At 45.5% G+C, this 121896-nt stretch overlaps 1 protein-coding gene across 1 annotated transcript; it reads left to right on the top strand.

The window, feature by feature from the left end:
- The first annotated feature begins 1496 nt into the window (after positions 1 to 1496).
- Positions 1497 to 68334, top strand: STAC (SH3 and cysteine rich domain). The gene is made up of 11 exons (XM_077303212.1): positions 1497 to 2084; positions 28856 to 29132; positions 44748 to 44848; positions 46580 to 46661; positions 47300 to 47415; positions 49043 to 49124; positions 53529 to 53599; positions 54506 to 54594; positions 57303 to 57354; positions 58505 to 58642; positions 63936 to 68334. Exons 1-11 carry the CDS (start codon positions 1974 to 1976, stop codon positions 64032 to 64034), a joined length of 1218 nt encoding a protein of 405 aa, XP_077159327.1. The 5' UTR covers positions 1497 to 1973; the 3' UTR covers positions 64035 to 68334.
- The last annotated feature ends 53562 nt before the right edge of the window (positions 68335 to 121896 follow it).

Below are 121896 nucleotides of genomic sequence, written 5' to 3'. Positions count from 1 at the left end.
TACCGCTATTTTGAGAACGCACGTGTCTTTTGCTGATGCATTGCAGTTTGTGCTCAGAAGTGTAGTGTTTTTTTCAGGGGGAATCCACTTTTCTGGATTTCCCCCTAAACGCTATAAAATTCCGATTGTTGCTGGAGTTTGGCGGGAGTATTGCGGTTTGTTTACGACATCAGATGGAACATTAAATTAATAGCGTTTACAAAAGGTAAGACATCGGCTACATTTAAGTTGTGCAGAATGGACCTGAGAATGGTCCACAGTCACCCAACAGGCCTCACATATCTCTGAGCAGTTTAAAATCATCTTTCCCTTCCTCTCCCCGTAATAGGCCCCCTGTGAGGGAGGTGAGTGTAGGGGCCGGCCCAAGTACACCCTCATTGGCCCATATTCAACTTGGACGCCCCAAACACGCTCCTCCCACAGGGGCGTTTCACGAGTATATAGAGGAACCATGGATAAGGATATAAATTTGTTGAACATTTATTGGGTGATATGACATATGTAGAGCCTCTTGTGACGCAGAGTGGTAAGGCATCAGACATGCAGTCTGAAAGCTCTGCCCATGAGGCTGGGAGTTCAAGCCCAGCAACCAGCTCAAGGTTGACTCAGCCTTCCATCCTTCCGAGGTCGGTAAAATGAGTACCCAGCTTGCTGGGGGGTAAAACGGTAATGACTGGGGAAGGCACTGGCAAACCACCCTGTATTGAGTCTGCCATGAAAACGCTGGAGGGCGTCACCCCAAGGGTCAGACATGACTCGGTGCTTGCACAGGGGATACCTTTACCTTTATGACATATGTGGTCATGTTGACCTGTCCGTCCCCCCCAAAATGACCAGTGATGGACCCGGAAGGGGTGGGGAGGGTTGGGACCACTGTTGGGTGTGGACCCAGCTCTGCTTCCCAACCATATTCTGCATGACTGCACCACATCTGGGGTTTCTCAAAGCCTGAAGGATGTTTCAAGGGGTTCTCAATGGTAAAAAAAAAAAAAGTTGCAAAATGCTTCTGTAGGGCAGAGGTAGTCAACCTGTGGTCCTCCAGCAAACGCTGGCAGAGTCTCATGGGAATTGTAGTCCATGGACATCTGGAGGTTGACTACCCCTGCTGTAGGGTTTCCAAATAAAAGATGTCCAGAGGTGGCTGGCCGTTGTCTTCCTCTGCCCAGCGGCCCAGTCGATCCCAAGAGGTCTCCCATCCAAATATAAACCAGGGCTGAGAGCTGAGGCGATCAGCGCAACCTAAGGTCGTTCAACCCATTCTTTCCAGAAAGACGACTTCCTCCGGCAGCATCTGTCCCAGCAGCGTCTCTTGGTTTTTTGCCTCTTTCCACGGGACGGTCATCTTTCGCGCAGCCACCTCCCGGCGGGGGCTGGAGATCTCCCGCCAGGGATCTGTTCACCCGCCTTCGGAAATGGCTGCTTGGAAGAAGCAGCGGAGGAGCAGCCGGGTTTTTTTCACTGGCCAGTCCCAAAGCGGCTCGTCCTGCTCACGCTCCGCCGCCCGCCGCCTCTGGAACCCGGTCCGCGCGGCCGCCGGGCCCTCCGCCAGGCGCACATGTTCGGCCGCCGAGCGCCGGCCCCGCCCTGCGCTCGCCTGCTGCTCTGGGTGCGCCCCGCTCGGCCGCTCGCCTCCCGCTCCGGCACCAGGACCACGGGAGCTGGCCGGCTGAGAAGCCCGCGCGGGCGCAGACCCGGCGGAGAGCAACCTCCGCGCGGCTCTCTCGGGGGAGGAGGCGGCCGCCCAGCGGAGCGGAGCGGCGAGTGCAGCGGCGGCGGAGGAGGGAGGCGGCGGCGGAGGGGGCGGGCAAGCGGGCGGGCGCCTCGCAGGTTAAAACGCCGGGCGGTGCCCCAGTTGCCGCCGTCGCCCGCCGGCAGGAGGGCGCTCCCTTCGCAGCCAGGCATGGGGCAGCCGGAGCCCTGAGCGCAGCCAGGCGAGAGGGAGTGGGGCGCGCTCCCGCCCGGCGCCCGCCGAGATGATTCCGCCCAGCAACGCGGTCGAAGCCCCCGCGGAGGAGAAGCAGCCCGGCCCGGAGAAGCCCGAGCAGCCCCCCTCGCCCGCCTCCACCACCAGCCAGGAATCCAAGGTACTCGACCCGAGCAGGGCAGGGGGGCGGGTGGGGGTCGCGGGTGGCCGGGCTTCTTCGCTGGCTCCGGAGTTCCTGCTCCTGGTTGGAACGCCTGCGGGAGAAAGCGCTCCTTTCCTCCCTGGATTAAGGGGAAGGGACTCCACCCAGAGAGAGGTTGGAAGGCGGCCCTGCGCTTGACTTATTGCGGTCCCTAGTTAAAGGGACTGTGCCAAGGACCCCCCCTCCCATAGCTTTCTAAGAAGACCCCCCTTGAACTGCTTAATAGGTAAGTAGTATAAGAGAACTGGGGGGAGATCCCATAGCAGGTGCCGTCCCCCCAAAACCCTTCTCCCTGGTCTGGTTTGGACACCTCTGCATGCTGGGGGTGACCACATCCTGTGCTTAAGTCACTTACAAGATGAGAAGTTTCCTAGTGGATTACTTTCCGAGTTAAGAACAGAGATCCCTGGGGGGGGGGGGGCAGGGTCAAAGCTGATTAATAGAAGTGTGGTGTTCTGTTTGAGTCAGGGTGTCACAGAGAGGTGGTCCCCGCTAAACTACAGCACGTTGTATTTATTTGTTTGCTCCCAACCTGGTCCCTCAGGTGCCAATATGACCTCAGGGTCCTGCAGAAGTCTGACCCACACTTACCCACTGCTAATGTGAGCCGCTGGCACAATTGTGTGGCATCTCTGGTGTGGTTGCAGGGGTGGGATGACTGTAGCATTCTTTGCAAGAGGCAGCTTGGTGTATATTGATCATGTTCTACACACGGTGTGCAGAGAAGAGATTTGGGGAGTTCCTTTAGGAGATTATTTATTACTTTAGTCAGATAGACAGTCTAGCAGCCACCTGCTAGGCCTGGAGTTGGTGAAATGGATATGATTTTAACAGGCCTGTCAGAAGGTACCCAACATGGGGGAAAGATCAAGCTTGGAATGTCATAGAAACAAATAGTATTACTACCGTGATGCTGTAGGCCTGTTGCTTTCCTTGGGTTGTCTTATGCTTTGAGGAACTTGGTTGCACATAGAAGTTTTCTTTTTGGGCTATGGGAGATACACTAGTACTGTTATACCTCCTAAATTTTCTGTAAACCTAAGCATTTTCTCCTTAAATACTCCTCCAGGAGCACTTTCCAAGATAACGGCTAACACTGATTTTTGTGTAGCAAAATATTATAACTGAAATATATTTTATGAGAAACATTTTCTAACACCGTGAAGGTTTTTGAGGTGAGGGTTTACCATTCCAGCTCTCCATATCGATCTGGGGGAAACCAGCATACATATTTGGCATTTTTACATTTAGTTTTCAGAATGTTATATTTGAGTTCTAAGTGCCAAACAGAACTCAAGAAAATTGGTATCAAGAAAAATGTCCTGGCCCTTTAAGAGGTGTCAGCAGAGGCAGCTGAAGCTTTTCCTGGTATGGAGGTAAAGGGCATCACCTGGTAAATAAGATGCTAGTGAGCCTCTATTAAAGGGACAAGAACCTTTTTCTCCAGACCTGTTGGCGACCTGTATTTTAAATGAACATTTGGTTTGCAGAGATGTGTGGTATTTGATACAGAGTCTCCACTTTTGTGTGTGTGGCCAAACATGGTAGATTTTTAAATTCAAGTTCCAATGTTTTATATGCAAAATAAGGCCATATTCATGAATGTTGTCAGCTCTTCTTCCTTCTAAAAATACAGAAATATTAGTTATTTTTAAAAATCTGTTTTGAAATCATCGCTTATAAATAAGGCAAACATAAAATCTGGGTCTACAAATTAGGGTTGAAATTTAACTCCATGGCAGCAGGTTCAGTCGCTAGCCAATTGTACCTTTCAGATTTGTGGCTGAACCCGAACTTGACCTGAGTCCATATGCCAACAAGTTATCGCCATATCCCACAGGGCACCACATCTCTTTCAATAATCTCCAGCTGAGCAAGGACCACCATTTGCCAAGCGGGAAATGGATCTACATCAGCTCCCCTTGTTCACCACGTTGATTTGTGGCAAACATGGTGTGCCCCCCCCCACCAACCCCTGCTCTCCCGTTCCTCGACCTGCCACAGGAATTGGCTGACACCATGCTGGAGCATTGTCTTCTTACACCACGGCACTAAAGTGGTCATGCTCACGGGTCCATCTTAAACCAGGAAGGCAGGTAGGGAGCCAAGCTGGTGGGCAGTCATTATGGTGCCCTAATGCCCCAAGATGCCACAGTGAGGGGCGGTATACAAGTGGAATGAAAGAATGAACGAACCACAGTGCTAAAGTAGTTGCTTTGGCTGTTCTTTTCCCACTTGTCAGCCTCTCAGGAGAAGCGCCCCTTGCCACTGAGGTGGGTCTTCTCTCAGGACCTCCCTCCTGATTTTAAAATCGGAGCATCTCAGGTGGGCAGCCACCCTAGCACTGTTCCACAGACAGGCCCTCAGGAGTTGTTCTCGCAGCTCTCCTCTTACTCTCTGTCTTGAGACAGAAGGGCGGGCAAGAGTCCAGAACAAACTGAGCTTTCTTCCCCTTCCTCCTCCCCTTTCAGGCTGGAAATGAGTGGGACTTGTTTCCTAGTAAAGCCTATTTAGAGTAGGGATTGAAGTGATTTGTAACAATTTAACTTTTCAGGCCTGTATTTATACAATTATTTTTGCATTATGGTTTAATGGGCAGCCGCAACTGGGCATGTTTTTATAACTCCCGTCTCCCCCTTGCTGCACCCTAGATCATTTATATCTAGGTTTTGCCAGATGCCTGTTGCTGGAATCCAAACTCTTTCAGAGCCTCTTGACTCCAGACTTTCCCTGTGGGAGAGAAAGCAAACCAGGACAAAGTACACAATCTCCAGTCAAGCCGGAACATGTGACGCGTTTATGAACTAACTTAAGACAAGCCATCATGTAACTCCTTTGGCACTGCAGCTGTAATCCTAAACACACCGGCCTGAGAAAGCAGTTCCACTGGACTTTCATCGAAGGATAAGTGTCTGGGATTAAAAGGAAGTTACGTTTTGTTCCAGTGAGTCCCATTTTCCATCCAAGAAACTAACGCGGTTCTGAAAACTGCTAAAACTGCTTCATTCCCAACTCCCCTTCCTTGGCGGCAAAGCTGATTTTAGAGGCATGTACATCCAAGCAGGTTCACTTGGGGACTGCAGGAGAAAATCTGTGCACTTTGTGTAAACTGGCTTTCAATTAATCCAGTCGACAGGTTTCGCAGACTAAACCGATTGAAGATGCAGATGGAACTTTGTGTGGTTTTTAGAGGGCACAGCCGGGAGAGGTTCTGTCCCGACTTTTGCTTGCTGGGCTAGTGGAATCATTTTTCTTCGACAAAAACTGGAGAAAAATTCCAAAATGTGATTCTCGACCCTTCGCCTTAGACTGGCTTTTGCTCCTTGAAACAAGAACCTACACAGGTGCTTCCCCCCCACCCCCACATGGGACCTTGGTTGAATGCACAGGCTTCAGACGACAATCTCCAATGTAGCACAACTCACAAGAATGTTTGCTGCGAGAATCCGCTGAGTGTGCAAACTGTTCCCAACTGTTGAGGCAAGTCTGGGAGATTTGCTGTTGGGCAGGGATCTGACGCTTTGTGGAGTGTGTCTTCCAAAGCTCCTGTTTCCTTCAGGGAAGCCAACCTCCTCAGTCTGGAGATCAGTGGTAGACGTGGAAGACTCCAGCTGCCCCCGGGAGACTGACAACCCCAGGGCCAGATGGCTGGCTCAGTGCGCAGCCTGAATTCCCTGGCAGGGAGTGAGAATTTTCCACTGAGTTTTTTTTAATAAGAATTCCAAAGCACAGCTTGCACAGATCAGTACGTTTGTCCTGCTGCCTAAGGTGAAGCCGGTCCGTAAGGCTGAAGTGTTGGGAGCAGCTGACATCTTTGTTTTGTTAGCTTTTAAAGTTTAGGTGAGCTTGCCATGTACAAGCCTGGCCGGGTGCAGCAGCTGGCAGCAGGAACTTGCTTCATCTTCCCTCTAAGTCTGGGGTAGTCAAACTGCGGCCCTCCATATGTCCAAGGACTCCAGTTCCCGTGAGCCCCTGCCAGCGAACGCTGGCAGGGGCTCATGGGAACTGTAGTCCATGGACATCTGGAGGGCCGCAGTTTGACTACCCCTGCAGCTGTCAGCGGAACAAAGTGCAGGGACAAAGCGTGCGCGGCGTTTAAATCGGCTCACTTGCCTGTAGTGACCATTCCCCCTGAGCAACGCCCTTTCAAATACATTAGAAATGACCCAAAGGCGCCCTCCTAAGCAGAGTTGCACCCCCTTCCTAGCCTTTTGACCTCAGTGGGTTTGGAAAGGTGTAATTCTACTTAGGATTGCATTGGATCTGAAAATCTCTTTTGTGCTCACGAGTGCATCTAAGGTGTGCGAAGCTCAAGGAGGCCAGTTGAAGCATATATGCAGAGCAGTGTCCATTTTCCCCGGACGGACATAAGAATAAGACTTAAAAGTCAAGGGCTGGATGGCTGATGCTGGGCTGGCCTTTCATCGGGATTTCATACTGTGTCGAGTCTGCTGCTGCTTTATTTATTATTCGTTTATTTATTAACGTCTAGCCCTTGAAGCTCTCTCGTGGAACAGCATGAGGTCTAATTCAGGAACAAGCAGACATGACACGAGCTGTAGAATGGCTGGATGGTTCTACTCTGCTAACTAAGAGTGCTGTCAAAAGCCCCCACCTCCCCCCAGCTGCCAGATTTGAATGGATTCAAAAGGGTGTCACTCTGCCTTGATGGCTCTGTGAGAAATCTCCTTGCCCTGCCTTGTGCTATTAGCGTGCTTGGCTCAAAGTGGTGCTGATCTCTATAGAGCAGGATTTCACAATCGGGTTCGTGAAACTCTGGGGTTTGTTGATGGCCCTTCAAGGGTTTCCGGAATGGGTTGGGAGTTAATTAATGCTAATATATTTTGTAATTTGTTAAAAATTTACCAGGCTATACGACCATATACGGTCATGTCGACCCGCCCACCCGCCTCAAATGGCCAATGATGGGCTTGGAGGGGTTGGGAAGGGGAGGTGCCCCAGGTGGGTGTGTGACAGCAATCCTTCCAACCAGAGCTGCAAATAAATGGGTGGTATAGAAAACTAAATAAATAAAATAAAATATTCCGTATAGTTGCACCACTTCTGGGGTTTCTCATTGTGTTATGCTTCCGTCGACAACAGACATGCTTTCTTATGATGGCGTTCTGCTTCCCTAGACAACAGACGCTGTAGATGCAGTCGATTAATATTCGTGCAAAAAGGCAGATTCCAGTTGGTGGAAGAGTCATTGCTTCTTTCTCTCTCAGTCAGGATTGGCCAGCATACGCCTTCCGAAAAGACAGCCAATTCAGACTTTCCCACCGCTGCTTCACAGCTCCTGCTCTTAAGACTTTAATTGGAATGTGTAACCTATGGAATTGCCAAAATAATTTTCATCTGGCAATTGTATCTGGGTTAACACGAGCCACAGATTTCCAATTGTAGGTCACGGCTTTCGATTTCAGAGTTTTGTAGAATCCGAACGGGTTCCCTTGCTGCTCATTATTGGTCACGAGGACAGACAAAAGCATTTCCTTCTGAACAAACCTGTGTTGTGCTGCCTGTTGTGGTTTGTTTTATTCATACGGAGATCTAAAAATCTTCAGTGGCAAAAGGCAGCAGAATTGCCGCCAGATCCAACTTTTTGACCAGGTCTTCTGCCTCCTAACTTTTAATGCATCTCGTATTGCAGTCAGTCCAGCCTTCCGGCACTTTATGCAAAGCTGTTTAGCTGACAGCTAGCCAGAAACACATCACTGTGTGTTATGCTAACTTTGGTATTTGCACAAAACAGAAAAGCTACTTTGTCTCGCTCATTTGATGCCTTGCCCTTCTTGCTTTAAATAGCTGGGATTTGAAACTTCTCTCCCCATCAAGTCATCGATGGCAGGGGTGGCCAAACTGTGGCTCTCCAGATGCCCATGGACTACAATTCCCATGAGCCCCTGCCATGCTGGGAATTGTAGTCCATGGACATCTGGAGGGTCACAATTTGTCCCCCATCTGCAGTAGAGGATGTTGGGAGACCCCATGGGAGCATGTCAGCACTGTAGAGTTGTTAGGTGCAGTGCCATTTCATAAAGTGGATTGACTGTAGTGTTTTCTGTTCCATTGCCTAGCAGGCCAGCAGGTTGACTTTCTCCTTTCCCATTGGTGCCCAAGGTCACCCCGGTGAAGCACCAGCCAGCTAGACTCTACCAAGATTTGGGAGTGGGGGTTTGCCACAGCGGCCCATGCAAGATCACAGTGGGTCTTCCATCTCATACAGAGTGCAGAGTCAAGCAGCATCTCTACACCACTAGCTACTATACTATTGTAGTTGTTCACTGCCTGAATTGTCATGCCCACCCTGGAAACTCCAGTTGGGAAGTAAATACATCCAGTATATAAATCCTTTTTGCCTTGCTTCCAAGAGTGTCTGTATTTCTGTGCATGAGGTTTGGTTGCCATCTCTGGTTTTGGAAATACCTGAGAGTTCTGGAGGGGAGGATTTAGGGAGGGGAGGAAACTCAGTGGGTCATAATACAATAGAGTCCACTTTCCAAAAATGGCCACTTTCTCCATGGGAATTGGTCTCTGTCACCTGGAGAACCTTAGTAATAGCAGGAGACCCCCAGCTACTACTTGGAGGCTGGCAACTCTAGCACAGGGGGTGACGTACCTGATGGGGATGCAGTAGTGGCTCTCTTGCCTCCAAAACCTGGAGCTGATCCAGGTTGACCCTCAGGGCTTTGGAAAGAAAGCACAGATGATTTAGGAGCTTAGCAGATAAGCCATGAAAATTTGATGAAGCCTTATAATGCCTTGTAAGCGACTCTTCCAACCATTTCCCCGAATTGCCACATATCATATGAGCTGACGTCATGTCCCGCTTGGCTGATGGTAAAAATATCCTCATTAAGTGACATTTCAGACAGAGATATCAGGGCCCGATCTCGAGCTGCATTATCTCGTTTGCAGCCCTATTGATGCTAATTGGTTTTAAGTCATGCCGTGTTTGGCCTATAGAGTTGCACGGAGACTCTGCCTGCAAAATAGAATGAATACCCTCCAATTCTCTGTGCTCGTGAGGGATCGGTTACTAGCTGTTGAATATTTTACAAGGGCGAAGAAATGGCATTCAAACGGTGTCTACTTCTTCGTCCTGCTGAATAAACATTTAACATACAAGCGGCAGTTTCCAGGTCTGCGACGACAATCTTATCACGTACACAGAGAGCAAAGGAGATTTGAAGACAGTCTTCATTTCCGAAGCTCCCGTCTTCTATATATTTCGACATAAAAATGGTGAGTAGATGTTGTGAATGAATGAAGTCTCTTATACAGTAGAGGGAAAGAAAATAAGAACAGGAACATCCCATTCTGAATGAGAGGTATCTGTTCTTGGATCGTAAAACGCGCTCCCGGTCTATGAATGAATCACCCTGCTTTTAGTCTTCTTTGAACTAAAAAGTGATTTCATGTTATTTCATGTCTCTGACTTTTGCCTCCCCCCCCCTGTAGCCTGTTGATCAGCTGGTCAGTATTCTTTCTTTCTTTTTAAGTTTTGTCATCCTAACTCAGGGGTAGTCAAACTGTGGCCCTCCAGATGTCCATGGACTACAGTTCCCATGAGCCCCTGCCAGCGTTCGCTCGTGGGACTTGTAGTCCATGGACATCTGGAGGACCACAGTTTGACTACCCCTGTCCCTAACTAGTTTTTCCATGATCTGTGTGGGACAGTTAAGAACCCAATCACTGTACTGTACTGTCATTGGGAATTGATTTTTTTTTCATTTAATGGCAACTATCAGTTTGTAGAGAGACCCTTCTATTGTGTCAGTGATGCTGAGCCCGTGTGATAGAGTAGATGGAGTTCTAAACTTGGATGGCAGAGATCTGAGGGTCAAGCACTGCTCTGTAGTGAAGCTCGCTGGGAAAACATGGACCATGCACTGTTTTTCAGTTTACCCTGCCTCACAGGGTTGTTGTGAGAAGAAGAGAAGAAGACAAACTGGTTTTTTATACCCTACTTTTTACTACCCAAAAGTGTCTCAACTTGGCTTACAATCACGGACCCTTCCTCTCCCCCTGGCACCTGGTGAGGTAGGTGGAGCTGAGAGAACTCTGAGAAAACTGTGACTGGGCCAAGGTCACCCAGCTGACGGCCTGTGGAGGACGGGTTCTCCGGAGTCCCCCGCTCTTAACCACTACAACCAAGTGGTTCTCAAAAGAAAAAAAAAAAGGAAAAATCCTTCATTAATCTCAGGGCTCTCTCAGCCTCACCCACCTCACAGGGTGTCTGTTGTGGGGAGAGGAAAGGGAAGGTGACTGTAAGCCGCTTTGAGACTCCTTTGGGTAGAGAAAAGCGGCATATAAGAACCAACTCTTCTTCTTCAGTAATCTCAGGGCTCTCTCAGCATCACTTCCCTAACAGGGTGTCTGTTGTGGGGAGAGGAGAGGGGAGGCGAATGTAAGCTACTTTGAGACTCCTTCAGGTAGAGAAAAGTGGCATATAAGAACCAACTCTTCTTCTTCTGTGTGTGTATGTATGCAACTGCCTTGAGCATCATGGAAGAGCAGGTTACAGATGTGATGGACAGCTCCCTTCTGCTGCCCCAGTTTTAAGCCCTCTGAACTCCGAACGAAAGGAGGTTATTGCCTTCATGCTTGTAAATTCCCCAAAGGCATCATCAGGCTGGTTGCTGTTTGGAATCAATGGCTTTAGACTGGCGTAGCTACATGTCGGATTGCTCTGTAAATCACTTTTAGTTCTATTTTTCCCTTTAGTCTTAATTGACTTTTTTAGAAATCAGCTCATGGTGAAGCGAAATGAAATGAATGCTTTTTGTGGCTCAGGTCTCAGTGTTCCCTCCTACAGAATGAGTCCCTTTCATGATTTGTTTGCATCCTTTAAAAAGAACACTCTGAGAATAGTTTTTATGGTAGCATTATCGTTTAACTTGTAAGCTGCCTCGGGAAGGAATTGAGCAAGGTGATAGGTCTGTTTTCTCAGTGGATCTCACTACTGCAAAATTATACTGTGCTGGCCATAACCTTGGGCCTGAATCCACACATGCATCTCCAGCCCCTGCTGTCACTGATGTGAAAAACAGGAGGCTGGCTGGGATTCTGAGGCCTGAGAAACATGCGCTTTCTAAACACCCTTCTTTCCAGCTCCCTGCATCGGTTTATAGCCCTGCAAGAATGTTGATTTACAATCATGTTTCCCCTTTCTTGTGCTCTGAAGGGCGCACATGACTTTAGGTTTCACATAGCTAGATTCAAACGCAAGCTGTGCGCCTTCTGATTGGCCAGCCACCCTCAGGCCTGCCCTCCGCAAACCCAGTGAAGCCTGTAGCCACCAATTAGCCACTGGACATCACCGGGGACAGAGATCAGTGTAAGAAGCCCCAGTCCAAGGGCAGGTGGCTGAGGGACCTGCCTGCTGCCTCCCGGCCAACCCTTGAGGCTTGCCCGGGTGGCGACAGGCCTCTGCTGGTCTGCAGGTTGCTTCTCAAGGCTTGCCTCCAGGGTGCCCGGCCTCCTGAGTGCCAGGGCAGTTCGCACCTCATGGAGCCGCCCTCTCCACCCGCACGCCGCCTCCCACTACCCCACTAGGCAACAGACATTTGGAGGTGGTTTGCCATTGCCTTGACCCTGATATTCCTTGGAGGTCCCAGTCCTGGCCAGGGACCATGCTTAGCTTCCGAGATCTGATGGGATTAGGCTGGCCTGGGTGATCCCGGTCGAGTCAGTCAACACACTAGACAAGCTCTAGGCAGGATTGTAAACCGGGGCCCTGACTGCAAAGGAGCCCCCCCTCAAGCCGCTTCCTCCCTCGTCGTGCCAAGAGGTTCAGAGGAGCTGCCTTCTTAGTGACCGCGTCAGGTTGCCCCGGCCCTCCCGGTAGCTGTGGAGACAGATGGAATTCCTGAGTCACTCCTGGGAAAAGGCCTGTCAGCGACAACTCGGGAGGCGTCCTTTGCTTGATGGAGATAGGCTTTTAAGTGGCTTCGGGAAATGGAGCGTGAGGAAAAACACAGCGCATAGGGCGGCTTTATGAATGGAGCTCAGTTCGGGAGAGCCAGCAATTCTGAATGGAAAGCAAATCCCCCCGACCTGGCCAATGTGCCAGGGAAGCTCGGTCGTCACAGGAGTGAAATGCCGGCTTCCAGTTTGGGGCTAATGAAAACGAGAAAATAATCCTTTGGTCACAGTGGTGGTTCCCGTTTAGCTCAGCCAAAGGTTTGGGTCCTGCTAAAGCAGTGGCTCTCAACCTTCCTACTGCCGCGACCCTTTAATACAGTTCCTCATGTTGTGGTGACGCCCAACCATAGAATTATGCAAGTGTTCTTACATAAAAAATTTAATCGAAAGTGACCAATGGTGTGAGGATCCATTGTTCAGGATTGTATATGAATTGATTTTTTCCCCGAGGTTTCTCAGTTCAGGTCTGCCTCTTGTCCCACCATGCCGATCTCGCTCTTTTGCCCTGCTCCAGATAGACAAACGCTCTATCTCGATCTAACCTGCCCAAGCTGCTTGCCCTGCCGTGACCCCTGTGAAAGGGCCGTTCGACCCCCAGTGGGGTCCTGACCCCAGGTTGAGAACCACTGTGCTAAAGAGACAGACCTGCTACAGAAAAGGGTTATTTAGCCTGTCTGTAACCTGTCCTGGCTCAGTGCTTTCCAATGTATATGCATCTGGCAGCATTTTATCAGTCCTTGGAATACTTCCACATAGGAGCAGTTCTGCCCTTGTTGTATGGCGATCCACATGGTTTTCCTTGGCCAAAGTAGGAGGGGGTGTGGATGTGTCCTTCAACTTGTGTCCATCTTCCTGGGGGATCCAGCTGGAGCATGATGCTGCAAGCTGGGCATAAATGTGTTTGTTGTCCATGGTTTAGGTCTCTGCACCAGGGATAAACCAGCCAACATACAGCAAACATGACTGGTCTGAAGCATATGGACACATGAAACTGCTTTATACTGAATCTGACCCTTGGTCTGTTGAAGTTAGTAGTCCCTACTCCAAGGATGGCCAAACTATGGCTCCCCAGATGTCCATGGACTACCATGTCCATGAGCCCCTGGCAGGGGCTTATGGGCATTGTAGTCCATGGACATCTGGAGAGCTACGGTTTGGCCGCCCCTGCAGCTGCTCTCCAGGGTCTGAGGCAAAGGTCCTTCACATTGCCTTCTATCTGGTCTTTTCAGCTGGAAATGCCAAGAATTAAACCTGGGACCTTCTGTGTGCTCTACCACAGAGCTATGACCCTTTTAGCTACCCTGAAAGTCTGTAATTTTATCATACAGGGAACAGCTTCAGAAATACTTATCTCTCTAATGCCACAGCAGGATCCATAGCAAGGAAAGGATTTGAATTGTTATGTGTTTGCACACTTGTTTTTCTTTTTGTTTTGTTTTGTTTTTTGTTTTTTGCTAATGTTATCTTGAAGCATCTTACAAAGCTGTCGTCCTTTCCTGTTTTATCCTGACAACCCTGTGAGGTAGGTTAGGCTGAGAGACTAATGAATGGGCCAAGGTCACCCACAAGGCGGAGTTGGGATATGAACCTGGTCCTTCTGGATGCTGCAGTGGCACTCTAGCCTTGGCACTCCTTGGCCTTAGTTCAAAATATTCAGAAGAACAAAAGTGTCAAGGATAAAGTCTGCTGCTTTGGTGAATTTGTAACTAATCATCATCCATGTTAGGGTCTGTGCAATAAGGTCTGGCCGGGTTGCCTTGCATTTTCAGTATACGCATGGCAGGACTGGTTTGGTTGCTATGTCTCTGTGGCTGGAGTTATTTCTTATTTATTTTGCATGCAAAAAACCCATGTCCCCATGTCTTGATGCTGGTATTTCTTGGCGTTCACCCTTCGAGTCATGTTTAGCTAATGAGATGATGATGAAGAAGGAGATGAAGAAGAGTTGGTTCTTATATGCTGCTTTTCTCTACCCGAAGGAGGCTCAAAGTGGCTTACTGTCGCCTTCCCTTTCCTCTCCCCACAACAGACACCCTGTGAGGTGGGTGAGGCTGAGAGAGCCCTGATATTACTGCTCGGTCAGAACAGCTGTATCTGTGCTGTGGCGAGCCCAAGGTCCCTCAGCTGCCTGCATGTGGGGGAGCGCGGAATCTCACCCGGCTCGCCAGATTAGAAATCTGCACTCCTAACCACTACACCAAGCTGGCTCTGATGGGATCCGGTTCCCCTGGGTTATCCAGGTCAGTTCAGTAAACAAACCCTAGGCAAGGCTGTGAATCAGGACAATGATTTTGGATTTTTTTGCAAAAGCTAAACATCAAGATTGTCATCTAGTAGAGTCAAATTTAGCTATACAGAAGATGGATGGCTGGTCTTTAATAAGGAAGAGATGTTTTATACATGCACCTATAGCTTGAAAAACCGTGAACATCAGCAGACTCCAGAGGACTGGTCCTTCTTTATTCCTTCAAAAAAATGAGTCCCATCGTAGGGGGAAAAGATACTCATGTTCCTGCCTTGCGAAAGTTGAACTCAGCAGGCTCTTTTGGAACTGTTTGGTGTGTATTCATTATAAAGAGGGTATTTTTACTCTTGCTGTAGCCGTCCTTTCTTCTTGCTTTCTGCAAAGGAGACTCTGCAACTATTTTTGTTGTTTAACTTGCTGTTCTTTGCTTGATACCAAATAATGAAAAGGCCAGACCAGTCATCTTTCTCCCAATGGAATGCTTTTTATTTTTGTTCGTGTGCAGAATCAGATCTGCTGTGCACATTTCTATCTATTTCTCATTCCCACCAGGAGTCTCGTACTGCTTCTTGCTATTTTCATTTCCTGGCATGACAGTGGCAAATGCTTCCAAATCCCACAGAAGCGGAGTTCCCTTCTTTTTTTATCTTCTCTGGTCTGCAGAATTTCTGTGCGTTCGTAGCTGTCTTCGCAAATAGAGTTAGTTTCATATCTACTTGACCTAAGCATAGCTTAGACCCAGTGCTGAGAAACAGTATGGTATTCTGCAAAAGGATATTGAAGGTGTTTCAGGCTCATTGGTATAGTTCTGTCTTCTCCTGCTTCTCACGCACATGTGCATGAGCGCATACGCACGCGCACACATAAGCATATTAAGCAAATTAATTTGCTTTTTCAATAAACCATAGTCTGTTATTGAGCGAGCCAGCTGGGCGCGGTGGTTGAAGAGTGGCAGGCTCTAATCTGGAGAATGGAGTTTGAGTCCCCCACTCCTCCATATGCAGCCAGCTGGGTGACCTTGGGACAGTCACAGTTCTCTTAGAACTCTTTCAGCTCCACCTACCTCACAGGGTGTCCCTTATGGGCAGAAGAAGGGTAGCCACTTTGAAACTCCTGATAGTAAAAAGTGAGGATCAAAGAAGCAGCTCTTCTCTCTTCTTTTTCTGTTGCTTCTAAACTGACATACTGGGGTGACATTTTTGATTGGCACTCTGTCTGAGGAAGCCCTGAGGCAATGGGCAGAATCGGGGTCTGGTCTGCATGACTCTCCAGAAGGAGCAGACTAAACCTTATGAAGAATTCTGGACACCCCAAGGGTTTGCACACTGTTTAGGGGTGACTGGTTAGCTATCATGGAGTTTCATGTATTACATGGCATTACATGGATCGATTTGGACCATCACACTCCTTGTAATATCTATGTCCATGGGTAAAGAAACCTCTAAAAGGGAATAAACACTGTTGCTGCCCAGTATTAAATGCTCCCTTGAGTCCAAGTGGTGTTTGTTATTCGAGGATCATAGGATGGGTTTTCGTTAATCAATTTCGAAATGGCAGGAGAGAGATCGGTTATAGGAAATTGGGAGAGAGAGGTTATTTCAGAACCAGAGTGAGGGTTATGGGCAATATCGGAACCAGAGGGCTAAGGTATTGGGATGGTTGGTAATATAGTATGAAGAAATTTAAATGGTGTTTTAAAATGTTGCAAGCGTGACCTCCATGTTTGGAAACAGTGTACGTATTAATGCCAGTTGCCTGGGGAATGCATCAGCACAACGGAAATATTTGGCTGCTGCAGGAAACAGGATGAACCTTTGGTCTGATCAGGGTTGGGGTGGGGGGTCCTTGTATTCTTCAACTACTTTGGTGATTGGGACAAAAGATATACATAGAATCATAGAGTTGGAATGGATCTCCTGGGTCATCTAGTCCTACCCCCTGCACTATGCAGGACACTCACATCCCAATTGCTCATCCACTCTAACCTGCCATCCTCTTGAACCTTCACAGAACCAGCCTCTCCGTCAGATGGCTATCCAGCCTCTGTTTAAAAATTTCCAAAGATGGAGAACCCACCACCTCCCGAGGAAGCCTGTTCCGCTGAGAAACTGCTCGAGCTGTCAGGAATTTCTTCCAGATGTTTAGATGGAATTTCTTTTGCATTAATTTCATCCCATTGGTTCTGGTCCATCCCTCCGGGCCAAGAGAGAACAACTCTGCTCCATCCTCTATATGGCAGCCTATTAAATACTTGAAGATGGCTATCAGATTCCCCTCTCGGTCGTCTCCTCTCCAGGCTAAGCAGACCAAGCTTCCCCAATTTTTCCCCATACGTCTTGGTCTCCAAATCCCTCACCATCTTTGTTGCCCTCCTCTGGACATACTCCAGCTTGTCTACATCCCTCCTTAACTGTCATGCCCAAAACTAGGACATGTAAATGCTGGTTGTTGATCTTAAGGGTGTGTTTAAGGGTTCCATTATGATAAAGATCATTTTGTGAAGGTGTGTTTAAGCGTTTTTGTGAAGGTGTGTTTAAGCGTTCCATTAAGATAAAGATCATTTTGTGAAGCAGCAGGAGGCTGATCGTAGATTAGGACCCGAGCCAAACTGGGAAGAATTAACCCAAACTTGGGAGGGAGTGTATTTCTGAAGCTGAGAAAGATACGCATGCATCTGTGCTGTCAAGATGCAACTGGCTAATGGGACAGTTGAGGCCAGTGAGAAGTGGGCGTGGTTTGCCCAACGCCTTCCTTGGTGGTCTCCCATCCATGTCTCGACCTTGCTTAGTTTCCAAGATATGACATTATCTCAAGCAACTTCATGCCACCTTCCCTCCAGATTCCTCCATTGATATGTCTTTTGTAAAACAGGGGTGCCCCCAGAAAGAAGTCTTTGTAAGAAGTTGGATGCAGTGAAACACTGGCAAGAATAAGGGCACCTGACTTTGCTGCATGTTCCTCCCTCGAATTGCAGCCCCTCCCACAGCATCGAGCAGCGTTCTAGATCGCTCCCTCAACTGTAGGCAGTAGCTTCCTGGGGAAACGGCAGGTAGGAGGAGGAACTGTTCTGTGAGTGAGAGCTCCTAAAAAATTAGCCAGGACTGAAATTATGAGGAAAGGTAAAAGTAATAAATGAGTAAACATGAAGGGAGAAATATAATTAAAGCCTTCAAAGGCTGGAGAAGAGGACAGCAAAAGAATGATAAGTGGTGCTTCGTTCAGATCTAAGGTGTAAATAAGTCCTACTGGATACGTCCACCTTTGCTGTAAATTATTGGATGAATATTGGGATTTTTTTAAAGAATATGTTGGATAGTGCACAGATACTTAAAAACTACACACTTTGCTTTGATTGTCACATTTGTTTGCAATAGTGTAGTTCCATGAACTATCCCAGCAATAGTGATTTGTGTACGCAATATCGATGGCTGTCATATTGCTCTTAAAAGTGGCACCATTCACTGCAAGGGATTTCCAAATGGCAGGTGCTCATCTGTCATAAATCAGTTACCTGTCATTGAAGCAATTAAAAACATAAAGATCACTCCACGGAAATGCCAGTTCTGTGCTCAGATCAAGAAACAAAACACCTTCAAGGCCTTTGAAGAGCAAAACACATGTTTTTTCTCAGCCTTCTCCCCAAAAGGTATGCCTGTTTAATGTTCAATGCGAGCAGACCAGAAAAGTGTTCCAAGAAGGAACATTTAGGGCAACCTGTGTACATGCACCTGTGAATAAGCCTGTATGACTTATCCAGTTTTTATAAGTCATTGCCCCAAGAAAGGGAAAAACTAGAAATAACTGGCTCGTCATTACATGCATCCTCAAAAACCAAGAAACACAATTTAGTCAAAGTTAGGTCTGGTCTACATGCTGTGTTCCTCCTGGCTGGTAAGGTGATGTCTGGCAAGAATAACCACTACAGGGCCCGTAGCTTGTGCTACAGTGATAAACTGGCCTTGCAGATTGGTGATTATAGGCACCCTTCAGCCATGTGAGGGTAGGCATGCAAATGAAGGTTTTTGCACTTGGGTTTTGATTCTCTTGCACAGCTGTAAACAGAGGTCCCCTTATTAAATGCATTTCTGGCAAACTGCTTTGAGAGTGGTATCATGACACCAACTATGGTGTCCGTGCAGGGTGGCCAGTTTCCAGGGGGGACCTGGGAGTGCCCTGGAATTATAGCTCATCTCCACACCCCAGGAGAAAATGGATACTTTGGAAGGTAGGCTCTGTGGCATTGTACCCACTGAGGTCTTCAGTCCTCCCCAGTTCTGTCCCAACGTTCCAGGAGTTTCCCAACCTGGATCTGATAACCCTACTACCCACCCCCAATCCCACACCAGTGGCCAGGGGGGACCTGGCCACCCTTATGTTGATACCTATACATTGGGTGAAACCTGAGCTAAGACAAATTCTGGATACACCAAAGTCAATTTCAAATTCTGGTTTGAATTACTCTGACTCACCATAGTAGCCCATGTTCAGATGATCCCACTAATTGGGAGGCCGGGTTTCTCACTTCAGAGAGAACCCCCCCCCCCCCAAAGTTGGCTTTGCCAGGACAAACGTGGGAGCTGAGGCAGTAACATCATTTCCTGTACAACTTGGTTAAACCATAGAACTTGGGGCAAATGCTAGAGCAGCACATTTCTGCACTGCTGGTTGCTTATGCAGGCGACCCGACCCATAGAGCATGCTGTCTTCAAACCATGATTTGACAAGATGTCTGAATTGAAATGAAGTAGGGAGAAAAAAGACACTTCAGATCTTAAGGCCTCTTCATCTATATCCTGCCTAAGGTGGCTGGCTGATTTCAATGCACACACCCAGCATAGTTCGAACAAAAAGTTAAAAAGAGAAAAAAGTTTCAGTGGAAGCCTTCCAAACTGAAGACGAAGCAATTAATAGCCAAGCAAGTAGATCTCAGATGCCAGCCCAGAAACAGAGGTCCCTTAAAAGGCTGTGAGCCAAAGAAGAACTCAATGCTGGAGATTCATTGTTGTTGGCAGATTAAGTTAAAGGCCAGTGTAAACGGACTCCTCATCAAATGTCTCAGCTTTTTCCTCCAGTTGAAGTGTTCCTTACTTGGGCTGTGCTACATCACTGCATGCTGGGTCTTCAAATGCACGGCGGTCCATTTTACAGGCGAGAGTACCGGTGTTTAATATAAGGGTCTGGAGGAACATATTATCGACTGGGTTTCAATATTCCTTACAATCTCTGCAATTTATACCATGTTAAGTCTCCAGCAGTAGGAGGAGGAGAGGGAAGGGCTGGGGGTGGGAGGAAGGGCTGGGGGTGGGAGGGAGGGCTGGTGCCTGTGTAATTTGAACAAGTGAAGGGGAAGTTTGGTTATTAATAAGTGAACATGATTTTTTCTTCCCCAGTGAATCACAGAAAGACACCTCCCTAGCCATTATCTCTGCGAGCCTTTCCTACACGGTGACTCACTGTATACAGTACATCAGGGTAAACAGTTTAATGATTTCTTGTGCAAAGGTTTTTTTTAAAGGTTCTGCTTAGGAAGTGCCTCTAAAAAGAGCAAAATTGCCCTTTGCTCTGGCAAATTCTCAGAGACTTTTGTTTTGGTTCTTTAATTGACTGTACTGATCTGTAGCTTCCAATACGGTGCCGATTGTCAGAAGGAAGGAGACACAGGCTGGGGCAATATAACACAGTCACTCCAAGAGGCCAGAGTAGCACAGTGACTCAAACCAAATAGGGTTATGAGCTCTGGGGTTTTTATCTGTCCTCTATCCCTCTATCCTCTAATTTCTACACTGTCCTCCCAGCAAGCCGTCTCAGGGCAGTGTACATCACATTAAAGCATCATGTCATAACAACATAAAATATTTAACAATTAAAGTTTCCAAAAATGTAACGTTTAAAACTAAACTGAAGCAACAATTTAAGTTATTGGCAGCAACACCAGTCCCAGGTTGGGTCCTCAGATCTCCTGGAGCTTGACTACAATCAGGGGGCATCTTTAGTAGGGGGGCCCAGTAGATTTTGTTATTTCACTGGCCTCACCCATAAGAAGTCTGCTAGCTCCATCAGGGTCCGGATCTGGGAGCTAATTCCACCACGTAGGGGCCAGGACAGAGAAAATCCTGGCCCTAGTTGAGGCCAGATGTAATTCCTTGGGGCCAGGGACCACCAAATGATGGGGATATGTGAATTGGAGTGCTCTTTGAGGGGTATAGATAGAAGGTGGTCTCTTGGAGATTTGGGGGTGGAGTTTTGGGAGGATGGGGTTTGGGGAGAGGAGGGACTTCATGGGAGTATAATGCCATAGAGCCCCTACAAAGGAGACATTTTCCCCAGAGGAACTGATTGTGGTTGCCTGGAGAATAGTTGTAATAGCAAGAGATCTTCAATGGCCTCCTGCAGGCCGTCAAACCTGGTACAAAATGAGGAGGCGGTCTTATGACCTGCAGAGCTACATTAGTATGCCAGTTTGGTGTAGTGGTTAGGAGTGCGGACTTCTAATCTGGCAAGCCAGGTTTGATTCTGCACTCCCCCACATGCAACCAGCTGGGTGACCTTGGGCTCGCCACGGCACTGATAAAACTGTTCTGACCGAGCAGTGATATCGGGGCTCTCTCAGCCTCACCCACCCCACGGGGCATCTGTTGTGGGGAGAGGAATGGGAAGGCGACTGTAAGCCGCTTTGAGCCCCCTTCGGGTAGGGAAAAGCGGCATATAAGAACAACTCTTCTTCTATGCTGTTACCTCAGAGCCTTCCATAGTTTCACGTTTTGTAAGAGAAGTTGTTCCACTGACAGTCAGGTAAATCAAGGGTGCCCCAAAATACTCCTTGCCCCTGTACACACATGATAGCATCTTTAACTATATTTTAGGGGAAGAAGCCCCATTCTGGCAGATCCCTCTTAATACAAGTGCAGGTTTATTCATACGGTAACAGACCAGAATGTCCCCCTTAATACAGTGTTTGTTTCCTTTTGGCCGTTTTTTTTTTTTTTTTTTGCACGATCTTATCGCAGCTAGACAAACCTGCTGGGGAAAGTTTTTGCCTTGGTTTGATCTGAGACAATAGGGTTATTGTCAGAGCCAGCTTGGTGCAGTGGTTAGGCTTATAATCTGTCGAGCCGGGTTTGATTCCGCGCTACCCCACATGCGACCAGCTCGGTGACCCTGGGCTTGCCACATCACTGATAAACCTGTTCTGACTGAGCAGTAATTTCAGGGCTCTCTCAGCCTCACCTACTTCCCAGGGTGTCTGTTGTGGGGAGAGGAAAGGGAAGGTGACAGTAAGCTGTTCTGAGATTCCTTTGGGTAGAGAAAAGCGGCATATAAGAACCAACTCTTCTTCTTCTGCATGGGCTTCACTTATCAGATTACGGAGTTGGGCCAGATGAACCATCTAGTTTTTTATCTTGGCCCTAGCTCTCGTAGAGGTAACTGGTGTCTGGGCTTTACCTAGGGTTGAGAACCTAAAAAGGTTGAGAAAGCTGCAGCTTTATATCATGTAAACGTATTTCATTTGAATTTTATTTTGGAGCTCAAATATATAAAAGTATGACAAACAAGAAAATCAGCAGAGAGTGACACTTTTTCTATAGGTCATGCATATATACATTCGTTAAGTTATATCCTAACATCCAAAGATAAGGAGACCAGATTTTAACATTGGTAAAGCGGGACACCATTGATCGGGGTTGGGGGAGTCTTGATTAAAAATTTGGTCTATATGGAGCAACAAAAAGTTTCATAGAACGCAAAAAATAGTGCACTTTTAAATTCAAAAGCTTGCTTCTGTCTACTTGGCTATGCACAACATAATGGGGGTCAAAGCAGCTAATCTGCTAGCAGTCTCTGGGTATAAAATAAGGCCTTACAGTTCCGTTCAGGAGACTCTGCCCCAGCGAAATTATTCCCATTCAATGAAGGCAAAGTCCTTTCCCATCCATGAGTTTCTGCTAAAACTGGGCCTGCAGAGAGAGTTTTCCATGCAGTTTTATCCAGACTGCCAAAGAACCAATCCTGCAGGGAGAACTGTGCTCCGGGAGAAGCTAGCCCCGGGATCCGTGGCTAGCAGATTGCTGCCTACAGCATAGCAGCTTTTGAGGCTGGTTTATCCTGCATCCCAGTTTAAACTGGGCTGTATGAGAAGCCAGCCCCGCAGCCAAGCCACTGGAACAGTCTGTTCCCCTGGCACAGCTGATCCTCAGGCTGTCTTCAGTGGTCCCTTTAAACTTTAAAGGGACTGCAGTAGAAGTCCAACAAACAGCTGCTGCTGTCTCACCACTGTTTTTGGGTCTACTGGTAGGTAATTCATGCAGGATTTTTTCAGGATTTTTTGTTTGTTTGTTTGTTTTCCCGAGAAAATCCAGATACTTTCAGGAAGCTGAAATATACCTGAAAAATAGTGAGTAGGTATTTTGGGGTATATTTTTGGGTCAGGTAGATCCAAATGCACCCCTCTACTGGCAACCCTGGCGTACTCCGAATCATAAGTGGGTTGAAGTAATCTTGGTTTATCAACTCTTCATACTGGAAGCTTGTTTCCATAACAATATATTATTTACCTCAAATATTCTGAGGCTGCAGTTGATCAATGTTGCTAAGAAATTTTGAGTAGAAAAGGAGTCCCCTCTCAGGGACTCAAGGGAATTGTAGTCCATGGTTATTTCAAGAGCCACAGTTTGGCCACCCCTGCCAAATAGGGTATCTATAAGTCAGCTGCAACTTAATGGCAAAACAGAGAGAGAGACTACTGGGGAGATGCTGCCTCTTTGCTATTTCAGTTGACTCTTGAGCAGTCTTAGAAGAGGAGCGTTCCTGGTTTTCTGAATCAGAGGCCACCTTGCTTCCTGATGAGCTGAAAGCTTCAGCCGTATCGTTATTCATTTTCTGATTGTGGAATGAGTTCTTAAGCATAGGCATGCCAAGATCTGTGGATGAGCCTCTAGCACCACTATAAAAGAGGCTTCCCTGAGGAGCAGCCACTTCAAAGTATGTCTGATATGTAACACAGAAGATAATAAACCAAAAATCCCTTGATATATTGTGAACTTCTTGGTGGTGGGGAAAAAAAACCTTTAGTTTTATAGGACTTTGGAAAAAGACAACCCCTATAGTACCACTTATATCCCATTTTGTCCTATGTCTGAGATGGCTCATAAAAAATTAGAATCTCCTCTGTTCCTATTAGTAAAAAGCAAAGCAGGAAGATGAGGTGAGGTCACTAGGCTGGAAAAGTTTCTTCCATGGATTTGACTTTTGGTCTCTTCCTCACTACAGTTCACCACAACAGATGCCTCACTTTTGTCTCCTACCCCCAGCTTTCTTCATTTCACGATCTCATCTCCACCCAACAGTTCTTGGGAATGAAAATAGGAATGTCACATTCATGGATTTCCATCCTCTTCCTGTCATATGGCCCTGATGTCATATCACTTCCTGACACACCCTTGCAGCGGATCAGGTCTCAGGACTAGAAATGCTGAAGACCATAGACCTAGATGATATAAACAGAATGTTTTGTGTCTTCTCTTCCTGCATGATTTATTTCTTCCCAGTTGGACAAACTTCCAAATGCATGTGACTAAATTCTGCTGGCAACAGCATAGTCAATCATCAGAAAGGCCAAAGCTGAGAGTGAGCTAAGATTGGCCAGGGAAGCCCATTGTAACAAGAAAAGATTTTTCAGTTACGTGAGGAGCAAACGTAAAGTAAAGGAGGCAATAGGCCCGCTGTTGGGTGCGGATGGACAAACTCTAACGAAAGATGCAGAGAAAGCAGAAAGGCTTAGTGCCTATTTTACATCTGTTTTTTCCCACAGGTCAAAGTGTTTAGGCACATCTAGAGATGGCTGTAGCCAAAGGATAGTGTCTGGGTGGCAGGTTAACATGGATAGAGAGGTGGTCGAGAGGCATTTAGCTGCACTGGATGAGTTCAAATCCCCTGGTCCAGATGAAATGCACCCGAGAGTACTCAAAGAACTTTCCAGAGAACTTGCACAGCCCTTGTCCATCATCTTCGGAACCTCTTTAAGGACTGGAGATGTCCCGGAGGACTGGAAAAGAGCAAACGTTATTCCGATCTTCAAAAAAGGGAGGAAGGATGACCCGGGAAACTACAGACCAGTGAGTCTGACCTCTGTTGTGGGGAAGATAATGGAGCAGATATTAAAGGGAGCGATCTGCAAACATCTGGAGGACAATTTGGTGATCCAAGGAAGTCATCATGGATTTGTCTCCAACAGGTCCTGCCAGACCAACCTAGTTTCCTTTTTTGACCAAGTAACAGGTTTGCTGGATCGGGGAAATTTGGTTGATGTCATTTACTTGGATTTTAGTAAAGCTTTTGACAAGGTTCCCCATGATGTTCTGATGGATAAGTTGAAGGACTGCAATCTGGATTTTCAGATCGTTAGGTGGATAGGGAATTGGTTAGAGAACCGCACTCAAAGAGTTGTTGTCAATGGTGTTTCATCAGACTGGAGAGAGGTGAGTAGCGGGGTACCTCAGGGTTCGGTGCTCGGCCCGGTACTTTTTAACATATTTATTAATGATCTAGATGAGGGGGTGGAGGGACTACTCATCAAGTTTGCAGATGACACCAAATTGGGAGGACTGGCAAATACTCCGGAAGATAGAGACAGAGTTCAACGAGATCTGAACACAATGGAAAAATGGGCAAATGAGAACAAGATGCAATTTAATAAAGATAAGTGTAAAGTTCTGCATCTGGGTCAGAAAAATGAAAAGCATGCCTACTGGATGGGGGATACGCTTCTAGGTAGCACTGTGTGTGAACGAGACCTTGGGGTACTTGTGGATTGTAAACTAAACATGAGCAGGCAGTGTGATGCAGCGGTAAAAAAGGCAAATGCCATTTTGGGCTGTATCAACAGAGCCATCACATCAAAATCACAAGATGTCATAGTCCCATTGTATACGGCACTGGTCAGACCACACCTGGAGTACTGTGTGCAGTTCTGGAGGCCTCACTTCAAGAAGGACGTAGATAAAATTGAAAGGGTACAGAGGAGAGCGACGAAGATGATCTGGGGCCAAGGGACCAAGCCCTATGAAGATAGGTTGAGGGACTTGGGAATGTTCAGCCTGGAGAAAAGGAGGTTGAGAGGGGACATGATAGCCCTCTTTAAGTATTTGAAAGGTTGTCACTTGGAGGAGGGCAGGATGCTGTTTCTGCTGGCTGCAGAGGAAAGGACACGCAGTAATGGGTTTAAACTTCAAGTACAACGATATAGGCTAGATATCAGGAAAAAGTTTTTCTCAGTCAGAGTAGTTCAGCAGTGGAATAGGCTGCCTAAGGAGGTGGTGAGCGCCCCCTCACTGGCAGTCTTCAAGCAAAGGTTGGATACACACTTTTCTTGGATGCTTTAGGATGCTTAGGGCTAATCCTGCGTTGAGCAGGGGGTTGGACTAGATGGCCTGTATGGCCCCTTCCAACTCTATGATTCTATGATTCTATGATTCTACTTACAAAAACAATTCTGTTTACCAATCTAATCTCAGTGTCTCTCTATGCTTGAAATTTAGTTAGGCAGCTTTTTTTTTTAAAGAATGAATTCTCCTAGCCAGTGCATCTTGCAAGCAGCATTTGAAATGCATATTATACTCCAATAAACTAATAAAGTTGTAGCAGATCTGATTTAGGTTCCATTTACACTAGTTAAAATATTACGCTAACTAAATTGGGCTGAGCAGGCAAACATGGAAATTTTGAGAGAATTTGAGGAACTCATTTTTCAGCCAGTTTAAACACAGACACACACACAGCCCGTTAAGGTGTAGCATTTTCTTCCTTCTCAACAATCATGTCTTTAATAAAAATATATATTGTTTCCATCATTAATGGGACTGGATTTAGTTACTCCATTATGTTGTTTGTTGAAGAGGAGAGTGAAACACATAAGAATATGAATCCCATAGACTGTTTATGCACTGGAGGTTTCATGTCAGGCTGCAGGCTGCCGTTTTAGACGTGGCAGGTTGCCCCATCTCTTCCTGCACCCACAAAGGGGAGCATTTGGCCTGGTGTACCTCATCTGCCCCCGATTTTTGCTCCTGCGTGGGAGCTGGGTCAGTGAAGTTCCCAGTGCATAAATGGTCATAAAAACACAAAAATAGCTCTGCTGGATCATTCCAGACAACCCCCTTATGTAGCATCCTGTTTCCCAGGCAGTCCATTCACTTTTCCCTATAATGAGAGGCTCCAAGGAATGTTCAAGAGCCTGGGGCCCAGGTTGCATCCAAACAAGTCCAGAGCGTTCTTGGAGCATTCATCTGTCTGGAGCAGGGGGAAAGAGTGAGATCGGCATGGTGGGACAAGAGGCAGAGCTGAACTGAGACACCCCGGGGGGGAAAAACAGTTTATATACAATCATGAACAATGGATCTTCACACCATTGGTCAGGCTTGGTTTAATTTCTGTGAAAGAACACTTGCGTAATTTTCTGGTTGGGGGTCACCACAACATGGGGAACTGTATTAAAGGGTCATGGCGTTAGGAAAGTTGAGAACCACTGCTCTAAAACCTTATGGACCGCCACTTCTCCTTCCAAGAATGAAATCAGGTGCTCAGTGGGCTGTCTCTCACTTGCACGGCACAATTCGAGAACAAACAGCAGCTTTGTACGAATATCCCGTGTCCTTTCTGGGCGAGCAGTAAAAGACTTCTGCAGGATTCTTGATGAGCAAACCACGTTATGTTTGAAACGGAGCTTATCGCATTAAATTAGCTTCTCCGGGCCCGATGGCTGAACCAGCAAGAGGGCGGTTATTTAGAAAAACAAACACTTTGTTGTACTGCTTAGTCTTTCTCCATGGCAGAAGAATAATAACGTTTACCGTTTAATTAACCTCATGTGGCAGGACAGGAATGGATGGCAAATCAATAATGAATGTCATTATAGTCACCTTGTGCCGCTGCAATCCCATGGGTTGTTTTGTGTATGTTTTTTCAGTTGGGGGAGGAGATAATGAGCCTTGATTCCTGCAGGAACATTCTCAGTAGCTGGCAGGTGATTAGTTACCAAGCTCAGGGCTCCCGCTGGGGGTAGGAAGGCTCCTGACAGCAAATTTCACCACGCTGGCTGAGGAGACAAACATTGGAGGGACAAGAAGGAGGAGGGGATAGTTTATTATGTCGTCCTGTACTTATCTTCACCTAACAATCATGGGATTATGTTTCTGCCAGGATGAATTAGGATGTCAGCAGCCGCTTTGTTCCTCTCTGGTTATTTAACCCTCTGATCTCCGTTGTCCTCCTACCTTGGGGGCTATCAGGAGTGACATTAGGGGTTCCTCTTTTTCGGGGGGGGGAGGGAGAAATGCATAAGGAGGGGACAGGTTAGGCGTGATGCGGAGACCACCATTTTGTTTCCAAAGCGAAGGCCCTGGAAATGTAAGCATGTGTTATTGGGCAGGCAAGACTAATGGTGGCTGGAATATGGGAGGGCAGTAAGATCTTTAAATTAGTTGTTGGAGAGTTGGTGTCTAATGAACCTCTTCAAGCCCATTTTGGGGAGAGAGGTGGTATAAAGCCACAACATTGTGAATCCCTTGCTCACACACGTGTGTACCACAGGCATCTTTACAAAGCTGCATAAAAGTCTATTCCTATCTAGGATTGAAAAGAGCCTCAGTTGGCCTTCAGGTGATGTCTCCATCTGCCTCTCTCCACCTTCAGAATAAAACAAGATGCTCCCGAGAGCAAGTATGCTACCATTGTCTTGCACGACCACCTTGTCCTATCCTCCCAGAATGACCAGGGACCCTGAAATGTTGCGTACCAAACAGGGATGCCAGTCACCAGGTGGGACCTGTGGATCCCTTGGTTTTACATCTCATCTCCAGGCAACAGATATCAGTTCCCCTGGAGAAAATGGCTGCTTTGGAAGGTGGATCCTATACCATTATATTCCACTGAGGTCCCTCCCCGCCCAAATCCTGGTCACGCCAGGCTCCACCCCCAAGTCTCCAGGTATTTCCCAACCCAAAGCTAGCAACCCTGTTACTTGAGACCCTCTTCTGCCCTCAACCACTCCAAACCCCTCCTCCGCCCTCTCCTCTAGATGGTTCTTCACAAGCAATGAATTCTCTTGTAACCAATAATGCATCTTTTTATGACAAGAGAAGCCAGACAGCCATGTAGAAATGTAATTGCTGCCATTTGTGCAGCAAGGCCTGACTGTAGGGTAACCATTTCTCTGCTCTCATTCATGCCAAGGGGCCTAAAATATGCAGCCTAGGCCTACAAATCTTATCTGGGCCACAAAGGGCTTTCCCCCATTTCATGCTGCCATTTTGTGACCCATCACCTCTAGGCTTTCTTGACGGAAAGGACTCGGCAAGTTAGGCATGGGTAAATTATCTGTCTCTGTAACTGACTTAGGACAGTGGAATGTTTGGAGTAAATGTTGAATGAGTCCAGATTGGCCTGAAAGCCCATCTGTTTGTCGTGACGCCCATATTTATGCAGCGAATGTCATCAGGAGTTGCTCTGAGAATAAACTGAGTGCTTCACCACCGGCCACATCTGTGTTGTTGCATTGCAGCTGCAGAAACTGAAACGCTCGCTGTCTTTCAAGACCAAAAGCTTGAGGAGTAAAAGCGCCGACAACTTTTTCCAGCGGACCAACAGCGACATGAAGCTGCAAGTGGATTTGCTGTCGGAGATCAGCCCCAGAACCGGCCACCTCCCCGCCTCGGAAAGTCAGGCCTCTACGCCGACCAAGATCCTTAACCCGCAGGAAAGCAACAAGGCTCACGTTTTCCAGGAACACGTCTTCAAAAAGCCCACTTTCTGTGACATCTGCAATCACATGATTGTTGGTAAGGCTCACTTGATTTGTTGGTGGTCATGTTTTCCCCGCAAGGACAATTCAGAACTGCCCTGTTTTTCCAAGGCTGTAATAATGCACGAGGGGTTTAATCCGACGGAATTTAGAATGACCTTTTTATTTAATGAATTAACCACAAAGCCCTCCAATTTTGAGATTATTCTTCAGAATACTGTATTGTACAGCCTGTTCCATGCACAGTTTTGCATCTTGTCTTTAGTCCTGATTACCGATGCTGTGTGTCCTCTTTGCATTGGATCTATAGTAGCCAACAACGTACTTTAGATTCAGGATCTATTCCACAGTTGCTTGCCGTTCCAAGTGGTTAGCAATGTTCATATTTTGGGTTCTGTCTAACTGCTTCCAAAAGCTGCAGTCAAGCAACCACGATCGTCTCTGCTTCAAATTCACACATCTCCCCCCCCCCCCCAGCTTTTTCATGCACAGTTCAGAAACTGAACATTTCCTAGTTTGGAACAAGCTGTAGTTTGGATGGAGCAACCAACCATGGATTGGAATCTTAAGGTACAGCTAAAAGACCAGCCACATAGGCATGGTTGGTCCTGATTGCTACCAACTTATGGGTCTGCCCCACTAATTCTCCAGGCAAACAAGAGTAGCCACAGTCATGGAGAAAGCTGCCCATTTGTTTGGCCCAGTTCAAAGTACTCCTTTGTTCTGTCCCTGTAGACCTTGATATATAAATTGCAGGAGTAGCAAATCTACCCTTTTTTTCAAATCAGACTAAAGTTTTACTTGCAACTTGGAAATTCTGTTAATAAGAGGCAAGGGCAGTGAAAAATGCTGTGGTTATTCTCCTCCACTCACTGTTCAGACATCAGAGAATCTCAATTGTGTTTATGACTAGAGTTGAGGAAGGCTTAACACCTACATATTGCTTAGAAACATAGAATCACAGAGTTGGAAGAGACCTCCTGGGTCATCTAGTCCAACCCCCTGCACTATGCAGGACACTCACAACCCAATCGCTCATCCACTGTATCTGCCACCCCCTTGAATCTTCACAGAATCAGCCCCTCTGTCAGATGGCTATCCAGCCTCTGCTTAAAAATCTCCAAAGATGGATAACCCACCACCTCCCAAGGAAGCCTGTTCCACTGAGAACCCGCTCTAGATGTCAGGAACTTTTTCCTGATGTTTAGATGGAATTTCTTTTGAATTAATTTCATTCCATTCGTTCTGGTCCGTCCCTCCGGGGCAAGAGAGAACAACTCTGCTCCATCCTCTATATGGCACCCTTTTAAATACTTGATGTCTATCAGATCCCCTCTCAGTGGTCTCCTCTCCAGGCTAAAGAGACCAAGCTCCGCCAACCTTTCCTCATACATCTTCGTCTCCCAACCCTCACCATCTTTGTTGCCCTCCTCTGGACATGCTTCTGTTTGTCTACATCCCTCTTCAAAACTGAACGCAGTCCTCCAAGTGAAGCTTGATAGAAATGTTGCTATTTCTAGTGCCATATCCCTAGAATTCTTGAACCTGTCTGGCGGCCACTGGAGCCCAGAAACTTTCTATAACTGTGGTTTCCTTCTTTTTCCCCAGTGAAATTAGTTTTGCTTTATTGTGCTATATTTTTATGAGCTACAAATATAGACCTTACAAAGAATGTCATTGGGAATAAAGCTGTGCTAGAGATCAGTCCCGTCCAACCCTGTCCAGTATTTGTTCTGGAGTTCAGTCATATTTTTTCCCCATTTGCCCTTAAGATAACATTAACTTATTTTAGGATCAGTGGGATAGGCAAGAATTAAGATTCCCTAAAGGATTCCTTAAAAGCTACCATGGAGCAAAACTGAAATCCACACAAGAGGCTGATCTTTGATAAGCTTGAGTCCCACCTCCTAAAACACACACACACACATTGCTTTACTCTGGGCTGTCTTTGGTCATGTGTGCGAATGTTGCTTTTTGCAGAAGCAAATATGATGCCAATGTCTTGCACTGAAAAAAACATCTATTTTTTTTAAAGAATCTTGCTGTTCCAGCTGTGCATTTCCTGTAATGACTCAAGGGGAAAACATCCTAGTTTCCCCACACACACACACATTCTTTGCATGCTGCAATTAATGTCTCATCTATGTCAAAAGTAAGGATCCATACAAAGGTTAAACAAGATGAATGCATATAAAAATAATCAATAAAGTTGCCCACCTTTTGAAGTCAAGCCCAAGTGTGCACAGGCATGAAAGTTCATTCCTTGAGTGAAACCCTCTTGGTCTTAAGGGTGCCACCGGAGACAAACTTTGTTCTGTCCAAATTCAATTTGATTGAGGGGATGAGAGGAAAACAGGCAGACAAAATGCAGGGATTTATAATGGGATTTGATTCATCAAATGGATGTTCTCTTGATGCAAGTTACCTGCGCAGGTACTCATTCCCTTTTTTTTGCAGAAAGCAATGTAATTGACTTCCTTTATTTAAATGGTAATGACTGGGGAAGGCCCTGGCAAACCACCCCGTATTGAGTCTGCCATGAAAACGCTAGAGGGCGTCACCCCATGGGTCAGACATGACCCGGTGCTTGCACAGGGGATACCTTTACCTTTACCTTTTATTTAATGGTAAAAAGTAGGCGTTTCTCAAAATGCACACTGAAAGACAATTTTACAGTCTACAGTTTCTCCACAATAGGAACCCAAACATTGTTCTCCTCCCTTCCATTTTACCTTCACAACAAAAAAGTATCTGATTGCCCCAAGGTCACCCAATAAGCTTCCATGACACGGTGGGGAGCATAGTTCAGTGCTCTGACCGTTACACCATACTGTCTCTCATAAAGTATGCACAGTTCTTTGGTCATTTTTCCAGTTTTAGAATTTGAACCCATTTTGAATTTGCTCTTCCTCCTCGTGTCAGCTTTTTTCATACATGATCGTCCTGAATTCCTTCAGTACAGTCACATGAACACAACTTGTGGCTTTGAATGAAAATCTGTAGATTTGGACACTAAATATTGTCATCAGAACAAAAATCAATCACCTTCACTTTCCAGTAAATTTTGAAGATTTCCAAGTATTCCAAGGGCTATTAGGAAGGAACCAATGAATTCCAATGGCCATTTTCTGTCATCATTTTAGTATATCCAACAGCTCTCTTCAGGTCAGAATCTTCTCCTCCCCATGAGTTGGATCCAGTTGATTTTTTTGCTGAAGAAAGGAGGTGTTCTATTTGACCACCAAGAAAAAGATTATGCTGAGAATCAAGAGACCTGTACATACAAAAGCCATGTGGGATGTGGGCCACATTATGAAGGAGAACAGCGCAAGATGATTTTTGAATGATGCATGTAGGCACAGGTGGGATTATTTTAGAGGCATTCGCCTACAGGTAAAAGTGGAGGGCAAATGGCTGCCACACAATTGCACCAGGTACTTGAATTTGGGGAGAAGTGTTTGTGTTTAACGCTTTTCAATAAACAAAGCAAAAAATTCTTTTAAATATGAAAGGGATGAAGGGAAATACCTAAGAGTCATGAATACCTTTCTGTTATTTGAAAAGGACCCATCTAAATGATGCAGATTGGAATCCTCATCTAACAGACTTAAACAAAAGCAACTGCATCTTAAACTGGGGCCATTCTCTGAACTATTGAAGCATCCTTCCAGAGAGTGCATGTGATGTAAGAGCTTGTTCTTATACAAGGCTTTGTTCAAGCAATTACATTCTGTGCCTGGAGCCTAGACAACCCTAAATTCAGGGGGGGGGGGGGTCATAAAAATTCTTCAAACACAGTGCAGATGCATAGTGTACTATAGCATAATTTATTCTGTATTTTCATTATTTTGAATAGTTCTGTTTTTGCCGATTATGCCTACAGGCGAGGGAATATCTGCAGAATGGTGAGGTCCTGACCCCCAATTATTAGCATTGATTGCATGTCTGCCTCCTAAAGTTTCATCTCAGTCTTAAGTACAAAACTTATTTTTTTTAAAAATAGAAGCTTTGATTTTCAGGAAGCTGAATTTGTGGTCCCTAAATACCACTCTGCACTTCTTCGGTGCTCCTACACCATCGTTGGATGCGTATGTATGCACACAAGAAGATTCCCTCCAGCACTCTGTAGCAATTAGAAGTCAGTGTTACCGTGTCACATGTAGGGCTATTATTGAGAGGAAGTTAGAAATTTGTGCTACAGTGGAAACAAATGTTCTCAACCATGCAAGCAAAAGGACAACACTCTATTTGTGGGAATCTGTGAGCAAGAGTTGAGAAGGTGGTGGCTTTATTATTTTTTTTTTCAGAGCAATCTCCAGAGGAGAAAGTTCATTCCCAGGGCTTCATTTTTGGCCTAGTGCGCTTCCAAAGAAGGTTATGTCCCTGCAATACAAGTTCTAATTTTAAGCTGTTTCCTAGCACGCCTCCCTTCAGGGACACAAATAAGTCCTTCTGCTGGGGATTCTTTTAAAAAGTAACCATCTCAATGTATAAGAAACAGCCTGAGTGGGAACAGAAGATAATGGGGAGCCAAGTGTCCTGCTCTGAAATGTTACCTGTTCTTTTCTGGCTGTTCTGCTGCTAATAGTGGTTATGTGGCATCACATAAGTGGCATCACATAAGCACTTCTGATTTTTTTTAAAATACAGACATCAGATAGATCTAGGAATGACAGAAACTGTATGGTAAACCTTGGAGCTAGAGCGCCAAGAATCACTGGTTTTGACCCCCAGAGTTCCCAGGAATTCCTAGAGCTATCCTAGATAGGGTCTTTGTCTGCCAGGGGTGATGTGACGCTGCAGTTGGCATTGTGGGTTTTCACATTCTTCTCACATTGCTGAACACTGCAAGTAGAGCTCTGGGTATCCCACCTGCCCGCACTTGGGGAGTAGAACCCTAACTCACTACCATATATACATTTTAGGCCAGTGGTTCTCAACCTTCCTAATGCCGTGACCCTTTAATACAGTTCCCCATGTTGTGGCGACCTCCAACCATTAAATTCTGCAAGTGTTCTTTCACAGAAATTAAATAATGAACGATTGTTCATGATTGTCTATAAATTGTTCTTTCCCCCCCCCCCCTGGGGTTTCTCAGTTAAGTTCTGCCTCTTGTCCCACCGTGCTGATCTCGCTCTTTTCCGCTGCTCCAAACAGACAATCACTCTATCTTGATCTACCCCAAAAGGCTGTTGTGTAAATGGCATACCCCCGGCAAAGCTTCTTGCCCTGCCGCGACCCCTGTGAAAGGGTCGTTTGATCCCAAAAGGGGTTTTGACCCCCAGGTTGAGAACCACTGTTTAGGCAGATCTCCACCATTTGCCACTCATCAAGTTCAAAGGGACCCACCGTCCATCTCAGCTCCAAACAGAGGAACTCAGTAAAACGAGGCTTACAAAATTGGTTAGGAATGCAAGACTGCATTTGACTTGGGGGGGTCATGAGAGTCCACACAGTACTGTGGGCAGGGAGCTCGGTAGGCATGTGTTGCCATAAGCCAGCTCAACCTTGGGACAGCCATTCCTCCAGGGAACTTTATGCTGGGGATTGATTGCAGGAGAAAAAAGAGGAAGGGGAAGAGGAGGAAGAAGAGGAGTTGGTTTTTATACCCCAGTTTTCACTACCCGAAGGAGTCTCAAAGTGGCTTACAATAGTCTTCCCTTTCCTCTGCCCACAACAGACACCCTGTGAGGTAGGTGAGGCTAAGAGAGCTCTGAGAGAACTGAAGCTGATTGACTTTAATGTCTTGCCAAGGGTCAATTTACTAAGGAGGTGGTGAGCTCACCCTCACTGGCAGTCATCAAGCAGGGGCTGGACAGATCCTTACCAGGGATGCTTTAAGCTGATCCTGCATTGAGCAGGGGATGGGACTAGATGGCCTGTATGGCCCCTTCCAGTTTTATGATTCTGGGAGAACTAGGCCTGATATTATAAGAATTTATTTATGGAACTTTGCATACTTATAGCATCTTCTTTAAACATGTGCTAGTGTAATGTCGCTAGATATGTAGCATTCATGTGCTACTTCATCAGATGCTTGTCCTATCTAGCCTGAGAGAGATCTCGCATTCAGTCAGTTTGACCTGTCTAAATCTCATCTAGTATCCGTAGTGTGCTAACATTAAGCACATGGTTTTTGTGGTTCTGATTTAAACAAGGTGGTGGGTGTGTACCCTGTCTCTTGGGTAAGTTCTTCTGTCACACCGGCCCCCTGTTTAAATCAAGCCCGACAATTTCCTGCTAATGGCGAGATTTGAACCAAAGGCATCTCGTTTCACAGTCTCTGATCCAAACTTAAAGGCATTCAGAGCATTTCAGAATGCTCATGTTCAAGGTCATATTAGACTTTAATCAGAGCACTGACGAGGAATGAAACTACACGCAGCTCTTTCCATTGGCGCATTGCCTTTCCTCTGCGAAACAGCACTAAACTGGGAAGGATCTTTGAACAACGAAAGCCAGTGTGCCTCTCTCGCTAATAGGTATGAAGCAGTCATTCTCCCATGAGATTCTTTTGCGTGTGTGTTTGTGCGAGTGTATGAGAGAGATACAAGGTTTAAGATACATGAACACTAAATATTCATTGTCATCTTACATTAATGCTTGGCGTTTAGCAGGACCGAAAAAGAAACCCAGTCATTTGCCGTCTGTCTTTTGAGCAAGTCAGAGTACTAACTCCACACTCAGATACATCTGAATTACAGTTTACGTATGCCGGGGGGTTCCCTCCCCCTGCATATGCAGAAAGTGGCAGGGCATGCCACCCCACTGCAAGGACCCAGCAGCAGCCTGGTGTGGCTGCTGCCATGCATAATTGGTCAAAGTGGCTTACAATCGCCTTCCCCTCCTCTCCTGACACCCTGTGAGGTAGGTTGGACTGAGAGTGCTCTGAGAGAACCACATTCAAGGTTGCTGCTCTTAACCATGACACCAGGCTAGGAGGAGGAAGCATGGTGACTGTATCTTTTCCTTGTTCACTGATAAGGAGAAGGGGCGTTTCCAAGAGAAAATTTCCTGCACTTTCAGGAGCACTGCAATATCTTTTCAGACATTTAACATTTGTTTTAGTTTTGTATATTTACATATTTACGCCCATTTCTTCCCCAAGGGGGACCCAAATCAGCTTGCCACATGCTACTCCGTTTTATCCTCTCCCCTGCAATAGTGTGAGGAGGGTTAGGTTGAGCGAAAGTAATCTCCATTTCGGAACATCTCAGGGTTTGTATTCTAAAGGAACTGAATGCTCAGTCTTGAAATCCATAGCAGACCAAGTGTTTCCTGCTCAAAGATTGTTTCTCTCCTGATGTCATGCAAAAGATCTTGCCAAGAGCAGTCGGCGTGAACAGAATCCTCTCCAGAAACAAAACAAGTCGTCACGCTTATTAATGAGTCATGTTGTTTGCAATCACCTCTCTGCCAATTTTAGGAACACCTCCGAAAATTTAGCCTCCCTCCAGTTGGGTGTCTTGAAACCATCTGTAAGTTTACATGCCCTGATTTATTGTCCCTTCCATTTGCACAGTGGATACCAAAGCCCTCCCACTGATCCAGCTGGGGGCTCTGGGCTGGATCCCACCGGCTGCTTCACTCACTCTCGCCCAACTCCCCTCTTTATTATAGCCGAATTCATTCTGAACGTGCTACAGTTCTGCATGCAACCTGGCCATGGGAACTCCAGGCAAGCTCAAGGCTTAGGGACGCCTTTCTTAAAGCCCCCCTCCCACCACCACCCACATATCTTATCATAATAATATTAATCACCCGCCCTTCCCCAAAGGCTCAGAGTAGGTAACAACACATATAAAACAATAAAAAATAACCATGATCACATTAAAACGTGTTTTAACTTCCTAACAAACCAGCTCTGCATCTGATCCCCGAAGAGTGGTACGTGTTCTATCCATGCCAACAACTTGGTGATCTCTGTCCTCAAAGAAGTCTGCCTGGCCTCAACCAGAATTAGAGCCTTTTCAGCCGTGGCCCCAATGAAGTCAAGGCCCTACCGGAACTCAAACAGTTCCATCGGGCCTGCAAAATGAAACTCTTCCGACAGGCTTTCAGAGGACGCCAACAATGGGGACCTATATATAACAAAAAGTTTCACAGAACGCATAGAATGTAAAACTAGTATTGTAGTATATATATTTTTTAATTTCAACGTAAGTACAATTTGCCCCGTACCCCCGATGTCCCTCCAAAAGTGGGACAATCTGGTCACCTTAACACATACATACATACGTACATATACACACACATATATGCTTATATAGAGAGAGGACAGGAAGGCCTGGGGGATCATTGTCCATGGGGTCGCGATGGGTCGGACACAACTTCGCACTTAACAACAATAACAATATATATATTTGTTCATATTGTTTCAATGTTCTATGTTCCTTTTTTATTCCCCGCTTGTTTTTTGTACACTACCCCGAGATGTCACAAGGGGTGGTATATAAATTACATGAATAAATAAATAAAACAAGTAAGCATTAAGATTTGGATCTTTTACACTCGACATCCCACAGGATTACGTTCCGATGTTCCTTCAGGGCGAATAAGAAGCATTCTGTCAATAATTCAGTTCTCATTTGCACTAATGTGAAAATCTAGAGTCATCTTAAACACCTAAATGAAACCTCTTAATTCCTTGGTTCTTTACAAAATTAGGCTTTGTATCTGGGCTCTCCCATACAGTCAGCTTCAGTCCTCTCTTTGCTATTGTTTCTAGCACAAGCTCTGCTTGGAATACTAAAGATCAGAAAATGGAACATAATCTTCCCTAAAATACATGCGTGAGAAGTACCCTTTTGGCTAGGCGAGGAGAAATGACAGTGAAGTGGAAATTACTGCATTCACGAAAAAATAATTTATCCTCCCCGTTGGGGAAAGGTAGACACACAGTAAAACTGCTTCCAGGCTAGCAGGCTTACACCTCGGGCTGCTCCGTTAGAAAATATTTCAGCCGTTAAAGGAAATTCTATTTCCATTTACAAAGGTTCCCTTTAGACCTCGCTGTACATCTGCAGTGACAGTCCTCTCTCTGAAAATGTGGCTTTTATACCCATGGGTCACAAATGGCATTCAACAGCAGTGTAAAGGAATCTGCACATTTTGTCATTTCTGCTGGGGAGGTTGTGACTTACAACTTCCATGTTTGCAAACAAGTTGTCCCAAAAGGAAAATGACAATTCTGGCTTGGAGACTGAAATCCTGCATGTGGACAGAATACCTCTCTACACCCTTCCACCCAATTACCGTAGGTAAATTTTCCCTCCAAAACAAGAAGAAGAAGAAGAGTTGGTTCTTATATGCCGCTTTTCCCTACCCGAAGGAGGCTCAAAGCGGCTTACAGTCGCCTTCCCTTTCCTCTCCCCACAACAGACACCCTGTAGGGTGGGTGAGGCTGAGAGAGCCCTGATATCACTGCTGGTCAGAACAGTTTTATCAGCGCCGTGGCGAGCCCAAGGTCACCCAGCTGGCTGCATGTGGGGGAGCGCAGAATCGAACCCGGCATGCCAGATTAGAAGTCCGCACTCCTAACCACTATACCAAACTGGTACACACAAGCCTCCCTGTCCCCACTGTCTCATCTCTGTGACTTTGTCCAGTCCTGGAAGCATCTGGAAAGGAGAAGAGCCATATATTTTGAATAAAACCCCCTTGTCAGAATGGCACTGAAGCATTTTTATAAGCCAACAAATGAAGTATTTTATTTGCAAAGAGGGAAGGGTGGTTGGAATCAAGCTTTTTTTGTATATAGAATTCAGTTTTTATTTTAACAGAGAGATTTCTTTGTGGTTTCCTTAAAACATCGCTGTCTTTATTAGATCTTCATCTTTAGAGGTTCTTAGAAAGTGGACACTCTCAGCTGTTGCCACAACTTTCTACTTTTGTTTCTGAGGTGACAGAAGTGCTACCTCGCACACCCATGACCTAGGAAATTCTCCCCAGGTTTCCCCTTACAACTAGGCATAGGCCCTTCTCTTTACTTACTGCCACGTATGTGTGCACTGGATAAAGTTAAAGATCTGGAAAGATCTTAATTAGCTCATGTCAGTATCATGAAGAAGAGGAGCTGTTTTTCTATGCCCCCGCTATTCACTACCTGAAGGAATCACAAAGCAGCTTACAAACACTTTTCCCTGGGAGCCAGTATGGTGTCATGGTTAAGAGTGGCGGCTTCTAATCTGGCAAACCAGGTTTGATTCCCGCTCCGCCACATGCAGCCAGCTGAGTGTCCTTGGGCTTGTCACAGCCCTGATATTGCTGCTCTCACAGAGCAGTCCTGTCAGGGCTCTCTCAGCCCCATCCACCTCACAGGGTATCTGTTGTGGGGAGAGGAAAGGGAAGTTAATTGTAAGCTGTTTTGAGACTCCTTCGGGTAGTGAAAAGCAAGGTGTAAAACCCAACTCTTCCTCTTCCCATAAAAGAAACTCTGGGAGCTAGGTGGGACTGGGAGCACTCTTAAGAGAACTGCTGTGCAAAAACAGCTCTAAGAAAACTGTGACCAGCCCAAGGCCACTGAGCTGGCTGAATGTGGAGGAGTCGGGAATCAAACCTGGTTCTCCAGATTCGAGGCCGCTGCTCTTTAATTACTACACCACACTGGCTCTCGATGGCACCACACTGCCATTTAAAATTAAATTGAAAAGGGCAGATCCCTGTAAGCGGGTTTTGATAATGTATTGCTCATGTAACTAACGGGTCATGTGAACAGTTTTCACTTCACGAGCTGCTTTAACGCTGAGAAGCTGTTCCACCACCACGACCCTGCTCCTCTACCTGCCGTGAGGTTTTTCAGAGCGCCCACACAATATCACTCTCCTTCTGGCACCTCCTGCGGTTCCTCCTACTTCCCTCCGATGCTTTTGTGACCTGCTTTGCATCCAATCTTTGCAGAAATGTTGACGTCCAAACAGGTCATCTTAAAGGTGGATCAGAAGGTGTAAATTCCAACACCTACTGACCCGGCCTTCCTTCCCCCACAACTCAGGGGGGTGGGGGCGGGGGGCTTTTGTCATTAAGGGGTATCACTATAGTGTCATACTACCGTTTTAAAAAATGGCCAAAAGCACTCAAGTGAAATTATTGGAAGGAAGGGGGGGAGGGGGTAGCATTCAGTGAGACAACAATGAGGAATTGCTGTTGAATGGTAACAGCCATTGTGTCAAAGGAAGAGTTTTGTGCAGAATTACAGCTCATTCCATGGCAAAAAAGGAAATTACAAGGCCTGAGGCTTTTTCCCTAGTGATCAACCAGGTTGCAGTCCCTTTGAGGTCCTTTCTCCCATGTTAACACTGCTCACATAATGTGGTCAGCCCTTTCTGAAAGCCAGCAAGCTGACATATCATGTGGAATAGCTCTTGTATAAAATGAAAGCAATCCTTCTCGGAAGCGTTTTCAGATCAGCAATATTTCAGTGCCCAGACCTGGATGGCATAGGCTGGCCCATTATGGTCAGAGTTCAGAAGTTGAGCACGGTCAGCTCTGCTTAGTACTTGGATGTGAGACCACAGGGGAAGACCAGGGCCCATTCCGCACACATAGGATAATGCACTTTCAGTGTGGTTTGGCAGCTGGATTTTCCTGTGCGGAACAGGAAAATCTACTTCTAAAGTGCATTGGAAGTGCATTATCTATTGTGTGCGGAATAGGCCCAGGATTGCTGTGCAGAGCCAGGCAAGGGCAAACAACCTTTGCCCATCTCTGACATTGAAAACCCCATGGGGTGACTAAAAGTCAGTTGCATCTTGATGGCAGTCGCCACCAGACCTGTAATGCCATTGCAGGAAAAAGCATCAACGACATGTGAATCGTTGACAGGAAGCCACAAAAATAGATTGATTGGTACGGTATCCGCCAACTCCAGTCTGACTTTAGAGAAGAAATTCGTTGTTTCTGAGAAAAGCATGATAAAGCTTTAAGAATAGACATACTAGCAGAAACTGGGGGTGGATCTGGTCAAGAACCTTCTCTAGACTAATCTTGTCATCATTTTTAAGGGAAATTTTTCATAAATCCCAGTAACATTTGACAGTTAAGCCGTATGTGTAACCAATGACCAAGTATCTCTTGCTGTGAGGCTTGGAGCAGCTTGTCTGCATATATTCTGGAATGGAGCAAAACCAGAAAGTGTTTGGAAGGAAGTTTTGGAATTAATTACAAACGCTTCGGGATATAATCTTCCACAAGACCCTAGGGTCCTTTTATTGGGTCTTCTCAAAAGTGTAATTCATGAGGAGGATTTAGAAGTTATGTCGGATTTAATTACCACAGCTCATTACGTGTACAGCCTCCTGTTGGCAGCAAACGTACCCCCTTCCTTTAGCAGACTGGTATAAAAGGATTTAGAATATCACATTGATGTCAAAATTAGCTCACTATAGATGAGCAGCTACTAATTCGCAAGGAGATTTAGTGAGATGCAGACAACGCTTGTAACGTGTTGTAATGTTAAGGCATTGTACAGCCTCTGCAGCATTGTAAGATTATATTTTCATTGAATTTTTGGAATATAGTTGATATTTATGTTACGGTTGGTGGAAAGAGGTGCATGCCGATTCATGCCTCATAATGGTTTAAAATGTCATTTTTAGTTCATAACTTGCCATAATCCTCTAAGCAACGATGCCATGTGTTGTGCAACATTTACTATATCACTTGATAAAATAAACAGCTGGCTGCTCTGAGCTATAATGAACTCTCAGAATGCCTGGACATTTGGAGTGTGGGAGGAAGAAGGGTGTTTTAAAATGGGTGACGTGTATAATGTTGACAGCACAGCACAGATTTGGGAACAGGTGCTTGAAGAGTCAAAATGGTGTTTTCTTAAACTGAGGTATTTCAGATGCAGAATTCTGTTTCGGTGCAGAAACTTTTTAAAAAAATAGCTAAGGTCATTGTCATGTACTCCAAGGGATCCTGCATCTAACAGGTAGGCATTGAACAGGCAAAGGTTTTTCCAGTTCACTGATGCAGTTGGGTGAATTTCTGCTTGGCCATACAGCTGTTAAAGGCATGGGAGCTTCACCCACAAAACCTTTTCATTCTCTTCTGTGGGAATTCTTGAATGCAAATACTGTGTGTATCTACCAAGATTTATTTCAAATAAACATGCACTGAATTTGACTCTCCCCCCACTCAAAACGTAAAGGTAAAGGTATCCCCTGTGCAAGCACCGAGTCATGTCTGACCCTTGGGGTGACGCCCTCTAGCATCTTCATGGCAGACTCAATACGGGGTGGTTTGCCAGTGCCTTCCCCAGTCATTACCGTTTACCCCCCAGCAAGCTGGGTACTCATTTTACCGACCTCGGAAGGATGGAAGGCTGAGTCAACCTTGAGCTGGCTGCTGGGATCGAACGCCCAGCCTCATGGGCAGAGCTTTCAGACTGCATGTCTGCTGCCTTACCACTCTGCGCCACAAGAGGCTCTTCCCCCCACCCTAGTCTGTGAATATTGTATACTGTTGTTTATAGAGCGAGTGTGGAGGAAGACTTGTGATGAGGCGGCAATGACATGCGGTAAAGGTGGGAAAATGAGACTTCTACACCGCTGAAACCGCATCTGCAAGCTCTTGCCAGGCCCAATTGTTTAGATTAATTAAGTCTCAAGGAAGGACACAAATTGATAAGGGAATTGGATTTGAGCTGCGTAGCTTTATCGAGCTAGTTTGTGGACAAAGTTCCCTTCACTCTGCCACGACCTACCTGCCATGATTGGTACAGTTTGTGAACTGGAAACTCTGTGGCCATCCGGGGGGTTAGTGTTTAATTACTTTAGATGGTTCTCATTACCCAAAGTGGACAAGTTGCTAGGGTCAATGAGAGTGACCACCTGCCCCCTGGATCCCTGTCCATCTTGGTTGCTCAAGTCGAGTGACCAGTGGATAAGTGACTCCTTGAAGAACATTGTCAACCTCTCCTTAACTTTGGGAGAGTTTCCCAAAGGGCTTAAGGAGGTAATGGTGTGCACTCTACTGAAAAAGCCATCACAGGACCTCCAGGACCCTGCCAACTATCGCCCAGTCTCGCATCCTGCGTTTCTGAGTAAGGTGGTGGAGCAGACTACAGTGGACCCGTTCCTAGCATTCTTGGAGGAAATTTTGGCGCTTGATCCATACCAGTCTGGCTTCCATCCTGGCCACGGGGTGGAGACTGCGCTGGTTGCCTTGATGGATGATATCCGGTGCCAGCTGGAACAAGGTGATTTCGCCATTCTTGTGCTTTTAGACCTGTCGGCCACATTTGATGTGGTCAACCACGAGTAATCGGTCCGCTGCCTCACTGGAATTAGGGGGACTGCGTTGCAATGGCTGGTCTCCTTTCTCCAGAACAGAACACAGAGGGTTGCTGTGGTGAATGAGTTGTTGGACCACTGCGGGCTCCCTTGTGGAGTGCTACAGGGGGTGATACTCTCTTCCACATCTATATGTGTCCTCTAGCCAAGCTGGACTGGGGCTATGGGCTGGGTTGCCACCAATATGTGGATGACACCCAGCTCTACCACCTCATGGACAGCTTCCTAGTCATGCCACAATGCCTCGATGCCTGGTGCTCCCACAGGTCAAGGCCAAGACATGTTAATGGATTGCAGTTCACATTTTCTAACATTCTTTTTTTGAAGTAGCTATCCATCCCCATCCTTGTAGATTAGTAATAATACGAATCTACATGTTTCCTTAAAGAGCTTAAAACCTTGTATGGCTGTATGTAACATGATGGTCTAATTGCATAGTCTTTGGATTGGCTGGTCCTGCCATGTGCTCAAGAACCAGTCAGAGCCTGTTGTGCTACATCTAGGTGCCTTATTGTATATAGATAGATCCAAAGATGCAGATGCATGATTTAGCTCTGGATTCTGCTGTGTGTAAGCAATCCAGTCTACATATGAAACTACTGGTGCAGATCAATGGGAACAGGGTCCAACTATTATTATTATTATTATTATTATTATTATTATTATTATTATTATTATTATTATTATTATTATTATTATTAAACTTTGGGATGATCTTTTCATACAGGTGGCCGCATGGCCCAGTTGAATGTGACCTTTCCCATCCACCTCATGATGGAAATGTGTATTCTTGAGTGCTGCCTAGGAGTCTGGCACATAATTGGGCTCTCCACATTCCTAGTTATGCCACAATGCCTCGATGCCTGGTGCTCCCACAGGTCAAGGCCAAGACATTTTAATTGATTGCATTTCACATTTTCTAACATTCTTTTTTTGAAATATCTATCCATCCCCATCCTTGGAGATCAGATAAATTAGAGGTGGGATCCAACAATGTGTTTTTTTCCCTACTTCCATAAACAGTAACACTGCCAATGTACTCACCTTGGTTTCCTTGAGAGTCTAACAAAAGCATGGTCAGCCTACAGCCATAATAACATTCTAGGTATTTGAAATACAATATTTTTATTGATATTTTCAATGCCTACTACTGTTCTGAAGCAAGATGTATTTCAATATCGCACTTTCAAAAAAGGTGAAGATTTCTCCATGATCTTGTGTGCCACACAGCCCCAAGAGGGTTAGCGAGCATGGACAGCACTGGCAGACTGACACCCGCTTGAGCTGTTCAGCCGGTCACTTGGTGAACGCATGGAAACTATTGATTTCCTGTTATTAAATTGTTCCTCAAACAGGGACGAATGCCAAACATGGACTGCGCTGCAAGGCCTGTAAGCTGAGCATTCACCACAAATGCGCAGAGAGTATTGGACAGCAACGCTGCATGGGCAAACTGGTAAGCCGATCACATGTTGTGAACTGAGCCAAATGCAATCACAAACCAACTTGAGCGAGGGATAGGTCTAGGGATGCCAGCCTCCAGGTGGGACCTGGGGATCCCCCAGAATTACAGCTCATCTCCAGACTACCATGATCAGTTTCTTGGGAGAGGGTGGACTCTATGGCATCATATCCCACCAAGGTCCCTGTCCTCCCCAAACTCCATCCCCAAATTTCCAGGAGTTTCCTAACCTGGTTTTGGCAAAAAAAAAAAAACATTCCCAGCTGGTAGCCAGAAGGGACCTGTAAACCTAGATATGCCCCAGTAGGTCCCTTCCTAACAGCTGTGTTTATTTTGACTGATGACATTCACAATCAACTCATGAGTTCTTTGTGAGGTAAACAAGTCTGAAATCTCTTCCTCTTCTTTTGCCACCGAGACCAAGGTTGAAGACTTTTTGCTTTAGGATACAGGGTTGCCACTTCTGGCTTGAGAAATTCTGGGAGAGGTATAAGAAGTTCCTGAGGAGGGTGGATAATGGGAGGAGCTCAGTGGGGATGTGATGTTATACGGTCTACTGTCCAAAGTGGCCATTTCCTCAAGGGGAGCTGATCTCTGTAGTCTGGAGATTAGCTGTAATTCTGTGAGATCTCCAGGTCCCACCTGGAGGTTGGCAAGTCGCGTTTTCATTTTCTTTAGAGTTTTAGGTGTCCTGGGAAAATATTTGTATTCCATGAAAGTGTTTTTTCTTTTAATCATTTTGACATTTATTATTGTTTGTTGCATTAGGAATATTTTTTTAAGAACCAAGGATGAAACCAACACAGTAATAAAGAATAGTTTAACAGACAAACTCCCAATGTATTTTTCCAGATCTTGTCCAAGGATTTTTGTTGATAAAACATGTTATGAGCAAAGTTGTCAAAGCTGTGCTGTGAAATTCCGACATTTGAGGTTGAAGAGAGATTAGTCCCCCTGGAGAAAATGGCTGCTTTAGAGAGTAGACACCATTGCTTTATACTCCACTGGGGTCTTTCCCACCCCAAATCCCACCCACTCCTGGCCCCCAAAGTCTCCAGGTAGTTCCCAACCCAGAGCTGGCAACCCTAGTTATAAATTAAATTACCAGCATAATCAGTACACCAAAAGACATTGTAGTAGTTCATTGCAGAGGATTAGTTTTCCAAGCCCACATTTGACACTTACGCTCCCATTTCCACAAGCAGAATACAAATTATGCTAACACAAAAAAATTATGCTACCACAGGTACATGCCATGTGCAAATGGAACTATAGCCTAGGACCTGAGCCTGAGGATCTAGAACAGAGGTGGGCAAACTGCAGCCCTCTAGATGTCCATGGACTACAATTCCCATGATCCCCTGCCAGTATTTGCTGACAGGGGCTTATGGGAATTGTAGTCCATGAACATCTGGAGGGCCGCAATTTGACCACCCCTGATCTAGAAGATAGTATCACTACATTGGATCATACCCTATCCTACCACTCCACTGAGCAATATCTATTAAAACATTTAGACACCATCTTTCCTTTTGGCTCAGCTGTGAATCTAAGACCTTCCCCAAATTGTGGCTCCTCTCTCAGAGCACGAGCCCCCAAAGCTGGAGGAGGCCTCCCTGGAAGATGGTAAAATCAACCCCATTGCATCAGGGTTTTTTCCCAGCTTAGTCAACCCGGTTGGTGACATGCTTATCACATGTTCATGTTCTCGCCCTCCCCCTCTAGCCGAAGGGCTTCCGCCGTTACTACAGCTCTCCACTACTCATCCATGAGCAGTTTGGCTGCATCAAAGAAGTCATGCCGATTGGTAAGTGTAGATGGGATTTTTTAAATTACTGTTTTGGGTGTTCTCCATCCAACAGATCCACTTGGTAGTGATGCTTGCTTTCAGCAGAATTTGGACTGATCCCTTTAAAGAAGTGAACTCCACTGCAGGAGAGGACAGGCCACGCAAGTTTAAGCAGGACCTCAAAAATGAAGAATTTCAAATGACTGCAGAAATGGTTCAAATGTGGAGTGAGATTATGCAGCCAGAGGAAACCCTTTGAGTCCCATCATGAGTGGGAGGAGGAGGAGGAGGAGGAGAGAGAGAGAGAGAGGAGACCACGGGATGCAAGCCATGGAGAAGTTAATCTCAATCTCAGCCACATCAGTCATTGCCCCCCCCCCGCCCCCTGAAGACACATCTAAAACCCCCAGCTGGAGAAAAGCAAAACGGGGTGGGGGAGGCGATGGGAAGGATTAAGCACCTTTCTGTCCCCCACCAGCTTGGCCCTCTCAAAATCATGACTTTACCCAGTGCTTTTCCAGATGTCCCTTATGCACTCTCAGACCAGAGTCCTCCGTTCACGAAGCAACAGAGCTAGTTTGAATCCTGAAACGATGTTATGTTGCTTAGTAGGGCAGAAGATCACCTGCTGAGTCTTTGCCTTGATGTTTTTGTAGCTTGTGGCAATAAGGTCGACCCTGTCTATGAAACGCTTCGCTTTGGAACTTCCTTGGCCCAGAAAACCAAGAAAGGCAGTTCTGGGAGTAGCTCTGATTCTCCAAAGAGGAATTCTGTAAGTATATTTTTATTTATTATTTTATTTATTATTAAATTTATAACCCTCCACTCCTGCAAGTGGCTCACAGCCTCTTTTCATAGAATCATAGAGATTCTGTAATGTAATACAGCTTACTGTTCACCTGTCAACACTGAAATTTTGGCTTTATTTCATTTGGACTAGGGACTGAAATATTATGCAAAAGCTTAAGTGAGAAAGGTGGAATTTGAGGAGCACTGAAAAGATGAACGTCACCCTGCTGTTTTTCGGGAGAGCATTCCAGACATAAGAGTAGACAAAATCCCATAAGAGAGTATGAGGCCTTCAAGCCACTGAGTCAGAGGAGCAACGTCATAGGCACACAATTCAGATTCAAAGGTTATGAAGCTAACTCCATTCTGAAATAGAACCTGGCTGGTACGGGAAGCAAAACAGAAAAGGCAGTCTTCCATATGAGGGAGAAACAGAAGTGGAGCAGATGGGGAATCCTATTTTATAGGTTTGATTTAGAACACTGAAATGCCACAAAGCAAAACAGGGCCAGAACTATTTTTGATAATTATGGGGAAACCAGCCGTTTGGAAACAGCAGAAATGATTGCTCCTGCAAAAAGGATCCCCTGTACGCAATGCACGTGGGGTTGTGCATTGTAACCAACATTCTATCATGCTGTCACAGTCTAAGCCTGATATATCATCATACCTGTAGTTCTGAGATTGAGGATATAGCAGTGGTGGAGAGCTGGCCTAGGGATGCCAGGCTCCAGGCAGGACCTGGGGATCTCCCAAATTTACAGCTCATTTCCAGACTACAGATATCAGGTCCCCTGGACAAAATGGATGCTTTGGAGGGTAGACGCTCTAGAATTGTACCCCACTGAGGTCCCTGACCTTCCCAGGTTCTACCCACAAAAACACCCAACCTGGTATTGGCAACCTCATCCCACACCAGTGGCCAGGGAGGACCTGGTAGCCCTCATTCCTGGTCTGTAGATTTTAAGTCCTTGCAGGGCAAAGGGAAAACATTCATCTTGGACTCTGTGTGCCCCAGAATTCCTTCTGTGGAAGCCTGCATATTCCTCCCCGAGAAGGGTTTTTATGGACTGTTTATATGATCGTTTTATAGTTCCTGCATAGGGAACTAGCTTAGTGCAGGCTGTGATTGATCCTTCCTTTTTTGGTGTCTTTCATTCTCCCCAAATTTCCACAAATGTAATTATCACTTGCCAAATCAGTAACATATTACGTTAAATAACGCTTACTCAAGCCTACAAAACATGAGCCTATTGTCGGCTTGCCTTGAAATTCTGTTCAGATGGGTGGTGGGTGTAGGCACAGAATGCCAACGTGCTGTGGGATTTACTCCTTGGCATGTCAGGCTGTCATGTAATGGATTGCTCATAAGATTGTATCGCTTGAGACCATGATCTTGTTTTGGAGAAAAATATGTATGCACTTAAGATGACAGAGAATATTGGGTTGCAGGACTCGTGAGAGTTCAGGAACATTCCAAACCAGTGCCTTACTATTTGGAAACGTAACAATAATACACACATTTGCATATAAAAGCTGTCGTCAGGCGCATACATCTCGGATATGTGGATTTCACCTCCTTGCTTCTTTTCACTCTTCCTTTCTTGTAGACGTCAGACTTGGCAGAGGTTCCCGAGGAAGGCGATAGCCCAGGAAGCATTTGTGATGTAAACAGGAAACGCAGTAACAGTGGTAAGTGTGAGGGGAACCTTTCCCCTGATCTCTGATCTTTGAACTGCAGGCCCCAGATCATAGAATCATAGAATCATAGAGTTGGAAGGGACCTCCTGGGTCATCTAGTCCAACCCCCTTCACTATGCAGGACACTCACAACCCTCTTGCTCATCCACTGCAACCTACCACCCCCTTAAGCCTTCACAGAATCAGCCTCTCTGTCAGATGGCTATTTAGCCTCTGTTTACAAATTTCTAAAGATGGAGAACCCACTACCTCCTGAGGAAGTCTGTTTCTCTGAGAAACCGCTCTAACTGTCAGGAACTTCTTCCTGAAGGAATTTCTTTTGAATTCATTTGATCTCATTGGTTCTGGTCCATCCCTCTGGGGCAAGAGAGAATAACTCTGCTCCATCCTCTATATGGCAGTCTTTTAAATACTTGAAGATGGTTATCAGATCCCTTCTCAGTTGTCTCCTCTCCAGACTCCCCCTACCTTTCTTTATATGTCTCGGTCTCCAAACCCCTCGCCATCTTTGTTGCCCTCCTCTGGACATGTTCCAATCTGTCTACATCCCTCTTCAACTGTGGTGCCCAAAACTGAACCCAGTACTCCAAGTGAGGCCAAACCACAGCAGAGCAAATTGGTACCATCACCTCCCATGATCTGGACAAGATACTGCATTTGAAACAGCCCAAAATCCCATTTGCCTTTTTAGCCACCAAGTCACACTGCTGACACATGTTCAATGTATGGTCTACTAAGACTCCTAGATCTTTTTTGCACATACTACTGCCAAGGCAAGTCTCCCCCATCCTATATTGGTGTAGATGGTTTTTCCTACTTAAATGCAGAACTTTACATTTGTCCCTATTGAATTTCATTTTATTCAGTTTAGACAAGTTCTCGAGCTTGTCAAGATTATCCTGTATTCTGATTTGTCTTCTGTTGTGTTTGCTACCCCTCCCAGTTTAGTATCATCTGCAAATGTAATAAGCATCCCCTCTAATCCCTCATCCAAATCAACACAGGCCCCAGGACATATCCCTGGGACACTCCACTTGTCACTCGTCTCCAAGAGGATGCTGAACCATTTACAAGTGCACTCTGGGTACGATCTGTTAACTAGTTACCGATCCACCTGACAGAATTAGGATCCATACTGCATTTAACCAGCTTGTCAACAAGAATATCATGTGGAACCTTATCAAAAGCTTTACTAAAATCCAGATAAACTATGTCCACGCCATTCCCCTGGTCCCCCAAGGTAGTCACTTTCTTGAAAAAAGAGATAAGATTGGTCTGACTTGCAAAACCCATGCTGATCATTTCTATCTTTTTTAAGACATGATTTTCTATCAATCTTCTGCCATTCTGAGATTTTGTAGTCTGCTGGAAGTGCTAGCCAAATTTTGGAGTTGTCACAACTCTCCCTCCAAGGTTTATAGGGCTGGTTTTCCACTCCCTGCTGAATACAGGAAACTCTCTGCCAAGATCAGTATTGTCTCCTCTGACAGAGTAGATTCCCAGGGTGCAGGGCTAAGGCCTTTTGCTCTGAGTGTGGGCTGATCTTTTTAGCTGGAGATACACTGAGGTTTGGACCTGGGACCTTCTGCTCTACCACTGAACTAATCAATCAATCAATCAACCATAGTCCATGAACCATAGTCTAACCTCTGCTATCATCTCAAAGGGTTTTTCTCATTAAATAGTTCCCATTGTCTTAATTGCCCTGACCTGGATAGACCAGGCAAACCCAATTTTGTCAGATCTTGGAAGCTGAGACAGGTTTGTCTTGCTTGGGGTTTGGACAGGAGACCTCCAAGGAACGCCAGAGTAGTTACATAAAGGCAGGCGTTGGTAAACCAGCTCTGAAAGTCTCTTGCGTTGAAAACCCCATGGGGTCACCATAAACTGACAGCCCCAAAAAATCCTGCCTCAGGAACACAGACCTCCCCTAGGAAGAGTTTTATTCTCGCAGACAGCAAATCATTCTCATCAAGTTAAAATGTCGCCAGGCTTCTGTTTATCACTTTACCTGTTTTGCATTAAAAAGAACTGCTGAGAATGGAATCTGCATAACTTGGCATTGTACAAGAAGCTTGCAGACAGAGTGGCGAGTGCGTTTGTCAAACCTCCAAACAGATATCAGGGAGAGCATATCCACTGTCCTTTTGATCAACACCGGCTCTCTTTGCACCTGTCCTTTCAGAAACTCAGTGTATAAATGATAAAGCAGCTACAACAGAACTTTCCTCATTGCAGAGTTAATGAGTCAGTGCAAATCATGGCATTTTCCCAAGTTCCCATGGGCCTCTGGGATGTAAACACATGAAAACAAATAGATTTGAGGGACAAGTGTCTGATCCAGTACAAGGCAACTGCTTATGTCATGCATCTCAGCCTTGTGCTGTCAACTGGCACATGGAGAAGGATCTAGATTCTGCTCCTTTGTTGGCAGTGGCTCATGGGAATTGTAGTCCATGGACATCTGGGGAACCACAGTTTGGCTACCTCTGCATTAATTTGTTGTACTCCAGATGTACATAAATTGAACCTACAGACTCTAAACTTGTAAAGATCAGTTGACCCAACCAAGGGTCAAGCCTATAAAACCTTAATAGATCCAGCACCAACTGAGCTGTTTACTGAGTTCTGGAGACACTGGAGAACCTCAGTGTTATCTGGGGAGCAACCAGACGGCATGGTGGGTGCATGACATTTATAGGCAAAGTGTTATGAAAAATCCCAGCCATGGACTTAAGGAGTTAAAAGATGGTTTGTTATTGTGAACAGGATTTTTATAGCATTCTCAGGTAAAAAGCTGAAAACTTCAGCAAAAGATTGAAAGAATGGAAAACAGAAGGTTGAAGGCTCTCCATTTAATTGCCTGGCTAGCATAATGAGCCAGACAGGATGCCGTAAAGCTGGTGTGTTTAATTGACTGGCTTTTGCATAGGATGTTTTCAAACATGGTACTACCAATATGTAACTGTAAAACGGAGCACTCCTGCTGGGCATTTGGTTGAGGTCGACCAAACTAACAACACTAGATCCTCAGCATATACCAGTTGGAAACTGCCACTGATGAAAATGCCACATTGAAAACAGAACAAATCTGGTGGCCATTTTGGTTGTTTGTTTACCATTATAAAGAAGAGATAAGATAAACTGTATTTTTCTTTTGATTCATTGTTAAGTTGTTCAACTGTTAATTATAGCCTACGGTAGGTTCTTTCTTCTGCTGACATCTGTAGCTGGCAAATGTGTGGAACAAATCATCAAACAGTCAGTCCTTGAGCAGCTGGAATAGAGAGCTGTGATTTCTAAGTCTCAACATAGGTTTTGCAAGAACAAGACATGTCAGACCAACTTTATCTCAATATAGGATGGGAGAGACTTGTCTTGGCAGTAATATGTGTGAAAAGGATCTAGGAGACTTAGTAGACCATATATTGAACATGAGTCAACAATGTGACTTGGTGGCTAAAAAGGCAAATGGGATTTTGGGATGCATCAAATGGAATATTGTGTCCAGATCATGGGAGGTGATAGTACCACTTTGCTCTGCTCTGGTTTGGCCTCACTTGGAGTACTGTGTTCAGTTTTGGGCACCACAGTAGAAGAGGGATGTAGACAAACTGGATCGTGTCCAGAGGAGGTCAACAAAGTTGGTGAGGGGTCTGGAGACCAAGATATATGAAGAAATATTGTGGGAGCTTGGTCTGTTTAGCCTGGCGAGGAGATGACTGAGAGGGGATCTGATAACCATCTTCAAGTATTTCAAAGGGTGTGATATGGAAGATGGAGCAGAGTTGTTCTCTCTTGCCCAGAGGGATGGACCAGATCTAATGGGATGAAATTAATTCAAAAGAAATTCCGTCTAAACATCTGGAAGAAGTTCCTGACAGTTAAAGTGGTTTCTCAGTGGAACAGGCTTCCTCGGGAGGTGGTGGTTTCTCCATCTTTAGAAATTTTTAAACAGAGTCTGGATAGCCATCTGATGGAGAGGCTGATTCTGTGAGGATTCAGGGGGGTGGCATAGTGCATGGGGTTGGACTAGATGACCCAGGAGGTTCCTTCCAACTCTATGATTCGTCAGCATGTGAGTGAAAATAAGGTTGCCAGCCTCCAGGTGGGGCCTTGAGATCTCCTGGAATTACAACTTGTTTCCAGACCACAGAGATCAATTTCTCTGGAGGAAATGACTATGTTGGAGGCTCGACTCAATGGCATTGTACTCTGCCAAGGTCCTTCCCCTCTCCAAACCTTCCATCTCCAAGTCTTACCCCCAAATCTCCATGAATTTCCTAACATGGAATTTAACCACCGTAAGTAAGAGTGAGAAGTTAAAATGATGCAATTTGAATAGCAAATGCACCATGCATCTGACCAGCTTGTTTCTTGTCTCTCTGATTGCAGTATTTACATACTCAGTAAATGGTACAGCAGATTTCGGAGATGAGCCGAAGAACATAAACTCCTTTGTACAGGTGAGTTTTTAAAATAAGACAGAAACTAATTCATATTGTGTTAAAGAAGCTTGACTTTACGCCTACCTCTCTTGTGCTTTTGCATCCTGCCATCCCACTAAGGCACTCAGGGTATTTCATGTGGGTCTTCCATCCTCATTTTATCCCCACAGTTACCCTCTGTGGTTGGTGGGGCTCAGAGACAGCCCCTGGGCCAAGGCTAGCAGCAGGCATCATTGCAGAAGGGGGATTTGAGCACTGCTCTGCCTTCCTCAGGGGAATGATATTCCAAAGGGTGTCCAAAGTGTTACTTGAGAAGGAAGTATGAGAATATCTTTTGGGGTTCTTTCTCTTGCAATTTCTGTCTCTCTCAGTTTTCCTATTTGGACCAACTAAAAGGTTTTCAGGGCCTTGACAATGGGGGGGGGGCATGCACATGATGAGTGAAGACCTCTTGGATTAGCCATGCCCAGCCCATTCCTGTGTTCAGGGCTAGTACAGAGGCACTGGGGTACCAATATGGCAAATCAAATATACAAAAATGACTTTTATGGAGTCTTGAAACTTCCATTCTTCTTTATTCTTTTATATAAATCCCAATGTGTTTCGCTCTTTGGCTTTATCAAGGGACTTCAATTCTTAGAAAGAATAAAGGTACAATAAGTAATTGTTAAAAAATAAATAATAAATGTATAACAACAGTATGAATGACTAATGCCATGAATACCTACTTCATATTTTGAAAAACAACTTAGGTATAGAGAAGTAATCTCCTAGCAGAGAATCTAAAACAGAAACAAAAATGTCCTTCACCGGGGCCTATCCCCAACTGCGTAACTTCAAGCCTGGCCTTGTCTTCAGTTGTCCCGTACTGGAAACAGTGCATTTACAAACATGCTACATTACAAGCTGTTCTGTATTCTGCAGGGATCTCTTTGCAAAGACATAATGCAGATGAACGCCTACGTTGCCTTGTACAAATTTGTACCCCAAGAAAATGAAGATCTGGAAATGAGGTAAAGTTTATTGCCTGTTTGAGCTGTCCGTCACAGATCTGACCCGTTATCAGGAACAAGCATTTGGATTCATTCACAAACTGCCTTATATTCAGATGTCCATGCTATGTGTTATAGGTACACTCCAATGTACCAGAATTTGGAGTAGTAGTTCTAGATCACTGGTTCTTCTGAACAGCAGCTATGAAAGACTCTTATGGGCTATTCTCTACTTTCTTTGTCCCATACTCTTTGCTATGAATAAATCTGCATTTTGTTTTCCTGAAACAACCCTCCTGAGTGACTGCATGATGTAAGACTTCGGTGTTGAACCACCATCCTAATTTGTGTCATGAATAGAATGGGCAAGGTTTGTCTAAAAGTTAAAACACACACACAAACACAATACCTTTATTGGCATAAAGCAGGTTAGGAGCAAGATATAAGCAGAGATAGTCAAAATACATCAGTCAGTTTGAATTAAAAACTAAAGACAGAAATTCAGCCATAATAAAAGTGGCATCAGCATTCTTATCACTCCATAAAAATTGGCAGATCAGATATTTTGAATGATTTCTCCATTTGGGTATAAAAGGTATAACATGCCTTCGCTGGACAATAAACAAGGGACAATCCAGTAAGCTATGTTGAATAGTGTCAGGAGTATTTAATTCGCAAGGGCATAGTCTATTTTCGAAAGGAATCTTGGGAAATCTCCCTTGTAATACTTTGGATGGAAAGGCGTTGAGCCGAGCAAGCGAAAATGCTCTGTGATAAAGGGGATTTGCCAAGTTATAGAAATAAGCCGGCATTATCCCATGCTTCACTTGGAGACCAAGAGCATGGGGAGAACAAGCTGCCGGAACAGTTGGATGGATTTTTTGAAATTCTTGATCAAGAATCCTTTGTTTAATTTGGCACATAATGGAAAATTCATTCAGAGATAAGATGCAAGTGTAATCAATTCCAATTTGTTTGAATGTAGACAGGTAGATAACCATTTAAATTTAAGAATCTCTCAATAAACAGGCCAATAGACTATCTGATCGAACCCTATAATCCAGTTTTAGCCAACATTTGAAGGTGGAAATCCAGGCCATAGTTTCGAGAAGACTATGGCCAATTTCGAGACGTAAGGAAGAATTAGGAACGCAGCTTGGAGTTCCCAAAATCTGCCGGGAAAAGGCAGACTGTAAACTTTCCAAGTTTTTGTTAAAATCTGAGATCCATCGAGGGATACCATATGAAATTTGGGGAAGAATTTTTGAATAAAAAACATGACAGGTAGCTGGGACAAACCGCTTGCCTTTAAGGAAGAAAAAACGGTTTAGATTGGTAATGGAATAGTTAGCCTAGGAAATAATCCTATTTCTATGTTTGGTCCAGTGCACATTATGTTGGAAGGTAATTTCTAAATATTTGAAACAAATATTTAGAAATTCTAAATATCTGACCTGCTCAGTTTGATGACCACCGATACACCAATTTGAGGGAGACCACTTCTGTGCGAAAACCATCATTTTGGTTTTTTTCGAAGTTAAATAGGTCGTTGAGTTTGCGATATTCAATAAAGTTGATAGGAGTGTGATAGGAGTGTGCTTACGCCTTTACCCACCCACCCAATCACTTTCCCTCCAACAACTTTGCATTGCCATGAGATTTCAGGTGTGTTTCCCCTCTTCCCTTCTCACACCTTTCCCCCACAACTTCTCCATTCCCAATCTCTTGCTCCTAAAGCCTTTTTTACCATATAAAAAAGGACCATTGGGCTACCATCACATGGATTTGTGTGTTATATGGGTCGCCGTGTTGGTCTGAAGTAGCACAATAAAATCAGAGTCCAGTAGCACCTTTAAGACCAACAATTGTATTGTGTTATATGTAGTCTGTCTTAAACAGACATGGGAATTGTAGTCCATGGACATCTGGAGGACCACAGTTTGACTACTCCTGGTCTGAAAGATGGGTGGGATCTAGAACCGATGGGTGAATCATCCTGACAGCCACCCAGCATCACGCTGCTGAAGCACGATTTGCCTTCTCCACCAAGTGCCTCATCCTACCACTTAACCACTCCTGTTGTCTCATCTGCCACCTCCTGACCAGCTGGAGAAAGGGGAGATGAGAACTGAATGGAATATTTGCCCAGTCGCCACCTACATGCTCTCTACTGTCTCATGTAAGGCCTTGAGAGGTTGATGACAGGATGGGGACTACAAGTTGTCCCCTGAACGGAGAGTAACTGCATGAAGTTCTTCACTTCTGGCTTTGAAGAACCAGTTGGCGAGCGTTTCCATTGGTGGACAAGATTCTGTTCCAGTAGGGGCAAACTTAGCCAATGGTGGCAGCTGTCCTGGGACCCACACTTGGTAGGGGCTGAGGAAATCACCCATGGCCCCACCCATCTGAAGAAAGGGGAAAAGCCCTGTCCGCATGTGATTCCAGGACCCACCCCTTGCTTGGCCCCAATAGGGGGGTAGAGGGTTGGCACTTATTCAAGGGGGAGGCGCTATCCCGGATTTTTTCCTGGAGCGCCAGAATCTGTAAGACTGTCCCATCTCCTCCTCCCATTCCTTTCAAATTGTATTTTAGCTGGAATGAGGCCAATGAGCTGGCTGAAATTTAGAAACTTTCTAGCAGACTGAAGGTGTGGGCATGGTGTATGTCATGACAAATGACAAGATAATTCTGAATCCAAAATTCTCATTGATTCTGTTTCCTGATTACAGGCCAGGAGATAGGATCACACTTCTGGAAGACTCAAACGAAGACTGGTGGAAGGTACAATTAAAATAATCTTAACTATATTCAAATAACCACAAAAAAAAAAACCCACCCCAAACCCCTGAATGGTATAGAACCAATTCCTTTTGCAACCATTCAGTCTGATCATGTACTTCTCTGGGCCGGTGTATAGTTGGAGTGCTGTGCTCATTGCTCTGGTGCAGGAGGATACTTAGTCTCTTCATCGCTGGCTTTGGTCTGATCATGTACTTCTCTGGGCCGGTGTATAGTTGGAGTGCTGTGCTCATTGCTCTGGTGCAGAAGGATACTTAGTCTCTTCATTGCTGGCTTTGGTCTGATCATGTACTTCTCTGGGCCAGTGTATAGTTGGAGTGCTGTGCTCATTGCTCTGGTGCAGAAGGATACTTAGTCTCTTCATCGCTGGCTTTGGAGGCGCATATCCCACAATGAACACTCTTCCCCAGAGAGGAGAAGGGATCAGGGAGGCCAGCAGGATTTCAGTGACGCCCCCCTATTGGAGTTGCCACATCTCCTTAACACCAGTACAGTGCTTTGCCACCGGCTTATGTGCAGCATGTCCAGGGCTCCTACCTGCCTTTTAAGGGCAAGGTGTCACTTGAATGTAGCCACACAGACCAGGGGATACAAGTCATTTGGTTAGCCAGTGGGTATGCACAGTCTCATTTAACTCCTCTGAGGGAGGGAGGGAGGGAGGGGGAGAGAGAGAAAGAGAGAGAGAGAGAGAGAGAGAGAGAGAGAGAAAGAAAGAGAGAGAGAGAGAAAGAAAGAGAGAGAGAGAGAAAGAAAGAGAGAGAGAAAGAAAGAAAGAAAGAAAGAAAGAAAGAAAGAAAGAAAGAAAGAAAGAAAGAAAGAAAGAAAGAAAGAAAGAAAGAAAGAAAGAAAGAAAGAAAGAAAGAAAGAAAGAAAGAAAGAAAGAAAGAAAGAAAGAAAGAAAGAAAGAAAGAAAGAAAGAAAGAAAGAGCCATGTGTGTATTAAGTAAATCAGACGGGTAGCCATGTTGGTCTGAAGCAACAAAGCAAGGTTTGCATCCAATGGCACCTTTAAGATGAGCAAAGTTTTATTCAAGATCTAAAACTTGATTAGTCTTAAAGGTGCCCCTGGACTCAAACTTTCCTCTGTATCAAGCCATGTTCACGTTGCATCTGTCACATGTGTTCCCCACAGGGCAAAATAGAAGACCGGATTGGCTTTTTCCCCGCTAATTTTGTACAAAGAGTACAGCAAGATGAAAAGGTCTACAGGTGTATTCGAACATTTATTGGATGCAAAGAGCAGGGACAGATGACCTTGAAAGAGAACCAAGTGAGTGACCTTGAAAGTTTGAGGACTTACCATCACCTTTCTTATGCAATTGGTGTATGTTTTTTTTAATCTAGTATTTTTAAATCTAACCTTTTCTTCAAGGTGCTCAGGGTGGCATTCATCATTCCGCTCTTCTCCACTTCAGCCGCACAATAACCCTGTGATATAGGTCATGCTGAGGGCGTATGAACAGCCCAAGGTCATCTAGCAAATTTTTGTGGCTTACTGAGGAATAGAACTGGAGTTTCCCAGTTCCTAGTGTATTGTAAACACTATATCACATTGTCCATTAAAACCCATGTTTAAGTTGGGGATTTAAGGATGTAGAGCCTTATATATCCTATAGGGGGGTGATTTTTACTGCTTTTCTCTACTGACCGCAGGCCTCTGATCCCCCAGTCTAGCCCTTCCTGGGGAGCATTGGCCCTCAAGAGTAAAAGTTTGGGGATCATTTTGGCCCACAGCAGGAGGCAAAGGTTAGGAAGAGTTTCTCCACTGGAAGGACTTTACCACAGAGCCGAGGCTGAGAAATCCACTGGCCTTGAGTGGGATTCACGCAGCGATCAAAGGCTTGGCCATGCCTATAACATCATGGTGAGGGCAGCTGTGAGGGGCAAAAGGCCACAAAGAGAGTGCTAGTTCTTCCTACAAGAGACGTTTGTGCCACTGAGCCACCTAATAGATGAGAACTCCGCTTCTTGTTCCAAGAAAAAGGAGCTGAGATTGGGGCATAACTGACAGGAAAAACAATTACTCTTACAAATTGTACGAGTCTGGTTTGTGTCGTTTCCCACCAGCCTGTAGCTGATGCCAGGCAGTGAAACCTGTTAATACAAAACCCCAGCCCATAATAAGGTGAGACTTGCTCATTGTCTCACTTAATTAGACGAACCGGAGAAGACAGCCACCGTCTGTTCTTGCCAGTGCCTTCTTTTGCTGTTCAGCAGGGCAAGTGAAAATAACACCCCCCATTTTCTTACATCCATTAAAAAAACAAAAAACAGTTAGGTCAACAGAAAGCAGCAGTTGGCTCCGTTGGGTAGAGAGGAGGGGAAGGAAGAAGGCTCTGCCCCCACCAGTCAGATGGAGGAAAGGAATTCATTCACAGGGAAAGAAGGAGTCCAGACAGGCTTTGTATCCCACTTTTACTGCCTGAAGGAGTCTCAAAGCAGCTTACAATCACTTGCCTTTCCTCTCCCCACGACAGACACCCTTTGAGGTAGGTGAGGCTGAGAGAGCTCTGAGAGAACTGTGACTGGCCCAAGGTAGCCCAGCAAACCTCATGTGTCTCAAAGCAGCTTACAGTCGCCTTCCCTTCCTCTCTCCGCATCAAGCACCCTGAGAGAGAGCTTTGTGTGAACTGACAACTAAATGCAGCATCCACATGCATGTGGCAGGGACCCTAGCCAGCCAGACTATTTAGGTGATCTGTACTCAGCCTGAATAGCCCAGGAGAGTCTGATCACATCAGGCCTCGGAAGCTAAGCTGGGGCAGCTCTGACTAGCAATGGGAAGGGCAACCTCCAAGAACCACCAGAGTTGTGACGTGGGGGCAGGCAATGGCAAACCGCCCCCGAACGAGTGCTAGTAGAAGATCAGTTGGGGCTCCCCACCCCCCCGGTAGATATACTCCCACGCCGGTCTTTTGGGGTGGTTATGTGTCACACCCCTCTCCAGCCATCATGCCATTCAGTGGGGGCTGTGAGATAACATGTTATTTTTTCCTACCATTTGGTTTTTATATCTTTCTCTAATTTTATGGGGTTTTAATAGGGTTTTAATTGGAGATTGTACTGTTTGCAGTTTGTATGTAACCCGCCATGAACCAGCTTGTCTGGGAGTGGTGGGTAATAAATCTAATAATAATAATAATAATAATAATAATAATAATAATAATAATAATAATAAATAATAATAATAACAACATCTCTTGCTTGGCTGCCGGGGAATCTTAGGATCTCCTGGCTATATCACACCCATGCCGTACAATAGATGAAATAAATAAATAATAGGAGATCAGGGTGCTGGAGCGTGCTGGGTCTGTATAAATGAACATGCATTCTTGCTTCAGTTTTATTTAACAGGTTCTGACTGGAGCGCTCCCTCGAATGCTCGCTCCTCTCCAGAAGCCCCGAACAGATCCTTCAGTGCTTGAAAGAGTGGAATGTGGCAGACGGAGATCCATCCTGCTAATCTTTGCACAAACTCCCCCAGTGCATTAACAAGGGGGCGTCACAAGACACCCACAGCAAGCTGGGAATACACAAACTGTAAAAGTGGGCTTCACAGCAGATGAGGAAGTTTTCATGCCCTCTTACTCTATCCACAAGCAGTAAGGCGGAACACAATTCAGTCAGGGCGGAGATATTTTTAGTTCTCTTCTGCATGCTGGGTAGCTTTGCCCAGACCGTGAGGCAATTTGTGTTTATATGGCTTTGTACCCTTCGGCTTTCAAGTTGATATAAACCTCGGTTACGACGCTGGGGCCTGAGAGAAAAGAAAAAGGGCAATGGGGGGGGGGCAGAGCACCTTGGCCCAACAGCCCGCTTTTAAAAGATTGTTATGAATAGCTGACTCTCCAGCTGCTACAAATTCTGCTGCAGCAAATAGGGGCCAATTCTGGACTCTGTTCCAGTGATGCAATGTGGTGCCTGGAGGATAAGGCTAAGGGCTCAGTCAGAGGGATTCATTGGAGAAAAAGAGAGACAGGCAGAGTCTGAAAAGAGTGCAGAGAAACCTGCTGGGCTGGGGAAACGTCTTTCTTCTCTCATTTCTGGTGTTTTCAGGAAACCTTACCATAACCTTTCTGAAGGGTGTATTGATTATGTTCAACTCTATGAGGAGAGTTAAGCTGAGAGAGGCTGACTGGTCTGGAGACGCCCAGAAAAACTTAATGATTGGTCTTAAGGCCTAATCCTGGGTTTCTAGTTAAATCACAAGCCCGGCTTCGTGGCACTTATAGAAACACCCTTAAGTAAGTGGCGCATGATTTATACCCTGCTTGGTCTCCCCGATGAGAGCCCAAAGCAGGACAGGGTTTGTTTCTTACCACTCCTCAGGGGTCCTCCCCATCTCGCTTTAGCCAGAGCTTGGCTTAGGTCAGACTTATCGTCCAAATATGTGAGGAATGTGCAGAAGGAAGGCAGTGCTCTTCCCCCTGGGGAAGCAGAAGTGGCCGTCTTGTCAAGCCCTGCCTGGAGCCAGGCGACTGAGTGTTGAAGTGGCACGATAGCGGCTTGGTGACGTGCAGCCCCTCTGCACATCCCTGTTGTCACTTCTGGCCATGGGCCTTCCAGGGCTGGAGATAAACCATCGGGCTCCTCGTTGGAGGCACTTGAAGGGGCAGCCTCATTGCCCGTGGGACAGATGCACGTTGCCTCTGTCACGTTGCCTGCGTTGCGCCAACGAGGTTGCCGTATTTTGGGAAGCAACCTGAAGATGCGTGCCCTGTGGCTGTTGGCAGAGAGGTCCGTTGGATCGACTGCACCCCTCTCCCCCCGCAGTGAGCAGCAATTCCAGCTCCATAGCATTTTCTGCTTCCCTTTATACATCAGTTGATGATGCACAAGCCAGTTTGGCCAGAAATAATGACTGGGCAGAACAAGTGAGTGTGTGCACAAAAGGCAGCGATGCCCACTCTTTTGAAAGGCCTCCGGCTTTACGGTAGTTTAGCTCTCATTTAAGAACTCACTGGACCATCCTAAGCAGTGCCCTGACAGCCCAGTGACCTCAGTGAGTTCCGGAGAGCACAGCTCTGCTTAAAGATGGCCCTGCACAGGACCCTCTTGCATGAGAGATGGCTGACGGAACACATGAAGCTGCCTTCTACTGAACCACACCCTTGCTCCACCAAGGATAGTATTGTCTACTCAGGCTGGCAGCAGCTCTCCAGCGTCTCAGGCAGAAGTCTTTCATGGCACCTTCTGCCTGGTCCTCTTAACTGGAGGTGCCAGGAACTGAACCTGTGACCTTCTGGATACCAGACAGTGACTCTACCAAGGAGCCATGGCCATAGCGACCTCTAATCTGGAGTTCCAGGTTTGATTCCCCACTCCTCTGCATGCAGCCAGCTGGGTGAACTTGGGCTAGTCACAGTCCTGCTAGAGCTGTTCTCACAGAGCAGTTTTGTCAGAAGTCTCTCAGCTCCACCGACATCACAGGGTGTCTGTTGTGGGGAGAGGAAGAGAAGGCAGCTGTAAGACACTTTGAGACTCCTTCAGCCAGTGCAAAGTGGAGTATAAAAACCAACTCTTCTTCTAGAGTCCTCCAGATGTCTGTGTCATTTACTCATGATGTCTTAACATTCTGTATTCCAGCCTATCCATTCCAAGGGTTAAAAAGCTCATGGTCACTCCCCCTCCCCTGTATCCCTGGGGCTGCTCAAGCTGAAACAGAGAGAGGGGGGCACAAGACCTGATCTTCGTGACTGCATGGGGGTTTGAGCTTCCATTTCCCAACTTGTAATTTGTGACATCCTAGGCACTTCTTAAGAGCCTCTTGTGGCGCAGAGTGGTAATGCAGCAGACATGCAGTCTGAAGCTCTGCCCATGAGGCCGGGAGTTAGATCCCAGCAGCCGGCTCAAGGTTGACTCAGCCTTCCATCCTTCCGAGGTAGGTAAAATGAGTACCCAGCTTGCTGGGGGGTAAACGGTAATGACTGGGGAAGGCACTGGCAAACCACCACGTATCGAGTCTGCCATGAAAACACTAGAGGGCGTCACCCCAAGGGTCAGATATGACCCGGTGTTTGCACAGGGGATACCTTTACCTTTAACTTAGGCACTTCTTGCAACCTGCAAGCCAAGAGATCTAATCTGTATTGCTCTGAATCCAAGAGACAGTCTGACCTTCCAGACTGTTTTCCAAGAAACACCTGGTGAAATTAATGAGAGTTGCATGGGAGAGCATTTCCCCATTTCCATCCAACTTTCACAGGTAGGGTCCACCAAACATTCTTATAATTAATGGACTAATTATTCTTCTGGGCTCTAGCTTCCTGCCTATCCAGAACTAGTGAGGTTCAAATCGCTGCTCTGCCACTGAGTGACCCAGGGCCAGTCACTGTCTCTCAGTCTTGCCTACCTCACAGGGTTGTTAGCGTGAGAAAACATTAAAAAGCCCTTAATGGTTTTAAACTGGAATGAGTGCTCCGTTTTTTAAAAGGTATGCCATCCGTTTGGGAGTTTTGCTGTCTACTCGTGGTGGTGCAATTTAGGTTCTAGAATTAAAAAAAAAGATGTCTCCAGAGAGTGGAAGGAAAAAATTCATATTTGCCTCCCTTCCTTCCCTTTAGATCTGTGTGACCTCAGAGCAGCAATGCGACGGCTTCATCAAAGTGTGCAGCGGGAAAAAGAAGGGCTTTGTCCCCCTCGACGTCTTAGAAAACATCTGAGGGTTGCCGGCTCAACCATCGCAGTTGTGACGCTTTGCCAATGGGGCCTGCCCGCCTCCTCTTGCACTGTGTTGACCCAATGAGCCGTCTTGCAGATAACCAGGGGAATCGTAAGGCAACCGTCTATTGATAAGAGACACTTGAGCTGCTCTTGGAGCAGAAGAAGATAATTGAGAAACGAGAACCTGGCCCGTGGGGGTAAGGCGTCGAAAAATGGTGTGTTTTAGGGAAGGGTCAGTTGGCTTTAAAAAGAAATTCAACTGGATGATTTTTTCCGAGCAAAGCTGCTTCGTGTTACCCTGTCGGACGCGGGCAACTAATGTGAAACATGCAATTCCACTCCCTGTCCCTGTGTCTTAAGACAACCGTGTGAGGGATTGGTTTTCTTTTTCTCTTTGGAGTGTGACCTGCTGGGGAAAGGTTCTCTGACTTCTTCTGTGTACCTCAGTTTGATGCTTGAAGTTTATTGTGTGAGTCTGGTCCTAAAATGGTCGTCGAGGGTATTAGCAAACGAGAATCCTGTTTGGTTCTGACTGTCCAGTTCTCTGAGTTGTGCAACTTACTGAGGCCCAGACGATGGGGATTCCGATGTACAATACTGTGGCAAGCGTGTACGTCTTTTGAGTTTACCGATCTACAAGGCAACAATTTCAGCATACCTGGGTGTCAGTGCTGTTGAAACAGCAGACGCACTGGGTGTTGTTATTGGGTTTTCTTTGTTTTGTTTCCCCCTTTTTTTTCTGTGCTATGTTAAATCAGGAATTGCCAGAGCTATATGAAAAGAAAAATACAAAGAGAGCTAGGAACTGGATTGTAATATTTTCTATTTTTTTCGGTATGACTAATTGAGCAGAATACACACACACACACACATATGTATATAGCATGATCCCATTTTTAAGGGTAATGCATCCCCTTTCATAATGAAAAAGCAAATTGGAGAAAGAAACAAAAATATATTGATCAAATATATTTATGAATAAATGCAACTATCAGGCTGTTTCCCACCATGGAGATAGGGATGTTAAAGCCCGAGTTGGTCACAGAGAACTGATGGCGTGAAAGCCAGAGTTTTGTCTGCTGTTTCTGCTGCTCTGACCTTCTGCCTACAGCAAGTGCCCAGTGGATTGTTGACAGCTTCTACCGCTTAACTTTAGAGATATAAACTGCAAAAAGGAACTTTACTGTCACCAGATTTTTTAAAAAATTTTAAGAGCTTGGACTTGGTTCTCTTTGGTTAACCAATTGCGCAGCATTCTGTTTTGTTTTGTTTTATTTTGTTTTATTACAGTGTTTAATTTTGCTTAGGAAAATCACAAAGGGAGGTGGAATAGGGATGCTGTGTTTGGGGGCAGGGAGAGAGTGCCCACACGAAGATTGTGCTCCAATGTGGCATCTGAACAAGAGTGAGTTTGGAGCATCTAGGACAAATTTTGAGTCCGGTGGTGCTGGTACGCACCTTTCATCGCCCATACAATATTGTCCCCTAATCTTCTACTGCCCAGTTTTCCTTTGTTTTGACTGGCTGTGTTGTTAACCCTAGATTCACCCAATCTTTTGGTAAAGATGACAGCCCAAGTGTGTTCACAAACAGGAAGGTGGCGTTTATGCAAGTCCAGCCCGCATGGCCACCCTTTTTTGCCCTCAACCTCTTCAAGCCGGCATCCCTCCTCCCAGCATCACCAGAGGGCTTTTTGCAAACTTACCCTTTTGACAAAGGCAATTGCTGTGTCCATAGAGCGATTCAGTCACTGCCAAAGCCCTCTGGTGGGGGGGCCGTGGAGGGGCAAGGCAAACCAAGGCCATTTTCCACCTGCCTTTGTGTGCCATGTTAGCAAATGGTTGCTGATCGAGGTTTTTTCGTTTGTTTGTTTTTGGTTCTGTTGATTCCCATTTTAGTCACCAGCAGCTAGTGGAATTTATTTACCCAGTCATACAAACCCACTTGCATCAGGTTAGAAAAGTGAGGTTGAACTGCTTTTGAGGGAAATTTCTTTCTTCTAGAGTTGTGCGATTCGGCCACCGAAACAGCCGTTCCCACCTGTAGCAGCCAGCGCCTCACCACAGGGGGGAGGCTCAGGCACCGGCACGCCAGTTGATGCACACACACAGGTGCAGAGCTCTGCACCTGCATGTGTGCATCCACCGACGCGCCGGCGCCTCCTCCCCCCATAGCGCGGCACTGGTTGCTACGGGCAGGAACGGCTGCTTTGGTGGCCGAATCGCACAACCCTATTTTCTGCCCCTTCGTTGCGCTTCTGAATCACTGTGGTGTGCTGTTCAAAATGTACATAGCACTTCCCACAATGCCACTTCCCCTCCTGCCCTTTCTCACCACATGGTCTTCTTTGGAGGTCTTTAACATTCTAAGTTGAATGCTATAGCAGGGGTAGTCAACCTGTGGTCCTCCAGATGTTCATGGACTACAATTCCCATGATCCCCTGCCAGCATTTTCTCATGGGCTCATGGGAATTGTAGTCCATGAACATCTGGAGGACCACAGGTTGACAACCCCTGTGCTATAGCACTCAATACGGCTACCACTGAAGTGCTTCTAGCGACACCCTTGAGATGGCACAGCTCCATTGACCCAGTGGAGGCAAGGCATCTCAAGAGTGTCGCTATATCACTTCAGTGCTGGATTGGTTTAGTGCAGGCATTCTCAACCAGGATTTAATGAATCCCTGGGATTTCTTAATGGCCCTGAAAGAGTTTCCTGAATGGGTGGAAGTTAATTAGTTTTTAATATGTTCTTTTTAATTTGTTAAACATTTATTGTCTCATGTCGATCTGTCCCCTTCTCCCAAAAAGCCCAATGATGGGCCCGGAGGGGGTGGGAAGAGGAGGGGCCCCAGGTGGGCATGTCCACAGCTCTGCTTCCCAACCATATTCTGCACAATGGTGCCACTTCTGGGGTTTCTCAAGGCCTGAAGAATGTTTCAGGGGTTTCTCAAGGGTAAGAGAGTTGAGAAAGGCTGGTTTAGAGCTATAGGGCTCAAGTTTGAATGTTATTTAAAACCTCCAAGGAAGATTTTATAGTGAAAAGGGAGCAGGAGGGTGGGGCGACACTGTTTGAAATTATCGTGGTGCTTCAGAGATGGCTCGTCATCAGAAAAGACTCACCGCACGGAAGCCCTGTCCCTTTCCAACTTTACTTGAAATTGGGCCAACGACGAATACCATCTGGCTTCGAACATTGATGTGAAAATCTTCCAATTGTGGGGAAAGTGGCCATGGGGGCACTGTGCTGCTGCTTCAGGTGTCTCTGCCTTCCCAGTGGCAATGAGAATGGGCATTCCTCACTGCGTGGAAACAACCAAAGGCCCCTTTCAAATTAATAAATTGACCTATGTTCTGACATCCAGCCTCGTCCTAGAAAGACATGTGAAGACCATTGAGCTCAATGACCCCCTAGATTTCCATGGAATAAAGTCAGCATGTCCCCTGGATCTCCTTGTTCTGAGAAACGCATTCTGTTCCCCACACCTTGCCTTGTGTGCCAGTCTGCGGCTGAATCCCGGTTTTCATTAGCTCCCTGAGATGGTGCAGTTGGGATGTTCAAAGTCCACACTTTGCCTTTAATGAAAGGGCTGCTGTGTCTAACTTGGACTCAGTTTTTGGACTCAGACCTGCATCCCACACCTGCATGGAAATCCGGAATGCATGCATGCCTTGTTAGACTCAAGGGGCCTCTGGAGCACCCAGAGCTGTTGATTTTGAAGGATTTTGCCTCTCTCCAGTCACAACATGGGTAGCAGTCGCAACCATTCTAGACATTTTCTAGCTCTTGTATATGTAAATAAACACCACCCTTTCAAAAAATAAAGTTTCATATCCGGGGTGGTAGGAATGCTGGACCTCTTTAGTAAATGGCCTTTTTTAACACAAACCAAAATTAAACTACCAGTTTTGCAATTCAGAAGAATCAGAAATGAAGAGCAGAGATTGTATCGACCCATCCTGCTTATAACTTTGCTTTATTTGACATTCACTGGCCTGGCATTTTTTGAAAAATGATCCTGAAATGCCTGTTGAAGATCAAAATCAGTGCTTGGTTAGTTTCTCTTGTTCAGCAAAGACTAGCTAAAATTATACATCTATCTATATGTGCTGATCTTTACTTGAATGCAACATAACTCTGATTCTGTCCTATTTCAACTGCTTCTGTTTTGATTTCTCCTTCCATCCTGTCTCATAGGACAAAGCTGAATTATTAGTTTCAATTCACAATGGCCTTTAATCAATGTCTCATTTCTTTTGATACTAAGCAATAAAACAATAAAGTGATTTTTAAGAGACTCCCTAGGTGAATCGTCATATTGTTATAAACCAATTCAAGCTTCTTTTATGAACAAAAGCATTTACCCTTTACTAATATCCGATGGTGAAAACAAATATATTAAGTTTTGATTCCTCAAAGAGAATATTGCCTCATATCTTGGAATCAACATCTTTCTCTCTGATAAATGCTGGATACCTTACAGAAATCGTCTTCAACCCTAAGGTCTGGACCCCCAGCTGCTGGATCACAGGTGCTGTTGAACTCCATTTTTGTTCCTTTTTTTAGGAATGCCAGGTGGGGGCGGTGGCACTGGTGTGACAACATCACTTCCAGATTTTCAGTCGGTAACTCTAGGAATTACCAGAAACTCTATGGCTTTACCATAGAGATTCCTAGAGCTATGCGACATCCCTTCCAGGTGTTCCTTAGAACAGGGTAGTCAACCTGTGGTCCTCCAGATGTTCATGGACTACAATTCCCATGAGTCCCTGCCAGCATTCGAATTGTAGTCCATGAACATCTGGAGGACCACAGGTTGACTACCCCTGCCCTAGAAGACATCATTACACTGGCGACATTACTGCTACCTTAAAAAAAACCCTTTCTTGTTACTGCAGCCACCAAGAGGTTGGGGTGTGAGAATACCAACCCAGACCTGGGGCTTAGTAGCTCTGTCTTTTTAGAACGACCTAAAGCACTTCTGTAGAAAGAACCATGTGCCTGCTGCCAGATTTTGCACCTATGCTGAGAAGAGAAGCAGTGTTGGTGAAGATGCCTTTTTAACCAAATCACGAAAAGTCACAGGACTCTGATGTCTCTTCTGATATCCTGTGTTTGCAACCCACTGGATCCCTGCTGCTTCCTGTGGGGTTGAAGGGTCCTTAGTCTGGAACGTTGAAGCTCGTTCCCAAATCCCAGCCATCTCCACAGCAGGTCAGAGAGCTGTATGCACCTACAGGGCTAGACAGGACTCAAATGGAAATGGCATTGATATAAGCCAGGACCTGCACATGGGTGCTGTGCTCCACTATGGCATTGGAACGTTATGATGTCATTTTGGGAACCATATAAAATAGGGGTAAGAGCCTCTTTGTGGCGGAGTGGTAAGGCAGCAGAAATGCTGTCTGAAACTGTCTGCCCATGAGGCTGGGAGTTCGATCCCAGCAGCTGGCTCAAGGTTGACTCAACCTTCCATCCTTCCGAGGTCGGTAAAATGAATACCCAGCTTGCTAGGGGGTAAAACGGTAATGACTGGGGAAGGCACTGGCAAACCACCCTGTATTGAGTCTGCCATGAAAACGCTGGAGGGCGTCACCCCAAGGGTCAGACATGACTCAGTGCTTGCACTCAGTCCTTTACCTTTACCTTTTATAAAACAGGGGTGGCCAGACTGTTGTTCCCCAGATGTCTCTGGACTATAGTTCCTATGGTTCATGGGAATTGTTGTCCATAGTCCATAGACCTCTGGAGAGCCACAGTCCAGCCATTCTTGATACCGAAAATGTTTGGAGATGTGCAGAACAAAGTTTGCAGAACATCTCTTGAAACCCAGTGCCACACTAATTGTAACTGGCACCCCCAGGAGCACATGTTGTAACTACTAATTCAACAGCAACTCCATGCATTCCCATTGCAGGGCAGCAAAGGTCACCCTGATATATAAACTGGGCCTTAATCTCTCTGTCAAGAGTGTGTGTGTGGGGGAGGTGCTTCTTCCTGCTCTGTTCCTTTCCAAAGGGATATAAACACTAACTGATTGATTAGTGTTAGATGAACTAGCTTTTATTTGAGGCTTGCGCTTAGGGAAATTTAATTTTAGGAGCTGGATGTTCATGTCTAATTTAATATTTCATTTAATAATGAATATGCAGTCGCTGGAAAGAGCTGACAGGGCCCTTGCTCTCTGCTTTTCCATCGCCTGTTATAATGGCTTTCATCATTCTGACTTGTCAAGCTTGCTACTCCGCTAAAAATATTTGGCCCTCTGAGGTTCCTTCTCTACCCACACCTCATCCTTACCAGGAGTCACCCACAAAAATTCCCAGGCCAAACTTGGCAAGCCGAGGTCTACCCTGCCCCAGAGTTCCTTCCGGTCTTTTCAACATGGTAGCTCAAATGCAAAGCAGATTGCCCCCTACTGAGGCACTGCTTTTAACAAGTGCAAAGTGCCCAGTTTTCAACAATATAAGACAGATTTTTTAAAAAAACCCAAAACCATCATATCCTACATTCCATCCTCTCAACTGATGGCCAAAGGCAATTTACAACAATTAAGGTGATGAGCCTCAAAAATTATTTATTCTAATTATTCAAAATATTAAACCCAGCTTTTCTCCCAATATGGCGGCATAACCAATATTCAGATCAGCACGAATGGCCCATGAACGACTTACCCAGAAAGACAAACCCTCACTGTTCAGCAAAGTAAGTCTATAAACATCAACAACAGACCTTCTGAAATAGACTTATCGAAAGCTTCACAGCATTTTGATTTTTTAAATTTAGTTTATGCCTTGCCTTTCTCCCCAATAATAAGAAGGGAAGAGCCAGGCAAGGTTGTACCCCGCTTTTCACTGCCCAAAGGAGTCTCAAAGCAGATGACAACCACCTTCCCTTCCTCTCTCCACAACAGACACCTTGTGAGGGAGGTGAGGCTGAGAGCTCTGAGAGAAACTGCTTTGTGAGAAAGAACAGCTCTAGGTTTGGTTGAGAGGATATGACTGGCCCAAGGTCACTCAGGAAGCTTCCAGAGTGGAGATGGTATTTCAACTACTCAGTCTAATACTCTGACCAAGGCACCACACTGGATCCACTGTGATGAGTGGTACATGCATGCTGAGAGACAGAAGACCTCTGAATGGTCCAGCAAGATTCCTGTTATTTCCTAATATCTTGAAAGAAGAATAAGAATGGGTTTTTTATGAACCACTTTTCATTACCCAGAGCAGCTTACAATCACTTTCCCTTCCTCTCCCCTCAGCAGACACCCTGTGAGGTAGGTGGGACTGAGTGAGCTCTGACAGAACTGTTCTGTGAGAACAGCTCTAACAGGATGATGACCAGCCCAAGGTCCTCCTCCACCTGGCTGCATGTGGAGGAGCGGGGAATCAAACCCCCCAATTCTCTTTTTAACCACTGTGCCGTACTGGCTCTCTAGGATACAGGAAAGAGAGTGTGATAAAAGAGTCCTATCCCAGAGATTTTTGAACACTCCAAAGAAAATCATAGAGATGCAGATGAAAGACATTTGTTTCAGACCAAATCCCTTACATTATTGGTACCTACTGCAAAGTTTAAGCTTTCCGTGACTGAAGTCTGTGTCATGAATTGCACTGCCGACCGAATAGTCGCTCCCCAAGCTCCACTCCAGTCACTGCAAATGCTTATCTAGGTCACAGCACAGCGAAAACCTCTGTGTGGTGTTTTTTTCCAGGCCAACAGAGATTTGCACGTCAGTGGAATGGTCCTTCCCGTATAGTAATAATATAAGAATGTCCTTTGTCCTCAAAATGCCTGTAGGGAAAAGGCACTCTTCTTACGGCTCCCTAGAACATTAGTAAAGATGTGTGCATAAAGCAAACTCTGTATACGTTCCACCAGGCACAGTCCCCCGCAGTGTAATTCAGACCTCCAAGGGCTTTCCACTTTTCCACCTGGGGGCTGGTAGGGAGACAGAAGTCTAGAGAGAGTGCTAGGGAGCAAAGAGGCTCCTAGAATTTTCCAGAAAGGCAACGCAGTCCTGTTGCTTGACAGGCAGAGGCCTGGAAATCAAACCATACCTCTTCCTTCTTTTCCTTTATTAGGCACATATGACCAAAGGTCTTGAGCATGGAATATATAGCTCACTGCAGGATAAGACAAGGGTTACAAAACATGCCAGAACAGACAAAAGGACAATACAAAACAATAGAAGTACATGTCTCTCTTAAAAGTCTAAAAACACATTGGATAAAATAAATGGGTGGCCATCTGCAGTTCATATGTTCATCAGGATAAGACTCGTTTTAGCAAAATGTTAAAGTGACCACCATTGTCAGGCGTTTTGCGGCAGATCGAATAATTTCTGGATCCAAATCCACTCATAATAAAGACACCACCCAGGGCTCAGCAGGAAGCTGATATCTAATCAGGATGGGGATGATCCAAAGAGCTCTGAGCAGAAGCAGTTTCAAGATTTGAAGGGCCCGTAGTCCCAGAACCAGTCTAAGAATGAGCAGGGCTCCAGCAAAGTACAATTGTGGTGGGATCAGCCAGGCTGGAGGTGAAGGAGACCCCCCCACACACACACAATGTAAAGGTGTGTCACTCCAAGTGTCCTTAAGCCCCTAGAACAGGGGTAGTCAAACTGCGGCCCTCCAGATGTCCATGGACTACAATTCCCAGGAGCCCCTGCCAGCAAATGCTGGCAGGGGCTTCTGGGAATTCTAGTCCATGGACATCTGGAGGGCTGCAGTTTGACTACCCCTGCCCTAGAAGCACAGGGCCCATAACATGTGCTTCATAACAAGTATTACATGCTACCATGTAATACACAAGTATTCCATGTGGGGACAGTCCATTGATCACAGAATAACAGAAGATGGTCTGCAGTCTGCATTGCACCAGATACACAGCCTCTGCATTCCTTGACTCAGCCTTGTTTGCTAGAAGGGCTATTTTTCCCCATTCTGCATTCCATCCTGAAGGGCAGGAGTAGCTTCAGGACCAGCAGTTGCCCAGACCTTCCCACGAGAGCCAACCCTCACCTGCAGGAGGCCTGATGGTCTGTGTTGACCAGCAGCTCCCTGGCTCCAGGGTGGCCATCGTCTCGTGCTGCAGAAGCACTTGCGAGTTTAATTAATAGACCCGTAAGTGTGGAGGCTGCTCAGAGACAGGAAGGCTGGCATTTCCCTGATCTAACAGCGATGAGCATCTGTGATGAACGGCATGGCTGGGCCTCCCATTGTGGCAAAGAAATGTATGCGGCAACCTGGGACATGTAAAAGGCAAAGTGATGTGTCAGTTTGTAGTCAAGTGTAAGCAATAAAACCTGACAGACCATTACTCAACGAGATGGTACGAAGAGTGGATAATCCTGATTGTTGCCTCCAGTGGGGACTGCAAGGAGGAGCTAGAGAAAGGGCATGTAAATCGGTCACATCCCATTTGTGAAGTGGGAGATCATCATTACGAGAGTCCTTTTCCCAGAACTCAGCGGCTCCCAGGGAGTGCGCCAAATGAATGGCTAAGGGCAACAAACCTCGGGCTGCTAAATCCATTAGCCCCTATAATGCGGTGGACTGATTGAAGCCTACAGCGTGAGAGAAACATCGCATCGCATCATCTACTGCGGCACCTCCGTAACATCCGTTGCTGTCCACTGCAATTGCTGTAGAGATATCAGGCTGCCCTTCAGGCATCAATATTCTTTCCGTATCTCCAGATCAGATGAGGGCTCTAAAGAAGAGCTGTGAACAACCACAAGCCCAATCATTCTTTCAAGGCAACTGGGCTATTTCATTTTAGTTAACTTGAAGGTGTTGCTGGTGTAGGTTGTATAGAACAGTGTGTATTGGGAAACAGGCAAACAGATGGAGTGTGGACTTCTAATCTGGCGAGCCGGGTTTGATTCCGCGCTCCCCCACATGCAGCCAGCTGGGTGACCTTGGGCTCACCACAGCACTGATAAAACTGTTCTGACTGAGCAGTGATATCAGGGCTCTCTCAGCTTCACCTACCTCACAGGGTGTCTGTTGTGGGGAGAGGAAAGGGAAGGCGAATTTAAGCTGCTTTGAGACTCCTTCAGGTAGAGAAAAGCAGCATATAAGAACCAGCTCTTCGTCTTCTTCAGTAATATCAGGGCTCTCTCAGCCTCACCCACCTCACAGGGTGTCTGTTGTGGGGAGAGGAAAGGGAAGGCGAATTTAAGCTGCTTTGAGACTCCTTTGGGTAGAGAAAAGTGGCATATAAGAACTAACTCTTCTTCATCATCATCCTAACTGATCTTTCAGATTTGTCAGTGTCCTCATGTTCATTTTACAGAGTGAGGTTCTACTCATCAGAGGAATCTGACTGACTCAAGTGTAACAGGAGGCAGGTATATTCTGTTCCAACAAACACAAACCCAGGACTGGTTTATCCATGTAGCACATACTATGGGTCAAGGACTTTCAGGGGCCCCATGGTGTGACTTCCCCCCAGGATCAGGGCTGTAGCCTTTCTCCTTCCCCATTTTCCATCTTTAAGGACACTCAGAGTGACACCCCTTTCCACTGGGTGGGGGCTCCTCTGCCCCTAGTATTGCTGCTCCCATTGCAACTGTACTCTGCTAGGGCCCCATGAATTCTTAAACTGTCTCTGATGCTACAGTCCCTGTAAATCCTGAAAGCACTCCTGCTCATAGCTGGTTATCCCAGGGACCCTTGCTGGCAATTTCAGCCAGAAGACACTGTGAGTGGGAAACAGCCCCTCTTCCCCTGTGCTCTTTCGATCTTATAAGAATTAATTCCTTGGAAACTAAACAGATTACAAAGTAATTAATAGACTTGTCCAAGGCCACTATCTGAGCCAACCAAGAAGGGTGGGCTGTAAGAATAAAATCATTTATTATTATCATCATCTCAGTCAAGCTTAAATATCAACAGCAAGAAATTCTGGAGAACCCAGTGCAGGGAGCAACAAGAAGAAGAACCTGTGTTGGCTCTATGCTTTTAAACATGGAATAAGGTGCACACAAGGAAGCTTGTGCCTTAACTGAGAAACTCTGCCCCTGCTTTTTTACAAGATCTAATCAGAATAAAAGAAGGGACTTTCCGTAAGTTTCCTTGCATGACCTTTATTTCCTGTTTAAAGTATAGAAGCTTAAATATCACAATATCATTGGCTTCCATGACATTCATTTCCCAGTGGCACGACTAAGCCAAAGGATTTGCACAAGGGGACAGTACATAGCAGCGGTGAGCCCCAAGCCTTCATCACAGCTTGGCTGCAATGCCATGCTCTGAATCCCTCCTCTCCCTTACCCTCAGACGTCTCATGCTTTTTTGAGCTTGGAAAGCACTGTCAAGTCGGAGCCGACCTATGGCAACCCCAGCAAGAGGCAAGTGAGAAGCACGGTATTCCTTGGAGGTCTCCCTTCCAAGTACCAGCCCTGCTTAGCTTCTGGATCGAGCTATACCATGCTGCCTTTCCTCCTATCCCCTGCTTACAGAGACCAAAGGAGGAACTAATGTTGTCAGCTGCACAAAACAGCCATCATGATATAGTCAAGTGTCTAAAATGTCACAGTAGGATCTGGGAGACCCAGTTTTGAAACCCCACTCTGCCACGGAAGTGTGCTTGGACACCTTGGTGGGACTCAGCCTGACCTGCTTCATTGGGTTGTTGGGGAGCTGAAATGGAGAAAGTGGTGTTGTAAGCCACACTTATTATTTCATCAGACATCACCTTACTTATGTATGGAAATCAAATCCTCAAGGTATGAAAGAAGGGGAATACAGCTGTATTTAGGACAGCAGTGATGACCATCTTGAAATGGTTACCTTCAAATATTTTTTAAACCCTTCATTTGTGTCAAATATGAATCTCCTTGTTTCTTATTTCATTACCTTTTTACCAACACATCTTCAGACTGATCCTTGCAATCCTGGGGACTCTTAGGGACTAGCAACTTAACATGTAGTAAGCTTCTGTGAATGTGAGCACATGTATACTTGTGATGTTTGCAGTGAAACGTTTGGCCTGAATTTGGCAGACTCGGAATTTGGCAGACTTGAATTTCAATTCCCACCAAAAGCAGACATGTTTTAAAATCATTCATTAAAGACATCAGGTTTTTTTCCCCCCTTCTGACCCTATTTGGAAAGGCAAATCAAAAAAGAGAACGAATAAAGCCTTTTCAATTATTCATTCTGATTTATATATTTCGTTTAATTAACACTCGCCACCAACATCTTTGAGTTCCCTTGAAGAATACCTAACCGGAACGTTCATTACTCTCTTCTTTCTTCCTGGAATGATTGAAGTTTATGGAAGGTTAGATGAAAGATCTCTGTCGGAGCGCCTTATTACTTTCCTGTCTGTCACGGTGGTCAAGGGAACGGAAAGTCATTAATCACCTATCAAGACAGCAGATTAGAGTTGCTGAGGATTGTAAGAAGGATCATCAAAGCATGGCAATTAACTGAAACGGAAAAAGACAATGTCAGGCGCCTTGGTGAAAATCAAGGAGCAGGTGATGGGTAACAGATTGGGGCCGATAAGAGAAAGATGGAGGGAAGATGTTCCCTTGCAGAATAAAAGGAGGGACAGAATAGCAGCAAGGAAGGAATAAGGGAGCGGGAAAAGATGGCCTGCAGGTCTTTCTCCACTTAAAACCTTTTGCAAGGTTGCTGGGCTTGTATGGCAAACGTAGCCCACAAATGTTAGCATGTGTCCATTGCTCTCATGCCCAGAATGCTAGGGTGCTTCCATTAGTAAGAATGCAGGGGCCGGCCTAGCTCTAGGAAGCACTGGAGCCATTTGTTACACGTTGTTTCAGGTAGAACTCCAAGCACTGCTGCACCTTAGACAGGGCTCTGATCCCCCAGGGTTGCTCTCACTCCCTAAGCACCATCACACTCACAAAAGGAGCGAGAAGATAGGGACCACCTTGATCTCGTAGGGCGTTCCCATCTGCTCAGCAGTCCCTGAAAGGAAATGAACACCAGTTCCTGGAGAGAGACCATTCCAAATTTCAGCGGTTCCTCCCAGGCAACAGGTTGAGAAGGGCTGGTCACAACAGACATACGATTCCCATTCATAACCCAAAGAGGCATTGCTATGAGAACTGCTGAACTGTTGTAATGATGAGTTCTTATAATAGTATGTGGGCTGAGATTATGAGATTTTAGGACAGGGGTCCTCAAGGAGTTCCTGGCAGAACCCCATGGGTCCCTTGGGCAAGAACATGCACAGCCCAGGTGTTCTTATATATATGAATTTTATTATAAGAAACTTAGAAATATTAATTTAACACATATATTAGGCAGAGCACAACACTCTAAAATAAGCAACGCAGACAACAATAAAAGCTGGTTTACTACCTAGCACTTAAAGGTCAGCATAAGGAAGCACATTCTTACTTTCTTGCAGTTGCTGGCCACAATTTGAGCATTCTTCCTACATTGCCACAGTGATTCATAGATGTGGACCTCTGGAAGTCTAAGCTAGCCAAACTTTGTTCAGTCCCCAGGCCAGATATAGTTTTTAGCCTTGCTGAGTCAGGTGATGATTCTGAACCGATTACAATCCAGCCTTGTTAGTATCCTCTATAAAATTACCTCATCCCTCTAACTCTCCCCCTCCCATCCTGAGACAACATGTTTCTCAAGTAACCCATTTTCCCAGCTGAGCTCTGTCTTTGAAGACAATAAGATGGGATGAAATTAATTCAAAAGAAATTCCATCTAAACATCCGGAAGAAGTTCCTGACAGTTAGAGCGGTTCCTCAGTGGAACAGGCTTCCTCAGGAGGTGGTGGGTTCTCCATCATTGGAAATTTTAAATCAGAGGCTAGATAGCCATCTGATGGAGAGGCTGATTCTGTGAAGGCTCATGGGGGTGGCAAGTTACAGTAGATGAGCAATTGTTATGTGAGTGTCCTGCATAGTGTAGGGGGTTGGACTAGATGACCCATGAGATCCCTTCCAACTCTATGATTCTATGATTCTAAGAGAACTGGCCAAAGCCAGGGTCCTATGAAGAACACCAGTAAAATGGAACCATCTCAACATTAATCCTTAGGAGAAGAAATTGGGGTTGTTTTGCCTGACAGGGGTCTTCCAGAATCATGGCTCCATTTCCAATTGACGAGGGGAAAGAACCAGTTAGTGTTGGGTAGGTTCAAATCCCTACTCTGCCACAGAAACTTGCTGGATGATCTGGGGTCAGATGCTCTTTCTTAGATGAACCTCCCTCGCAGGTTTCCTGTGAGAACAAAGCAGAGGAAGGGAGAACAAGGTAGGTCAGGGGTAGTCAACCTGTGGTCCTCCAGATGTCCATGGACTCCAATTCCCATGAGCCCCTGCCAGCATTTGCTGGCAGGGGCTCTTGGGAATTGGAGTCCATGAACATCTGGAGGGCTGCAGTTTGACTACCCCTGGATTAGAGGGTGAACTTGATACAGAATAGCATATTAATGGAAAGGTACAAAGTAAATCAGAGGTGGTTATTCCACACCAGTTGCTCAGGAAGGGTTAGTTTGAACCATTTCACTGTTTATTTGCCCCCACACCCAGCCATTTATTTAGTTGATTTGTATCTCGCCAAAGAGTTCGATGTGACCTACACCAGGGGTAGTCAACCTGTGGTCCTCCAGATGTCCATGGACTCCAATTCCCATGAGCCCCTGCCAGCATTTATCAGATCTTAGAAGATAAGCAGGGTCAGCACTTGGACAGGAGGCCACCAAGGACGACCCTGCAGAGGAAGGCAATGGTCAACAACCCCGGCTGCTCACTTGCCTGGAAAGCCCCTTGCTGAGATTCATTCATTCATTCATTCATTCATTCATTCATTCATTCATTCATTCTTGCATTTATTGGCCTTGACAGCATTTTACATGGACACACATTCCTCTAGCCATCACTCCTTCCACTGCTAGTAAACCCCACAGTTTAATTATCCATGAAATAACAAATTATATCCTTCTGCATGCCCTGAACCTATTTCCCAACAATTGCATGGTGTGCCCTCAAACTGTACTGTCATGGCGGGGGGGGGGGGAGCATCCATTATCCCCTTTCTCCACTCCATGGCTAATTTTTAAAACCTCGATCATGTCTTATCTTACCTTTCCAGTCAAAAACTAAGCCAAATAAGTGAACTTCTCCTTTGTACCTTTTCTAATTCTGCAATATCCTTTTAGGGATATAGAGAACAGAACTGCACATGGTACATAGAATTATTTATAGATCCTGGGGAATAGTAGAGGACAGGAAGGCCTGGAGGATCATTGTCCATGGGGTTGCAATGGGTCAGACACAACTTCGCACCTAACAACAAAAATGACAACAATATAAAATTATACTAGCCGTTATGTCAAGAAATGACAGCCCTCCCTTCAGTCCAAAATCCCTGAGCTGGTCTTCTCATAGAATCAGCCGTTAAAATAATAGCAACAATTGGAGACAGATACAGGTGTTTTTTTGACACAACAGAGCAATCCCTCAAAAGGATCTCTTTGAGGTACAATTTAACTGTTCCTACTTTTTCGCCAACAGGCTAGAACAATGGCCTGCTCTTCACAAAGTCAGCCCCTGTAGCTGATGAAACATCATTTGTGAATGGGAGGAAGGGAAATAATCTCCACTATGGCTGGACACCAAATCGCCAGCCGTTCAGTGTAATAATGAGAATGTAAGGAGCCCTTTCCCCAAGGAGCTGATCCCAGCCACTTAGGAAGGATTTTTCCCATAATGCATCATGGGCCTCAAGAGTCCAACTACAACAATTCCAGCAGCCGCCTTAACAACCAACACTGCTTCCTCCCAAGCACCACCAGGAGATGGATGACCTCTCCTGCAAACATTGATTTTTGTCTTAACTGTTTCATTCTTTGAAACTATTTACCACACTCAGGAACTCCATTTTGTTCTATTAGCTGTGAAGCTTGGCTTGCCAAGAACCAACTAACTGCCCTGGGAACAATTGTCCTTCTGGTGCAGAATCTCTCTCCCATCGGATTATTCCAGGCCCCGTCTATGGTAACGTTTCCCAGCTACTCCAGCAAAAGACCACAAGAATAGACATTTCCCCTCAACTTCAGGTAAGAACCCATCCCTACTGGAAGGCACAGTTATTAACTAGAAGAAAAAGAATGAATCATTGCTGATGCTAAAAAAAACAAAAAACCCACATATCTTCTCAGAAGTACCTTGCTTTCGAGTTGCAGAATGTGTCTGAAAGAAAAACTAAGAGCAAGTCATTTTATAATTCAAGGATCAAGAATGGAAAGTGTTTTCTATAGGCACTTTAAAAACACAAGTGCTGGCAGAATATTTGAAGCACTTGAGTGTTCTCTTGTCCAAACAAAGATAATTCTATCCTTGAAACCCTCTATTAAGGCTGAAAACATTCTCAAAACAAAAGGAGTGAGACACATTGTTAAAGCAGACCGACGCTGGCAAGCTGCAGTGCAAATCCTATGCAGAGCTGTTTTGCATAGTAACAGGGCAATCTTCAGGATGGTTTCCTACAAGGAAGCACCATTGACTTGGTGGACAATCCTAAATATGCCGATATTGACTACTCTCTGACTTGCAGGTATTCTCGCAGGTCTTATGCAGAGGTCTTCCACCTCACCAGCTCCCGAGACCTGTTCAACGGGAGACATCGGTGCCTGAACCTGGGATCTACTTCCTCTGAAGCAGATGCTATGCTTCTCCTGTCTGCTTAGGATTGCTGCCTGAGAATGTTGTGATCCAGGATCAAAAACTTTAGCAAAGACACGTGATTGGGAGATTGAGGTAGGGCTATCCTTTTAAAAACAAAAGACCTGTGACAAACTAAAAAGTAGACTGCGTGTCAAATGTCCAAGGATACAGGGTCTGCTCTATTAAAGTTCCAATCCACCGAATGCATAGCAGCACTTCCCCCTTCCTTTCATCCCAGACTTTGTTCTTTTGATTGACTGGAGTGCAGAAAGAGTTCAGACTTCATAAGTTTTAAAAGCATCTTCTTATCTGGCAGTTGATGGGAGAGAAATGCTCCAGTCTGCAAAAAAAAAAAAAAAGCAACAGCAATCCCCAGTACAAGAAGAGAAGACCCATATATTAGCAAGGTAAATGTGAGCATCCCACAGTAGCAGGGTAGGATGCAGTGTTTCATATGGGACCTTGGTCTGAGCTGGAAAGAAGCATTTCTCATTGGTAGAAAGCATTGGCACCTGGCATGAAGCTGGAGGGCAGGTTGTGAGTAGCCAAAGACGGAAGAAGATACTTGGAGGAGCTGGGAGAAGGAGGAAGTACTATCTCAGGAGCTGACTGATAGCTCTGTCCTCTGCTGAGTAGGCCTTTGTGCTATAAAAGGCTCTTGCTTGCCAGAGGCACACACCAATACTAACAAAACCCAAAGGACTCTTGGGTTCTGGATCAAACCAGAATACTCTGTAAGGAGCCAAGGGCAAGAGCTAAAGAACTTGGCTCTGGGCTCTTTGTTGGAGAATCAAGCCGAAGGATTCAGTTATGTGTAGGACTGTTTATGGAGCATTTCAGATGAATCAAAGTGGCATGAAGACTGAAGAAGCTTGCGCAGTGACATGTGCCATCTGTAGAATGGTTGTCTTCTTACCTCAGGGGGACAATTTTAAAAAATGCAGCAAATGTAAAGTAGTGGCTTTGCTGGAGAAGGTCCGGGAATTAGAGAAACGATTGAATACAATGCAGGAGGAGGAAAATCTATCATAACAAAATCAGGAGCACCTAACACAGGAGGGGAATAAATGGAAGGATATTACACATAGGAGTAAGAATAAGGAAAAGGCCTGCCCCACTGATGACCATCAATCGGTTCCAAGATCCCCCTGAAGAGGTTGATTCAGGAATACAGGAGCATGTGCAATTACCATGAGGAGCAAGGCCCAACGTAAACCAGGAAAAAAGTCACAGGCCCCCACAGCTGAGAGTTCTAGGTCCTCTCCCCCACTGACCCCACGAAGCTCAGGAAACCCATCACAGGCCCTCACAGCTGAGAGTTTTAGGTCTGCTCCCAAGCATACAAAGAAACAGGTACTGGTAATGAGGGATTCCCTGCTGAGAGGCGTAGAGGCTGAAGTGTGTAGACCAGACTTGTTGTCTTGAGAGGTCTACTGCCTACCTGCTACACACATCAAGGATGTCACAGAATGGCTGGACAGGCTCATCCAGTCCACAGATCATTACCCCTTCCTTCTCATCCATTTAGGAACAAATAATACTGCCCAGCAGAGCATGGAAGGTATTAAGAAAGACTGTGGATCTGGGGAAAAGGTAAAGGATCTGGAAAAGCAGGTTGTGTTTTTATCAGTCCTTCCTGTAAGTGGCCAAGGCATGAGAATAAAAAGGAAAATCATGCAAGTAAATGACTGGCTACATCACTGGTGTCGTCGGGAAAGGTTTGGATTTCTGGATCATGGTCTACAATGTCAATATGAGGGGCTACTATCAGGGGATGGTGTGCACCTCACAAGGAATGGAAAAGGTATTTTTGGGAGAACCCTTGCACAACTAGTGAATAGAGCTTTTAACTAAATCCAAAGGGGGAGTGAGACGTAAATTCAGAACCTGGTGTGATGGCAAGAACTGAAGATGGGAAGATTGCAAAGCTACAGGAAACGGCACATAAGTAGGGAACGACTAAAAAGCCAAAACCATGGGGAACACAAAGCATGGATTACGATGTCTCTATACTAATGCACAGAGTATGGGAAACAAGCAGGAGGAACTAGTCGTAATAGAGGAAGGTGGCTATGACCTAATAAAAATCACAGAAAGTGGGAAAATACATTTGGAATACTAGAATCGAGAGGTACAATCTAATCAGAAGGGATAGACTTTACTCTGCTTTACTCTGCTCTGGTTCAGCCTCACTTGGAGTACTGTGTTCAGTTTTGTGCACCCCAGTTGAAGAGGGATGTAGGCAAACTGGAGCGTGTCCAGAGGAGGGCAACAAAGATGGTGAGGGGTTTGAAGAAAGGTTGAGGGAGGTTGGTATGTTTAGCCTGGGGAGGAGACAACTGAGAGGGGATCTGACAACCATCTTCAAGTATTTAAAAGGGTGCCATATAGAAGATGGAGCAGAGTTGTTCTCTCTTGCCCTGGAGGGACAGACCAGAACCAATGGGATGAAATTAATTCAAATGAAATTCTGTTTAAACATCCGGTAGACATTTCTGACAGAGCTGTTTCTCAGTGGAACAGGCTTCCTCGGGAGGTGGTGGATTCTCCATCTTTGAAAAGTTTTAAGCAGAGGCTGGATAGCCATCTGATGGAGAGGCTGATTCTATGAAGGCTCAAAGGGGTGGCAGGTGACAGTGGGTGAGTGATAGGGTTGTGAGTGTCTTACATAGTGCAGGGAGTTGGACTAGATGACCCGAGGTCCTTCCAACTCTATGATTCTGTGGCGGGGGGAGGGACAGGTCAACACAAGCAATCATGCACTTGGATTAAAGGGGATCATTAAAGGCAATACAGGTAAGGACAAAGGGGAAAGGGGCAGCTGGGTTGCATAGCTTTGCCCCACAGCAGTCGATTCCTATCCTCTGTCATGTGACAATATGAATTCTCTTGGGAGGGACAGTATTGTGTGGGGAGTCATATGGCAGTGGCTAGTTCCCCAGCCACCTAGTTCCCCTGTCCTACTCCCCGGGCTAATGACTTTTCAAAAGTTGGTGGTGGGGGCAGTGGTAGAAATGGATAATTCTGGATGTTATTAACGGTTGAAATTATGATTTGGAGGAGCTTAGTGGTACAACACCAGTTGGCTGGGTTTTTCAAAGACCTCTTTTCCCAAAGTTGTAAATGGCTTGTGGGGGGGGGGGGGATGGAATCAGGAAGTCATGGGGTCAGAAGACTGGCAAGGATGTCACAGAGTTCGCATAGCTAATCATGACTAGCCCAAATGGTCCACCATCAAAGCTTGTTAAGGAGGAATCCTGCTGGAAATGCCCTGCTGGTCAAGTTCAAGGAGAAGTCATCACACTTTCCTGCTGAAGGTCTCTCTAAAGCCACTAGCAGTGCACAGCATTTGCATCACTGAAAGTCACCTATTGCCTTCCAAAAGAGATCCCTCTATTAAAAGGAAGGAAGGTCACAGGAAGTGCAAGCTGTTTCTTTGTGTGAATTTTCGTCCATCAGCAGCAGCCTGCATTCGAACACTATGCTTTCCATCTGCCCTAAGGGATATGTTTGCTTGCAACATGACCCTCCAGACAATACAGCTCATGCGCTCAGTCACCAGGAAAGCCTGACTAGAGGCTTTCGAAGCAACTCAGGTGTGTTAGACACAAAAGAAATAGCTTCTTATCCCCTTCTCTAATTTCCTCTGTTCCCCAAAGGAAACTATCAATTAGGGTTGGGGTTTTTTTTAAGCCTTTCTTTGCTTTGTTAGCATTCTAATTCCTCCAAGGAGGGAAAATGGGAGGCTAGGGTTTTTGTGTTATGGTTTTTGCCAAAGGGCGAGGGGAGAAAAGAAAATTGGACGTAGCTAAAGTGGTTTCAAACAAACCACTAAGGTTTAAAGCTAGTGGCCTGACCCGGAAGGCCCAACTGGGTCAATGGATTGTTTCAAAATCCAAATCTCTTAGTGCTGGGACATTTTATTGTTATTGTTGCAACACAATAATAACCACGCTGGGGATGATGATGTGCCGTCAAGTTGCAGCCAACTCATGAAGACCATGAGGTTTTCAAGGCAAGAAATGAGTAGAGGTGATCTGACATTGCCTTCCTCTCCACAGCTACTCTGGTCTTCTTGACTAGAATAGATTTTTTACCTATTTAACAACAACAACAACAACTTCCTATTGGACAGCCGCTGTTCTCCAACTTGATGTCACACTGCCAAATTATGTGGTCAGAAGACTGCCAGTCCGGAAGAACAAGAGATGGAGAAAGCCACCTGCCAGCAACCACAACAAGCAGGAAGCCAAAGAAAGCTGACAAAACAGGCTAGTTAGATAGTTGGGCGTCTAACATTTAGGTAGAGAAATAACAATGTATAGAAAGAGCTTTATTATGTTATTCTTTAAGTAAGCTGGTATTCAGATTCTGCCCACTGAATAACAGTCCATGCAGGGGTAGTCAAACTGCGGCCCTCCAGATGTCCATGGACTACAATTCCCATGAGCCCCTGCCTGTGACCGCTGGCAGGGGCTCCTGGGAATTGTAGTCCATGGACATCTGGAGGGCCGCAGTTTGACTACCCCTGGTCCATAGGAATAGAATCCGTACTCTGGGACTAGTATGATATCCCTCAGTGGAATGATGCTATTCTCGGGGACTGTTGTTCCACCCTGGGGACTCTCACCCCAATCCCAGAGCACCCCTGCCACTCCCAGGGGCTATTCCACTCTGCAGATTGTCGTTCCAGTCACAGAAGGCTCATGCTACTCCTAGGGGTTTCATTCCAGCCCCAGCTTTGTTCCCTCCCTCATACCAGCTATTAACTGAGACAGAAAGTGTTCGAATGGAGCTGTAGACAGAATAGATTGGTTCTGAGCTCACGTTCAGAAGACAACAGAAGGTGCTTGATTTTTAGAAACAGATGCCTTTTCCCAAAGTGGAACTCCGTCATCAAAGTTAAATTGGAGTATTGGCGTGGGAGCGATTCTTACATTCTAAAATTAGGAGTTTCATGTCTGGCATCGTAATAGAGAGCACCCCAAGTAATCCCCCACCTCTTTTCCCACAATTTGCTTTCTCAAGTTCTGCAGAAGATGTAAGTGGGATGGAAAGGTCTGGGACCCTGGATTTGAATGTCCAGGTGAGGAACTGGGCAATTCCCACACACACACATACACACACCATCTGCTTCTGTGTGTTTTCTCTGTAGTAAATCCTATTTAATTCAACCCAACTTACTTACAAGGCAATCTTATCCCCACTTACCTGGCACTAAGCCCTGCTGAATCCAGAGAGTTACTTCTGAGTAGACGTGCACAGAGATCAGAGAACTGTGTTCTTACAACTGCATGGAAAAAGTGACTAGCTTTGTAAGTGCAATCCACAAAGTAAAATTTCTGCTTGAATGACACAAGTATCCTTTTCCATGATTCCTTTATATATTTGTGAAACAGCCTTGGGGGTGGTACGTGTCCGGCTGTCCAAGTTGGAATAGGGCCAATCAGGGTGCAGCCAGCAACACTGTCTGCACCCTGATTGGCCCTGCTCCTACAGCTCCCGCCCTCACTCCTTGGACATCTGTCACATTCATCTCAGACATGCCAAAGACAGAGAGAGACGCACAGAGTCCTGCTAGACCGCACAGGAGCCCTCATTCCCTCTCATCACTCCTGCTGCGAGGGAGGCACAGAGAGACACAGATAGAGCTGCCCCAAGCTGCTGACAGAGGCACAGAGAGAGCCACCCCTGCTGCAACGGAGGGAGACAGAGACAGCCAGCGAGAGATGTCCCTAAACTGCACACCAGCCTTCCTTCCCTCCTAATTGCCTGCTAGGCCTTCTGCTGCAAGGCACACCGAGAGAGATGCAGCGAGAGGGAGAGGGGGAGAGAGAGACACAAACGTGCATGAGTGGCCGGGCGATCACCCTCCCCGCCGCCGCCGGTCCGCAGCCTCAAGAAGGTTGCGGACCACTGACCTATACCATCAAAAGCTTATACACCTGTTCATCTTCAAACTTGGTATATGCCATCAAGTGCCAACAATGTCCCTCTGTTCCCCACAAGCCATGAGGCAAACAGGTCAAACCCTCCACCAAAGAATTAATGGACACAAGTCTGACATCAAAAGCCACAAGACCGAAAAACCTGTAGGAGAACACTTTAACCTTCCAAGGCATTCTATAAGGGACCTAAAAGTAGCTGTTGTATTACAAAGAAACTTCAAGAACAGGCTAGAAAGGGAGATTGTGGAAATCCAAGTTATTACAACGCTCAGTACTTTGACATACCCTGGACTCAACAAGGACAAAGGTTTTTTATCTCACTATGTATGCTAACCTGATGTAACTTGTGTATCCACATTCTTCACAAATTATTTTAATTAGGATTATGGGACTGTTATTACAAAACTCAATACTATGACTTACCCAGGACTCAATAGAGACAAAGGCTTTTTATCTCACTATTCATGCTAACCTTGTTCAACTTGTGTATCCATATTCCTCACTATGTATTTTATTTGTGATAATGTGACTGTAAGATATGGCATTGTAATGGAATTTTGAGTTTGACTCCCTGTCCTTGGGAAGTGACCAGCAATTCCCTGGGAGGAATGTCTCACAGTTGTATGGAGCAAGCAACATATGAGGAGGTGATAGCCTTTGATCTCTAATAGCAGCATTTTGGTTTCTCTCTGTAAAGTACACTGAATTCTAGGGGATTGATTGGCTGTTTTGACAAAGGATTATCATTGGCTGTATTTAGTTGTGACACAGATGCAACAGAACTTATTTTTGTTATATATTCCCTGTCATGTAAGAAGATCATAGTCTGATGAAGGGTGCTTGCACTGGAAAGCTCACGCCTTGATTAAATCTTTGTTGGTCTTAAAGGTGCTACTGGACTCTGATTTTATTAAAACATCAAAACACTAACAACCACAACAACAATAGTACTAATAGTACTCAGTAGATATAACACCATAGAAGTGTTTTGTTAATCTTGTGCACATTTTCTAGGATGTAGGCGCATGTGTTCATAAAACTCTTGGCTGCCTGGCAGTGTTTGCGTTCTAAACTAATATTTAACTTAATGTTTAATTTAAACTAATATTTAAATATTTCAGATTATTTGTGGATCATCAAATTGAAGGAGAAGTTTAACTTTATTTGCAGTCTTGAAAAATGGAACGTATACCAAAACACAGTTTGGAACTTAAAAAAAAAAAAAAGACCTACGTTACAGAAACAAGTTGAACCACCTACCACCCCTATTCCATTCTCAAAAATAAAGATAAAAGCTTGATACATTTTCTTCTTTCTTGATTGCCTACTGATGACTGGCATGAGTCTTGCAACAGTGGTAAGCATGAGCCAGTCAGTGGCCTCCCCTTCCCTTCCCCCTTCGTTTTGCAATGGTAATAATATTCCAGAACTTTAGGGATATTTTCTAGTTATTTTTCAGGCTGTTGTCATACCTTAGGCCTCCAGTTGTAGGTCTAACATTGTAGGACTAATTTTATGAGTTAAAATCTCAAATCTCCAGTGGTTTTAATCACTTACAGTTTCCTACAGAACAACTCTTGCATCCGACTATTCATTAGCCGCCATCTTGTATTCTACTGTCTTGTTTTTGTATTTTCTTTCATCTCTGCACATTACAAACAGCCAACAGGCTGTAGTGCCACCATGTTGAATGCATACACCACATGTTCCCAGTTCAACAAACAGGGGGCATTAATTGTATACCTGCCCCCACAGAATACTCCCTGAGGCAGCCAGGTTTTACTGCAGAATTGGCAGAGATACTTGTTATCAGAGCTTTCCGAGAAAAGGAAATCAGGAAAAAAAATAGAATTTGTAATCCAGTCCTTGCTTTAACATCCTTCGCATTCCTCAAAAAGCTCTGAAGACAAATTATGCCTCTACTGTTCTTGACACATATTTCTCAACACAACCTAATGCAAACCAATTATAGTAACTCTACGATACTTTGTGAACCGTTAGCTACTCTCCCTGTATTCACATGCCCAACAGGATTTCCCAGAGAGTTAATCTAAACCTCATTTTTTGCCATCTGAATCCTTCATCCATCAGTTTCTGCTTATCTTCCTCCCCACTCCTGTGCCTCTTCGTAGAGAATGGAGATATTTTCTTCCTGCTTATTTTTTAATAATGCTGACAAAATGAGTAAGATCAGTTGAACAACCTATCATTTTTTAATATACAAAGCCTGAACAATACATGTGTGGTTTGAGTCTGAAATCAAATGGTTTGGTGATTTTGTTCTTTAAGAATGCTATTGCTTTACAATTTAGGACTGCACAAGCAAACTGAAAAGCAAAATGTGTGCAATGAAAGGAAACACAGTCTCAGGGGGATAGTGTTTGTAAGCAATATTATCATGGACACATGACCAACCTAGTACATTTCTGTCCTGCTCTTCATTCAGAGAGACCAAGGCAGTGTGGATAAATTGCCCGCCCCCATTTTATCTACAAAATAGTCATGCAACATAAGTTCAGCTTAGACCAGGTTTTCCCAACCATAGTACCGCAATACCATATGGTACCACACAGGCCCCTCAACAGAGCCACAGCCTGTGGGGTTTCAAAATGGCAGTTGGGGAGACTGTGCTTGGTGTTTCTGGCCCTTACAAAAAGGAAAGAAAAAGGGTTTATTTATTTTTTTAAGTCTATCCTTATTTGAGCAGGTTGACCCACCCCCTCTCAAAGTGGCCAATGATGGCCTTGGCAAGGGTAAGAAGGGGAGGGGCCATTTAAATCTTTATCACCCAAGGCTTCTCTCACTTCTTGGAAGCGTGGCAGGGAGGCGTATCCATCTGACATCACTTCTGAGGTACCTCCAGGGTACCTTGAAGCCTATAAAATATTTCAGTGATACCTCCATGGTCAAAAGGTTGAAAAAGACTGCTTAGGCTGAGTGGTTGGCCAAATATCCCCAATGAGACCCATGGCAGTATAAGGAATTGAGGTGACTGCACAGTAAAGCTAAGGGCCCATCTACATCTCCTAATCACCCCTCTCAGTTGTCCAGAGCAAAAAGATCAATCAAAATTCTACAAGTGATCCCACAGCTTTGTACATATCCAGATTGAAAATATAACCCCACACCACCTTTGGACAAGGTAAGATGCTTATCTAGACCAAAAGTCGGTCCTTCTTTGGCCAAAACCAGAAGCCCATCTGCCTCTCAACTAACATTGAGCATGAACCCCTAATTTTGTAGAACCCCTATTAATGTATTCCTCAAAGCTTTGATGCTTTTCTGGACTCCGCCACCAGAACTCTTCTCAGGTGGTTTCTATAGGCACACCTTGGAGGAGGAAAATAGTAAATCCTTCTTGACTTTCAGGAGGCCATTTTGAGCTGGAATAAAACAAAGCACACAGTTATTGGATATAAACATGGGCACAGCTTTATTACGTACCCATGGGAGGGTTGGCATAGCATGGGAAAGGGACTTGCCAGAACATCTTGATGTAGATCGAGCAAAGAGGCTGCTAAGTGATGAGTCCCCCCAGGTGACAACTCAGCTGGCTAAGTTTTGTGCCGCCGCCATAAAAATCTGATGCTCTAAAGTAGCATAATTTTAAGCTCTATTTTAAACTGTATTGTATCAAATGACCATATTCTTTTGGTATTTTATGTATTAACTTCATACAACCTGGTCTGAACGACTGTAATAAAGTTTGAACTAAGAACTATGGGAGAGGGAGCCTGACCTAGCAGGCAGCGGACTGCGCCAAAACCCACAGCTTCCAGAGGCGCCCTAGGGATCCACACCATTTCCAGCCAGGAAAGTAGATCCCCTTGCCTACTGAAGTCCACCCTACAGGAGGCGACCAATGGGTGGGGGGAGCCACCAGGCATCTACCTGCTTTGGCTACACCCCAGGCCACCTGGCAACGAGCCCCTGGCCTCCCAGCTGGGTAAGCTGTGCTCATTTATATGCTGCCTCATACAGAGGCCCTGAACCCCAGGGACTCCGATCACCCACCAGACTCCCTGCCAACAGGCTCCATCCCATGCAAAATGCATCACAGAACAAGGCCAACAGGCCCCGTTCCTGCCAACCCTCCTAACACCTCAGCCCTACCAAAGTGCTCCCAAGTTCCTGTGTAACCTCTGGCCACACGACGGTTTGGCTAATAGCCAACTTCGCCCCAGGACAAACCCGACTGCCAGGCAGTCTGAATTGCAGGTACCCTGGCCCCATGCCATATAATCTGAGGGCCCCAACACTCCTATTAACTCCAGGGGCACTTTGCACCAAACCCACAAGTCCTTGGTGTTGGTGTAGCCACGCCGGGGCGCTGCGCCGGGCCAGGGCTGGGATGGCAGCAGCGGGGTGCATAATTGGGGTAGCCGCATTAGTCTAGTGTAGCAAATAAAACAGAACCCCAATGGCATCTTAAGGAGCTGCAAATTAGATCTGGTGAGCTGACCTATAAAAGCTCATGCTGGAATAGATGTTGTTTGTCTTTAAGGTGCCACCAGACATTTGCTTTCTTTTGGGGGGTGGGGATAAGACATTCAATGTGACTACCTGGAGTCAAGAAAAACAGACAGGAGCCCTGGTGAAAGCATTTGTATTTTCCACTGATGAATGCTGAACCAATTTGTCTCAGAAGCAGAAACCCTGATTAGATGGTTTCCCCTTCTTTTCTAAATTCAATTGCCTTTCATCTTCCCTCAACATGATTTTTTTCCAATTACCAACAGGGATAAAAGAAATTTAATACTTATTCTAATGGAGTTAAGATTATCTTCTTTCCAAGGTAAGAAATGAAATCATCCCAGTTGTGAGAACGCTGGGCAAACTGTGTGAGATGAGAACATGTCTTGCATGAATGGAAACTGACTTGACACCTTTTTTTCCCCCAAGGAATAAATCAATGTTTGCTATTGGGCAGACACAACATACAAAGACGATCAGGTTTATTGAAAATGTTAAAGAGATTTCAATGTAAACTGGGTTTTAACCTGACCATCACTGTACACAGGAACAACTATGACCTCTCTGGGCTTATATGGGGAAGCTATAAAAACAGACAGCTTGCCACTTGATTGAGAAGGCAAAAAAGTCTAAACTGTTCTCACAGAGTGGCCCCAGGTTAGAAAACCAAAAACAAAAGCCGTGCGCTGTACTTGATTAAGACCTACCTGGATATTTGAAAAGTGAGGAAGGAATCTTGTGTCAGACACCAAGCAGATTGGAATGATGCTGCATCTGTACCTACGGTGTCCCAGCAGGGATAGAAAATGCCCTGGTTGGCTTGGTGGAGATGTGGAGACAAATGGAGTGGGGTTTTTTTTACCTTCCACCCCTGTAGAAGTAACCCTGCCACCCCTCACCCCACCACCACGGCGAAGCACAGCAGAACCTTTCCAATTCAAAGTTGTGCATGCGCACACATAACTCCAGGGTGGATCATGTGCACCAGGGGAAATCATCCCCGGTACATACATGGGAAGCAGCAAGGCATTCTGCCCTGCCACAAGAAACTGGTGGTGACCCAGTACGGCCACTGCTGTGCTTAATGGCTCCCAGTGAACCATTGTAAATCTATCTCAACCATTATTAGTCTATTAAAAGCTTCCTTCTTCCTGCAGCCTGCAAAGAGATTTATTTTTTGAGTGAGTGACATTTGAACTTTCCTGGACTGTCTTTTCTTTAATGGGATGGCCCTTCTTCATTCTTGATTTCTTCTTCCCAGGATGCAAGTATTGTCACCAAACACCAGCCGCTATAAAGCTGTGAGTCGACCAGCATCTAACACCAAAGTCTGGTAATTAAGATGGAAAATTGGGGGGGACCAGATTCCCCCCCCTTCATTGCTTAGTTGTTGTAATATCTAGACCAGGAGTAGTCAAACTGCGTCCCTCCAGATGTCCATGGACTACAATTCCTATGAGCCCCTGCCAGCGTTTGCTGGCAGGGGCTCATGGGAATTGTAGTCAATGGACATCTGGAGGGACGCAGTTTTATTACCCCTGATCTAGACTAATGAAGAGTTCTGATGAGCCTGAAAGTTTATATGACATTTTGTATCATTTTTGGTTGGCCTATGGCCTTCATCAAAGGTGCTACATGGATTTTGCATCTTGTTCTAGCCTATAGTAACTAAGCAAAAGAGATTCACAGCTGTGTTGAGAAGTAGATGCAGTTAGTGTTTGTTGACACTACAACCCAAAGGAAAACTCGGGATGCCCACCAGCCCTGAGCGACCAGATGATAGGCTATAAGGAGGGAGCTCCTGGCAGCCTCCTTCTCTGTTTCTCTCTGGGAATCACAGCAAACAAGCTGGAAGAAAGATATCTGCTGGTGAAATGAACCGGTGGCAACTCCATCAACAGCGCTGTACAGCCATGAGCTTGCTCAGTGGGGCAAAGGGAGCCAAAGAAATGAATGAGGTATAGAGTCAATGAGATCATTTAACAAGCAGCCTCCGAGAAGAGGAGAAGAATGTGGATTGTGTTGTATGTTTCCCAGAAAGGGTTTTTGAATGAAAGTTGTGTATACTCTTTATACGCACTCACACATACAAGGAGTAACTGGGTTTCTATTGCTTGTTTGGAAACAGATTTCAGTCTAAACACAACATCCTGTCTAAGAAAGTCTGAAGGCAAATCCAGCACTCTCTGGTCAAAAAGAATATCTGAACCTGAGATGGGTCTTCATGGTACAGAATTTAACTCTTCAGTGAAGTCATCAGAATCACAGTATGGGGCGGAGATCTATGGTGAAGCTTATGGAGAACCAGCTTGGTGTCGTGGTTAGGAGTGCGGACTTCTAATCTGGCATGCCAGGTTTGATTCTGCCCTCCCCCACATGCAGACCTTGGGCTCGCCACTGCACTGATAAAACTGTTCTGACGGAGCAGGAATAACAGGGCTCTCTCAGCCTCACCCACCTCACAGGGTGTCTGTTGTGGGGAGAGGAATGGGAAGGCGACTGTAAGCCGCTTTGAGCCTCCTTCGGGTAGGGAAAAGCGGCATATAAGAACCAACTCTTCTTCTTCTTCTTCTTCTTCTTCTTCTTCTTCTTCTTCTTCTTCTTCTTCTTCTTCTTCTTCTAAAGGAATATTCAAAATGTATTAGCATTTCAGATTTAGACATTCACGTTTGCTTGTTTAATTTTCAGGTTTTGAATGGGATATTTGTTATTTATTAGTATAAGCATCTGATGCTGTTTGATGTAGACCAGTGGTTCTCAGCCTTCCTAATGCCATGACCCTTTAATACAGTTCGTCATGTTGAGGTGACCCCCAACCATAAAATAATGCAAGTGTTCTTTTACAGAAATTAAACCAAAACTGACCAATGGCGTGAAGATCCATTGTTCATGATTGTGTATAAACTGTTGTTTTTTTTCAGGGTTTCTCAGTTCAGTTCTGCCTCTTGTCCCACTGTGCCAATCTCGCTCTTTTCAGCTGCGCCAGACAGACGAACACTCTATCTCAATCTACCCCACAAGGCTGTTGTGTGGATGGTGCCCCCCCAACCAAGCTGCTTTCCCTGCCACGACCCCTGTGAAAGTATCAATCAACCCCCAAAGGGGTCCCCCACCCCTGGGTTGAGAACCACTGATGTAGACTAATGGCAAATGATGTTTTATTTTGTTTCCATTTCAAAAATGTGAAATCTCTTCCATCAGATTCCATTTGGGCCTATGTCAAGTCAAGAATCTCATGAGATCTTAGATATAGACAAGTCCCTGTCAGTTTCTAATGAAACATTTACACGGCAAAGATTGAAATCATTAGATGTCCATAAATTTCAGAGGCAAGGAACGTGCGGTCAAAATGTCAATAACAAGACAAGATGCAGACAAGAGGGAATATCAATAGTCAAAGTCAACAGTTAACAGAACTGGGGGGCAAAACAATTTGGGGGAATTCATTGAATTCCCACCCCTTTCATCTCTGCCTGAGATTGATTCTACAACCACACCAGTTACATTAATTTTCCACCCAAGAAATAAGGCTGTAGAGAGGAATTCCAGAGGGAGCTAGTTTCCCGGGGCCAATAAGTGGAAGGTTTCCCATGAGCTATTAAAAGCTCAGTGAAGTGCTTAAATGCACCTCCCAAATAATGCTGTAGATTCTAAATTCTAAATTTAGCAGTGGTCTACCAATTCTATGAAGCAACTCTCTCATGATGGATGATCCATTGATGACCAAAAAGCCTTGTCCCTAGCCTTCTGTGTTAATATCACCCATCTCCATGTTCCCTATGCCTCCTGCCTTGGCTGCTGCCCAAGAATGGTGGGCCACTTTCTGTGGAGCAGGGAAGAGTGTTGGATGGGCTTCAGGGACAGCCTGCTCTTGCTGGTTTTGGCAAGACAGATAGAATTAAAGTCATAACAACTACCCTTATACTTAGAAGAAGAAGAAGAGTTGGTTCTTATATGCCGCTTTTCCCTACCCGAAGGAGGCTCAAAGCGGCTTACAGTCGCCTTCCCTTTCCTCTCCCCACAACAGACACCCTGTGAGGGAGGTGAAGCTGAGAGAGCCCTGATATCACTGCTCGGTCAGAACAATTTTATCAGTGCCGTGGCGAGCCCAAGGTCACCCAGCTGGTTGCATGTGGGGGAGCACAGAATCGAACCTGGCATGCCAAATTAGAAGTCCACACTCCTAACCACTACACCAAACTGGCTCTCTACGACTTAGCACTATTCTCAGTGCTAGGGCCAGCCTGACTGCTAGACAAACCCAGGCTGTTTGGGCCTAGGGACCACATTTTTCGGGGCACCAAGAAGGCAAGAGGAGGCTCCTCTCCTGGCTTGAAGGGAAGATGGGCATTTACGGGTTTCTAGAGCCTCCACGGCTGCCGACTCAGCTTTTCATAGGCTGCCATTGTCAGCCTCCTGCCCTGATCAGTTGGCTGTGAAGCTTGGCTTGCCAAGAACCAACTAACTGCCCTGGGAATAATTATACTTCTGGTGTAGAATCACTACCCCCCCCCCGGATTATTCCAGGCCTCGTCCCCCTGAAGCAGGACAGCCTGGTGGTGCCTCTTCACGTGGTTCATGAGGGCACTAGTTGTGTAGTGACGCTCCTGTCTTCCACGACTCATCCTCTGCCTGCAGAACTGTCACTCTGCAAAGTGGGTGCCCTCCACAATCTGGAAGTGATTCCAGACTTTGGAGGCTCAGAACCCCACAGGCTGCCTGCAGCCTCGGAAGCCCCCTGAGCTGCCTCCTGTGAGGCAGCACCCCAAAAAACAAGGAACTCGCTGTGCCCCTACCCCCAAAAAAAAGCCAGCAACAACAACAATTCCACTCCAACAATTTGAATGAAAAATGAGCCAACAAAGACCCAGAACAATAAGCGCCATTCCGCACAAAGAAAAAGCAGTGAGACTCTCACCTTAGGCAGACACTTTTTTCATTTTTTCAAAGTGGCCGAATCAGGGCCACTTTGATGCCAAAGCAGCTTATTTGGTCCGAACGGCACAACCCTAGTTGCCAGCTCCGGGGTGACAAATACCTGGAGATTTTAGGAGTGGAGCAGGCAGTGGATGAGATTTGGTGTAGGGAGGTACCTCAGTGGAATGTAATGCTATGAGGTCTAGCCTTCAAAGCAGCCATTCTCTCCAGGGGAACTAAGGTCTTTAGTCTAGAGGTGACCTGTAATTCCAGGGGATCCTCAGGTCCCACCCGGGGACTGGCATCCCTATCAGTAACCCTAAAATGACTCCTTCAAATTAAGCCAGATGACACATTCAGATTTTTCACAAGCTGGGTTTAGAGTCCCCAGCTCAAGTTCTCCACAACCAAACAGCCATCACAAGGAATGGCCTTTAAAAAATAGATAGCCTACAAAGGGGAATTATGCCCTCATTTTCATTGCTCCATGTGGAGTACTCCACACACTCCCAAATGGGAACCCATACCCAACTTGTGAAAAATCTGCATGGGTCATTGGACCCTTGCAAATTTGGGTGGGGGAAGCAAATTCAGCAGGTACAACTTGCCATGGAAAAAAATGCACTTTATAAGATGTTCTGAAAGAGAAAAGCTAATAGCCCTCCTCTTTCAGAACTGTGCCATTCTCTCCCCCCCCCCTTGCATGCATCAGGCATTCCTATTTACAGTGTTCTCATTACCAGGGAGATATTTCTTACAACTTCACCCCCTAAGGTAGGCTGTACCCTGAAGCTTATGTCATCTGCTGGCCAGTGTTTGATCTCACACTTTTGATTCTGCAACAACAACTTTCACCTTTCTGTCTCTGTCTGTCTGTCTGTCTGTCTGTCTGTCTGTCTGTCTCTCTCTCTCTCTCTCTCTCTCTCTCTCTGTGTCTCTCTCTTACTGTAGCCTTATTCTCCTGGCATCACCCAGATGAGAGGGAAAGTTTTCCTCCCCATCACGGACTGTGCTTCAAGATTACCAATCACACCATCCATTTACATTTGAGATTGCTGACCCCGCCATTTCCCCGCTCGGCTACTTCATCATGAAGCAGTCATCCCATCCCAGCATCGCTTGTCCTCGCTTGTTCCCTTGCCCTCTGGCCTCCCCCGAATCAGCTCTTTATCAAACATAGAGGTTCCCATCAGTCTCTGTGGCTAGTAGCCATCGGTAGACTTATCATCCATCAATCTACCAAATTATGCAGCTTAAAAGACACAAAACCTCCATATATTCCCCCCCCCTCTTATCAGTAAAACTGTTGAAATTGGGTTGATTCTCCTAAAAAATTGCCCCAGATTTGTGGAACTTCAGTTTGTAATCCCCAGTTGAGTATTAAAAAAAAACACTATGCAGTCTATCGTTCCCAAACTCAAAGAGATTTTGGCACACGCAAAAATGTCTGTGTTCAGGAGCACACTCTTTACTTGCTACCATTTCAGAATAATGATTACTAATTATAGAAAGGGCTGTAGCAGACAACCCAGTTCTGTCACCATGACAGTCAACTGGCTTCTCAGCCTTGAAAAAAATCCCATTGGAGGGGTGGAGGAGCATTTTAACTATTCCTGGGGTGACTTTGCTACCTTAGCAGTTTATCTACCTAATATTCAGCTTGGAGCAGTTCACTCAATATTGCAGTTCCCCAGGTTTTGACATATTCAGACACAAATATTTTTGGATAAGAGAAGTGCTTGCAAGAAAATAGGAAAGCTCTTTTTGTATTTTAATGGGCGGCCCAATTTTTTACAAGGCGACAAGAAACACGTTCTTCATTGGACATGCGGATTTGGAACAAACGTCATTCTGTTCCATGTCAGAGCTTTTAGATCAAGATAGCCACATTTCCAGTTATGGGCTGTCCCAAGATCAACCAGCAAGTTCCCATGGCAGAGTGGGGATTAGAACCTGCATCTCCCAGAGCCTAGTTGTTGTTGTTAGTTGTGAAGTCATGTCCGACCCATCACGACCCCATGGACAATGATCCTCCAGGCCTTCCTGTCCTCTACTATTCCCTGGAGTCCATTTAAGTTTGCACCGACTGCTTCAGTGACTCCATCCAGCTGCCTCATTCTCTGTCGTACCCTTCTTCTTTTGCTCTCAAGCCTAGTAAAGCACCCCAGAGCCTAGTACAGCACTCTAACTCAGGCTTTCTCAGCTAGGGTTTTGTGAGATCCTGGGGTTTCTTGACAGCGCTAGAAGGATTTCCCAAATAGGTGAGAATTAATGTAGTATATATTTTTAAATTTGGTCAACATTTATTAGGTGAGATGATAATATATGGCCATGTCAACCCACCCAGCCCCTTCCCAAGTGGCCAGTGATGAGCCTGGAGGGGGTGGGATGGGGAGGGGCCTTGGGGGGGCATGTACACAGCTATGCTTCCCAACCAAATTTTTCATGATCACACCACTTCTGAGGTTTCTCGAAGCCTGATGAATGTTTCAGGAGTTTCTCAACAGTTAAAAAGTCAAGAAAGGTTGCTCTTTTATTATGTACTATTATGTACACTGTCTCAGAATCCCTCTGAAATCCAAAGAGGCATTCATGTAGACTATGGGGGTTGCTTGGTGAACACATAGATATGGAAAGTATTCATTCCAGGAAGAATTAATTTAAAATCATAGAATCATGGAATCATAGAGTTGGAAGGGACCTCCTGGGTTATATAGTCCAACCCCTGCACCATTCAGGATACCCACAACCCTATCACTAACAGTGTAACCTGCCACCCCCTTGAATCTTCATAGAATCAACCCCTCTGTCAGATGGCTATCCAGTGTTTGCTACCCCTCCCAGTTTAGTATCATCTGCAAATGTAATATCCCCTCTAATCCCTCATCCAAATCATTTATAAATATGTTGAACAACACAGGCCCCAGGACAGATCCCTAGGGCACTCCAATTGTCATTCTTCTCCAAGAGGATGCTGATCCATTTACAAGTACCCTTTGGGTACAATATGTTAACCAACTGACAGAATTAGTATCCATGCTGGCTTTTACCAGCTTGTCAACAAGAATATCATGTGGAACCTTTTAATGAAGCTAGTGCTTGCGAAACCCGTGCTGAGTCTTAGAAATCACAGCTCTCAGTTCCAGCTGCTCAAGGACTGACTGTTTGATGATGTGTTCCAAAATTTTGCCAATTACAGATGTCAAGCTAACAGGTCAATAGTTACCTGGATCCTCCTTTTTCCCTTTCTTGAAGATGGGGACAACATTTGCCCATCTCCAATCATCTGGCACCTAACCTGTTTTTCAAGAAGTGTCAAAAAGAATGGACAAAGGTTCAGAGATGAACCTCTGATGTAATAAGGCCTTCCTTCCATTGCTTAAATTACTCATTTTTATTCCTCAACTCATTTGACCACTGCTTATGGAGCCACCTTGGCTTCCTTAGGCTCCTTCCATCTTTTCTTCCCAAGGGAATTGTTTGTGATTGAGCCTTCAGTATTTCACTTTTAACAAACTCCCAGCCCTCTTGGACTCCCATCTCTTTAAGTCTTTCTGACCACAGGACTCTACCCAACATACCTTTAATTTGAGGAGAAGAAGACAACTTAGGTTTCATACCCTGCTTTTCTCTGCCTTAAAGAGTCTGACTCGCTTACAATCATCTTTCCTTTCCCTTCCACCACAGGAACCTTGTGAAGGAGGTGGGGTTGAGAGAGCTCTGAGAGAACTGTGGATGGCCCAACGGCATCCAGAAAACTTCAGGTGGAGAAGGAGTGGTGAATCAAACCTGGTTCTACAGAAGAACGTCTTCTGGTCTTAACATCCACACCACGCTGGTTCTTGCTATTTGAGGATCAATATGCTTGAGTTATGATTCCCTGGAAAGAAAATTACATTAGAAGGAAGACAAGAATGCAAAATTCATCATAGTGACAAGCATGCTTCCAAAAATTGGGTTCCCAGGCTAAACATGCAACACCAAAGCATCCATCGGGTATGCTGGAGCAGCCAAGGGAAGGGGTTAAAATGCTGCCAGTAAAGACCCATTAAATGAGCAAAGTCCCATCCTTCTTGTCATCTCACTATGTAAAAACTGGCCTCATTCACGTCTATTTCTTAAGCGAGACCGGGAGCGATACTTTCAGAAAATATTAGTCACGCTATCACTCCAAAAGGTTAAGAGAAGGATTTACTTATCTGTAATGATTTATGGAACTGACAAGCTGGTGTACAAATGTGGCTAGGAAATGCGTAACAGCAGGCAGAACAGCTTAGAAGCAAATCATTTTCTCGGGGCACGGAAGCTGATAGATTCCTTTCTATAATGAAACAAGAGTTCTCGTTTATAAATCAAGCTTGTGAGCATAAGCAAGAGGGGGAAATGGAGTCAAACTTGGGATTGTCAGTCTTTATGACCCACTGGGTGGGGTTCCTCCCCTCCTGCCCCTGAAGGAAGTGTTGGTGTGTCATTATTCCCACATCAAGTAATATTTCTTTACCCCCAATACATAATGTCTGCTGTGAATCATCACTATTTCCTTTTGGTGCCTGGATCTCCATTTTTGGCTAAGTGGTCTTCAATGACAGCAGCTTGAATTAGCGAGCGGTCCCCGCACATATTGGAGAGATGGACATCGCTTCAGAGCTGTCGCTCACTTTAACAGCCCCGGTGTTTCCCAGGCTGTTTCACACAAGGCTGATGAAAGCTATCCATTGATGTGAGAAATGCAATGGGCTCCTCCAAGCAGGATTGCCGTGGCTATCCAGCCAGAAAAGCTACCTGCATAAATTTGCTGAAGCAATTTCCAAAAGGGTCATAAACAAACATTGAACATCTGATGACATTCATAGCTGGGACTGTGTACTACGAAAGTCGGGCTATGGAGCACTGCATGTTTGGAAACCTTTCAAGAATGGCTAGATTGCTACCCTTCATTTAGGGACCTGCAAGCCACTTACCCCCCAAATCTAAATGGGTGGTAACTATAATATCAGTGTGCCATACCAAGGAAATGATGTCCATAAATCACAGCTGCCAGTGGAGACTGACTTCTCCCTTTAGGACACACCTCATATTAGGAAGCGTGTGTGCAGCGAGATTTTCGTCACATCTTTATGGGTTTTGTAGATGAGAACATACCCTGGATCACAGGCAGCGGTAGCTCATTTAGCAGTTTGTTGAAGGGTTACCCACTTTTGGTGACCTGAATTTCTTAGTGGAAGGCAACCCTAGCAGGACTGTAATCAGTCATTCTAGCTAGGGGGGGAAGAAAATGATGGAAAGACAGGGGTGTTCTTCTTAAAAAATGGACCCTCTGCCATGGAAGTTCACTGGGTGACCTTGGACCATTCTCTCTCTCTCTCTCTCTCTCTCTCTCTCTCTCTCTCTCTCTCTCTCTCTCTCTCTCTCTCTCTCTCTCAAATTAGTATACCTCACAGCGTTTCTGTTACAAGGATAAAATGGAGGAGGTGAGAATGAGGTTGTAAGGCCACTCGGGTTCCCCCATTGGTGAGAAAAGCAGGGTGTATATATGAATAAGCAGAACTCATTCACTTCTGCTGCACAGCTGGAATATCTACCTGAATGTTAGTGCCTATACACTGTTACAGATTAGTAATTACCGGGAAGGACCACAAAAACTGGGGGGGGGGTGATATTATCCTTGACCCTTGGCCCTAGCCTAGCCTTGCTCCAGCCCAACTCACAAGGTGGTAGCAGAGGCATAGGAGGAGCTACCTTGTCATTGTGTTGGCATACAGGTGTTGAATGGACAATTCTTGTTATGTTGTGAAGCTGTGTGATGGCCTCATTCAGTGACCATTGGATCCACATTCTTTATAGTCTTGACTAGGGCAAAAATATAAATAGATTCCAGATTTTTCTGCATTATCATTTTCCTCCTTTATATGTTTCTGTTTCTTCCTTCCCACCCCCAATTTTCCATGCATTTCGCTCCCTCTAGTGGTTGATTCAATATTACATATGTTTGTGTCCAGCATAAAAAAATTATATCAAATTGACCTTTAGAGAGAGCAAAACACGAGTAAAATGGGGAGGAAAGCAAAGAAACAAAAAGTGAGGGAAATGATAATGTTGAAAAGCCCAAAATCTATTTATACCAAGACCAGAAAGTATGTGGGCTCAGTGATCTGATATAATAACAAGAATTGTGTCTAAAATCAGGAGCTCTAACTTATGCCTAACTTAGGAGTTCGAACTTAGGGAATTGGTTAGAGAACCGCACTCAAAGAGTTGTTGTCAATGGTGTTTCATCAGACTGGAGGGAGGTGAGTAGTGGGGTACCTCAGGGCTCGGTGCTTGGCCCGGTACTTTTTAATATATTTATTAATGATCTAGATGAGGGGGTGGAGGGACTACTCATCAAGTTTGCAGATGACACCAAATTGGGAGGACTGGCAAATACTCCGGAAGATAGAGACAGAATTCAGCGAGATCTGAACACAATGGAAAAATGGGCAAATGAGAGCAAGATGCAGTTTAATAAAGATAAGTGTAAAGTTCTGCATCTGGGTCAGAAAAATTAAAAGCATGGCTACTGGATGGGGGATACGCTTCTAGGTAACACTGTGTGTGAACAAGACCTTGGGGTACTTGTGGATTGTAAACTAAACATGAGCAGGCAGTGTGAAAAAAAGGCGAATGCCATTTTGGGCTGTATCAACAGGGGCATCACATCAAAATCACAAGATGTCATAGTCCCATTGTATACGGCACTGGTCAGACCACACCTGGAGTACTGTGAGCAGTTCTGGAGGCCTCACTTCAAGAAGGATGTAGATAAAATTGAAAGGGTACAGAAGAGAGCGACGAAGATGATCTAGGGCCAAGAGACCAAGCCCTATGAAGATAGGTTGAGGGACTTGGGAATGTTCAGCCTGGAGAAAAGAAGGTTGAGAGGGGACATGATAGCCCTCTTTAAGTATTTGAAAGGGTGTCATTTGGAGGAGGGCAGGATGCTGTTCCCGTTGGCTGCAGAGGAGAGGACACGCAGTAATGGGTTTAAACTTCAAGTACAACGATAATAGGCTAGATATCAGGAAAAACTTTTTCACAGTCAGAGTAGTTCAGCAGTGGAATAGGCTGCCTAAGGAGGTGGTGAACACCCCCTCACTGGCAGTCTTCAAACAAAGGTTGGATGCACACTTTTCTTGGATGCTTTAGGATGCTTAAGGCTGATCCTGCTTAGAGCAGGGAGTTGGACTAGATGGCCTGTATGTATCCAACTCTATGATTCTATGCCACAAGTCCACAAATTTATCATTCAATGCAGATACAATTTAATCGACGTAGAAATTTTAAAGAATCAGTCTTTAATGTCTAATTTCTAAACTGATTAGCAGACATTTGGTTTCAGATTATATGAATAAAATGCATTTTGTGAAATGTTCGTAGGTTTTCATTCAACCATAGTACTCCTTCTGTAGATAGGGAAAAGTTGAATAACAAGGATGAAAGCTCGTCACATTGAAACAGTAGAAAGTGAAGCCTTTACTTTCCTCCCATCCTCTTCCTTTAGCAAATCCCTCAGAAGCCATGTACTTAGCAAATTTCTATGAAAACTGACAAGAACTAATGCTGGCACAGCTGAAGTGGTTTTGGACAGTTGTGCAAAGGGGTCCTCAGAGTTAGACCTGTCATAAATATGTCACTTGCATGGGGTTTTATTCCCCCACTCAGTTTGGAACTGATGAGCTCTTAAACTTTTCAGCTAGTCTAACAAACTCTCCCATTCATTTTTCTCAACTTGACAGAGCCTGCCTAGCTCTGCCTGACACAATGCATGCCATTTTTTCGCAGTCACCAATTATATGCTTACATATTAACAGCCCAAAGGAAATCCGGCTCTGGGTTACTGTAGTGATGTCTGAACTCTCAGCAGTGCAGCGCTAAGCACAGCTACACCCTTCTCAATCCACTGAAGTCAACAGACTAAGAATGGCCTAACTCCATATAGCAGGTTTTCTCAACCAGGGTTTTGTGAAATCCCGGGGTTTCTTGATGGACTTGGGAAGGGTTTTTTTGTATTTTTTTTAAGTGTTAAACATTTATTTAGTGATATGAATTTAGATGGCCATGCTGCCCCATCCCCCAATGGTGGGCCTGAAGGGGGTGGGAAGGGGTGGAGCCCCCAGTGGGTGGGTGCTCAACTCTGCTTCCCAACCATATTCTGCATGATTGCACCACTTTGAAGCCTGAAGAATGTTTCAGGGGTTTCTCAATGGTAAAAAAAAAACCCTGAAAAAATCTACCTTATAAGATTGCACTAGAATTCTTCCACTTTTGTGGATCATCTTAAAAACACGTGTAGCCTTTCGTGCTGTCTCAATTTTATTAGGCTAACAATGATACACTTGTACCATTTACAGCTGCAAAAGCAATACTAGTAAAAAAAAAAACAGGCCAAAACTGACCGTGACAGTAATGCTACAAAAAGATTAACAATTTAATAAAATTGTCAAGATGAGCCCTGTGCATAGTGGTTAGAGACTCAGGTTTAATCTCCACTCTGCCATGGAAGCTTTCTGCCTGGCTTCGGGTCAGCCACAAGCTCTCAACCTAAACTGTTGAAAGAGGAAATGGAGATAGGAGCACAGTATACCCTACTTTGGTCTCAATGGAAAGAAAGATGGGCTGTCAATGGAGAAAAAATTAAATTGTAAAGTATATTTAAGAGTCGGATGGGAGAAAAAGAGGACCTATATTTTATAAACATTGGAGGCCACTTAGGTTAATGTTTGGTTTTTATAACCGTAAGTCATTTTTCCTAAATTTTTCATGGTTTTATGGATTTGAATGATTTCATGGATTTGAATGATTTTATGGAGTTGAATTATGTCTCACATTAAAAATTAAAAAGAAGGGCGTCACTATGAGACTCTTACTTTATTTCATTTTCAAACTTTTCAATCATAAATTGGTAGGATTATGGATGGAGCAAAAAACAGAGCAAATCAATAAAACAACAAATATTGAGATCATTTTAAAATGTATGTAAAAAATCTAGCAATAGCTTCGAACCAACCCACATAATTTGAAAACAACAGTTTTGGAATAATATCGTTACTGGAGCATTTAGCATCAGAGTTGCCAAGAGACCCCAATTCATCACGCCTAGCATCAGCAAACAAAGGGCAGTGTAACAGCTCACGAGAGATGGTCTCTGTTGCTCCAGATGCACAAGAACAGTTTATTTCAATCCAGGGAATACCTTTGAGCCTTTCTGTGTATTTGGCTGTTGGAAGTGAATTACAGCTTGCATTTGAGACCATTATATTTCTCTTTTCATCTGAGAAACATAATATATTAATAACGGGGAGATGGGGCATGAGCTTTCTTTTGGGGGGGGGGGCGGAATAGAGATCCAGGGTCTCAGGGGTGGGTTTTCCCCTGCTTGTTTCCCAAACCAAACCAGGGCACTCTTGAACCACCAATGTGCAGAGATCTCTGTTTATTCCCCTTCTGAAATATTCCTGATAAAAGAGAAAGAATGAAATTAACACAGACAGACAGACATTATACGGTCAAAGACCAGCAAGTCATAAAATCCAAGAATCAAAACATGCACAATTAAATTTGGCCAGGTCAGTACCTTGAAAAAGATTAATTTCATACCCAACCCATCTGTGTTTTCCATGTTTCTATTCTGGCTCAGCTTTCAGATTTCTATAAAGTGGTAGGCAGTTGTCAGCCCTCATGGAAAGCAGATGGGACATCAATACACTGACACTGTCAAGGCACATAACCTTGTGCTCAAAAGAACATCATTAAACCTCCAATTGTCGAAAGCTGGAACTGAATGGCAGGGGACCTATCACACCATTAGCTGCCCTTTGCAGCCTCACAAATTGTTTCAGCACCAGCTGCTGCTTTCCGAGACAAGCCAGGGTGGGCCTTTTGTCTCCCCTAGTAAAACAGCAGCCCTAGAAGAGCTACGGAACTGCCATCCGCACAGCTTCACAACCTGCAAGTGGAATTATTATGGAACTGTTTGGGAGAAATGTCATTAAGTGCCATACTCAGGGAAGGAAAGCAAGGCCCCCAAAGGAATTCCTTCGAGTGGCTTTTAGGCCTTAACTTTGAGAGAGAGAGAGAAAGAGAGAATTCACAGTTTGGATGCTTTTCTATTATGCAAAGGCAACCCCCCCCCCCCCAGTAGAATTCTCTCCTGGAAACTGAAAGAGAGATGCCTTAACAAGGCTGCTTCCCATAAACCAAAAAGGCATGAGGAGTCTGAAATAGTAACTGACAGGACTGAAGTGAACTTCATATAGTCTGCCAGTCTCCTCATCCTCCCCCACCTCGGGGTTCCCAAATCCTGACGGCAGAATAACAAAGCCACTATACAGGGAGAGTAACCAGCAAATATTGCTGTAGAAAAAAGGATGACATTTCAGATGGACAAGAAGAACAGGAGAATGGGGCAAAGGGAGCAATAATAACCACAGAATAAACCACAGATTATTTCCCTTTCCTCCACTTCCAGAGGTGTTTCCTTCAGTCAGGGAATTTAAAAGAGATTGGACTGGCTTGCTGGCTTTGGGGTTTCTCTCTGCTTCCCAAAAATGACAAGGCCAGAACAGTTTCCAGAAGTCTGGTACCATTCAGCCTACCAGAAATCAGGCTATGAGAAATCAATGAAAGCAATGTCTGCAGATCAGTGTCTGAAGTACATACTACATCCATGTCCAGAAGTGTGTGTTTTGAAACTTTATAGCTATAGGCTCGGCTTCTCAGAAACAGTCCTGCAAAGACTCATCTTCACTACCAACAGGCAGCTGGCACTGAGCCAGGAGACATGCACTTTACCACTTAGACTGTAAATCTGTCCTCAGCCTTCTACTGTGTTCCAAAAGTGCAGGCGATCCTGGAGGGCTAGGGGCAAACAACTGACTTTTGCCTGTTCAGTTAGAGCTGGAGGGTGGAAATGATTCTGACCCAACTCCTGGCTGCAAGTTTTGGAATGCCTCCACCTCTTTTCTCTACAGATCGGCTTCTTCCTGCTCTGGGTGGGCTGCGTGGGGTTCCTCCTCTGAGGAGTCCTCACAGTTGCTGAGACCAGGAGAATTAAAGATGCATAAGAGAATGGGTGATAATAACTGCGTTTGGATTAAAGCAGTTATCCAGATCCGTGAAGTGCCCTAAATTAGCATACAAATACAAGAGTTAATTCACAGTTTGGGACCCTGGAGAAAATGGCTGCTTTGAAGGGTGGACTCCATAATTTATGCATTAAGGTCCCTCTCCATCCCAAATCCTAACTACTCCTGGCTCCACCTCCAAAGGCTCCAGGTATTTCCCAACCCAGAGCTGGCAACCCCAACAGGTACCAAAGCATATTTGGTGCTAGAAACTGCTTACTCCTGACCTCTTGTTCAAATATGGCCATTCTAAGGACCGCGTACATGGGATGCTTCTTGGTAGAAAAGCACCAAACACACCAGGTGTTTTGTCACAGTAACTTGAGCCCTCCCTGCTTAAGAAAGGAAGGATTTCTCAGACCTTATCTTTTAAGCAGCTCTTTGTGAACGGCTGTTTGTCTCCACAAATCCCCAGCTAATGCTCTGAAATGCGACAGGAGCACTGAACACTATGTATCGTGATCACTACAGAAAAAAGTTGCCTCATGAGAAAACACAATTGGAAGTCGTATGGTGTGGGGGAGGGGGCTGTCAGTGGAAGGAGATTTATCTATTTATCATAAGGCAGGGGTGTAATGCAGCTCAGATTGTCTGGCCGCCTGGCAAGAGACATTCAGGGGCATGCCCCCCACCGTGGCTTTGGTATTCTTTGGAGGTTGGCTTCTGAAATCTGATGGCATCAGGCTTGTCTGAGCTAGCCAGGTTGGGTTAATGGAAGGGGAAAGCACTAGCTTCATTAAAAGTGTGTGTGGGGGAAGGGGGGGAGAATTGCCAGTGATTCATTTCAAAAGTTCTACACGTTTCCCCCTGTACTTCCAAGCCCCCAAGAGAAGATGATGTATCTACTGCTCACTGCTATTTCAGGGATTTATTATTATTATTATTATTATTATTATTATTATTATTATTATTATTATTATTATTATTATTATTATTATTATTATTATTATTCAGGCAGGGAGCTAAAGGAGCCTTCCCTAGGCCTAAGCCCAGTCTGGTTAAATGTACATTTCTTCCAAGCTCACCTGCTTAGGATTGGTGTCTTGGTACTGTAAGAGTGCTCGATGAGCCGAACAGGAAAACTTATTTAAAAGCAAGATTCTTTATTCAGAGACGTAGACATCATTACAAGGCATAGACAGGAAAGGTGAATCTAGGGAAAGACTCCTCTGATAACCCAAGCTCATTCCCCACTCCCTTGGGAAGGTGATGGCCTGCATTTCAAAGGAGCCGAAACATTTGGTGCAATCTAACACTACCAAGGCCTGGGAGACAGGGAGGCTGGGGAGGATGAGCTAGGCTATGGAACCGAAAGCATGTTTGTCCTTGGGGTACCGAGCAGCTCAGGAACTGCGATACTTTAAAGTTTTTATGTTGTCAGATCTTTTAAAATTGTTATAGTACTATTACCGTTTTTTCTCTTTTTAAATTGTCTTAGTTTCTAATTGCTTGTATTTTAATTTTGGTTTGAATGACCGTAAATGAATATCGAATTGAATTGAACTGGGATACATTGCAGGCTGGATCAATCACAATGATCATGGCAGAATACTGGGGGATTCTGACAGGTACCCAGGCTCAGGTGACCAGAACCAACGGACCGAAAGGTAGGACGTGCCGCCGCTGCCGCCGCAGCTGGGTGGCAATGGCCCCATGGGAGAGCCGCACTGAGCTTCCCTGCATGCCGGACTCATGATGGAGTTGACATTGAGCAGCCAGGCGCTGGGGGTGGAGTGTGCCGCGGGCGGCTGCCTGGCCGTGAGCGAGCTGGTGTGGTGGCTGAAGCTCTGCGAGGGATCCACGCACCTGGCCCAGGTGCTGGTGGACGAAGGAGGGAAAGGGGCAGGCAGCGGGCCTTTCTGGTGACAAGGTGGCTGTGCGCTCGGCCCAGTTTATTCAGGTATCAGCTCCTTCCTATTTTTATCTTGTCTGCAGGGTTCGGACCGACCAGAGTTGGGCCAAGCAGCAGGGCGCGGGACAGGGTGTGAGTGAACAGCAGGAAGGCCAAAGCTGTGCCTGCTCTCGAAGCCCTCCGGGTGGACAGCTGCAGCGTTGCCTCCTCAAAAAGGGCAGGCATGCACAGCATGCGGGGGTGCCACGCCCCGTGGGGAGGGGCTAGGAAGGCTGCCGTGGTGCTGGAACGGGCCCGGGTTCTTGCCACTCACTGAATGATTCCGAGTCAGCATGAGCAGCTCCCAAGAGTGGGTTTGAGGATTAAATGGGGGAAGAGGAGTGTTGCATGTGGTGTTCGGAAAAAGTTGGGACTTTTTTTAAACGCAGCGTCACCCAGCACAAATTGCAGAAAGGCGGGGCGGTCCCGTCAAAATCGTTATATCTGGTCACCTTAACCCAGGCAGAACATGCCAGGGTTAGGGAGAAAGGCTGGTAGGGAACCAGTGCTCTTGAACTGTTGGGTTTGTGAACGTGTATATGAGAGTTAAAGGGTGATTGCCGATAGAATATAATCCCCCGTTTTCCCTTTCTTTTTCCCTTGGGTTCTCAGGAGCGGTGCTATCACTGCCCCCAGCAGCAGCCATAACCCAGATGTCGCCATGGCTTTCACTGTTCCTAATTTTTTTAAAAGTAGCCTTTGTATTACAATGCAGCAATGTTGTGATGTGATAATCTTGTTTTTAAAACAAAAAAACACCTGCGGGGGAGGGGGAAAGGTGATCTTGGACACAGAAAGGTGAAAGGAAGAGGCACAATTAAAAGACAGGGGCAAGCAGGCACCATTTTGCAAATCAACTTTTGAAAAAGGGGAAGAGAGCAAAGCATCATGGGAGGCTATCTCCTTCTCACAATGCGGAAACCGTATGCCGAATTACAGCCTGGAAAACAAGGGGAGGAAAGCCCAAATGCGGAAAGCATTTTTTAACTCACAGCATCCAATTGAAATCCAACGCGAGGCTAAAACAAGGTATGTCTCCTAATGTGGAAACAGAGCTTATTGCAGAGGGTGGAGGGGAATGAGGCCATTGCCTGAAACTTTCTGAATTGGATGCTGTGAGATTTATTGATGTTCACTGATAGTAAATGGAGAAAATTTCAGTTTGGTAATTTGGTCTGAAGACAGATTTGTGAGCAAACTCAAATTGGTCCAAGTGGGTCCCCTTGGTCACATTCTGTAGCCACGTCTTGTCCAAACAGCAGTGTCCACCAGTACCTGCCACAGCTTAATATGGACACCTGCTTAGTTTGGTTAACAGGCAAAGCCTATTGGTCATGGTCATTTGAATTCAATTAAATTGCCTCCTCTTCTACTGCTTCAGGGAGTCTTTTTGCTTTGAAAGCTTTCCGCTCAGGAGATCGCTTAATCACAGGCCATCTGCACGTCGCCTGACGAAGCATTCCTTATCACCGCAGAAATAATTAGAACAAGTAACTCTCTTTGTGGATGCCTTCTGAAGTGTAACAAGGGCCTATACACACCTGGGGTTTTGAAGGCACATCTTGTGTGAGAGGTGGCACCATTGTGTTTCCATCACTTACTGCCACCACTCAAAATATTGCCATTTTCTTCATATAAATATAATAAATATAATAAAATATTGCCATTTTCTTCATATAAATATAATAAATAAATAGTTCTGTTTGGAGGACAGAAAGCAAAGCTAGAAGTTGTGAGGAAAACTCAAAAGTTCCGTCCCCTTGTTTCTATCACAAGGTACATGCCAGAAAAGGTGACTTGAAGGGAGAAATGGCAGGTAGGAGAAGATACTTAATCTTTCCACTGTATAATGACTCTTCCCTGAAAATACCCTCGGGACCATATGAAATGAGTTTTCCCTCACATGAGTCCATTAAGCCCCACAAGGAGGGGGGGGGGGGTTGGAATTGCAATCAGCAATTTTTTTGTGAAAACAACCCTGAAAGGTTGTTGTTAAGCTGTTAAACTGCTAAATTGCATCTGCAAGCTCACAAGTGTCATCAAGTGGTCATTAGTGAGATTACTGCCATGAGGAGCGAAAGTTCCCCAGCACATACCTGGGAGATCTCTGTGTTTAAGCTGCCCACTTCCGCTTTTTTCAGGAAGAGCAGCTCAGTGTGTGCCTTTGCTGAAGAGGAGCAAACATCAGAAGGCTCTGCTCTCTCCATCTGCTGATGTATTCTGCTTGCATCCCAGCCTCAGAGGCTTGCAATGTGCTCCTTTTGTAACTACTCTTTAAGCTTTTGTACTCTGCTTTAGTAAGAAGACTGAAGAAGATAAATATGATATCTATTCTGTATAATCTTTCCTGGTGAGAACTCCTCATTAGTGAGGCCTCCTCAGAGGAAAAGCTTCACCCAAGCCTCAGCTGGATGAGAGCTTAGGTTCAACAGGCAGAGAGCTCTGACTAGCAGGAGGGAATGGTGCCTCAAGCAAACCAGGGTTTGGATTCCAAACGTTGCAGAAGCTCCTAATTGCTCTGCCCAGCCACCAGCTGCATCTCTTGGCCTTGCCAGCCCACCTGGCTCACCCGAGCCAATTAAGCAATGCCACCTATGTGCTAGAAGAGAGCTCCAGTCAAAAATGCACCAAACCACATTAGCAAGACCATTGCTGACTGCAGAAGCCTGTGAGGGCTGAGAGGCTGCTGACAGCCTATATTAACTTGGGGCTGTGAAGTCTGGGTTGTGGACACAGCTTTGTAGCTACCTGTGACTTGCTCCTTCGGCTGATACAAGAATGAACCCTTGACGCACTGGACTGAGTCAAGACATTCATTGAATTCTGTCTTTCCCTTGGCGTTCTGTTTTTTAAATACTGATTCTTCCTGTATTCCTGTAAGCTCATCTGTGCTTCCTTCCAGAAGAAACCTGAAACCTGAAACCAAGACAGGAAGCAAAGGAAGCAACTGGCTTCCCTCCCTTGCCTGGGGGAGATGAAGGGTTGGGAGAGGCTGAGGATATGACAAGTGAGTTGTCTGCATGCAACTTGAACTTTATTATGATTAAAGATAAAGATTGATTGATTTGATTTTTAACTACCCCTTTGGACAACTGTCTCGGTGTGGTTTACAACAATTCAAGATAACAGTAAGTATTAAAAACTAGTAACATTTGTCATTTATATAAACAATTAAAATAAATAAAATCACTTATTCACACTAGCCACCAGTCTCTGCTAATAGAATAAATCTGTTCCCTTTTCAGTTCTCTTCTGCTATTAGAATAACTCTGTTCCATTCTCACCTTAGGTAAGAAATTCTATAGGAAGGGCCCTTATAGTTTTCTGTTACTCATTAGCTCCAACCAAATGCCTGGCAGAAGAGCTACATTTTGCAGGTTCTTCAGAACTGTGAAAGCTCTTGTAGGGTCCACAAATCTTCTGGGAAGTTCATTCAAGCAGGTAGGGGCCAGGACCAAGAAGGCATTGTGGAAGACATCAGTCCCATTGGACAGGTGAGGGGCACTGAAGTACGACAATGCGATTCAGCTACTGAATTCAGAGAATTCTCCCGTAGAAATAACAAGAAATAATGAAAGAAAAATGACAGTTTCATATGTCTCCTAGGTTGAAGCCCCGGCTCCCCTTTGTCTAGAAATTATGCACGGCCCCTCCTCCCTCACCAGGCAACCACTTCACACAAGAATCCCCTCCCGTCTCTCAGTAAAGGGAGCCAGTAATAAAAGAATATAATTTGCACTTAAGACTGAGATTTCAACGGGCCGGAATAAGCATTTGCATTTGAAACCACCCATTTTACCTAGGTTTTCTCGCTTTCCTCACTGAGAATGCTGGGTTTTGCAGTCAAAGTTCTTTGCATCACCATTAAGCAAGGATTAAAAGGCTGCAGACTTTTGCATACCACCATAAAACACAACTTCTGCATGATGCCTGCACAAGACTTCCTCTTTGGCTGCTCAAGGTTAGAAACATCTCAAGATTTGGGGAGTTGAGCCTAATGAGGGTGGGGTTTGGGGACAGGAGGGGTTTCAGTGGAGTAAATTGCCACAGAATACCCAAGCAGCCATTTCTCCTGATCCCCAAGTGACTGCCATGAACTGATGTCTGTCACCTGGAGATCAATTGTAAGCGTGGGAGATCCCCAACCACCACCTGGAGGTTGGCAACCTAAGCTACCATAGATATGTACAGGAAAAGAGAAATATGGGACTGAGCTGCAATTCGGAAAACTAGGACAGTTGAGAGGGTGGACGTCTCCAGGGAAAATGACTGGGAAGTTGTAGCGTTTGTCTTGCAACCCTACAGAGATACAGTGAAGTATTTTACAGCTGATCCTAATTTTTGTCCCTCCCCGGAATCACAGCATTTTGTAAATAAGAAACAGCATGAATCTGGTCGTAAATAGCTGGTCAGAATTTTTCTCTCCATGGTGGGCAAAAGCCATCAAGCATTTAGGGCAGACACACACACACACACACGCCACTGCTTTAATCACATTCAGGCTCATCGCAACCCAACTTTTCATCTAACACTGACAATCCTTTGGGGTGGGGAGAAATATGTGAACATAACTTTCTTGAAAGAGCCACTACAGATTTTAATAGAGTCGCCCATATGAACAGTCAAGCCATTCCGACTCATGGAACACTTTTGTAATCCTAAAATGGCTGCTGGATCCTCCAGAGGCCATTTCCGGCCCATGCTATGTAAATTCTCCGAGCGTGGCAACTAACTAAGAGTCACAGACTTGCCTTGTTTAACAAGTTATGATGCACCCAGCCAAATGCAGCCCACTAATCGTGCGTTATGGCCTGCCAAGCGCATGGCGGCTCCAGAGCTGTTGCCGTCCCAAGCAGACAGGAGGTATCAATCCCATACTGAGCTGGTGAGGGGAATTCAAGTTTGTTTGCAAGCCGCATTCCCGCTTTAAGCATGCATCATTCCGCTTGTTCTTTTGCATTTATTATTCTCTGATGAATAAATAAAGCTAATTTGAGGCCTACGTGGTGTTAGCAGCGTGAAGCCTTTATACATAACTTACTGAGAGTTTCTCACCAAGGGTTCCTTGCTACCCATTACTAATATTCAGAGACTGATTTCCATAAGTTATGGGCCGGCTTGGTTCATATTTTCTTTTGTGCCTATGCAGGCTTTAATAACGTGAAATGGACTTCCTGTCTAGGATGATAAACTAACTGTGTTGACTCTGAAAAATTAATGACTTCCCCTCCACCACCCCAGCCAATTCCTTCTATAGGATTGGACCCAGCCAACTTTTCTGCTGGTGCAAAAGGAGGGAGGAACTCCACCCCAAAGCACATGCTGAGAATCATGGGATCTGCATGTACGAAAGTCTACATTGCTGCAGGAAAGCAGCAAATTGGGTCAGATGGAATGAGAAAAGTGGTTGGAGACCACCTGTAACGATTAATTCATGTCACAAGCTATCAGAATTATGCATGGCTGCAAGCAGCCCGTTGAGGTGGTACTCATTTTGCTGTCCAAAAGGGAGGATATAATTTGCCAAGTTAAGAGGTCACCCCACCAGGAAGATCACTTTCAAACTAATAATTTGAGTGAAACCTTCATCCTATGAGGAGACAAGCCGCTTAAGGCCTGACTTCTGTTCCAGTCATTAAGCTGCTGGATTCATTTTTATTCATGGACATGGCCCACGCATTTCCGGAACAAGCACCTGTAATTAAAAGATAGGGATGTTAACAAGACGTGTGTGTTTACTAACACTCAATAAAAGACCCTGTGCCGCTCAGGCATCGAGCATGCAACTGATTAACAAAAGATTTAGGAAACAATCCAGACACTTGAAATTAGCAGTACATAATCCTGCCTTTCTTGGCAACTGGCCTTATAAACATCTGGTGGATGCTGTTGCTGGTGGCACAGAAAAGGGGCCATTGCGTTTTAGAGGGGATGGAACACACAACGCAACTATAAAAGGGCCTTTGGGGAGGGGGCTGACTTATTCTGATTGGCAATTTGTTGTTGGCTTATACTTTCAGCATATCCAAAAACCACTTTGAGTCAAGGGCAGTCTTAGCCATTGGGTTATGGAGGCAGATGCCACAGGCTCCATGCTGGGGGGTGGAGCTGCCTGTGATCCCCACACCCCTTAGCCTGCTTGAGAGCCAGCTTGGTCTAGTGGTTAGTAGCACTGACTTCTAATCTGGTGAACCAGGTTTGATTCCACGCTCCCCCACATGCAGCCAGCAGGGTGACCTTGGGCTTGCCACAGCCCTGCTGTTTTGACCGAGCAGTGATATCAGTGCTCTCTCAGCCTCACCCACCTCACAGGATGTCTGTTGTGGGGAGAGGAAAGGCAAGGCGAATGTAAGCCGCTTTGAGACTCCTTCGGGTAGAGAAAAAGTGGCATATAAGAACCAACTCTTCTTCGATATAACCTTGTTTGTAATAGACCAGGGTGAAAGCACTGCCTACCATGGGGAATGGGAGGTAGAAGGGAGGCATTTGAGTCTGGGAATGGAATGGCTGACAGAGTGGAACAGGAATGGGGTTTTATTTGATAACAAATAAATCTTGGACAGTATGCATTGGACTGATATAACAGGTGCACTGCACTTTTCTCTCAGTGTAACCCTGGAGTGGGCAACTTTCTGGCACACAAAATCCCCTTGTGAAGGTTTTGGCATGCCAGTAAACAAAAGCAGAAAAGAGCTGAGAGCCCAAATCGGCTGGGCACAGTGGGGGCAAGGTGGACCCCAGAGGTGCTGCCAGTGCCATAGGGACTCGCCTTGCAGCCAGCATGTCATGAAAGGCATAACGCAAGGACAATATGACCAAGGGCAGTGGGCACAATCACAAAAATGGCTGCCGCAGGAGAGGAGTTGAGGTTATATGCAGTAATGCTTCAACGTCTCAGGCAGAAGCTCTGTTCAATGGGATGCCTTTTGAGAGCCAGTTTGGTGTAGTGGTTAGGAGTGTAGACTTCTAATCTGGCCAGCTGGATTTGATTCTGTGCTACCCCACATGCAGCCAGCTGGGTGACCTTGGGCTCGCCACAGCACTGATAAAACTGTTCTGACCGAGCAGTGATATCAGGGCTCTCTCAGCCTCACCTACCCCACAGGGTGTCTGTTGTGGGGAGAGGAAAGGGAAGGGGACTGTAAGCCGCTTTGAGCCTCCTTCGGGTAGGGAAAAGCGGCATATAAGAACCAACTCTTCTTCTTCTTCTTCTTCTTCTTCTTCTTCTTCTTCTTAATCTTCACAGCCAATTAGAAGCCCTGCTGGGAAACAGACCACTCACCCCCCCCCCCCCCCGTTCTAATAACACTTGGTAAGCCACGGAGCATCCAGGTACCCAAAGTCACTATACTGGGCATGACCTCTGCCTATTGCCATTCCCATGCTGCCATCACCTCAGTAGCTTGGGCAAAGAGCCTGCTGGCACACCAAACAAAATGGTCTTGCATTATATTGTCTGGTAAACCAGATGCAGGTTGCCTCCCCTAAAGGGGAGCCTAAATGGGGTTTAGGTCTGTAAATGCTTCCACCTCAATTCTTTGTTATTTCACAGGCAAGTGAATGGTCTAAACCAGTTTGCTAGCAGAGTTGCAAAGTCCTTTTTCTACTGCTTACTAAGGCCCGAGTAATTAACAGCACGGCGAAGGAGCTATCCAAGAGTACAGCTCTGGTGACCAGAGAATCCATGCAAAAAAATTCTGTCCACTAATTGGCCACCAGAGCCTGTCCCTCCCAGGAAAGTGAACCCGAGAATCCCAAATCCAACAGCAAGGGCTTCCATACTTGAAACAAAGTAATTCGCAGTAGTTTGCATTTGTTTCATGCCGGATGCTTATTTCCAAATCCCCAGCTTTAGAGAATGCAGTATCCAGGCACTGTGGCTGTCTCCTATCCTGCTACAAATCAAACTCATGGCCTTTGGCTTTGGAAACACTAGCCACTGTACAGCAAGACCAACAACTTTACTGACACGTCCCCAAGGAGACAAGCAATTAACAGAACAGATGCTATGGGAGATCTATATATTACAGAGCTGGGGCCATAAGTTCATCTCCCACAGGGACTGAGTCAGCTGTTTACCCTTCTAAGATAAAGTGAACTCTTTAGACCCTTCTGTGCATAGATCAGTCTGAGAAGGCCTTAAAAGCCCAAAGAGAACGGGGCCTAAATTCTGCATGCACTTGTACAAGTCAACAGTTAACTCCATGATGCTACACAGGGTCAGTCTGGTATAGCAGTTAAATCCTTCGACATCATTCCCTTCAGGTACGTGCCCCCCCCCCACATCCCAAACCAGCAGTTTCAAAGTTTAACTAATCAGCTCCATAGTTTGCAGAATGCTTTGAGACAGACGTTCCCTGTTTTCTATCCAAACCTCTTTCGTGGGTGAGAGGCTTCCTCTTGTTGAACATAAACAGATGTACACAGAGGAGAATCATTACCGCTTTATCTTAGTGAGCAGATACAACGGAGCCCAGGTAGATTGTCCGGCCTGGCACACTAAACAGGAGGGGAAAAGATATATAACCTTTGCAGGGGTTTAGGAAATGTTAACATCCAATATTAAGCATGTGAACCAGTAATCCTGACCGGGCAATACAGGATCTTTTCAAAACTCCAGGCTCTTTTCATAATATCAAAGGTCAACATCGAAGCACTCCTTCAATGAGAAAATGGAGTGAGCGAAAATGCGAGACGTTATTTCATTGCAAACCCTTGTTGACAACAAATAGCTAGCCCTGGTGATTCTCAGCACATCCAAGCAAGGATATTTGGATTCAATTTAAACAGTGGAAATGGAAGGAAGAGTAACTCAGTGACAGTGCATTTCCTACAGGGTTCCTCCAGTGTGCAACCATTAATTTAAGTTGAATTAGGCTGGAGTCACTTGGCATAGAACTGCATTTTTAAAGTCCCAGGTTCAGTTGCTGGATCCTTAAAAAGATTTGTAGGTTGCCAAGCTATGAAAAGCATTGCTTGAAACCATGGAAAGTGAAGACAAAACAGGCACAAGGGATCCATAGTCTGATTGTATAAGGAAGAAGAGATTTTGCACTACCCAAAGGAATCTCAAAGTAGCTTACAATTGCCTTCCCTTCCCCTCCTGACAATAGACACCCTGTGAAGCTGGTGAGGCTGAGAGAGCTTGAGAGAACAGCTCTAACAGGACTGTGACTAGCTCAAGATCACCCAGATGGCTGTATGTGGAGAAGCAGGAAATCAAACGCAGCTCTCCAAATTAAAGGCTGTCTCTCTTAACCACTGCACCAAGCTAGCAGATTCAAAGATCCCACTATTCAGTGTATTTATTAGTGTATTCAGTGTATTTATTAGTCACTAATACATTAGTGACTGTATTCAGTGTACCTTACTCACAGCTAGAGGCAAAGCCTGTTGCCCCCAGGAATACAAGTGGTGCCTGCACATACATCTGCATTGTGTCCTTCCTGGGTTCTGGCCCTCCCCCTCCCCACTCAGTCCTGAGATCCAGGGTGGTGAAGTGAGTAGCAGACTCTAATCTCAAGAGCTGGGTTTGATTCCTGACTCCACTTCCTCCATATGTAGCCATCTGGGTTATCAACTTCCAGGTGGGGTCTGGAAACCTTCAGGAAGATGAACAAGAGAAATACAGGATGAAAGAGAGAGAAAGTAAGAGAAAGGAAGGAAGGAAGGAAGGAAGGAAGGAAGGAAGGAAGGAAGGAAGGAAGGAAGGAAGGAAGGAAGGAAGGAAGGAAGGAAGGAAGGAAGGAAGGAAGGCAGGCATCAGTTCTGGAGAAAACAACTTCTAAGACTTAATGACCATCTGGGATCTTCTTCCATATCCCTGCTTGAATGTGGAACAAAGGCTAGCCACAGCACTGATAGAGCTGTTCTGACCGAGCAGTGATATCAGGGCTCTCTCAGCCTCACCCACCTCACAGGGTGTCTGTTGTGGAGAGAGGAAAGGGAAGGCTTTGAGAAAAGCGGCATATAAGAACCAACTCTTCTTCAAGTTCCTGGGAGAAAACAAAATAGGACTTACTTCTGAGCAGAATTGCTTCAGATTTCCCCAAGCTACGTCCAAAACCTCACTCAGCCATAAAATTCAGTAGGTAGCTTGGGGCTGATCGCTAGTTCATAGCCCTGCCTACTTCACAAGGAAACTCTGAGGATAACCCTGTGCACTGACCCAGAGTTCCCACACTGCCCCCTGACTAGAGTGTAATAGTTACCCATAGAAAACTACATCAGTATTTATTACATTTATATTCTGCCTTTCATTCATCAAGAAACTCAATCAGGCGCTGACTAGGGTTGCCACGTTTGGGTTGGGAAATACCTGGAGACTTCTGGGACAGAATCATGAGTAAGTGGGATAATGGGCGGGGGGGGGGACCTCAGTGGAGTGCAGTGCTACAGTCCACCCTCCTGAGCAGCCATTTTCACCAGGCGAACTGATCTCTTTAGCCTGGAGCTGAGCTAGAATTCCAGGGGATCACCAAGCCCCACATGAGGACTGGCATCCCTAGCTGAATGGGAAGGCGACTGTAAGCCGCTTTGAGCCTCCTTCGGGTAGGGAAAAGCGGCATATAAGAACCAACTCTTCTTCTTCTTCTTCAAGCCAGCTTGATACAGTGCTGAAGAGCACCGTCCTCTAATCTAGAGAGCTGGGTTTCATTCCTCAAATCCAGAGCCCCTTAATTGTAGCGGGCTAAAACACACATTCCCTTCCTTGCATGGCCTCAAAGACAGTTGAGACTGTATGAGCCAGAGATCTGAATTTTACAGAGGTGTGTCCTTCCTCCCCGGCCCGTTTGAGCCCCTGTTTTCATCGCAGTTCCAGGCTCACAGTTGTCGGCCAACCTGACATGACACAACAGCCTGATGCTGCCACCCCAAGGGAAGGACGAGCAACAACATGAACTTCTGCTAGGAAAGAAGGCCTCCATAATCGCAAGCGCTATTGTCCAGGCCTGTCAAGCTCTGGCAGCTGAATATGTTTCATTATTATTATTTGGAGAATAATGGAGCATGTTTCAAACAAAGCTATGCAGAGAGAGCTGGCTCTCCTTCTTCTGCCCTTCTGGACTTCACACGCTTTGGCAAGAATGTCCATTCAAGGCATGGCTGGTAGCCGAATACGTTCTTGGAAGCGGACCAACAACAGGGCACGTGCAGCAGTTCTGAGCGACCGCGTTGGGAAGGCAGAATAAATACTCTGACTGGAAAGGGGGCTCTGGGTTTGGCTGTGGGTCAATGTGCCAGCCAGCTGGGTTTCGGACTGAGCCTCAATTCAACGCCTCTGATTTGTACGAACTGTCAACTGTTGGCATTATGATTCTTGGCTCATCCATTTCCCCCTTGTCTAAAATGTCCACTGTACTTTCATCGGGATTTGTTTGGGTAAAACCTTCAGCTCTCATTGTGCAGCTTCAGTGAGAAGCAGAAATTGGCCAGCGACTTGGCTCAAAACTGCTATGGAAAAGGGAGAGACGATACCGTTTATTAAGCCAATGCCTAGTGAACAAACAATATTCCACAGGCATACAAAGTTTTTCAGTAGGTATGGATGTTCCAAGCTACCAAAGGGGGGGGGGGATGGAGCACCTGGTTTGTCTCCTCTTTAAAAAGCCTTGCTTCACAGGCCAGGAGGGCTCTCCTTGCTACTCTTCAGAGAACAGTCGCAGATGGATAAGATGGCATCCAATCCATGATAAGTAGCAAGAGATCTCTTAATAGGGCCCACCAAATGATTGTTTTCATCCAGCTGTAGGCCTGCTAATCTCTCCCATGCTCCCACGATGTCATTTCACATGCAATTTCTTTAGAGTGACATAGGGTCACTCAAGGAATTGCCAGAAATGCTGCGCTTTTACCATAAAGTTTCCAGCAATTCCCAGAACGACCTAAGTCACTTCCTTCCCCCCCCTTTTTACCAGAAGTGACATGACACTGTATCCAGCTTTGTGCCCCCCCCCCGTGTCCCCACCCACTGCCTGGCAAATCATTACAAATGGAACATAATTGTGCATGCATATGCGAGCCCTAAACTTTCACTTCCTTCTTGGCAACGGCTTAGCCCCTCCTCCTCCTCCTTCCTTGACCCATGCTTCTTTCCATTGTCCTTCCAAACCTAAATGTTTGTGAAAGGGTCATTGTGGTGCTGGGAATGAGAAAGGGACACGTGTTGATCACAAACGGGCATGCTGAGGATGACAGCTGTCAGGCTGCAAATGGCAAATGATGCGTGCACACGGAAACAAATCAAATCAGGGCAGAACAGGGAAAGGTAAGGAGAAGCGGTCCTCCATACTTACTTGGGTTTGCCCAATGTCACCCCCTCCTTGAGTTTGCTAATCTAGTCTGGGTTCCCTGAGCTGTTATTAAAAGGGGACAATGAATGTAACGGAAGGGCACAGCTAATAACCGCACAGAGAACTCCATTCCACACAATGGGAGTGGGCCTTGGCTGCAGGGTTAATTTTCCCCCTCCCCTGCGGCCCCAACATTAACCATCTCTTTGCCCATGGGCAATTGACCTTTCCCAGACGGACAGAAATCTGTGCTCTTTGTCACATCTGTTTGTGTTCCTTTAGAGCAGGGCTAGTCAAACTGTGGCCCTCCAGATGTTCATGGACTACAATTCCCAGGAGCCCCTGCCAGCAAACGCTGGCAGGGGCTCGTGGGAATTGTAGTCCATGGACATCTGGAGGGCCACAGTTTGACTACCCCTGTGTAGAGTGCACAACCCCTTGTTGTAAAATTCTGAGTACATAGTTTCACAGAAAAATGATTGGCTGGGCTTTCGTTCACTTCCT

The sequence above is a fragment of the Paroedura picta genome, chromosome 11 (assembly GCF_049243985.1).
Source record: "Paroedura picta isolate Pp20150507F chromosome 11, Ppicta_v3.0, whole genome shotgun sequence".
Lineage (NCBI taxonomy): Eukaryota > Metazoa > Chordata > Lepidosauria > Squamata > Gekkonidae > Paroedura > Paroedura picta.
The sequence above is the reverse complement of the archived record's forward strand: the minus strand, read 5'-3'. Positions and strand labels throughout refer to the sequence as shown.

Coding starts and splice junctions, on each gene's coding strand:
- STAC (XM_077303212.1), top strand. CDS start 1,974: ATGATTCCGCCCAGCAACGCGGTCGAAGCCCCCGCGGAGGAGAAGCAG. Junction 29,133..44,747: donor CTGCAATCACATGATTGTTG/GTAAGGCTCACT, acceptor TTCCTCAAACAG/GGACGAATGCCAAACATGGA. Junction 57,355..58,504: donor CAAACGAAGACTGGTGGAAG/GTACAATTAAAA, acceptor TGTTCCCCACAG/GGCAAAATAGAAGACCGGAT.